Source organism: Fistularia commersonii, chromosome 15, assembly GCF_037954325.1.
Source record: "Fistularia commersonii isolate RoL2024-O1a breed Wild chromosome 15, RoL_Fcom_v1.0, whole genome shotgun sequence".
Lineage (NCBI taxonomy): Eukaryota > Metazoa > Chordata > Actinopteri > Syngnathiformes > Fistulariidae > Fistularia > Fistularia commersonii.
The window spans coordinates 17,472,281-17,582,500 of NC_141298.1; the positions used below are offsets into that span (position 1 = coordinate 17,472,281).

The 110,220-nt window shown below is 51.3% G+C and overlaps 1 protein-coding gene across 2 annotated transcripts; it reads left to right on the plus strand.

Moving 5' to 3' along the window:
- The first annotated feature begins 410 nt into the window (after positions 1-410).
- On the plus strand, positions 411-85,484 carry uvrag (UV radiation resistance associated gene). Of its 2 annotated transcripts, XM_086160143.1 has the most exons (16): positions 411-704; positions 2,960-3,077; positions 3,676-3,710; positions 5,030-5,191; positions 5,278-5,352; positions 5,449-5,534; positions 12,718-12,823; positions 16,895-17,021; positions 26,914-26,998; positions 28,106-28,193; positions 28,281-28,341; positions 31,152-31,317; positions 43,081-43,156; positions 57,580-57,684; positions 73,491-73,582; positions 83,233-85,484. In XM_086160143.1, exons 1-16 carry the CDS (start codon positions 600-602, stop codon positions 84,002-84,004), a joined length of 2,259 nt encoding a protein of 752 aa, XP_086016269.1. In that variant the 5' UTR covers positions 411-599; the 3' UTR covers positions 84,005-85,484. The 2 variants fall into 2 exon arrangements, with proteins under 2 accessions (XP_086016269.1, XP_086016270.1); XM_086160144.1 differs by lacking the exon at positions 57,580-57,684.
- The last annotated feature ends 24,736 nt before the right edge of the window (positions 85,485-110,220 follow it).

Consider the following 110,220-nt stretch of genomic DNA (forward strand, 5'->3'; position numbering starts at 1 on the left):
GTGATGGAAAATTGTCTTTAACCCATTTTTGAGTTTTAGCCCAAAAGCCCTGCACTTTTTTGCATGAGAAAAATATATGGACAGGGGTTTCCATGTTGTCTTCACAAAAGGAACAAATATTATCTTCAAAATTAAATCGTACCCTCAATAATTCCTTAGATGGATAGATGTCATTGATAATTTTGAAGTGGCGTCCAACTGTCAGATGCCTGTCACGCTGTTTGCGCTGCTTCCTCATATTTTGCAGCTTTGACAGATTTCGACTTGAGCCCGCCCACCGTGGATGACGAACACACAAATCAACCAATAACACGCCGATTTTTCAAACAACGGTTCCGCCTTTACAAGATTGACGTTTACCCGAGCCAATCAGAAGCGTCGATGTCACACCTCCAAACCGGAGACGGATTTCCGAAGCAAGTCTCGCAACACAGCCCGTAACGTTACTTTGTTTACGTCCCCGTGTGTTAGCTGACAGCTGCTGCTAATCTCGTCTTTTATTACAAAAAAGCCGAATTTGCTTTAACCGCGTTCGCTCTGCTTGACGAGGATGGGATGTTTCGTCGACTGAGCGGGACCCGGTGAATGCCGACGGGAGGATGAACTCCATCACCGGCCGAGTTCTCGCAATCCTGGCCGCCTCTGTCACCAACTCCGGAGCGTCCTCGTCCAGAGCCCTGCATGTGGAGCTCACGTCCCAGCAGGTAAACTCCGGTTCCCGGTCACAATCGGACAAATGTCGGGGATAACCCGGAGGAACAACCGCCTCCGCGTCTCGGCGCTGGTTTACGCTTCGCTCCAGCCGGGGAGCGCGGCAGGCCCGCGGGGCTAGCTTAGCGGCTAGCAGCTGTTAGCATCCGCTAGCTAGCTAGCCGACTAGAAGTGAACGAAGGCGTGAACGAGCGGAAAACGACGAGGTTCGTTTCATGCGTTCACGACCGGATCGCCGTTACTTTTGAGGAATTGTAACGCGACACGTCCGGGAGCTCGGCCGCGAAATGGTTGAGTAAACTTGGCGTTTTGTCAGCTGCAGCAGGATGTTAGCATATGTCATCACAGTGACTGGTAGCTTGCTTGTCGCATCATGCTTTACTTACAATAAAAACAAACAAATCGTCCATTAAACTACACTTCTTGTTATAACACGAAGCCTTATATGTCCAAACTACTTTCATTCATTCATTTTGAAGTAACTAAGTATGTGTGTCGAAGTTGAGAGGTCACATGTCTTTTAAAGTCACACATGCCTACAACCTTTTTAGCATACATCTGCCCCCTAAACATCTGCCCCCTGCTCCCTTAACATCTGCCCCCTGCACCCTAAACATCTGCCCCCTGCAACCTAAACATCTGCCACCTGCACCCTAAACATCTGCCCCCTGCACCCTTAACATCTGCCCCCTGCACCCTAAACATCTGCCCCCTGCACCCTAAACATCTGCCCCTTGCTCCCTAAACATCTGCCCCCTGCACCCTAAACATCTGCCCCATGCATTCCACACATCTGCCCCATGCACTCCACACATCTGCCCCCTGCTCCCTAAACATCTGCCCCCTGCTCCCTAAACATCTGCCCCCTGCACCCTTAACATCTGCCCCCTGCAGCTGACACAACTAGCCCCTGCACCCCACACATCTGCCCCCTGCCCTCCACAGCTCGCTCCTCCTCATGATAGAATTGTCCTCCTCCTTGTCGACCTTTTTGGATCCTCTCTGTTTGCGAGGTGCAGCCTGCTCTGCAGAAATGTGCACACCGTCGCCACGGATGCGACTAATTGAGTTTGGGCCGCGATTGAGTTACTTTTCATGCTGCGGAGTGAACCATAAAGGTCATGAGGAGGGTTAGAAATAGTCCCGGAGTGCAGAAAGTCTCAGAGAATTAATATCTGTCACGCCGTAGCGCGGTCACATGGAGAGGCGTGATGTATGGGCGCTATCTGAACACTCAAACATAAACATGCTCCTGCTCCCATCCTGAAATAAGCAAAGTTTTATTTTAAAGTCTGAGGCTGTGCAGTATGGATCGCCAGGTGATCCACGCATCCCACCGGGAAAACACCTCCAACCGGGACTCTGATACGTGTCACCCGAGTGTTTACGTGCAGCTTGAAAGCCTCCGGCGGAACAATCGCTGTTTTTGTTAATCATACAACCCATGACTTAGATTTAGCCCCGTATGGCTGCAGCCCACGGCCCGAGTGTGTGTGCGCTTCCACCGAGGCCGTACGAAGGAACACACACCTCAGCATGTCCGCTTTCACTTTCTCACTGAACATCAGGCGCGCCTGCACGCAGGCCCTTCGAACGTTTCTCAAACATCGCTCAGATAATAATAATAATAATAATAATAATAATGATACGTGGGATTTTCATAGCGCTTTTCATGACACTCAAAGACGCTTCACAAGTAAAAAACAGAAGGAACAGAACATACACAGAATTATTGGGAAGAAGTCCATGGTTGCAGAGTGTGGCGATGAGCGCCAGTCCAGGGACGAGCTGGAGGAGCTTCGCCGGTGTGCAGCTGAGTGTCGTACTGCTGTGAGGAGGCAAGTGTTGGAGCTGGATGTCGGAGATGGTTTTTTGGTGGAGGGAGAGATGGTGGAGCAGGAGGAGCGAGAAGATTTCGGCCGATGGAAATGCCGTCTTGCTAGGCGCCATCGGGGTCCGGAGTTTCGAGAGGCTAGCCGGCTAGCTAGCTAGCCCTCGTTCTGCTCAGGTCGGCAAGCTAGTTCGGTAGCTTGCTGGAGATTGTCCAGGTGAGCCTTTGTCTTTGGTTTGGTTGATCGATTGGAGAGCGGGAAGCGGCAGCCAAACGCGCCATCGTCCTCCCGCCCGCCAGATCGCCGCCATTTAAGACCATCTTTAAACAGGACAGGGGTTCCACTCATGGTTTTCCTCGTTCGCCGTCGGGTTCTAATTCCCCGTCTCCGTCTCACTCGCCCTCCCCTGCACGCAGAGACGGCTGCGTCACCTGCGGAGCATCGCCGCCAGAAACATCGTCAACAAGAATGGCTCGCCGCTGCTGGACACCTACTTCACCCTGCACCTCTGCGTAGGAGACCGCATTTCCAGCGGTCAGTGTGTGTGTGTGTGTGTGTGTGTGTGTGTGTGAGAGAGCATTCTGTGCAATGTCAGGCTCTCATAATGTTTTATATATAGATGTATTCCTGCATAATATGGATTAAATCACCTTTGTGTCATGAGAATGGTAATTATTATGGTCTGGCACGGAGATGAACGCAAACAGAGGCGTGTCGTTTGATTGGCCGTGTCGTTCCCGACCAGGCGGACCGGTCCTGGGCGGCTGAGCCAGCTGAAGGAAAGATAACGGAAAAAACTCCCGACGGCTTTTTAAGGAGCCGAACGGCGAGAATTCATTGATCTCAAGTTAATTCTGGGTTTTAAGTTTAGCATCAAAAACGGTTGTAATGAGATGTAACTCGATTTAATTCATGCAAAGGGAACTTGATGCTCTTTCCAAGATAATCCACTTAAATTCCTTTTTTTTTTTTTTTTGTTTTGGAATCCATGGCTCCAGCCGCACATCCCATAATGTGCCTGTAATCCGGTTAGCGTGGCGGCCGGCGCGGCGCCGCGTACCGACCGTTCTCGGCACGTTCACGTCGCCGTCGCTGGTTCGCTCAATCACCGGCCCTCGTTCTGTCTTTCCAGATTTTTACAAGAGCGAGGTCATCCGAGACTCACTGGTAAGTCTGCTGCCGCCGCGACCTTTGACCTCCAGACATGTGACCGGGGAGAACGGTAGGGGGGGGGGGGATTGTCCGATCCTTTGCTGGTTTTATTTGCAACCACATACGCTTTTGTTTTAAATATCAAGGCAGACACAGATATTTGCATAGTTTTTTTTAATTCTATTTATTTTTTATCCCCGTCGGTGTCACTGCACACGCATCAGGGTTATTTTTGTCACTCTGATGTCTGTTTATTTGTTGATGTTTTTGCTATCTTTTACTTTACTATATGTCTCCTTAATTTATAATTATACTCATGTATTGACACTGTCATTGTCGCGCTGTTGTTACAAAAGACTTTCCACGACGGGGATCACTCAAGCATATCTTATCTCAGATACAAACACACACACACACACACACACACACTGTAAAAGGCCTCAGCCATTCACCGGGCCGGTTTCGACCTCCACCCCTGCTGACGTGCGTTCCCCTGATTCCTGTTTTCATTCAGCTCTGCTTCCTCTGTCCACTTTCAGCGGTACAAACCACACTTCTGCTTTCACCCCTTTCTCTTTTCCCTTCCTCTCCTTCTTCTCTGTCCTGCAAAATCACCCAGTAGGAGTAGGAGATCTTCTCCTGTCCGTGCCGGAGTTGAGATCTTGCCTCTGGGGTTGGTGGGTGGAGTTAAAAAAAAGAAAAAAAAAAGGAATGTAAACGTGACCACGACTAATAACTGTTAAACAATGAACACACCAACATCTACTCACCATCATGCAGAACCAGTTGTCCCAGCAACTAGAAGGTCCCATCTGGGAGTAGATGGTAGCGGGTCCAGTCCACTCCCTGATCTGGTTTTTGTCTGTCACTACAGAAAACCCCGCCTCGCAAAGGTATGCTTGGTCTCCACATGGAGACCGAGTATCTGTGAGGGGTTTCCTGGCTTCATTCACCGACATTAGCAGGTCAATGCGTACAAAACAGAGCAGGTCAATCACCAGTTGCGAAAAGAACCCCCGGTTTAAGACGTATTTACTTTTAAATGCAGGATGTTTTTGCGCGCTGAGCCTTCTGGGGTCCCACCGAGTGTCCGCGGGACGTTTAGCGTCGGTTAGCTTACCGACTTACTGATGCACGGGAAAAAAAACGTTGGAGCACACACTCTCACCTGCGTGAAGAACATCTTGTACGGCTCTCACACAACCTCTTGTTCCATATTATGGAAATGATTCTTTCAATGTGTTCGCTCAAGCTAAAGGATTAGCCGTTCGGCTGATTAGCGTTTAGCCCCCCCCCCCTTGCGCTAACCCCGCGGCGCGCTCTGTGTCCGTAAGAACCCGACGTGGCGGAGCCTGGACTTCGGCATGCTGCCGGACCTCCTGGACACCTCGGTGTCGTGTTTTGTGGTGAGGATCTGGGGCGGCCAGGAGGAGCAGTACCAGCTCCTCATCGAGTGGAAGGTCAACCTGGACGGGCTGAGATACACGGGGCAGCAGGTCTGTAACCGCACTGCGGCAAAGCTAACTCACGTAGCGTACGATCCGTTCACCGAGAACTTTTTTTCCGTTCCCTTCGTCCGCAGATTCGTTCCCGGAATCCAAACGAGATCATCTTCGGACTGAACGACGGCTACTATTCGGCTGATTTCGACCTCAAGGTGCGGCGCTCGTTCGTTTCTTCTCGGTCAGATCTTCCCCGCCGAGCGTTGTCCTGTTGGCTTCGGCGCTGACGTGCCGACATGTGGGCTTCTCAGGATCCCTTGGAACGGAAGAAGCACAGTCTTCTTCAGGTGGACCAGAGCTCCGTGAGGAACTCCTACAGCGTCTTCTCACTGCTCAGGTAAGAGCGACGGTCGCGAGTTCTCGGTGTCATCAACACACAACCGCCGAATGCCGTGGACTCCAGCGTAGCTGCAGAGGCCACACTTCCTACCCGTTATCATTTGTCACCCTATGTTTAGCTCTAGACTTCCTCCTATTGTGTTTTGCATGCTAGCATTGAGCGCTCGCTGTCCCGCCGGCAGTGCTAACGTGCCGCGCTGTGTTATCAAGGAGGCTTTCCCGCCTTCGGTTTTGGCCGGGGGTGTCAAACAGGCCGGTGCCGGCCCGTGGAATAAATCTACAATTTAAGAAAAATACATAAAAATTATGAACGACATCTTTTAAATAAAAATGCTCCTCCTATATTGTCTGCAAGGGCTGCACTGTTTTAGTCAGCGTTTGCAACACGATGTGACTCACAACCCCCAGCAGATGGCAGCAATGCTGCTTCTGGCTCTGCAAATCGTATTTTTACTTTTTGGTAGGAATGTTCCTCGTTTTACGTCGGAACCGACACCCTCATCGGCAAGGCGTCGTTGTCAAAAAAGGGATTTTTGAGAAAAATGGACCACTTCCTATTTGTTGGTTGAGGTCAATAAGAAACCTGTATGCTGGGTGTGGATTCGGCAAGTTTCTGTGCCACTATGAGCCACATCCGGCCCGTTTTTGTTTTTTTATCCGTCCCGCCAGACTTTTTTTTGAAAATTTTCAATTTAATATTTAAATTTAGAAACTCCTAAATTTTTCCTTTTGTTTAACAATGTTTGTTTAACAATGTCTGTACATTTATATGATCATTAATGAGTTTAAAGTTGAAATAAAAAGTCCAAAAATTTATTTAAGTATTAACAATATTTTTACAATTTTCATTTTGCTCAATTTACATGATTCCTAGTTGGCCCGCGCAGAAAAATTAAATAAGAAATGCGGCCTGCTAGCCAAAATAACTGTCCACCCCTGAAGTAGGCTGTATTTGGCCTCCGGACCAAAATGAGTTTGTCGGCGTTTCAAACACAAGAGCATGTGATTCCCTGTGGACATGAAGGTTACATTTCAGCGTCATCGGCCTCCGAAATTTAATTCTCTCGCTCATCATCCATAGCGTTATCGCTGCAGGGTCGCGGTGCTTCGAGAGCCCGCCCGAGCTGTCATTGGCCGAGAGTCACCCCGGACCGGCCAATCACGGAGCCCCATATAGAGATAAACACCTTATTGTCGCGGGGCTCCTCAGGGTTCTCCGGGTTCCTCCCGCCGTCCAAAAAACACGCAGGATGCCCTGAAGAAATTCAAGTCCTGGATGCTTTTGGACTGTGGGAGGAACCAGGAGAACCTTGAGGAACCCCAGGCAGGCACGAAGATCCTTGCTACCCCCGCGGGGATCCGACCCGAGGATTTCATTCCAACGCAAGGACTGGAATGCGAGCCGATCCCTGCATTAGCCACGTCCACCGCCGGGGGGAGACAAAGCTCCACAGCTTGGAGGCCCAGGAGGCGTCGACACGCTCACAAATACACGCTCGTTGTTGACCGTTTACATCGAAACGTGGCGGCCTAATTGCAGGGCTTCCCTCGAGGAATCCCCTCCGCTAAGTATATCCTCGTCACGTTACGGCCGACTCGCCCGCAGGTTCCGGCCCATATAAAGGTGGAAAGAGTCGTCCGGAGCCGCACCTCCTGTCATTAGATTCATTACCGAGGCTCCCGCTCAGGTCCTCCCGCCGTGGGAGTGAACGCAGCCCCCGTGAATGCGTCACGCGTCGCTGCAGCGCCGCGAAACGGGAGTTCCTCCGCAGCCAGCTGGACTCCCGACGACGCTCGCTCATCTAGCGGCGGTCACGGTTTATATTTGTGTGCGGGGAGCTTAAATCTTAGCTTCCGCGACCTCGGCTCCGTCTCCTCGGGCCTCCCGCGGCATCCCGTACGTCTGGAGCTGCCGTGCTCTCAGCTCGCCTCCTCGCAGCTGCACAAGTTCAAATCCACGGTTTATGAATGGATTCCGTCATTTCCGGACTCTGAAGCGCACCTGAATATAAGCCGCGGCGGCTGAAGCTACCCAAATGAATCCACGTGTACATATATAGGCCGCGCTTACAAGCTGCAGGTGTAACATGAGATGTTTACACTTTTTTTTTTTTTAAACCGATAATTATGTACCGTAATTTCCGCACGATAAGCCGCGACTTCTTTCACGTAAACAACGATGCGGCTAATATATGGACGTTTTTTGGGTGGGGGACGCTAACGAGCCTCACGCCGCTAAACATTTCTCCTCGTCGCATCGGACCGATGAAGTGAACGGGAAATTCTGAGTCCGTTCAACTCCGACGCCGAAGAAGACGACTTTGACGGTTTTAGTGCGCAGCAGGAAGCTAAAGATAGCGATTGGCTAGCCGGTGCGGCTTATAGTGAGGTGCGCTCAATAGTCAGGAAATTACGGTACATACCGGTAACATCCACACATACTGGAAATGTCTTTATTTCCAAATACCGCCTGTAACACGACTCATGAAATAGATTAAACATAAATAACGGGAGGAAAAGTCCATCCATTTTCTATCCCTCGCCATCTCCATCTTCCTCAACGATTCAAGACTTTTGTTGTCATTGCAAAACAAAATTTTGAGATAACAGCTCTCAGGTTCAGTGGATTTAAAAACAGACACCAAAAAACCTTAAAAAGCAGGACGCAGCACAAGGATATAAAGTACAAGACAAAAATACGAATAACATCAAGACGAGTGTGTAGAAAGAAAATAGTGTTTATTGCACTGTAGTGTATGTGGGGTTTGAGTGTTCGGGTTTGTGCCGAATTCCGTGCTTTTCAATTTGTTTTTGCCTTGATTGTCCTAAACCGCCTCCTTGATGGTGAAAGTTGGGGTTTGTGGTGGCCGAGCCGGGGCGCATCTCTGAGGACGGCGTGGGCTAAAGTCGTCTTTTTTCATTGTCGGAATTAAACAATCTCAGAATACCACGGTTATTTCATCGGCCCGATGTGACGAGGCTAAATGTTTTGGCGACGTAAAGCTAAATTAGCCGCGTGGTTGTTTTAGCCGCTGTGTTCAAAGAGGGTGAAAGAGTAGGTCTGGATCTGACGGTACCTTACGCTACTCCGAACCCTGATACCTCACGACAGCGCTACCATTCTGCCCCGAATCGCTCTTTTAAAAAACAATGAAATGATCCCTACCATGCTAGCTCAAGGAATCCAATGTGTGTGTGTGTGTGTGAGATACACACAACCCAACTGCTTCCACTCTCCCGTCACTTGGACGTGTCTTAATGAAAAAAGATGATGGTTGCCTCACTGAGAAGGCACTGATCATGATAAATGGCGGTCATTCATCACCGCGCTCTCGGTTCGATGCCGACCCCCTCCCGCACGCCGCCTCCTCGTTCGGTGCGAATAACAGAGTTGCGGCGTCTGGGGCGCGACGGGCGGCTCGTCAAGCGGAGGGATGACGAGCCAACGGACGGCTCGTCCGGGAATCACCCGGCTGTCGGACACGCTCGCCCCCCCCCCCCCCCCCCGACGCGCCTTCTCGCAGGCGCGATCAGTTGAAGTCCGCCGCGACGTCTTCATCTCGGGCTATTTGTACGTCGGAGCGGCGTGACGTGGCGTGGGCGGGGGCGGGGGGGCCGTCTGTTCACTTTCCGATGGCCTAATGGCGTCCGGGATGTCAGGTTGAAGTGGCGTGTGAGTGAGTGCGCTTGAAAGGCGCCCCCTCCTCGCTTCTCGCTCGCGGCCTTTTTGAAAAACAAAAGGATTACGGGGAGAGTTATGTTTTTCTTTTTCCCCGACGAGGAGGCATTTATAATGACAGCTAAATTGTCGGGGGAAGATGGATGCTGAAGTGGCCCGTGCCGCGCAAGATAAACAACAAATTTTTCGGGGGGCACGGCTCTCCAGCGCTCGGGTTAAAAAGAAAAACTCCCGCGGCCTAAATTGGAAACTTTCTTTTTCCCGCCGGTGATCGGAGCCATATGCGGCCCGACGTAGCTCGTTGCGGCGCCGGCGTGTACTCGCGGTAGCCGCTCGCCGTGGGGGTTCCACCGCACCGCGCCGCTAATTCTTCCTAGCGCGCGTGCGCCGCAGGAACGCGATTTTAAAGTGATGACGAAGCTTAAATTCTTTCTGCGCATGCGGACGATCCTGTTTTTATTCCGCGCCTCTGCAGCGAGCGGCGCTAGCGCAGCTAACCTCGCTTTGTAGCATCTGGCTGGCGAAACATTATTTCGTGGCTTATCCTTTTGATACTTTTCCATTTGACTTCATAAACCAGACGACTAAAGCAAGCATGACTAACATTTTGAGGGATTTTTTATTATAACACAAGGTCAGGGAGCTTATGGTTTCATAACAGGGAATGCAAACCTCCGCAATTAGTCGGTGACCCCTTTCAGACCCGTCAAGGCCTGTTCTGCTTCCCCTGCTGGAGAGCTTTCTCCCAGCTGTCTGGTAAACATGGCGTTTAGCAACCCGGCAGGTCGGCGGGAGGGAGAGGGGGGACGCCGGGGATGATCTTTGGCGTTTTGGTCTTAGGTGATGAGATCTCGCGCTTCTCTACCGGAAATGAACCCGGCGCAGTTGTTAGTTCTTGGCCTTGTTTCCGCCGACCCGGGTTTGTTTGACAGGCGCGCCGGGCACACGTCCCCGTGATGGATGGCCCGGGCGCTGGCCAGGCCACGCTCCGCTCGCCGTTCTGCAAACACGACTCGCTTCGGGCGGCGTTCCATGATGAATCGATCCGAGCGCGACGCCGGAGGGCTCCGGGTCCGACGGCCCGGTGAAATTCTCCATCGAGCGGAAGAACCCGACCCCCGACGCTTTCCGGAGGATTCTGACTCAAGCGGGGGTTCGTAACCCGGCCGGAGGTTCTGAACCTCCCCGGTTTCACGTACGCATTCACAGAACCCATCTTTATTGGAAAAACAAAGTATGATTTGTTCAAATTCAAGTTATACGTTTCCCTGGTGCGCAAAATGAACCGTGCATCAACACGACTGCGTTCAAAGAACAAAACCAGCAGAACTCGATTTTCTCTCAACAAAAACATAATAATGAATACGTGCTGCAAATCAGAGTGACATCTGCTACTGCCTTCCAGAGATCGCTTCAGAAATGCGCGGCTTCGCCTCGGCAACAGCCATGTCATTTAGCAACAAAGTCTGTTCCTTTTCTTCGTTTTTACGTCCTCCAAAAAAGGATTGCCGGCAAAGACACGTCGTAGCAAACGACAAATTTCCAGGGCTTTCTTCGCAATAACAGGTTACAACGTTGTTGTTCTGAAGAGTTGCCGTCGAACCGGTTCTGTCATCACGAATTCTATGAGGGTTGTGTGTCTCGACCTCCGAACCCCAGCGGTTCAATGGAACTCAAGTCAAGAACCACCGGCTGAACCCTCATAGTAACACATTGCGTGCTTGTGTTTGGGTTGAATTTAAAAGCGTTTTTCCCGCCTGCCCTTCAAATCCGCAGCAGGTTATCGGGAAATCTGCGCGTTACGAAGCTGGAGGTTTTATCCGACACCCCCGCTAACGTGTGGTGTCGCGGTCAAAGGAGCCAATGTTATTGTTTTTCCGATGCGTATCCACATCAAGCGCTGTGTGCACGGCCTCAGCCATAACTTCCTGCGCGTCCCCCATGCCGTATTCCTCAGGTATCTGCCGCCGCCGCAGAAAAAGGAAAGTCGGGCCGTCGAGCGAGGAGGAATTCTCTGGACGGCCGCCCGGTGATGTGACCGGGGGGGGGCGCGATCCGGCCTGGCGGAGCCGGCGCTGGGCACGGACTTCTGGCCGATAAGGCGGCAGACATGCGTGAAAAGCAGAGCGGAGATAACTATTCTCACCTGGGGAAAAGGACCGTATCGGACCGTCGCAATCACCTTAACAGATGGAGCTGTCATAACTGATCCGTCTTGATGTTCCCTCAGGAGCATCTCCTGCTTGTTATCAGTGTCACCTCAGACAGATTAAATAGCGCCGGCGGTCAATAGCGGAGTATTTCCCGTCTGAGTCCACCCCCGCGGCTTTGCATCAAAATAACAGAGGCAATAATCTACAGAGTTGACCGCGAGGTTTCATGAGAAACGAAAAAAAAAAAGAAAAGAAATAAAGACCCGGTGGATTTGTGGAGTAACCCCCTCTAAGCTCGGCGTCTCCTAAAAACAACCTCTCGCTCTAAATCCACTCCGAGGCTCCGATCCCTGAACATACCTGAGGAAAAGTTTCCTCGCTTTGCCCTTCAAACGGCGAGTCCCGTTTAACTCCGTCCGATTCCGAAGACGAACTTTTATCGCCGAGTGAGAGGGGCGCAAGGGCGACGTTGTTCGCGCGCATCCACCGCAAGAGATCGGAACCCCCGATAACGTGGATGCAAACAAGCCCCTTCTGTTTGTTTTAATTGGCGGCCCAGCGGCGCGCTAGTCCTCGCGTGCGCTTCCCCCTCCTAGCCGACGGCGAGACGGCGGCGTTCACCGAAACTCAAGATAGCGCTTGCTAATATCGTTAGCTTGTTTCGCTAACTCCCTGTCGGCATATCGTTGTTGTTCCACGCCACGTCGATCCATCAGAGAACAACGCCCTCGCCGCGCACGCTAGCGCTAGCGCGATCGCTAACCCTCCCCGGCTAACGACAGGTCCCCCAGAGTTGTGTCCTTCTCTGGACCGGAGAAGACATTCCTGGACGATTAACCGTCCGTGGGATTGATGACGGTAATGCTCCGGTGTGCAATTATTGAGATGTTGCAATCCAGCGCTTTTCTTTTTCCTCGTCGTGACAGTGATACGACGTTTGGAAGGGATTCCTTTTCCATACAAGCAGATTGGAGGTTTATTGTGTTCGGGGTCAGGCGGGTTCACGTGAAGCCCGCGGTGATTACCGGAGTATTAGGAGATTATTCTTGTATTATTTGTGGTATTCAAGAACATGATCTTTTTAGTGGGACCTCAAAAAAACCCATAATGAATCAGCAGTTTCATTAGTTTTGTCATGTTTTTGTGCTTTATTTTTTCTTTTCCAGCGTCTGGACTCATTAGAGTTTGGCCCGAACAATGCGGATTTAGCCGCATCGTAGCGCAGGGATAGCGAGCGTAGAGCGCAGAACCCCGAGAGGCCGACGCCGACGCAGCGCGGCGCGCTCTTTCCGGAAAGCGATACCGTTTCCACGCTTGTTGACGTTGTGCGCTCCCCCTCCCCCCCGCAGGCTCCACACGGCCCAGAGAGCCATCAAGCAGACCCAGGTGACGGTGCAGAAGATCGGGAAGGAGATCGAGGAGAAGCTGAGGACGACGGCGGCGTGCACCGAGCGGGTGAGAGCGGCGGCAAAAGCTCCCGCGGCGTTTAGGCAGCTGACATTCGTTCCGGTATCAGCGCTTCTCAATCCGCGCTAAGATTAGCACGGCTGTGTGTTTTGGGAAAATACCTAAAAGCGAGGCGCGAGATTGGATCTGATGTTCCGCGGGGATCACTCATTAGGACGGCGGGGGGAGCCGCTGCCGCGATCGGCGATAACCGACCCGGCGGTCCCGCTCCAACAACAACCCTCGCGCCCCGCCGGGCTTTGAGAGCTCGCAGCGGCCAAACTAATGCGAGGTGTAATTAGAGCTCTCGGGCGGCCATTGTTGTTTCCATGTTTTGACGGCTCGGCCGCGGCGCAGAGAGAGCGATCCGAAGAAAAGATTACTCCGTGACCAGAGTCCGTTGTTTATGTTTGCACGTCCTGTCATATCCTCTACCTGGATCAAAAGCAAAGGCAAGGACGCATATTTAACATTTTTGGAATTGGCAGCCGCGCAGCTGTGAAAACGGAGCTGTGATCCCGGGCTCGGCGCGGTGTTTATTGTAAACATTCGCTTTACAGCCCGGACCCTCCGGGACCCCCCTGGGCCGCCGCCCCGAGGCAGGGACGCTGTTTGCCTCCGACTTCCCTCGGCGGAGGAGGGGTCGGGGGGGGGGGGGGAAATAGAAAAATAAGAAAAACCTTCCCACCGCTCACGGGATGACATACCAGACGTGCCGAACGCCTCGCCGCCCCTGCACACGATTCTCAGCCGGATCCACCAGAAGTGGAAACAGACGCCGTTTGAGTCGCGATATTAAAGATCCGGCGGTATCCGAGGAGCAGCGGCGGGGGTTTTGACCGACAGTAATTCCCCGTCCGCTTCAATCAGTTTTGCGGAGCATAAGGCACACCACGTTAGAAGACGCAATATCACGAACGGGTCTATTTTCATACATAAGACGCACCGCATTGTAAGGTGCGGGATAAAACAGACGGTATATAAAGCAAAATAAAACAGTCAGTTTAGTCCAACTTTCTTCATCTTGCTTTGTTCCCAGGAAATTCTGTTTGGTTTTCTTTACTCGCCGCAGTTGATCCGGTTGCGTCCCATTGATTCATTCATGTTCTGCTCTATTCCCATCGTCTACTGCGTGAATGATAGCCTTCAGTTTGGATTCCAATTCGTTAGGACGTCTTGTAACAGCCGCCTCGTACACACAAATGCACAGTAACTCTCTGTCGAAGCGCAGCACGTAGCGCTATGATAAGAAATGGTAAGCGTGCCACGTACTGTCCTCTGATTGGTTTATCGTCACCAGCGATGGCGAACGCCTAACGTTAGCATGAGGTTGGAACAACGTCGTTCGACGATGAATCGAGCGGATTTCATCGCTTCCCAAAGTCGCACTGAACCATTTTGACGGATGTTTGAGCGCAGTGGACCACATAGAGTTGGTTGGAGGTCGGTAAGCACAACAAGAAGTCATACGTAAGGCACCGGATCATAAGGTGCACGGATTATTTTTGACAAAATTTAAGTGCGCCTTAAATACGATGCAGCAATATCAAAACAAATGGCGTCCCTCAAACGGGGTTCCAAAACCCCACCTCCTCCCTGGATCCCCACCTTTCTCACCACAATGGATCCCTTTCAAGAAACAAAAACGTCTCTGACATCCCCTCCCCTTCGGTGAAACATTCCTGAAAAACAAGCTAGCATCAGCTAATAAATCCGGGTTCGCCGGCTCCTCGTCCGATCCCAGCGGCCGCCGAGGGTCCTTTTGGAAGAGCGGGGCTTCAAAACGGGGTCCACAAAGGCCCGGACGCCGTCCCGTCACCCTCTCACCCACGCTCAGACATTAATCTGCCGGCTCGTAACCTCCAACTCCACCTCCACCTACGCCTGCTGCTTATTTACTCAGCTGACCTGTTGCTGTGTGATGTTCTGTAGAAGTCACATGGGTCCTGGTGGTGGATCACCCACACACACACACACACACACACACAGCTGCTTGGTGAAAGTGCAGGTTTCGTGCCAGGGCCGGTGCTGGTGGAGATGCAAGCATCAGGGTGCGAGGCGTATGCAGGGATGCTGGCGCTATCACGCCACCCTCTTGTTTCCCGCTCAAAGCTCTCTGAAGTCCTGAGGAGGCTCCTATCTCGCGTTCCCTCCGAACCCGGACGGATCGCTATCTGAGCCCGCGAGAGGGACCTTTCTGCTTCCAGCGCAGAACAACAAATAACAAACGTGTTTCTCCTCGCCGTCGTTAGCATGCCGCGTCCGCGGCGGCGACCAGCGTGACGAGTCAGTGCCTCTTCTCCAACCAATTCCAGCCTTTTAGGACCAGCCGTGTTTTGGACACTCGCCCTGTTATCCCGAGGAGCTATTAGCATGTAGCCGTTAGCGCCGCCGCCATTATTAGGCTAACTCCCGCTTCCTGTCTCTGTCCCGGTCGAGGCAGAAGGACGCCCCCCGCATTGAGCCGAGATCCCGGGCCGGCTTTCTGTGGACCATCTCGAAGAGCGGTGGAAAGTGTCTTCGGGCACTCGGGTCGCGGAGCTAGCCGTCCAAGATGTCCGCCCGCTGCCGCCAAGCCTGGCGCGCAGCCGGCGCAAGAAGCACCGGCATCCACTCCTGAACGGAAACGTTTCCGTCGCTCTTTGAGATGCTCCACAGCAACCGTGGTCTGAGAGCCATATTTTTTTAACCGCACATGAACATCACAACGTCCCTTCCATACAAGCAAATACCTTTGCCAAGCCATATTTATTAAAAATGTCACACGTCAACATGATAGTGACGGAAATTGACTCGTGCACCGCTCAGACCACAGGCTAGTCTTTTCAACAACAAAACTAGCGTACACTGTCTCACACACACAAAGTCCCAGTTCAACCGAGACCACAAACATAAATATAATCATTTAATCGTTTTTCTTTTACCATGAATGTTACTTATTTGGACTTCTGGCATCCTCTTCAAATCCGTCCGGTTGATGGGATGCAAACGTTAACGGTCTCGTAAATGTTTTGGAAAAACTGCATCTGCAGCAACTCAATCCACGGTTCTTAAGTAGCTGTGACCTCTTGCTGCTTCTCCTTCTTCTTTTCCCTTCAGGGTCTCCACATCTAATCCACCTTCTCCATCTCACCCTTCTCTCTGGATCCTCCTCTCTCACACCAACCATTTTCATATCATCCCTCACGACCTCCATGTATCTTCTTTGGTCCACCAATATATCCTCTCTCCCTCCTCTGTCCGTGACCCAACCATCTCCTTCAGACCTTCTCTCCAAAACATCTAACATGATGGACTCGTTCGCGATCTTGTCCGTCCTGGTCACCCCCGAAGAGAACCTCAACATCTTCGTCCCTGTCGCTGTTCCTCGTGCACGTTTTTCAAAGTGATTAACATCTCAAAAGCTCTGGTTGTCTCAAAATAAATAAGTGGTTCATTGACCTAAAACTAAGTTTCCCCAAAACTTCTGTCCCTCATGTTGAATTGAGAAACACAAAAGATCCCTAAATGTCCAGGAAAAGAAAAGTTGATGCAGATGGAAGGCTGTTTCAAAAAAGATGGGAAGGCGTATTTAACATTTTGGACTGGAATGAGGAAAACTTCAGTTATTTAAGATAAGATAAATTTTATTGATCGCCAGAGGGGATGCTCCTTTGTCACAAAAGCAGTTATAATGTCAAAAAAAAAAGAATATAAATGTAAAAAGACAGACGATAGCAAGACATCCATGAATAAATAGACGGCAGCAACAACAACAACAACATTAGGGATAATAACGGACAACATAAAGGAACAGCGAGGCTGAAAAATACACAACCAGAACTAAATGATAATAAAAATAGTGACAAAAGTAATAAATAAAACCAGGGACAAACAAGGATAAGATGGACAGCAGAGTTTGGGCACGACATTTATTTTACATGACATTTACTTCCATGTAAACCGTTAGCTTTAGCATCATGCTAATGCGGCCCTCGGTCAAAATCGGTTTGATAATTTTCTATCTCAACCTGCGACCTCATGGACGGTATTGCAGTATTGAAATCTGTGTGTGTGTGTGTGTGTGTGTGTGTCCTGCAGAAGAAGGAGCGGGAGTGCATGCAGCTCCGCATCACGGTGCTGCGCAGCGAGCTTCAGCGGCAGAGGAAAGCCCTGGGCCGGGAGATGGACCTGCGGCAGAAGGACAGGGCGCAGTTTCACAAGAAAGGTAATATTCTAGATATTCTAGATATTCTAGATCAGGGGTCGGCAACCCAAACTCTTTAATCTTTACACTGCGGCTCCGAGTGTCTTGGGAAAATAAATTAGAAATATTTAACTAAAGTGCTATTAAATGTGTAAAGAAGAAAGTATTCACCTGTCCTGTAAATGTGTAAAATTCATCCATGAAACATGCAAACACATACAACACACACTGAAAATGGATGGAGTTGCATGAACAGTAGAATTCCATCATATTCTTTTGTAGTGAAGCTGGTGACTTAACTTTAAATTGCACATATTTGCTAGCAATTAGCTCGCTGGCTTTCACCGCTGCTTCTCTGATTTCTCAGCTCTGGGTGAAAGCGGACGCTGTTTCCTCAGACCTGCCAGCGATTGGTTGATCTTTTCTCTTCTCAGTTTCTTTACAAGCTGTCATATTTTTCGCTCTGATGAGTCTCGTAGCGGCGCCGTATATGATATTCCTTAAATACCGAAACTTGTTGCAAACACGCCGAGCACAAAGGTTTCCCGTGCGTCTCCGTAAATAAACAGGACGTCGTCAATTTTTCTTTGAAAATTCTACACTTTTTAACTACTTTTCTCTGTTTTGATAACGACATTTTGGCTAACGAGGGAGTAGAAGGAGGTGGAGAACAGGGTGGAAACAACGTCATAACAAGCATCAGGTGGTGCATTGATAACGTCTGCCGATTGGTCCGTCTCAGTGATGCGGATCGTCGTCTACTCTGACCAAAATAGTGAAAATTCTTGAATTGCATTTAAATGAAAAAAAATCCTTGTCTCTGATGCATTTTTTCACTTTCGAAATGAGATGAGATGAGAACAACTTTATTTATCTCGAAGGAAATTGTTGCGCCAGAGCTTCAAGCAAAAACATAACAATAATAGATAATAGTAGGAAGGACGGAGAATAAGAAATACAATAAAATATAAATTGTCAAGGTTCAGGCTATCAGTGTTTTAAGGTCTTAAGTACAAAGGTTTGAAGGAAGAGGAATTAAAAAGTCTGATAGCCTCAGGTAGGAAAGACCTCCTGTGGTGTTCAGTGGAGCTCCTTGGTGGAATCAGTCTACGACTGAAAGAGCTCTGATTGGACGTCAGTGTCCATGCAGGAGGTGATGGACGTTGTCCATGATGCTGAGGAGCATCATGGACAGATCCAACTCTCCTGATGAGCTTGTTGAGTCTGTTAGCGTCAGCTGTCTTGATCCTGCTGCTCAGCACACAGCAGCGTAGAAGATGACGCTGGACACCACCGAGTGGTGCAAACATCTGCAAAAATTATCTTCATCTTCGATCGTCTTTCAAATTATCCCGCGGACCTGGTCGAACCTTCTTTGCGAGCCGGTTCCGGCCCGCGGGCCGTATGTTTGACACCCCTGTTCTAGAGAAAAGAAACCATGAAAAGCGAATTCCAGCTTCTGAAGGATGCGGCGAGGCGGGACCTCGTTACGAGAAGGGTCTGCTGAGGTTCTCGGTCATCGGGGTGAAGTCTTGATCTTCTCTTCCTGGTAACTGGACTTGATTTTCTTTCGACCCCTCGTCCGAGAGGCTTCACCTCACGGCCAGAAGGTCCCTGGTCGGATCCCCGCGGGGGTTCTCATTGCACGGAGTCTCCATGTTCTCCACGTGGGGTTCCACCCACAGTTCACTGGACATCATAAGTTGTCGAGTGGTTGTCGTTCTCCATAAGAAGGTGAAGGTCTGTAGGTGGTCATGTGATGGATCCAAGGTGAACCCCAGCTCTTGGCCAATCAGGCCTTGAGTTTGACACGTGGGATAGAAGCAGTGGCCGGCGGTCGCAATGATGACGATGTCGAGGTTCTCTTTGGGAGAGGATCAGGAAGATCCATCAGGAGGACGCTACATGTTAGATGTTCTGGAGAGAAGGTCAGACTGAGAGTGAACGTATCAGATAACATGATTGGGATGAATTGCGGAAAATTCATGGTCGACGCACGCGTTTGATTTATTTTAATACGATCAGACCTTTTAAGATGTTCTTGCAGGCCACATTTTGGGCCTTGAGTTTGACCTGTTTTAGATGGACCCCCAAGGGCTCACGTTGAATAACTTTTTTTTTTTGCATCTCCATCATGAGCCGCTGAACATCACCCGCTGCCCAAATGCAGGTTCTCCTCTTCCGGCTCCTCGGTGTCGGCCTTGTTTACGTCCTGTCCGCCCACGCAGACCCGAGAATCTCCCAGAGGTTTGTTCCTTTGTGTTCAAACGGCGAAAAAGGCCGCTAATCCCGAGCCTCTTTAGCTGTCACCGCTCCGTCTCCAGCCTCCCGGACCGGACAGGTGCTCATTAGCAAACAGAAGAGAAGGCATTCTTGCATCTGGCCGGGATCCTGTTGATTCCAACCAGACGCTGAAGCCGGCCTCTTGTTTAGCTTTCCCAATTAGCCGTCACGCACGTTCCTTTCCTCCCACGGCGGGCAAGAAAAAAAAAAACAACCCGCATTCATCGGAGACAGGATACCGGGGAGGACGGGTGTTTATAGTTTTTCATTCGGCGGCTAATTTCCCCGCCCGCGCGTTTGATTGTGTTTAGATTGCCGCCACATTCCGTCCGATCCGGATTTATGAAGAGCCTCGATCGGACTTGAAACCCGAATCGCCGTCTCTTCCCGCGGAGGCTCGTCTCAAGCGCTATTAGCTTCCCGTCGGAGGGATACGCGAATCCTACGCCGTCGGCGGCCGTACGGGGAAACCCTCCGGGTTCCTGGAAACCTTTAATCGACAGCTGAATGTCGGGGGGACGCGCCTCGTTACGCAACGTCCCCCCCGGCGCTAACGCCGCCACCGGGCCCATTAGCAAATAACCCAGGAAGCCGGCCTCTCTGCAAACAAACCCAGCCGATGTTTGTGCAGGGTTGGGTGATATACGCCGGGACGGGAGAGCGAGCGAGCCGCGACTTCCTGCTCCCGCTAATATTGTGGTGACACGTCGGCCAGGTGGAAGGACGGTGCCCGTCCATTTATTTTCACATCCTTATTAATCCCCGAAAAAGAAAATATGGAAGGCCCCGTCAGGGACGGCTCGGGGAATCTTTAAATGAACCCGCGGCCTCGTGGATCTCGTCACCGCGTGGATCGAGACCACGTGCGCCGCCCGAAACAGGACGCCGACGGGCCCGGTTTTTAGGTCACGGGGAACCCGGGTCTTAGATTTAATCATTTCAAACACCTCCTGCTTGTTTTTGGATCAGCCCTATATATTTTCAGTTAGCGTACACGCCTGGGGGAATGTGTACCCACGGAGGCGCTACATATATATATGGCCGTCGTAGCAAAACACGCATTTGTCACGCATGTAGCCGCTTCGGTTATTGCGAAGCTGTACGTTTAACTGGATTTGAGGGATTTCCGGTCGGGGCCTCGGCACCTGGATGATGTGGGGCGTCCGATCGGGAGGCCAGGATACCGAACACGCACCCAGAGGGTCCGTTACATTCAGCTGTTAGCTGTTAGCTGTTAGCTGTTAGCGCTACTGTTATCAGTATGAGATGGTTAGCCCCCTCGCTCTCTCCGGCAGAAGCTCGCCGGGATCTGCACCGGCTTTCTAGGGGAAAGTCGGGTTCTGCAGACCGTCTTCAAGATCGCGGTCCACACCTGGTCTGCATGTAAGGTGTCAGGACACGACCGGGTTGTGATTTGACTCGGAGTCCATGTTTGGGTGACGGCTTCTTTAACTTTTGCACATTTAACGCTAGCTAGGAGTCGGCCCCCTCTCACTCCGACACAGAGAGGAAGCCTAGCGGACATAAATCTCCGCTCTTTTAACCGAATAGGTCTCTGGAGAAAAGCTCAAAACCAGGACGCGGCGGCCATATTGGGACTCAGATCGCAACCTTTCACAGGTCAACGTGCAAATCCCCAGTTCAGGGAGTTTATGAAAGTGAAAAATGGCGCACCGTCCCCAGTAAATCTGTCGGTTTATATGTAGAAACCTAAATCGCAGCGATTCCAAAATCGGTATGAATCACGGTGGAAGTGTGCAGAGAAGAAGCCGAGGCGAGCGTTCCGCCGGCCACCTGTGTCCGCCGACATCCCTCAGCCGACCGCCGTCGTCCCGCCGATTGACGCCAGCGACGCCCCCCCGGCCCCACGTCCTCCACGGCCCGTAACAGACGCCATATGACCATGACACGGGTTCTTTTTCTTACTCGGCAGATGTGGATTTTAAATAAGAGCCTCTCTTTCCTCCCCCCTGAGGATGAATGGTTCTGGTGGGGTTTCGCACACTTGTCATAATTTCCTCCCGTCTCATGTCCCTCCCCTCCCCTCCAACCTCAGCAGACGACATAAATCAGGTCCCTGAATGGCGTTTATTGTGCCGGAGCCACGGTAGTTCTTCTCACGCTCCGCGCCGCGGCCAGAACTCCTGACCAATAAACGTCAGCCGCCGGGTTCGTCGGCTTTAAGCAACGGTATGCGAGCGCGGCCCCGCAAAGCTCATGTTGAAGCTTTCATCATCGGCGAGCGGCGCCGCATGCGTGCAGCTGGCTCGCGTCCTGAAGGCAGCGCGCCGCTCGATGTACTCGCCGCTCCGTTATTTACTCAGGTGCGCTTCGGCCCGCCGCCCTCAGCTCCCCTCCGCTGGATTCGTCGGGATGTGTGAACCAGATCCGGCCTAAAGTGCTTTGGAACCACGGGGTTATAAATGCGGAGCTAGTTTGCGTGAGGTACAAACCAAAAACACAGATTTGTGATGATGCTATTGGTTATTTGGATGTTTGCGTGCGTGTGTGTCGGGGGTAGCGTTAGCTCGAGAGTGTTGTTTTTGTTGCACCTAGCATGCACGTGCGCAGCGCAGATCAGGAAAGATGAAGTGCAGGAAACAAACCCTCAAGAGACACCACGGAAAATATTCAACAGGGATGATAAGAAAGACGGGCGAGAGGCGGAGACAAGCTAAAGACACCCGAAAGCTAAGACCAGGAAATATAACGTAGCGTATGTAGCGCTTAGCTTCTTGTGTTTAATCCTTCTTCTAATCCATCCTTATCCTTGATGCTGTTGTTGTTGTTTTTGGTTTCTCTGCTCTGCTGTCTATTTATTCGTGGATGTCTTTTGCTATCTTCGAATTGCCTCTCTATTTATATTTAAATTCATATTTAATGACACTACAGCTGTTATGCGGCTGTGATAAAAAGAATTTCCCCTATGGGGATCAATAAAGTTTATCTTTTCGTAAAAAGTGTCGGCAGAAAACAGCACGAAGCCGAATAAATGAAGGCGTCACCTAAAGACGTGACACCCCGAATCTACTTACCGTATTTTCCAGACTGGAAAAATGTCGTGCCGGCCTTAAAAAAAATACATAGTGAAGAAGAAAAAAAACATATGAGTTTCATTTTTTGGGGGGGAAATTTATTTTATAAAATCAGAGACCAAGAACAGACGTTTAATCTTGACAGCCAAGTTATAGCAGTGCTTTTCAAATATTTTCTCTTGCACCCCCCAGAAAGAAGAAAACATTTCACGCCCCCTCCACTCTCCGCTGAAACTATAAAAAGTATCATTTTTAAATAAAATTGTGATAATTAGACTTCTGCGTAACATTGTCTCCGTATTAACATTAAAGAAAAGAAAAAAATAGAAAAATCTCGATCAACTGGCAACTTTATTCACAGAAAAGATTTCAAGTGCATCAATTTGCCGGGAATTTAACAAAATTAAATTCTTATACATATATATATATATATATATAACTATTTTTTGACCAACTGGACCATTTGATACCGAAAAATAAAATGAGATAAAATCAATAAATAATATTAATACATTCAAATTTATCAGCAGCATTAAACCAGGAGCTCAATATAAAAAGCACTTTAACCTGCAAAACAAAAATGAATTAAAACAATTGGTGCTGAACTTTGTTTTACTGAGGAAGTCATGCAATGAGCAGGTTTTGCAGTGCACAGTTTTTTTAAAGCCAAGCGCTACAAACGCTTGTTATCTCCGTGCACTTCATCTCTCCTGCTCTGTGCGCTCGGTGCAAATAAGACCTCCACTGGTGCTCCACTACTTTATAAGTTCTAGTAATAACAATAGAATAGAGAAAAACGGGCTGAATAGGTGCCTGGTATGTTAACATATCATAGTAACAGTTAGCGTAAACATTAGCGTAAACAACCTAGCATAACAAGTATAGCAAACTCCAAATCACTAAATCCATCTTCTTCATTTTCGGCGTCACTTCTGAGCAACTCCGGAGGGAGTTGTCAGTTTTTGGGAGGTTGCTGTCCACGTTTTTATAGAGAGGTGGTTGTGTAGCATGAAGCGAGGGTCGGGGGGGGGCAAACGTACGGCCCGCGGGCCAGTACCGGTCCGCCGGGGGAGGCAATCCGGCCCATGGAAGACAATTTGAAAAAATACTCAAAAATCATGAACTACTTCTTTTATATAAAAATGTAGCTCCTATATTGTCCGCAAGGGGTGCGCAGTTTTAGTCGGTGTTAGCAACATGGCACAACACTATGTTTCTCACGCAATGCGGCTTCCGGGTCTGGAAAAAGCAATTTTTACTTCTTGTTAGAAATGTTGCTGCTTTTCCGTTGGACCCGACACCCTCATCGGCAAGATGTCGTCGTCAAAAAAGAGAAATGTGGATGCGGAGTGTTGAGTTGTCCATGAAAAATGGGCCACTTCTTATTTGTTCCTTGAGGTCAATAAGGAACTTGTATGCTTGATGTGGATGCAGCAGGTTTGGCGTTTATCCCTCCCAGGACGCCGGCGGTTCTGCGACTCGTCTGTTTTTCTTTCCTCCGACGGCGTGTCGCCCATTCCCGAGCTTTTTTTTTTTAAAGTAAATCCTTCTTCGCAGCTGCGGCGAGCGCTTACTGGTGTCACGACAGCGCGCCCGGCGAACTCCTGCGGCGTCTCACGGTTCAATCAGCAGATCCGCCCTTCTTCTTCTTCTTCTTCTTCTTCTTCTTCCTTTTTCTCCCCCCTTTCCAAATGTGCAACGGATTATGTGAGACTTTTGAAGACGCTATTGGTAACGCGCAGCAGTGTAATTTATGCTAACTGTTTCCCAATAGCTTTGATCGGCTGCGTTGTGTTCAATTTGGCTACAGATGTTTTCCTTTTGGGTGCCAGAGTCAAATATCCGTCAGAAAAATACCGCGGAGGGGGAATAAATCTGCCCATAAACAGCAGCTTGGCGGGACCACAGACACTTTTAAGGTCCGGCATTTTTGCATGACAGATGTTAAATTTAATTTTAGGCTTGTTTTACCTTAAAAATGATGTGCCATCTATTGGGGAGTTTATAAATGTAGTACGTGTGAGTGTTTTATTTCCTGAAATCCAAACCTTCCCGTTGCTACGCCGCTCTCGGGTCCAGTGAGAGCCGGCAGACGCCGGGGTCACCGAGGGTGCCTTCACACCTCTCGCGGTGTCGTAATCTCCTTGGTCCCGGACCAAAAAAAGAGCCGCACCCTCCCGGGGAGCTCATCTGGATCTGGAACACGAGACCTCCTTCCCGTTTCAACGTTCCTGCCAGAGCCGACCGATAATGAGGAACGTCAGCGGAGTCCGCCAAGGGCGTGACGTCGACCCGAGAAGCGTCGGATCTCAGCGGGCGACGCCAGAGGGACCTCCCCTCGTCTCGTTGTTAGAAGTTACGGCGCGATGCTCCGCCCAGGCGATAAATCCTGGGACGGCCGCTTAGCAGCGTCGGGAATCCGCTCCGCACGCAGACCCTCGGCTTTATCGGGAAGATCCGATACATATGTTTCGGCAGCGTTGTTTGTCGTCGTCCGACCGCGGCCGTAACTCAGATGAAAGGATGAATGAATGGCGGAAGGCCAGACTGGACGGGACGCTAAATTAGCTTTCTCGCTAATGTTTGCTCTCCTTGAAAACCCCAGCTCCTTGAACGCTGGAGGAGCTTTCACAGCTTCTAGAACCTCTCCAGGAACCTCTTTCACGTATGCATACCGCAGATGGTCCATCTTAGAGTAGCGCCTACTCAGATGACCGGTGGACGTTAGCATAAGCTACGTCCATCACCGGAAGCTTCTTGCATTCTGCGGAGCGACGGTTTCAAAAAACTATCACAGTTTCCTCGCAACTCACGGCCAAACGGAGCCACCAAGAGGCCCGAGCTCTTCGAGTTGTTTCTACATTTACATTCTACATTTTGGACCAGGATACATCCAGACTTAGCTAACGGCCAACGGAGTTCTTCAGGGAAAAGATAAAACTCCATGAACGGTGTCGTCCTTCTTCTTCCTCTGCTTTGTTTTGGCGTGGAGCTGAAGGTGCACGTCACAGTCGGTCCCTCACTTCCTGTGGGAACCCAGAACTAAAAGGCTCCCCTGGAGGAGGATCCTTCCTGGAATTGAACTTCCAGAGTCCAGTGGCCTGCGAGGGCTGAACGTCCCACGAGATACGTGAGACGTGTAGGAGTGAATATACATTCGCTCACCCGGGAACCCGCAGGCCAGACGAGGCGGAGGCCCCTCGCCGCTGATACGGCGGCGGAGACGCTCCCACGCGGCCGAAGCCTCCGAGACCCACAGCTCATGACAGATGTTTGTGCGGAGCTTAAAAAGAAGACAGATTGTGATTGTTGGCGAGGGCCGAGGTTCTTGGCTCCCCCCGCAGCCGCCCCACCTGGTGGCCGGCCTCCAGGTCTTAGCAGGAAGGAGCTCGCCATCTCCGGAAGCCCGGGTCGAATTCTGATCCAGCTTCCTCGAATTCGCCGTCTCCCGTTTACTTCCGGACCTCCGTCCGAAGATCTTCCGAAGCGCCTCTTCCGTCACGTGTCATTCGGCGGCCGGACGTTAGCGGAAGTCCAGTCGCACCCTGACTTGGCGGTGGAATTGGTCCCGTGACCGAGCTTGTTATTTGAAATGGGTCAAATTAATCCGTTTCGGACCCCTGGTTCGGTTACGGGTTTTAAACTGGAAAAATGTACTTTCAGTAGGAGAAATGTAAGCTGGTGCTGGAAGACGGCAGATCAAATGCTACCCGAGAACATGAATCTCCCCCTGGGGATCAATAAAGTATCCATTCTTTCCTTTACGTCATAAATAGATAATAACAGATACAAAAATAAAAACGCAGAATAAAAGATATAAAGAAATTAAGTGGTTTTATGGAGTGTGTTTACTTAAAGATGGGGTGAAGATTGGGGGACTCGACCATTTGTTCCCTCTGAACTTCACTTCCTGTCGACACACTGAATGCTACGATGCTATGCTAAACGTACCTTTGCTACGCTTGATGTTTCAACTCGGAGTGAAGTTGTTTCTCTTTCTAAAACCGTCAATTCGTCCCCGACGCCACTTTAGGGACAGCGACGGCCATGTTGGTGTCAAACGCTCATCCGGCTCATCGTAGCACACTGAATGCTACGATGCTATGCTAAACGTACCTTTGCTACGCTTGATGTTTCGACTCGGAGTGAAGCCGTTTCTCCTTCTAAAACCGTCAATCCGACCCCGACCAGGCGTCCTGCTGTCTCGAAACGCCACTTTAGGGACAGCGACGGCCATGTTGGTGTCAAACGCTCATCCCGCTCGCCGCTAACTCAGATCTGAGCTGCGATCACAAAGCATCTGAAACCAACCGCGTTATTGCGCTCCTAATCCCCAAATAATACTTGTTTTTATTTCCGGTTGTGCTACACCGCCGGGTTTTATTTGTCCGTCCGCCTCTGTATTTACGCCGTCTGATGCGTCCTGTAATCCACCTGCATTCCTGTCTGGTTTAGATGTTGAGGAGAGGAAATGGTTTTGTCCCGATCCCAAAAAAACAAGACGTTTGATCTCCGCTCGGCGGATGACAACCGCAAACAGCAGCCCACCTGGCGGCGCGCACACATTTAACAGTTTGCCTTCCTCTATCTTTCAGAGGAAAGCTTCTCTGCCCATCACGAGAGCCTGAAGGAGGAGAAGGAGTCGCTCGCCAAGCTGCACAAGGAATGCACCGCCAAGAGGTACGCTAGCCTGTAATTAGCGATTCCCGCGTCGGGCGTGTTTTAATGTCTTTCACCCATCGGCCGGGTGAATGATGAGCGCCGGTGTGTTGCTCAACCCTGCGGAGCGGTGATGAAATTACACCCCGGACCCCCGCCGCCGCCGCCGCCGCCGCCGCCGCTCTCTCCAAACAAGGGGATGTTTTTGCGGCGGCCGCCGTCCCGTCACGCGTCCCCCGCTGACAGCTCGCGCGCTGTGTTAAAAAAGTCCGGTGTTTGCGTTGGCCGGCGGCGAGGCGTGTGCAGCGGGTGGCGGCCCTGGATACCACCTTGTTTGTCTGAGAGGAACCTGGCAGTGACAGAAGGTCCACCAGCGGGGGCGGGAAACAGGAAATTAACATCGACACATGCACATCTGCCTCGTATGCATCCCCGGGAAGAATCCGAGCTTTCTTTGAATCGACGCGGCGCCGGGAGGGTTAAGTCCGGGCGCCGTTTCTCAACCGGGTCACGTTTCACTCCGCTCGGCGCCGATCCAGCCTAATCTGGCACCGTCGACATCGGAGAGCGCGCGCGACTCGACCGCATGCGGATCCGCCGTCCGGGAGACGTGCGGATTTATAACGTCGCCTTCAGGTAACCACCTAGCGGGCGGCTTCGGCTCAGGGGCGCTAAAACCTTCTCCTATTTCACCGGCGCATCATCACGCCGCCGCGGGAGGACGGCGGCGGAGAACCCAGGGAGGAAGTCGGAGTGAAAGGCGAGGAGCCGCGTCCTACAGGACTTACGGGTCAAATAAAAACAATCTGTCGGCATCCAGGTGAATCCTGCACGGTAATACGACTCGAAGTATGACCTGAGTTAAGGGTAAACAGCCACGTGGTGCGGTTTCCTTCTCCCTCTAGATGTTCCTCCACCTGCTCCCTGCTCTCGCCATAGATCGCAACATCATCCGCAAACAACAGAACCGTCAAAATATCGAAATCCAGTTCGCGCTCGCGCCGATCGGGCCCGGCGCCCCTTTCACCGGGAGTTAATCGCCTTCTCCGAAAGGCCTCGGCCTCCCGTGCTTTTAGCGCTCTTGCCGTTCGAGCGCTAACTCGGCGCCGCTAACTTGTGTCTCCTCAGAGAGCAGTTCCTCAAGTCCAACGCCCAGCTGACCTTCCGATGTCGTCAGCTGCTCTCCGAGCTGTCCTACATTTACCCCATCGACGTGGTGAGTGAAGGAGAAGCCGTCGCCGTCGTTCGTCGTGACGATTTTAAACAAAAACACCCGTCTTTGTCTGTCGGTTTGAATCCACAGGCCAACCAGGCGGACTTCGTCATCTGCGGCGTGAAACTGCCGAATTCGGAAGACTTTCAAGGTACTTTTGTTTTGTCTGTGCAAACGTCTGCGGGATTCTCAGCTCCGGCGACGGCTCGGGTTTAAGAACATAATTACAGCCGCATTACGACGCAATTAAGGTTTTAACGGCGCTTGAAAGAGGAAGGCTCACTTAGATGATACCATTTTCCAATTAGCTCGACACGGTCTGAATGGGCGAATGACATAATGACACAGCGCTAATTGTGAGCTAACATCCTCTTTGCTTCGCGTCATCATAACATGTGTGTGTGTCAGAGGCGACTCAGCGCTTTCCTTTCCCGTCAGTGCTTTTTTTTTTTTTCTTCTGGTTCACAAGAACATTCACGTTAGCTGTTTCCCATAACGGAAGTCAAAGAGATAAAACGCCGACTTAGCTTCGGGCTCTGTTAAAAGCCCCTCGCCTCCACCGCCGCCAAGGCCTCGCCGTTTGATATCGAAGACAAAGATGGAGGCCGCGTCAGCGCGCCGCGCCGCTATGAATGGGTTTTGCCGCCTCAGCAGAGGCCAGGCGGCGACCCCGTGACCCCGCCGTTGTTCCGAAGAGCTTTGCTGAGTCATGAGCGGCGGCGCCCGGCCCTCTCGGGCTCCCGGTGGGACCGACGGTCTGAAATTCAAAGCCGCCGCTCCGTCTTTCTCACATCTGATAAGACGTAGGCAGCGGCGACAACCGGACCCCTTGTTCCCATTAGGCGGAGGCCTGTTTCTGCTTCTGGCTACCGGCGATGCGTAGGTGGAGATCCAGCGCCGAGTCAACATCTGAGCATGTGCTTTGGCAGCAGGTACAAAGGCCTGGGATTAGGAAGATCCCGATTCATTTACCTCAAAGTGCGCTTGCCTCTCCTAAATTGGATCCCGTGCTCCGGCGTTGCGTTCGCAGAGTTTCTAAGTAGCGCCGTGCTGATGTTCAGCTGCGCTGCAGTCGCCGGAGTCGCAGCTCCACCAGAGCCGTAATTCACCCGCAGCTGCCGGGTTTAAATCAGATGGGAGCGACAAGACGCTTCCATGACCGATAGCTCGTCTCTGTGTTGACTAAATTCATGTGGTCCTACTGTTCTGCGTGGCTTCCGAGGACTCACGGACACTCCGGTTTGCCAGCGCAAATCTGGGCCGTTGACCCCCGAAACCACGCGTCCCGTCAAACAGTGTTTCACGGCGGAGCTCGGCGCAAGATGGAAGTTGTACCGCTGTACCCCACGTTGTTACTTGGGTACTCAGTGCACCCCTTGCGCTCGCTCTTTCCCGCAACCCCAGAAGGTCGAGGCAGAACGGTGAGCTTGGATCCTCCTGATGTTTCTACCCGTTTTTTTCCTGGCTGCCGAATGCTGGGCTTCTGCAGATCATCTTAGAACGTGGTCCAGAGCTGCTGTACGTGGAAAGTGTCCTCAGGCAACTGGGAAGGGATTTAGCACTGTATAAATCTGCCTTGACTTGATATCATTAACAATATATGAGCTCAACTGATCTCATAAATGGCCTTCAAACAAGGTCCCGTTTGATGGTCCGGCCTTCTCAGATCACATGCGGTACCGTCACAGACAGCGGATTATCGAGGGAACTTCCCCTCGCTCCTCCTTCTTACCCCTCTGCTGACCCCTGCCCTGATTTGCGTGAGGTCCGGCCCGCTAAGAGTCCCATCAAGCCCAGAGCTGCTTCTGACCTCTCGTTTCTACAAGCCCACGGAGGGCCTTGTTCCACATTAGAGGGTCTCTGGAGGCTTGGAGTCCACATCCTGCCGTGGGTCAAAGTGGAGCAGGGTGGCACTGGGCTTAAAGCCGTCAGTGCTTTCTTTGTCAGGTGTGCGCTCAGGTTGCGCCCCGAGGTGCAGCATTAGGCTACGTGTCCATTAGGCGGCCCGGTTTCCCCGTCAGCGAGGAACGGTCATCTAATAACGGCGGAAGAAGCCCCTCGCTTCGCTCCCCGCGGTTGACTTTACATTTGAAATTGAATTTCGGGTCATTTCTGGCTCGCCGGAGGCCCGACATTCCTCTTGCAGCGGCTGCTCTGCGGACTCGGAGCGTCGCCACGTGGACCGGGAAACAAACGCCTCCCGTGAAGGACTCGTGACTAACAAATTGCACCAATGCAAACCAGGTGTTGTGTGCGAGGCTAAAAAAAGGGAAACTATGAGCCCGTTTAACACCTGATTATCCTTTTTGTCAAAGAATTAAAGTTATAGCTATGGTTATATTATCGCACGGCTTGTTAATAGCACCGAGCGCGTCGAAGCAAGAGCGAAATATTTGCAGCGCGTCGTCAGCGAAGAGGTTCACGCAGCGACCAGGAACAGAAGCGTAGTCTTCAAAGAAGCCTCTCGCGCCTTGAACGGAGGTTTCTCTGGCAACAATTTCACAAGTATTTACCACTTCCATTGTGGCGGCACGGTTTTATTAAAAAGACCGGGCCATCTGAAGTATTTGCCCCCAGCGCCGCCCCGCCGCCGAGGCAGAACGTGAAACCCTACCTTGTCGGCCAGAAGCAATCAAGCTTCCCGTCGTTGGGTCTTGAAGCTCGGAGGGGAGCATTCGCTCCCGGCGAGAAACTCGTCCGTCACGCCGCCGCCATCGTTTGCGCGGCGCCACAATCGGAGAACACTTTCCCGCTTGAATGCGGCAGCAGCTCCTCCTGCGAACACTGCGCTCCCGAGGCCGAGATGCCAACACGGTTCGCGTTAGCGTATTTGTTTTTCCATGTAGTGAAAACCCATATCAGGCGGCGCGCGCTCCGTGACCGTGCGCTTTGAAGTATGGGATTTAATGAAATTCAGATTTCCGAATTTGATACAAATACAAATGTTTTTCCGTCCCGCAGCAAAGGACGACGGGAGCGTGGCGGTCGCCCTGGGTTACACCTCGCACCTGGCCCTGATGATCTCGTGCTTCCTGCAGATCCCGCTGCGCTACCCGGTCATCCACAAGGGTTCCCGCTCCTCCATCAAGGACACCATCACCGACCGGCTGTCCGAGAAGGAGAGAGAGTGAGTCGCCCCGAGAGCCGCCGCCTCTTTTGCTTTTTTGGGTTCATGCTCCCTGGTGTCCTACGTAGAAGCTCCAGCTGAATGGGAGATGCTCTGCCATGAAGGGATGGCGTTTGGGTCGTAGGAGATGGAGTGTCTCCTTCTTCCTCTTGCTCTTCTTCTTCTTTGCTCTTGTTGTTGTTGCCGCTGCCTTTCTACTATATCTTCTTCCTCTTCTACTTCTTTGTCGTCTTCTTCTTCTTCTTCCTCTTGCTTTCCTTCTTCTTTGCTCTTGTTGTTGCCGCTGCCTTTCTACTATATCTTCATCTTCTTCCTCTTCCACTTCTTTGTCTTCTTCTTCTTCTTCTTCTTCTTCCTCTTGCTTTCCTTCTTCTTTGCTCTTGTTGTTGTTGCCGCTGCCTTTCTACTATATCTTCATCTTCTTCCTCTTCCACTTCTATGTCCTCTTGCTTTCCTTCTTCTTTGCTCCTGTTGTTGTTGCCGTCCTTCTGTATTCTCTTCTTCTTCCTCTTGCGTCTTCTTTTTCTTCCCTCTCTTGCTTTTCTTCTTCCTCTTCTTTGCTCTTCTTGCTCTTGTTGTTGTCCTTCGTCTATATCGTCATTTTCTTCCTCCTCTTATTTTTTGTGCTTCTTCCTCTTTCTCATCTTCTCGCTCTTGTTGTTGTTGTTCCTCTTCTTGCTCTTGTTATTCTTGCCCTTTGTCTGTATCTTTAGGTTCTTCCTGCTCATGTTGTTTTTTCATCTTCCTCTTGTGCTTCTATTTCTTCCTCTTCCTCTTCTTCTTTGCTCCTGTTGTTGTTGTTGCCGTCCTTCTGTATTCTCCTCTTCTTTCGCTTGTGTCTTCTTTTTCTTCCCTCTCTTGCTTTTCTTCTTCCTCTTCTTTGCTCTTCTTCTTGCTCTTGTTATTGTCCTTCGTCTGTATCGTCATATTCTTCCTGCTCTTGTTTGTGCTTCTTCCTCTTTCTCTTCTTCTTGCTCTTGTTATTGTTCTTCCTCTTGCTCTTCTGCTTGCTCTTATTCTTGCCCTTCGTCTATATCTTCAGGTTCTTCCTGCTCTTGTTGTTTTTTCCTCTTCCTCTTGCTCTCCTTCTTCACTCCTGTTGTTGCCCTTTGTCCTTCTGTATTCTCTTCTTCTTCCTCTTTTGTCTTCTTTTTCTTGCTTTTCTTCTTCCTCTTCTTGCTCTTGTTATTCTTGCCCTTTGTCTATATCTTCAGGTTCCTCCTACTCTTGCTTCTCTTCTTCCTCTTTTTTGCTGTTCTTCTTCCTCTTCCTCTTGCTTTCCCTCTTCTTTGCTCCTGCAGTTGTTGCCGTCCTTCTGTATTCTCTTCTTCTTCCTCTTGCGTCTTCTTTCTCTTCCTGCTCTTGCTTTTCTTCTTCCTCTTCTTTGCTCTTCTTCTTGCTCTTGTTATTGTCCTTCATCTATAGCGTCATTTTCTTCCTACCATTGTTGTTTTTTCATCTTCCTCTCGTGCTTCTTCCTCTTCTTCTTGCTCTTCTTCTCGCTCTTGTTGTTGTTGTTGTTGTTGTTGTTCCTCGTCTTCCTCTTCTTGAGTACGAACGTTCCCTTGGATCCGAGGACAATCTTGACAGTTGTTCAGTGATTTTCTGGCTATTTTATTACACTTTTAGGAACCCATCGCGCCACTGGAGCCGCGTCCAATGATTCATAGCCTCCATATTTCAAAAGACCTTTGAAGTCAATACGTTTCCTGCCTTTATTTTTTTATAGGATTGTTCTTTTTAAAAGCCTGTATTTCTGATTTAGAGCAGATATTGGATACAGACAATTGAGGGCTAGCCTTAGCGGGGCTTACGCTCCGTAATCCTACACTCCTCCTTCGGAAAGTTGAGATATCGAAAAGCACAATCCAAACCACATTTAACAAAGCGCTGCATGAACAGAGTATCGATTTTTTTTTTGTTTCATTTCTTATTTATTTATTTCTAATCTTCGCTCCAACGGGCGGTTCAGGGGCACGTCTTCGCCCCGGATTACGCCGTTCGACATTTCCAGTTTCGCTCACGTGTCTCGGAGACGCGCCACCCGATACCCCCGGCTCGTCTCGGTGCGTCTCAAGCGATCTGTCAAGGCGGCGGCGTTTTCCCCGAAGAAACCTCAGCCACGTCCACGATAGTCATTTCTGGTTCCCTTGCGATGCAAAGCACGGGGGATCGAACGGTATTCGGGTTCCACGCCCTTCGGCTCCGGCCTCACCGCTCTGCCCTGTCTTCAATTAGCTGGTGGCAAATTCCCTATTTGCTCTGTAAGTGTAAACAGATCCTCCTGAACGTTCCTCCGACGTTCAGGCCGCGCTGGCGGTACCACGACTTGCAGTACTTGGCGGCGGCGGAGTGCTGACAGTCTCCGCGCTAAAGCGACGCCATCGATTTTTCAATCTGTTTATTATAAATGAGTCCCGGAGCGATGCTTTAATACCCGGCGTAAAACCTCTTCCAGCGGCTGAAAGCTACATAAGGCGCAGGAAGTACTCCCTTCCTTCAGCCGCTGTCCCGTGTGTCTTTGTGTGTGTTGTGGATTGCAAGTGGCGTTCAGGTTGTTCATGTGGTGGCGTGAGCGTCGGAGAATCAAGTTGTAACCGGCTTCTTCGGTATCTTCGGTAGCCGACCTCTCAGAAAGCCACGGCGCGTTCGGAAGTTTCCGCGATTCGCTCGCCGAAGGTTTTTTTTTTCCCGACAACGACTTCAGCCCGGCGAGGCCGTCAGGTCGAGCTCCTTCCCACGGGAAACTCTCACCGAGTGCTTTTGGCAAAGCCCCGTTCGCAGCCGGACGGACAAGTGGAACCAAACCTGCCGCTTCTTTGGCCGAACATCTGAAAACAGGAAGCGCTAGCGCTCACACAGCGGCGCTGTTGTAATTTTCCAAATGCAAACCAGCTGATGTGAACCTCCGGCGCGGTGTGACAACCACGTTCTTGCCTTCTCCTAATGGCCTCCCAGAAGCAGAACCACGGCGTTGTCGGTCCCGAGCTCTTGGGTCACAGCTTCGGGCCGCGGAAACGCTCCCGTCTGCGGGATTATATCCATTTCCTTCGATGCCGCGTTGATCTCATCGAATTTGCACGGCCGCCGCCGTAAATCAGCGCGCGCAGGCATCGTAATTACAGCGATATGAAATTGTTATTTGCATCTGTTATGGTCTTGTAACTATGAATCAAGTCAGGCTGAATAAAACCCTCCGCGCAGCGGTAATTGTACATTTCGGAGAATCGCGCGCGCCGACATTCCCCTCGCGCCAGACCCCCCTCATTAAGCCAGAGGGCTGAGCGACAGGGAACGCTTTGCCGTCGTAGCCCTCCGAGCTACAAATGGAGGCCTCTCGCTCGCGCTTGTCGGCCTCTTACCGCCAAGCCGCGCCGTCCGGCGGTGCCCGCCGGCGCCCCGCCTCCCGACCCGCGCATGTTTACGACCCCGCGGGGCCCCCGGCGGGCCGCACGCGCTCAGTAGAATGATGTGTCGGGCGACGGGAAGAAACAATCCGGGGCCCCGAACGCGCACAGAAAGCAGTGATTAAAGTGTCGGAAAAGGCGGTCGTTGGTGATGAGTGAGGTGGCCGGGGATCGGTTTCTCAAAGCGCGCAGGGATTAGCGCGCAGTACGTCAATTACGGCGGCGCGCGCACGTCGGGCCCCGAGCCCCGGCTTCAGGTAATTGTTCTAACCCGGCCTTTCCCGTGTAAACACTCCCGGAGTGTGATAAATCTCAGCTCGGCGGACGCGTGGCTTCGGCTCAGGCCCTCTTGGGTCAAAGCTTCCAGGGTCAAACAGTTTTACTCTTCCAGGCTTTGCGGATGAAGTAACGGTCACGCTCTCTCGGTCCTTGTTTGTCTAATTGGGTTTCTTCCACGCCGGAGGCGCGTCGATCCGCCCCCGGCGCACGCCGAGTTGGGAAAGCGGCCCGCGAGGTTGTTTGGAAATCAGACGTGACCCTTCGCGCCCCCCCGCCTCCTCTGCGGCGGCGAGGTTTTTCTTCCAAAATCACTGGACTCTAACGACATGTCGTGCCCAGGTTTTTTTTTTTTTTGTTTTTTTTTTCCTTCCTGTGGAGAGACCCGGTTCACGCTCGGGGGAGAACCCGGAGAGATGCGATCCAGATGTCCGGGGGTTTGATTGAGAACAGTACCCGGCTGTTTGAGAGGCCTCGTCGGGCATCCAGGTAAACCGTTTTAAAACGGTAAAACGGAAAATTAATTTCAGCGGGGGAAGCCGCTCGTCGCAGCTCGCGGCCAGAAGGAAAACATCCTGTCGCCGGAGGCATCGAACGTGCCGCCCGCTTAAGACGACAGAGGTCGGCGAGCTCCTAGAAAAATGGTTGCCGTTCCGCAGCTTCAGCAGTTTGAAGTTTCATAACAGGGACCATGTGCGGAGTAGCTACTGCTATTTGTTTATGATCTGGACAAGGGTGATATTTTACAGCGGCGTACAAACCAGACAGCATTGTTGTCTAAAACCAAAACCGCTAACTTGTTAAGCGCCTCAACTTTTTAATGTTTCTTGATTTGTATATCCGTAAATCACAGCTGAAAAGGACACGGCGCTAGGGCTCCGCGGATCTCCGACGCTTGTTCGGGGAAAAGGCTACCGACTGTCCGAAGCTTCTGCTAGCGTCCGACGGCACTGGATAAACATTAAAAACCAAAATGGGTTCCTCCACAGGATGGAAGTCATGCTCCTACGTATCTCCACTCGGTCACTGACGTCCCCAAACTATTGGCTTGACTGATCAGTGGACCTGGAACGGCCTTCTGAGCGCCGACTCCCAGCGTCCCTCTGGACTTTGGGAAGGACCCATATATTGGGTCACTGGCTCCAGAGGTAGAGGAGGATCTGGAGTAATGTGAGATTTCTTCTTTGAACCCTGACTTCTCAGAAGGTCTTGTCAAAGTGTGCTTCTGTCAAGCACCAAGAGCCAAACATCTGAAGACGTATCGCCCCGAAAGGGTCATACTTTGGTTTTTTATAGGTATCGCGGGAGCTCGGGGTGCAACATCTGCGCAGTTGCTCCCCCGCACAGTGACCTCGAGCAAGACTCCGAATCCCCAAACTCTCTGGATCACGTGCCTCGGTATGTCCGTAGAAATTTGGCATGTGGAGTAGCATCCTCTGCCGACGGTGCCTTGCGATGATCGGTAAAAACGCCCGGCGCTGGGAATTGGCTTGAAATGCTTCCTAACGGTCGATTGAGGGCTTGCCATGCGCGCTCCCGCTCTGCTCTGCAGCGCTTCCCCTCGCTTTAGACCCGCCGTCTGTGAAAGCGTCGCCCCAAGTGGTCGGTAAACTACGAGAAAGGGGCGCAGAACTCAGCCCGAGCGTGCGATCCATTGTCTGGCACGGCGGAATAAATCACGTTATGTAAGCAGAATCCCGCGCGGCCGTTGGATTTTGAAGCGGCGCGCTCGTCCCCTGCGCCCGTCGACCCCGCGAGCCGGGGGGCCGCAATCAAACGTGAACAAATGGGTCGTTATTCAGGGCTACATGTCAACTCCGGAGGCTCCCTGGGATCGGACGGAGTGTTTACGTATCCTTTCTTGTGGTTTACTGTCCAATCACCCGGAGACAAACGCTGGAACGTTATATAACAGCGATTGGAGGGGGAAAAAAAAGGCAGCGCCGTCTCCTCCGGTTTCACAGGTTAGCTGCACAAGCAGCCCTTCAGCTCGGAGTCCCGCTGATGTGCGGCTACTCCGGCAGCACTTGTCCGTACTTCATTAAAAGCGCATATGTGCCGAATGGACTTCTGAAGGAGGCCGCGGGAAGGTAGCCAACCGCAGGAGTGCAGCGGGAATACTCCGCATCGATGGAGATGGGAGTCTGAAGTCTGAATAACGGGCCGCCATTAATCCCCCAGGAAGGGTTTCATTCTTTCATTAAAAGGCAGCCCATTATCTGGAGATTTCAGGGAGAAGCTCCGGGCGAAGTGATGATCTGTGGCGTTTTCCTGGCCTGGTCCTCGCTCGTGCTCTTTCTGCTCGCGATTAAAACAATGTAGAAAGAAAATGAGAGCTCGGGGGGGGGGGGGGGGGGGGGGAAGCCGGGAGCCCCTGGTTATTCTTAAGAGCCACGATGAAAACCCGGGGTGACGGAGCGAGCAACCGCCACGGCACTCAGGAGACACTTTAACGGCCAGAGACGGAGATGGCGAAGCGGCTCCCAAGTGCAGCGGCGGTCATTAAAATAGCATTCGCTGACAGACGCTCAGTGTAATCATTTCCACCTTATTGAAAATTACAGCTCGCCGTGATTTATATCGTATCCGCTGACGCTTCGAGCCCCGACTGTCGCAAGGCAGGTGTTTTTTTTTTAGTTTTTTTTTCGTTCCTTAAAAGCAGGCTCCGATGATTTATGGAGCCACGCCGTCTTGGACGTGCACTTTTAAGGCATCTCACGACCCGAAGCTTCGGTTGTGCACATTAGCGGCGCTAATTAGGACGTCTAAACAGGACGCCGTGCACATGTGGCGAGCCCGGCCTGTGTACATAACCCGGCGGGTCCGACAGGCACCGGGAGCCGCAACGCCATCATTTTCGCCGGCGAGCGGACTTCGACCGCCCACCCGCGTCGTTTCGGCCGCCACTGCAGTGCAACCGCCTCAAGATGGAAGAGCTTAATATACTTCAAGCTTAAGTATACATGTGTCGCTGTGCCCTTCCTATTCAGGGCGGTATGCTTGCAAAGAGGGACCAGAGGGACCCCCTTGTGCTTGCAAGAACAGCCCAAGCGTTCTCTTGCTGTAAAACTAGGGCGAGTGGGTTTGTTCTGGAGCTGCAGGCCACCTTGCAGCTGGCATGGGGAGACGGCTGGCGGACGGAAACATCTTGACGCGACCATTTGCCTATTCATTCACAGGTCTTGTAGAGATATGCTAACGCTCACCCAATCAGTCATACCTCTGGACAATGTAGGGTCTCCAGTGAACCTCCGGGATGTTTTTGGACTACGGGAGGAACCCTGAGGAACCCCACGCAGGCAAATGGAGACTCTGCACAAAAGAGGCCTCCTGTGGGTAGCGGAGATGCTAACAGCTGCGCCTCCTTGCTGAATGCTCTTACTGCAGTGTGAGAAGGACACCAACAACAGCAGATAAGTGAAGTTGTGGTGGTGAATAGATCCCTGGATTAAACCCCCAACTCTTGGACCCTGGGACACAAACGAGCCCCTCCCAGGAGGGGTGATTGGCCCGCCATAACGGCCACGCCGGGCTCCTGGACGGAGGGCGACCGAACCCGGGGACCAAACAGAACTTCACCAGCCGATTTAGCGATACCCGCTCCTTACGCTCACCTCCGGCACAAAACTCTTCGCTCAAGAACCCAAAACGGCCCTACATGTCCGCCACATCAGCTTCCGCTGGTCCGTGGACGTCCAACAAGTCGGTAGCTCAGCTCCATGGAACCACGCGGTGCAGAAACTCGCAGCTAGGTGGCGCTCTCACTCACAGAAATACATTTGTCTGTTTCTTACCTCCACCTTTCGGTTTTTTATTTTTGTGCCGAGAGGAAGGGAATGACGGCGCTTCGGAGAGGAGAGCTAGAAGGAAGGAGGGTGAGAGCTTTGCTTCTGCTTTCAACCCACTGTCACGTCTTTTTCATCTCGCCCGTCCCGCGCGTGCAGAGGGGAATATTAGCTAAATGAAAGCAGACTTCATGTTTGGGATAATCAATCTCCGCGGCGGGCGCCGGGCCGCGTGGGCGCGTTGATTACGGCGGCTGTCATATCGGGTTTGATGTGTTAGCTTCACCGACGCGACCCTTCGGCGGGGGCGGCCGGGGGGACGGACGTGCAGATGGAAGGAGCGGTTTGATTTCACGGAAGTGAGGAAACGCGGCGAGGACTGCTGATTTGATTTATATGTACAACACAATTAGGGAAAAGGACAAACAGCGGGTCGATCGCCGCCGAGCGAGCGCGTCCTCGAACTCACGGTTCCTTCCCCGGGCCGAGAGCGAGCTCCTCTGACTGTTTACTCTGGCGTTCTGGTCCACGCCAGACGTCGTTCCCGTTTAAAAACAGCTGAGATTTCCAGAATCTGCGTCGTGTTTTCGCCCGGCTCCGTGCAGAAGGCTGCGCCGCCGCCCAGTGAGGGGTTGAAAAACACATTTTCACTGAAACGCCGACGACTTTTAGCGACGGAAAATGAATCGCCGGGAGTTAGCTGCTTTTGTCTCCACGGCAACAGTAGCTCAGGGTCTAAACTTGTATGCCAATTTGTCCGACATGGCTCGTCTTCTTCTTCACGGTAGTTTCTCCAAAAAGAAAAGATGATTTATTTTACATGTAACACAAAACACTTATTGGATGTCATGTCATATTAACATTTTAACATGATAACATGATCTACCGTTTTTTCAAAACCGATACTTTTCCACACATGTACTTGTACATATATACATATGTACCCATGTACCGAGAATCCGATACTTTTCCACACATGTACTTGTACCACGAACAGATGTACTCGTACATACATGTGATACTTTTTCACTCGTCCCTGTACTTTTCTCGATACTTTTCACACATGTACTTGTACATATGTACCTACGTACCGAGAAACCGATACTTTTGCACGTATGCGAAAAAGTATCGGCTTCCCCGGTCGGCTTTCGTAAAGCGGTAAAGATAATGTTATGATATTAAAATGTTAAAACGACAAATATCCAACAAATAAAGAGGGTATTGATCACGTGATCATTCTCTTTAAAAATGGCGCCACAATAACATGTTTGTTCCCACGAATCTGAGGTTTGTGTTTTGTTCCAAAACGCGAGCATACATGTTTTGTGTCGTATGTAAAATAAATCATCTTTCTTTTCGGAGCACTTTTGCCGCGCCGACTTTTTCGATTTTCCGATCCGGCGTCCCTCACGCCCCTAACGGGGTCGTGGATGTGTTTTTCTTCTTTTAGTTCAGGGGTCACCACCGCAGATAATCATCTGCCTCCATCTCACCTTCTCCTCTCTCCTTGTCTTCCCCTCCATCCACGGTGTTCCTCTAGACCTCCAACCTCTGCATCCTCCTCTGTCCACGTCCAAACCATCCTGGCGTGACTTTATCTCCAGAACATCTAACACGCGGATGGACTCCTTCCTGATCCTCCCTGAAGAGGAACCTCCACATCTTCTCCTCCCTCGCCTCCTACCTCGTCCACTCACAGCCGTCCTTCTGCTTCTTCTGTCCAGAGCACTTCGCTTCTCCGTGATACTCAGCCAGTAGGAACTAAATCAAGAAATCCTCTTTCCTTCAGAGGAAGTATTTCCTCCAGGTGAAAACCCAAAGAAGAAAAAGACTCGGAGAACCCGCCAGGGCATCGGGCTCCATCCCGTCTCCTTATCTTGATGAAGAGGCCTAATCTCAGCGGGGCAGAGGTGCTGGGATTACGTGCACGCCGTCCGAACCCTCCCTCCTCCGTCCGTCCTCAGACTTCCTCCCTCCGTCCTCCCCGCTGGTGTGTAATAATATATTTGACTTTGCTGGACGTCCCCGGGAGGAATTCCTGGTGTTTGGTGAACCGGAGTCTCCCCGGTGTGATTTCAGACGCGGCGGACAGCGGTCATTAATCACGCGGCCATGTGACGGCGCATGTTTGCGTTCATGTGTCTTAAACCTGTGTGTGTGTGTTGGAAGTGGCTCTGTTTTGCTTTTTCTCGCGCGTTCATCAGCAAACAAATCCTATCTGTCGGTGGAGATGTGATATTGGGAAGGCCTGTCGTGTTGTTCTTCCTCTCCCGGCGCCGAGATACGGCGTCCGGCTTCACGTCGGGGGGTCGGGAAAAACCGCCCGGATACTCGAGGCCCCTCCGGCTCCGTCAAGCGCTACGTCCGAATAGCTAACGGATCACCCGCGGCCTTGAACTAGCGTTAGCATGCGCGTCCCGCTACGTTCCGAAGCCGCCTCGGGCCGGAATACGAGAGGATGAAGAGCCTCATATTTGCTCTCACACGGGATTAACAAAAGACCATGACCTGGTCCCTGGGGGGGCGCGCGCACACACACACACACACACACACACACACACACACACACACACACAGGGAGGAGGAAGGAATGCCAGATGGACTCTGAAGCGCACGCACGTACACGCATGCAGAGCGTTTAACACACGCCTGGACATACTGTACATTGCAAGCGTCTGAACGCATACCGGCTGGACGCTCACAGAGGATCCGCTGCGTATTTGTTCCACCGCCTTACTGATGTCCGCGTGTCCAATTCAGTTTGGGAATCATTTTTAACGGTTCCCCTCATCTGGCATCTGACGGACGCCGCGCTAACAATCGGCGGGGTTTTTTTTTTTTTCCGAACGCCTGCTGCACGTCTTGGCCGCGATAACGCCGAGAGCTTCGGACGGAACGGTACCGAGAAGCGTCCAGCTTCCCTTCCAGGAAGTAGAGACGGCGAAGGAGAGGACTCTCACGTGGTTGAAACGTTCTTATCTTCTCCCTGCACCGGTTCGCGCATGCTAGTCGTTAGCTAACTGGACTCATTCCGGTCCAAAATGTAGATGTTTCTCTGGGAGACCTGGAAACCCCTCAGAGGCGAAGGAGGCCAGAGGAGCTCGGACCTCTTGGTCGCTCCGTTTCACGCTGCTTTTGGCCACCAACGGGTGTCCCTTAAGAGTTCCACCAAATTAGCTGCTAATTAGCTAAGTGGTTCCCTGGTTCGTTGGTGTCCGGATGCACCAAGAAACTGTCTTATTCCTGAGAAGGAAGGAGCTCTTGAAATGAACGATGTAGAAGTTTGTCATCGTTCGCAACGACTTTAAATGCCTCCGTCTACGTTAGCAGAGGAACACACACGCAGAAGGCTAATAGCAAAGGTCTTCTCCCAGACCCGACTCTGAAACCGAAGACCGGAGAAGCGTTTCCTCCTGTCGCCTCAAAGAAGCGGCGTCGGGGTGAAGGGAAGGGGGTCGAGACTGGGGATCAGGTAGAGTTTACCCCGAAAAAAAAAGCCAAGTCAGGCATTTAAAGACAGAGTTTAGACGGGCGGTAGATGAGCGAGGAGATAGCGAAGGTCATCAGAAGTATGCCGATGCAGACGGACGGGTGCGTGTTTTGTCAGGCAGAGCTCTGGTCCGAGGGCTTCTCAATAAACCGTATCCTCCTCAGCGGGAGATGGGCTGATAAAGCACGTAATGACGGCGAGGGAAGTCCGGCCTTAAGTCTCCACAACAGGGAGAATTTTCCCACTCTGGATGTCGGCCGGCCGCCTTCCCCTCGGAGGTGCTGCTTGTGAAGTCCTAACTTGGACATCCGACTGGTTGGATTTTCCCACCGCGCTCAGAGGAGAGGTCCTGCCGCTTCGTTTTCGGCGGCGACGGACAGGCGGGTTGTTTGGACACCGCCACTCCTGTTTGATATTTCAGTCGGAGGAGGTCGAGGAGAAGGTTCACGGACCCAGACTCTGCTTCTTCTACCCGCTGCGAGTGTTACTTACTGTAAACGCCGCCGGCTACGCGGCTAAGCGGCGTTCTCAACGGCGGGACGGATTCATGGCGGGATGCAGAGCCATAAGGCAACACATCTTTAAATCCCCCAAAGTAACATTAACACGCATCAAATCCCGGTTTTAATCCCACCGTACCTTATTGACATTTTCTCATGGGGAGTCCCTGCACTTTGGACACACGGCGGTACGGAGGTGTAAGCTAGGCTCTGCTTAGCTTGCGTGATCGCGTGGGGGTTCTCCTTGGGTTCCAGACCGATGAATCACCTGTTCCCGTTTAACTTCGTCTTCTTCTGCCTTCCAGGTTCCCTCTGTACCCGCGAGGAGAGCGCTTTCATTTCGAATACGGCGTCTACCTGCTCAACAAGAACATCGCGCAGGTAGGACGTCCCGGCCGACATCTGGCGTACAAACATCCATTACTGAAACATCTTTGAGCCTGAAAGGGTGGAAGCGGTGGGGAGGAACATCTATGGATGTTGCCTCCTTCTCCAGGGACTCTAGAAACATGAATATTATGTGAGGCAGTGAGTCGCGGCAGATGGTGAGAAGGTTTATTGCGCGGAGGAACCGATACCGACACTGATCTGCCTTGGCCGGGTTCAAGGGATAAACATGTGTCACAAAGCTGTAGCTTCAGAAGCCGCTCGGAGGCCCAAGATTTGCATTTACCGAAGATGCACCTCCCCTCAGGAGGGTCACAACTGTCCACTGTCTGATCCGAAACCTCGCGGACCAAATGGGTCAAACTCGAGGCCCGCGGGCCAAATGTGTCCCGCCACATCGTTTTACCTTCCCCGCGAGAACGTCCTAAAAGGTCCGATCGCCTTGAAATGAATGTCAAACGCGTGCATTGACATAAACTACATTTCCAACAGCTCATGCCGATCATGTTACCCGCGAAGTGACGGCGTCCTGCCGTTAGATCGCTGTGAATCCACGGCAATGCCATTTTCAACAAGTGAAATTGAGAAAATGATCCTTGAATGGCCAGGAAAGATGGCAAGGCCAGTACATATTTGTGCTTCCAGGAGAAAAAGCGGTATGTCTTTTGTGTTATGAGGCGGCGTCGTTTGTCAAAGAGTACAATCCACATCGGCATTGTGACACCAAACACGGAGCTAAGTATGCTAAAGTTAGCCTTCCAGAAAAACAACAAATTGTCCAAAAATTAAAAGCCAAACTACAGAATGCGTTCACGAAAAGACGCATCCAAAAACCCTGCAGCAGTGAAAGCTAGCTTTGGAGCAGAGCGGGTAGCAAAACATTTTTTTTTTTTTACACCCATGCAAATGCATATGTTACATTTTGGATTTGAATGAGTCATAAATGAAGGAGCAGTTACATTTCTTTTACATTACATTTACTTCCATTTATACTGTTACCCTTCATGTGGGCAACTATTGTGCTGACGTGGCCTTCGGTGAGTTCGACACCCCTGATGTAGACTAAAGGCTGGAGCCACAACCATTGCTCAGTCACCTCCATGTTCTCCCCGTGTCTTCTTGGAGTTCCTCAGGGTTCTCCGGTTGTGAACTTCACCCCTCCGCCTTTGCTACCCCGATCATGACTTCAAGTACACTTTGCTTGCTAGCTGGAACCAAACCACGAGTTGATGTCAGCGAATGACGCGTCCAGCTGGTCTGCCCGCCGTCTTGGGCCAGCGACGTCCCGACCCATCGGAGCTTATTAAAGTTCTCCGCATGTGTTGACCTCGGCTACTCCCTGCGGTCGCCCCATTAGTCCTTCGCCGCAGACCTTTAGCTGCATGCATTCCATTCCCTGTTTTGCCCCTCGAGGTCCGCCGGCCCGACGAAAGAAAGCCGAGCGACTAGCTCTAGCAGGTGGCTAACTTCAAACCCCGCGTTCTCTGGGAGGCGGCGGCTTCCATAAAGGGACCACACATCGCTGGACTATCTCCAAGTTCGCCATCTTCCCACCAGAAGCCAGGGACAGAAAAATAAGCAAGATAAGACAGATTTGAGGGGGCGAACGTAATGAAGTGCCGTCTGAAGGGGGGGGCCCCCGGCCTCGGGTTCAAGTTTGTCATGTTCCGTAAATAATGATTTGCTGAAGAATCCAGAAAGGAGGAAATGATCCGGCGCTGGTATCGGGCATCGCTTAATAACACGTTACTCACACTACATCTATCACTGTCCTGGGACAAATATTAGCCGCAGAGAGGTTGGCGTTGTTTGGCCTGGTTGACACACACACACACACACACACACACACACACACACACACACACACACACTGGCGCTGTTTGGCTGCTCACGTGAGACCCTCGGCCTGTTTTTCCTCAGTGAAGCTACATAAAGCTTCCTCTGATGTTCAGAAGGTATCTCAGAGGCAACGCCATGGAAAACTCCGACAGTAAATATTGTCCGAAGAGGGATGCTTCTTCTCCCCGGCTCGGAGCTCCGCCTCCAACCCGGTGCGATCCTTTTTATCTGAACCGCACAGGGTGATCTAACCCCTCAGACATTCTGATTCCATGAATTTTAACCGCGGGGATGGCATGCCGTGTGCGTTTGGATGCTCCGGCCGAAAACATAAATTTGAATACTGATGGGAGACACGTGCAGGCGGCCCCCGAGGCGAAATACTTCTGCTCCAGCCACCCTGCAACTCTTGGTATTCCGCAAATTCGTCCAATCCGGAGCTGAGCTAGAACATTCGGCCCAAGCCAAAGCTTCCTTGGATGGCTTTTGGGATGTTTGGCTGTATCGGTGTGGCGGCTCTGTCTGCAAGCAAGCCTTGCCGGGTCTTCTAAGTAGTTGGACGCTTTTGCAGCAAACACGAAAGGATGAAGGAACTTTTCTTCCAGTCATTTCTGGAGTTTGACCGGTCCTCTTAAGGTAGACATACAAGTCAGGTGTCTGGTAAGACAGGAGGCAGAGAGGTCAATGTGGAGGTACTCTTTGGGAGTAAGGGGAACGTAGTGGATCGGGAACAAGTCCTAGCATCAAGGACAGCTCATGTTAGATGTTCTGGAGATAAAGTCGCACTGAGATGGTTCAAGGGGGATGGTGGCGATCTGGGTGGAAACTTGCTGAGGTTGGAGCTGCCAGGCAGGAGACCAGGAGTCGGCTTATGGATGGAGGGAAGGAGGACAGGAAGTTAGATAATGTGAAAGGAGAGGGTTGGATGGACGGAGATGATTTGTTTTGATGACAGTTAAAAGGTAAAGCTCGGAGAAGAAGAAGAAGAAGAAGAAGAAGACTCCTCTGCCTCTGAAAATGGAGTTCTACCATCAGAACCTGGACATTCGCCCTTCCTCACTCCAGGGCATTGAAATCTCTGTCCCATAATTCTGCTTGCAGATCGGCATGGACCTGGAGGTTCTCAGTCCTCCACGTCATGGTGAATTCTTCTCGAAATCTTCATGTTTTGGCAACTGAACTTGAGTTTCATCAGTTGAAGACATTTCAGCCCTCATTCGAGAGGCTTCCTCAGTTCTAATGACCTGTGGGGAGTTTCTGAATAAAACTGTGAAGGTTTAGGGCGGGTCAAGGAAGAGTTGATCTACAGAAGCTAGGTGTAAGGACCTTGTTATGCTAACGGGGTGTCGTTCCTTGGGTGTGAAACCTGATGGATCACATGGACTGAGGCTCATGTGGACGTTGCCAGGGCCTGGTTCTGGTGGTGGGTCTTTCCTGGTTGGTCCTTGTGTGCAAATCTTTCTTGGTGTTGCTTTCAGTTTGGCATCGTACCTGTGTGAAGGTTACGTCTGAGGCCTTCTGCTCTGTTCAGAGATGGTTTTTCTGTTTTGGAGACAGCAATGTCCGTATTCTGGCCAGAGAAGACAGTTCGAGAAAGGAGTCAAAGAAGCCGTTTTTGTCGAAACAGGTTGAAATGTCTTCAAGCGAAGAAATTCAAGTCCAGTTGCCAAGACATGAAGATTTGGACAAGAATCAACCAAATACTGACTCTGTTTGCAAAGTGACCTCAAGGTCACCGAATCCGAGTTTCTTGGACATCGGCACGCCGATCCTCGGGCCACAGGTTGCACACCTGCAGCCCAGCCGACGGCTCACATCTGCTCCGGGACGGATCCGGGCCGGTTTACGGTCGCAGGTGGAAAGGCCCCGCTGAGCGCCGGTGTCTGGATCTCATTTTACACCTTCAGAAGGCCCTCTTTTGAAGCCCCGCAGATACTCTCCGTTTGTTTTGTACAACGGGCGCGTTGCAAATCGCCAAAAACAAAGTTTCCCCTCATGAATTCATAAATAATGCGGTTCTTTTCAGAACATCCCTCACGGCCGTTACACATGGCTCCCATCAGCAGTCCAACCAGAGCTTCAGCCTCCGTCAAATGCCACCCTGCTGTCGAGTTACGCTGAGTTACGCTAAGTGAGGGTACGCTAAGTGAGGGTATGCTAAATGAGGGTACGCTAAGTGAGGGTACGCTAAGTGAGGGTACGCTAAGTGAGGGTACGCTAAGTGAGGGTATGCTAAATGAGGGTACGCTAAGTGAGGGTACGCTAAGTGAGGGTACGCTAAGTGAGGGTACGCTAAGAGAGGGTACGCTAAGTGAGGGTACGCTAAGTGAGGGTATGCTAAATGAGGGTACGCTAAATGAGGGTACGCTAAGTGAGGGTACGCTAAGTGAGGGTACGCTAAGTGAGGGTACGCTAAATGAGGGTACGCTAAATGAGGGTACGCTAAGTGAGGGTACGCTAAGTGAGGGTACGCTAAATGAGGGTACGCTAAGTGAGGTTACGCTAAATGAGGGTATGCTAAATGAGGGTACGCTAAATGAGGGTACGCTAAGTGAGGGTATGCTCAGCGGTGCTTGGCAGCTCCCCGCCGGGGAAAGCCGATGCTCTGGAAGAGGTCACCGGTTCCATCCCTGGGTGCGCTAAGTGAGGGTACGCTAAGTGAGGGTACGCTAAGTGAGGGTACGCTAAGTGAGGGTACGCTAAGTGAGGGTACGCTAAATGAGGGTACGCTAAATGAGGGTACGCTAAGTGAGGGTACGCTAAGTGAGGGTACGCTAAATGAGGGTACGCTAAGTGAGGTTACGCTAAATGAGGGTACGCTAAATGAGGGTACGCTAAGTGAGGGTACGCTAAGTGAGGGTACGCTAAATGAGGGTATGCTAAGTGAGGTTACGCTAAATGAGGGTACGCTAAGTGAGGGTACGCTAAGTGAGGGTACGCTAAATGAGGGTACGCTAAATGAGGGTATGCTAAGTGAGGGTACGCTTAGTGAGGGTACGCTAAATGAGGGTACGCTAAGTGAGGGTACGCTAAGTGAGGGTATGCTAAATGAGGGTATGCTAAATGAGGGTATGCTCAGCTGTGCTTGGCAGCTCCCCGCCGGGGAAAGCCGATGCTCTGGAAGAGGTCACCGGTTCCATCCCTGGATTGTCCAGAAGCGAAAGTCTCCTCCGAATCCTGAACAACTGCTCATCGCTTGCCGAAGAGCGTGTCATCAGGGGCGGCGTGCTGGACTCGACGCGGCGCTAATGAACTGCAGCTACACCAATACTCAGCGGTGCTAGCGTGGCCATCTGCGGAGGATTTTCCGTGTCCATATTTTTATTTTTTCTATCCCTCGGAATGGAGTCCTGCTACTTTCCCCCGCCGCCGGGGCCGTCAGATCATCTGAAATCCCCTTTCGACAAGCTTTCATCGCGACAGCTCTCAGGAAACACCTTGAGTTTTTGTCTGTGTTAGCATGTTCTGGTTTGATAATGACATTTTTGCCCCGATATGGCGCTCCCAGACAGGGAGGCTGTAAATTATGTCTGAAAGGCCTTTGAGAGCTCGCCTTGGGAACGACTCGGACGCTTCACCGCTCCTCTTTCCGCCCGCTGTGGTTATTAAACGCACTTAAAACCATGGATATCCGTAAACACGGGGAAATGCGACCCGCCGGTAGCCCGGCGAGCGCGACGTGTACCCGAAACCGAAACGGCGACGGACCATCTGTACTTTCTTTTTCTTTTTATGGGGTGAAATTTAAGTGTCGTCTTATTCCTTCCATGTGCGACCGGCCGTCCTCAAGTCGGAGGGTGATTTATCAGTCCCGCTTCAAGACGGCGCGGCGGTTCGACCCGCCCCCCGCTAGCTAGCGAGCTAGCGAGCGAGTCGCCCCCATATGAAAGTGATAATAGACCCGAGTTACGGAACAGAAGAAGCACTAAACATGTCAGAATCAATACCGTCCAACCCGATGAGAGGCAGAGCGTCTCATTAGCCACTTGATTTGTACTCGCCACTTCGGATCCGGTGCTTCTCGGATCTCGCGCCACCCCCTTTTTACATCTAATGACATCCCGCTCTTCTGGAGGTGGTATCTGGAGCCCAAGCAGACACTCATTACGCTGTTTGTTTTTCTTCCTTTTCTTCTGCGCCTTTAACGGCCGCCTCGGTTCAAGCGGTCGCGCCGCCGTCGCGCGGCATCGTCTGGCTCCGTGATAAAAAGCAGAGGTCCGGTTTCACGGCCGGGGCCTCTGCTGATTGGCTGGAGTCTGGGTGGGAGACATTAGCGACCGTCTCTTATTAAATTGCCCCGCGTTTGAAAGTGATACGAGGGGCGACGGCAAACGGTCGGCTGCTTTGATGAGGCCTCGCGGACGTCGGGTGGTGGCGGCTAATCCCTCGTCGCCACTTCGGGTTCATTTGTTTGACAGATAGAACGCAGGAAGGGTTTTGAGGAACTCCCGGAGACGTCCGGCTTCACCTTCAACTCCACCGCAACTGATTGAGTGGTGGACGTTCTTGTCCGACGCGCCCGCGAGGGGGGCAAATGTTCAACCCGCGTTTTCCAACCGCTGACTCCGAAGGAAAACTCCCCGGGCTTCGGTCTGGAGGCGAGCCACGCGCCGCCGTTCCTCCTTCCCCCATGTTTCACCCACCGGGTTTGGAACCAGGCATGTGGGGCTGATTAGACGACAACCGACGCAACGCGAAGTCTCCGGGTTTCCAGGCGTAGCGGCCGGGGGCGGAGGGCGCAACAATTAGTTCTCAGTCACTAAGCGTGGCGTATCATATTTTCTGGGCCTCAGGCACAGGAAACCAAGTATCGGGAATTAAAACGCAGCAAATCTGTCGCGGCCCGAGCGGCTCGGCTCGAGATTCGCCCTCGTTTTTCCTTTTTTCTCGGGGGGAAAGTCGCCCCGCAGTCTCCCGCCGTCCGACGCTCTGGGCGATTTCACACCATGATATCCAGGCGGCGTGCCATCGCGGCGGTCTGGAGCGGTGCGTCAGTGCGCCTGCCGCCATTAAGAGTGGCAACTGTGGCTCTATAAAACACAGCTATGACTCACGGGGGAGCCCACTGTGTTTAGCGGTTAGCGGAGGTGGCAGCGGGCGGAACGGGAGCCCGTCGGCCCGGACGAGTCGCCGGGGAGGCTGCTTGGAAGGCGGCGAGATGCACCGGCGAGAATAGCCGTCGGTGCCGTTAATAGCAGTGCGCTAGACTCAATGTTTCCACGCGGGATGTAAACAACTAAGGTTGTGCTGCAGTTCGGCGCAAGTGTTCCCCGGAAAACGTTGGAAAAAAGGAAAAAAAAACAAACAAAATGGAATTTCCGAACTATTGAGCGCACCTGAATATAAGCCGCCTCGGCTAAAAAGAACTAAATAAACGTATGTGGACGTTTTTAAGGCTGCACTTGTCTAGAAGCCGCAGGTGTCCACATTGTAACATGAGATGTTTACCGTAATTTCTGGACTATTGGGCGCACCTCAATATAAGCCGCACCGGCTAGCCGATCGCTATCTTTAGCTTCCTCCTGCACAAAAAAACGTCAAAGTCGTCGTCTTCGGTGTCGGAGTTGAACGGAGTCAGAATTTCCCGGTCATTTTATCGGTCCGATGTGACGAGGATAAATGTTTTAGCGGCGTGAAGCTCGTTAGCATCCCCCACCCAAAAAAGTCCAGATATTAGCCGCATCGTTGCTTACGTGAAGAAAGTCGCGGCTTATCGTCCGGAAATTACGGTACACAGAAACTGTTTTTTAACTTTTAACTAAACATATACCAGCCACAAATCTGCACTGGAATTTTCTTTTCCGAGCAGTGGCTGTAAAACGGCTGATAAAAAGATGAATAATAAATAACACAATTCATCCATTTTCTATCCTGCGCACTAAAACCATTAAAGTCGTCTTCTTCTGTGACGGAATCGAACGGCCTCAGAATAATTTTATCGGTCCAATGTGACGAGGCTAGATGTTTCGGCGGCGTGAAGCTTGTTAGCCCCAAAAAAATCCATAAATTTGTCGTTTAGCTGCAGTGTTTGAAGCGCGTGAGAGAAGTCGGGACTTATAGTCCGAAAAATTACGGAATACGCTCAAGACCTTTCCTGCTACTGTCTAACTAGTCCAGGGGTCGGCAACCTTTAACACCCAAAGAGACATTTGGACCCGGTTTCCTCGGAAAAGAAAACTCTGGGAGCCGCAATTACTTTTTGACATCTAAAATAAAGGTGCCGCTGTATATATTGCTTTTTATTACCTTTACACTTTGTATAAACAAGTGTGTAGTGTGTTGCTTCTGAAATTCATAAAGTATTACAGAGAAAATTAAATTTTATTTATGTAATGAACTCATTTTGAGCTTTCAGAGCGTGTAGCGGAGCCTTGACCTGAATTTTGAAAATAAATCGGGAAAAAATCACTGTGTCAGTAAACAATAAAAAATAAATATTTGCCAAATATCTTCATACATATTTATTTTACCTGGTTTATGGGACTTCTGTTCCTGAACTTCTGCACACAGCATCTGCAAATCGGGACTTTACCGGCTTCCGCCAGTGTGACGTTATTTTGAGCGGCAAAAAATAATGAATCTAATTTTATTTAATATTTCAAGATCACAATAATCTTCCCACTTAGAACTAAAAGTTAAAAAAAGGAATTAACACAAATGAAATACGCTTCAATTAAATATTTATAACTTATTTTCCCAAGCCACTCGGAGCCGCGGTGTAAAGATGGAAGAGCCGCGGGTTGCCGCCCCCTGGACTGGAAGATGATATCGTAGATCTTCTCATGTATTCATTCATTTGTTTTATCGTTTATCGTGCCGTCTGGGGGGGAAGAGTCTTTTTAGTCTGTCCGAGCCGTCATCGGGCGAACGGTTCAAAAATGGACAATGTGTGGTCTCCAGTGAAGCTCCTGCATGTGGACTGCGGGAGGAACCTTGTGGAGAGTCCACACAGGAAGGCCTCCCTTGGGAATCCAACCAGGGACCTTCTGGCAGCGAGTTAGACGCGAGTTCAGTTGACCTTCTCGAAAGCGGCGGCGTTTCGAAGCGGCGACGCGCCGGTGTAGTTTATCAAACGGGCTTCCTTCCCCTTCGGCTGGATGCGCTGCACGCACATGGTTCTAATCTCAATTTGTTTTGGCTGACGTACCGCGTTCTTTCCATCACTTTGACTGAAGTACACAAGTGTTTCACCAAACAGGCCCGGGTGAGTCAGCAGTAACGGCGGCGCTCTGGCCGATTCACAGCTTTTCATCCGTCTCTCCACGGTATTCTCAAAGCGAGAGGAGGAACATCTGTCCTGGAGCAACCGCACTTTTCTCACCGTCGCCGTTTTCCACGACTTCCTGCCGGAGTTCTGACGATCAAAAGCGAGAGCCGGAGTTTGTTTGGGATTTCGTTCTCAGAAGCGGGAATACTTTCGGGCCAGGTTTTTACTCAACGGACGGCCGGTCGTCCTCTCCTCATCCAGCTGAGGCCTGTGCTTTGTGACTCACCGCTTGGTACGATCCAAAGTACATTCCTGAATAAAAATGGGCCATTCCACGTCCGCCGTCCCACTTCTGCAACAGCGGTCGCTCCCGGATCCAAACAAACGAGCTCTCGGATGTTTGGAACCGTCACTCCGGCTCACTGTTCTTCTTCTTTTTTCGGCTTTTCCCTTCAGGTGTCACCACAGCGAGTCAACTTTCTCCATCTAACCCTATTCTCTGGATCCTCCTCTCTCACACCAACTACCTTCATATCTTCTCTCGCTACGTCCATAAATCTTCTCTTTGGTTTTCCTCGAGACCTCATGCCTGGCAGCTTCACCTTCAGCAACGCTCTACCCAGATCTTCATCATGGTTTGGACATGAACACTCCTTTGTTCATGTCCAAAATATCTCAATCATCACTTTGTCTCGGTCATACATGTCCTGCACCCCTGTGACAGATTCTTCTTCTTCTTTTAATTTTTCCCTTCAGGTGTCGCCACAGCGAGTCAACTTTCTCCATCTAACCCTATTCTCTGGATCCTCCTCTCTCACACCAACTACCTTCATATCTTCTCTCACTACGTCCATAAATCTTCTCTTTGGTCTTCCTCCAGACCTCTTGCCTGGCAGCTCCAAATCCAGCATCCGTCCACCAGTATATTCTCTATCCCTCCTCTGTCCATGACCCAACCATCTCAGTCTGGCTTCTCTGACCTTCTCTCCAAAACATCTAACATGTGCTGTTCCTCTGATGGACTCATTCTTGATCCTCTCCATCCTGGTCACTCCCAAAGAGAACCTCAACATCTTCATCTCTGCAACCTCTAGTTCTGCCTGCTGTCTTTTGGTCATTGGAACAGTTTCTAGTCCAAACATCATCGCTGGTCTCACCACTGTCTTGTACACCTTTCCTTTTATTCTGTCCGATAGTCTTCTATCTCTCGATACCCCTGACACTTTTCTCCACCCATTCCAACCTGCTTGGACCGTCTCTTCACCTCTTTTCCACACTCTCCGTTGCTCTGGACTGTTGACCCCAAGTACCTGAAATCCTCCAGCTTCTTGATCTCCACTCCCTGTAGCCTCACCGTTCCACCCGAGTTCCTCTCATTCACACACATATATTCTGTCTTGCTGCGACTGGACACTGTACACCGTTTGTTTACCGCAACCTCGGGCCAACCTCCCGCCCCTCAGCGCCTCCCTTACCTAAAGACAGACTCGGCCTGGAAGCAATCAGGCCGTTCCAACTGCCCGCTGCCACTCATTGTCTTCATCCCTCCCCAACAGCCACATCCGTTTCCCATTTCGCTTGGATTGATATGATAAATCCATAATGTGCATGAGACAGGCAGCGGCGAAGGCAGTGCCAAGTCCTCGGGATCCGCCTCGCTTTCGCCTTTTGCAGGAGAGAGAAAGTCGAGAGCCCCGGTGCCGTCGAATCGATTCTGCGTCCTTTCCCAGACTCGTATGCTTTGCAAATGCAGGGTTCAGCACGGCGAACACATTCGGAGGAATGATGAGACGTCATCTTTAAATGATCCAAACCGACGAGGCCCGATCCAGAAGCACTCAAATCATAACGAGGACAAATAGATCCTTCCTGAAGTTTCATTTCTGGCAATTTCTGGCAATTCCTTGCCAGTAAGTTACCGAGGGACCTGCACAAACGGCCAGTACATTAAGAAAAGTAACTGGAGGCTACCAAGAAAGTCACCAGGAATTCATCGGGAAGTAAATGGAAACTGTGGAACAGAACACCAGATATACGGTGACCCCATATTTCTAAATGTAGCCTATAAACACCTTTCATGCAGGGACACCGTCCAAGTGTCCAAGTGACCATTGTTGTTGGTGGGCAGCTGCGCTTTAACCCTTTAAGCGAAAGCAAACTCCAATGAGGTGTCATTTCGATGTGTGACCTCAGGGACCCCCGGCGTCCAACGCCACTCTCGAGCTCCCTGCTCTTGTCAAGTGGGGTTGTATTCATTTCCCTTGCAGAGCGTGTCTTTACCGCACTCTTCAAGATGATCCGCAGAAAGCCTTCTTTTGCACAGCGATGAGGAAACACTGCAGAACCCTCAGACGCATCCCGGCTCAACGTGGACGGCCTTCTGCTTCGACCGGGAAAGCAAGTGTAATGGAGACAGAGGCGGTACAAAACTTGGGCTTGGCCAGACACTATATATCCTATGCTGATAATAACAGTGGCGTGCTAATACCTGACATGATACAATCATAACTCGATTGCAGGCAGGATGTTATGGGAGGGAAGGTGCATTATGGGATATGATCCCATGGAGAGTCGGCCTATGGCAGCGTGTTCTTGTGCTCAGGAGGTCTGTGATAAATGAGCATTGTGTCTGGTTTTAATCGGGTAACAGCGGTGGCCCCCCGTGAAGCCCAGGAACCAGGCATCATGTAAGGTGTGACGGAGGCCGAACCAGTTCCCGCAGGAGGGGCCGGCTTTCTGAGAAGTGTCATTTTTAGACGAGGGCTATCTTCGCAGATGAACGGGCTGTCGGAAGAAACGGCAACCCTCCCCGCGGTCTAGCCGGCCTGCGGTTCTCCTAAACCCCCTGTTCAAGCTATCTCTTAACCAAAGCCAGGTTTTCACAGCGCACCTCCTTTTATGCCCGTCGGTTTTCATAGCCGCACTGTGTGGTCTCCGCTTTTCCATCACAAACAGTTGTTGTTAGCTACAGTTTAGGATCCCGGGGCCACTTATTGGCCAGAGCGAGTTCCCGGTGGAACCCTTTTTACGACGAGAGGTAGGAGCACCCTTTTTCCAAAACACATTTAACATCCACCGCCGTGGACGGGAGATGGTGACGAAGGCGGTGGTACGTCTGTGGTCGAGCGCCCGTCTTGGTGCTTCCCCTGCCCTTGGAGTTCCAGAAAAACAAGGGATGCTCCGGTACAGCGAGGAGAGGGTCTCTGCCGTCCGTCAGCTCCCACTTTCCGGCAAGACGTTGTGATTTATAAGTAGGTTTCGGACGGCGGTTGTAAGTGTACGCCCGCCCCCTTCTCTGTGGTTTCAAGCTCGGGGCGTGCATACGTAGCCTGGGCCATCGGTGCGCTGCGATTACGCCTCAGCTCCGGGGTTTTATGGGAATTCCTCTGGACAGCCACCTATGACTTTATGAAACACTTAAATTCGTCTAATTGAATTTCCACATTTTGCGGTGCGCCGTTCCATGTCTGTCCGTCACCGCGGAGAGGTACCCGAGAAGCGAGCTGCACTAAATCCGGGGCTAAAAGTAAATTGTAATCCCGCGTCTGTATAAATGTCGGTGTGTGACAGGGAGAGCGAGGGAGTGATTGATTGAAGAGAGTTTCATATGCGCAAAAGTATTCTGTTTTCCTTGGTTATTTAATCCCCGCCCGGCGGTGGTACCTCGAGGGCAGCGGCGTCAAAGTCCATTTCTGGACCGTCCGGTTGAAAAATCATTATAAATATATATTATTTGGCCACCGTTTGACCAAACAAGATACAAGATGACGCTTTCGGAATAGAAGGGAAGGGAAAGACGAATCAGAAGCCGAATCAAAGGACGCAACAACATGGTTTTCTGCAAAGCTGCGTGTGAAATACGCCGAATAATTAGAAGTAACGGGGCGCAGGAGTTTCACAGCATCTAATGTTTCCTCCTTCTCGCACCTGCGGCAGCTTTCGCCGTGAGTTCTGGCTCAGTGGGAGCAAATCGAGAGTCGACGCCCGACTTCGAAGCTGATTATCAGGGATCGGTCGCTCCCAGCAGGGAGCCTCCAGCCGGCGAGGTGTCTGGCACGACCCCCTTTGACTCTGCAGGAACTCTGGGCTGCAATGGGACAAGAGAGGAACCAGGGATTTATGTTCCTCCAAACATTGTAGCTCCAAGGCAGGGCCTTTAATGGCACCTTAGAAACTCGTGACGTTGGTACTTGGTGGAACTCATACGCCAGCCCATCTGCAGATACCGCTGGTGGAAGGCAGAGCACCCATTTCTTTTAAAAAAGCGACTGGTCACCAGTGAGATGTTTCCTCAGTATAAAATGGACGGAAGCGGCGAAGGAACGGAGCGACGAAGCGCTCCGAGTCCATCTGGCCTGCTGCGTCTACGTTTTGGCCCAAAAATGTGAGCGCTAGCTAACTAGTTGGGTTTCTCGTTTGATGGATCATGAAACATCTCTTGGTGGAACTCATACGCCATGCCCATCTGCAGATACCTCTGGTGGATGGCAGAGCACCCATTTCTTTAAAAACAAAGCAACTCTGGTCACCGGTGAGATGTTTCCCCGGGATAAAATGGACGGGACAAAGCGCTCCGAGTCCATCTGGCCTGCTGCGTCTACGTTTTAGCCCAAAAATTGTTAGCGCTAGCTAACTAGTTGGGGGATTTATGTTCCTCCAACCATTGTAGCTCCAAGGCAGGGCCTTTAATGGCTCCTTAGAAACTCATGACATTGGTACTTGGTGGAACTCATACGCCAGCCCATCTGCAGATACCTCTGGTGGATGGCAGAGCACCCATTTCTTTTAAAAAAAGCAACTCTGGTCACCGGTGAGATGTTTCCTCAGGATAAAATGGACGGAAGCGGCGAAGGAACGGAGCGACGAAGCGCTCCGAGTCCATCTGGCCTGCTGCGTCTACGTTTTGGCCCAAAAATGTTAGCGCTGGCTAACTAGTTGGCTTTCTCGTTTGATGGATCGTGAAACGTCTCCGTTATTATCTGCTAATTAGCAGCAAAAGCAGTTTAGAGTTCCATGTGTTTCCTGAAGCTCTCCGCTAAAGGGCATCACGAGTGACCTTGAGAGCTCACGTTCGCGACATATTTTGTGACGATAACGTCCAACCGTTCTTTTTATTTCCCTGGAAGTCACCCGGTTCACCAGCAGCATGGTGGTGTTTTTGTTTTTATCATCTTAAAATATCCTCATCAGTCTTCCCCTCTGAGGTCAGAGCGCCGGCTCTGACGGCTGCTTTGGAAAAGTGTTGGCCGCCGCGCTCCGTCATTTACTTAATAACGCGTCTGCAGTTTTACAGCTGGTTGGAATTTGTCGCCGGGGCCTGTTTGTTTGGAGTCTGCGCTCCCAAAGTCACTTTTACTTTTTTTTTTTTTAGAAAGAGCCACGGCCTTCACTGGCGGATAAACCCCCCCGATGGACGGGCGGTGACAGAACAAAGAGAAAGAACAGGGGGAAAGTAAATCCCTTCGGACGTGCTACGGTATGCTAAGTACGTTTCGTCGGTATCTCATCGGCGGATCTGAGTTATGTCACTCCGTCTTTAACTCCAGATGCTCGCCGTCCGGCGGGCATTTTCCTGTGTCAGCCGGCGAAGAAAAACTTGTTATTCTCGCTAATTCATCAAACCCGGCGCGCCGTCACGTTTGGGTTTTCTCGGGGCGCAAAGACGCCCGGAGACCCCCGGCCCCGGCGCCGCTCGGTGACACTAAACAGCTCTCGGGATAAAACAGCGCCGTCCCCATCTGGTCAGTATTTGGAAGAATCCGAGCCGCCGTCGCCGCCTCCACGTGGGTTTCATTACACCCCCCCCCCCCTCGGCTCCGGCCAATCGGCAGCCTCCCGGTCCGACGAACGCGATCGGCGCCGCCCCGTTCTGCGAGCGTCGCCCGCGGCAACGCCCATCAAACCGAGTCTCACCTCATTAGCGGCGTTAGCGTCCTCCGTCACTCCGGCTGACATGTTAAAGGAGGGTCGGCGTGGCTCATGAAAGCGCCTGTTAAATAAACACCAGGCTCCGGGTTCGGGAGGCGGCGCCCGCCGGGACCTTATTGGCTTTATTTGGCGTTTTAGTTATTGTTGTTGATGGTGAAAATACTGATGTTTTCCTCACAAACTGCATAAACGCTTGATTTATTTCATTTTTTTTTTTTTTATTGGGAAAGATTCTGTGTTCCTTCTCCTGGCGGCGAGACCATAACCGCAGCGTTACAAATAAAAACCTCTAAGCTTTCGGAGGCGGAGCCTGATTGGACGGCGAGGACCCCCCCCCCCCCCCCCTCGCCCTCGCGCCCCCCCGGCGTGTGAAGTTGTCGTTGCACATCCGCTCCACGCAAACGTGGCGTTCTCTCCCACGCTCGGGGCGTAACTCACCCGAGACGACAGCCATCCACGCATAAATTATCGCCACATCTGCCGCGGTCGTCATGGAAACGGGCGAAACATACACACACGCGCCGCCGCCAAGTTGTTGTCAGGCCGCGTCGAACGTTATTGGTTTTTTTTTTCCCGCGTACGTGCACGCTGGCGTGAGCTCCAGGTGGCGTCCCGGAGATGTTCCTCTCGTGGGACGGCGGCGAGCGGCGAGCTTTCAGCGCCGCCGTCCTGGTTTTTTCTTTCCTCGGGGGGTCGGATCGCGTTAAGCGACGAAGACGCCGGCGGAAGGGAATGGGATTGAGAGTGTCGACGGTTCATCTCCTTCATCTTGTACTTCACTTCTCCATCTAACTCTCCTTTCCTTGCTCTTCTCTCACACCTTCATGTCCTCTCTCGCATCCATGAACCTCCTCTTTGCTTCTCCTCTGTGGAACTAAGATGTTTCACCTCTCGTCCAAGACACGTCCTTCCTTTTCCCGTCACCGACCGGTTGACGGAAGGTCGATGTTACCGACGTCACCTTAAGTCCAGAGGGGACGACTGTCTCTGGAGACTTCTGGGTACTTCTTGTTTGTTTGTTTGTTTAGAAGTTTATTAGGACAGTGTACAAATACATCAAGCACAGAGGCAGAGATGTTTGTACCAGATTGTAGCTCATAGCTAATTTCCATCTGTAGTCCTGGACAACACAAATATAAAACTGTATAAAATAGACAATATGTATAAAATACACAGATAGGCAATAAAATAACTATACAATATATAAACAGGCAATAAAATATGTATTTTGTAAGTTGAAAGTACTATTGTTGTGATATTGTTACTTTGGTCATCTGGGGGCCATCAGATGTTACCCAGAAGGGTGGAAACCACCAACTTCGGTGGCGTTCTCATTCCGCGGGTCTACATGAGGGCCCCGTTCGAGGCGCCTGAAAACAGAATGATATAGAAACAAAGGGGAAAGATTTGACAGCTTCTCTGTGGAGATGGTTGATATGCAAGTATGCCCATTAGGGCTGCAGCCAGTTGCCATTCTGGGTCAACCATGACAATAATGGTGGACTCCAGAGTACTCAGTCCACCATTTTAACAACAGTGGACTCCAAAGTACTTGGAGTCCACTATTACAACACTGGTAGACTCCAGAGTATTTCAGAGTACCCCAGAGTTCTTTGGACTTGTATGACTCCTAGGGTACTTTCTCCTGGAATTGACCCTTCTTTGTCACTCCAAGTGAAACTCCACAAAAACTGGACCGCTCTCCATCTTGGATGTCTGTTACCGGGCCCGGAAAGGAAGTCCTCTTGTTCATCATCACGGCGCCAGCTACTGATCTGGTATTTGCACTGCAGTGCCTCTGGTGCCTCTTGCGGCCCGGCGTACACGTGGGCCGGTTTGAAAACGGCCTGTGAAAAAATTAAATGGGACATTGTCGCATAAACTGTCATGGTAGTTTATGTCACCGGTGGCGTTCTTCCAGGTTGTTACCGCATTATAAACCACCGACCTCACACAAAAACACACACACACACACACTGAACTAATGGACCGATTTCCGTAGTTGGCCACCAAAAAGTGGGTGGAGGAAGAAGAAAAACTCACCGGCACAATAGCCATTTTGTTTATTGTTCATTGGTCTGTCACAGCCTTGCTGTGCGCCTCCTAATCGGACTAGGCTGAAGAATTTAGGTCACATTTCTGATAAATTAATATTGTCATGCATTCATTTCCAAGCTGGGATACTTTACATCAATCCGGGGGGGGGGGGGGGATCAGGTTTTCTCACCTTTTAATAACACCGCCCAAAAGCGGAGGCCATGACTCTGGCTCAATAAAAAGAAAAGAAAATACTTTTCGCTTTCGGCAGCCGTGTGAGAAATCAGGAACGAAAAAGATTTTTTTTTTATGACGTGTCGGCGCAACTTTTCAGACGCGGGTCGGTTTTCTGTCGGCGTCCAAAAGCTGGATGGAGGCCTCGGCCCAGAGCAGCATCCAGGGTTTTCAGTCGACCGTGCAGGAATGCTATAGACGGGCGTTATGTTTACTACCTGCAGATGTATTAGCCTAGCCTAGCGTAGCGTAATAATAATAATAATAATAATACATGGGATTTTTATAGCGCTTTTCATGACACTCAAAGACGCTTCACAAGTAAAAAACAGAAGGAACAGAACATACACAGAATTATTGGGAAGAAGTCCATAATTGCAGAGTGTGGCGATGAGCTGGAGGAGCTTCGCCGGTGTGCAGCTGAGTGTCGTGCTGCTGTGAGGAGGCAAGTGTTGGAGCTGGATGTCGGAGATGGATTTTTGGTGGAGGGAGAGATGGTGGAGCAGGAGGAGCGAGAAGATTTCGGCCGATGGAAATGCCGTCTTGCTAGGCGCCATCGGGATCCGGAGTTTCGAGAGGCTGGCCGGCTAGCTAGCGAGCCTGCCTGTCTGCTCAGGTCACCGTCGGGATCCGGGGTTTCGAGAGCCCAGCTAGCCAGCCAGCCTGCTCAGGTCGCCGGCTAGCTAGCCAGCTAGCCAGCCAGCTCAGGTCACCGTCGAGATCCAGAGTTTCGAGAAGCTAGCCGGCTAGCTAGCCAGCCAGCCAGCCTGCTCAGGTCGCCGTCGGGATCTGGAGTTTTGACAGGCTAGCTAGCCGGCCAGCCTGCTCAGGTCGGCAAGCTAGTTTGGTAGCTTGCTGGAGATTGTCCAGGTGAGCCTTTGTCTTTGGTTTGGTTGATTGGTTGGAGAGCGGGAAGCGGCAGCCAAACGCGCCAGCGTCCTCCCGCCCGCCATCTTGCTAGCGTAGCGGTGCAAATGACTCTAGCCGTTGTTTTTTATGCAAACAAATGGAATTAAGAGTCAGTGAGCCGCACTGGTTATCGAGGACGGACGTGAAAACCGAAAGCGGCCGGCGCAATCGCAGATTACACCTCCTTATCAGATGGAAAACAAACGGCGTGGGCGTCTGAGCGGCTCCCCTGGGGCTCCCGCCAGATACCAGGGGACGGTAAAAGGAAGCCCAGCTCGCGGCGCAGGGGAAACGGCCTGCGAATTCGGCCCCGAAAAAAGAAAGAAGTGAGTCATTCGTAGGACAATCTCGCTGCCGGGGTTGTGCGGAGCGAGCGCCGCGGCCCCGTTTGGCACCGAGAGAAAATAATAACATCCTTAACGCTGCGCAGGGTCACGGTTGAACAAAGCCAGATGACCAGGGAACGCTGGGGGCTCTCCAAAGTAAACTGGACACAGCCGGGATCGGGGGGGGGGGTCGGCTGAAGGAGGGGGAGGGTATGATTTCATTTTCTTTGTTTATCGGGTCATTATCCCGCCTTTCAGTCGCGCTCCTCCTCCACCTCCCGCGCGATAAATTGTTTTTATGCCTTTCTCCAGCCGGAGCTTCTCAGAGAGCCATTCCTTCACGGACGGCGGAGAGTCGGTGACCATCTCCCGCTCTCACTTGCTCTCTGGCACTGTTGACTTCCTCTACTTCTACTCCGTACTTCATGCCGTTCTCCTGTAGGCCCTTCTTCTGGAAGCGTGGAGTGGACTTGTGGTTGATGCTTCACATGCTCATGTCAACGTCCCGATGGGTCTGTTTGACACACAAACCGTCGGTAAACACTTGTATGCTCTAGGCGACAGGCGCACAATTGGATATTTCATCTTCTGATTGGTTCCTCCTACCAGGAGCTTAGCATGTTGCATCCTGGTGGCCCAGAAGGCCTCAGAAGCTGCCGGAGTGTTGGACGTCTGGTCGCTCACCTAAGGGCTCTCCGTTTTCTGAGTTGCATAGAAGGTTGTAGCTTTGCTGTCTGCATGGCTGGGTTCGAACATGTCCTTCATGATGGTAATGATTTTCGGAAGGCATCTAACCACGCTTTAGGGTTTGTATGTCACAAGAGAAACCTGAACCCCTTTGAGGCTGCTCCCTTCAGGGGTCACCACAGCCAATCGTCTGCCTCTATCTAACTCTTCTCACACACCTACTAACTTCCTGTCCTCTTCCCCGTCATCCATAAACCTCCTTTCTGGTCTCCAGCCAGACCTCCAACCTCAGCATCCTTCTACCCAGATCTTCTACCCAGTCCATGTCATGGACTCAGAGGGCTGGCGACGATCTGGGTAGATCCTGTACAGTGTGACTGTACAGTATCACCAGGAAATCTACCAATCTACCATCCCTCTGATGGACCTCTTCACTCCAAAGAGAACCTCCACATCTTCATCCTCCTCCTGTCTTTTCTCCAATGCTTCTCTCTCCTCACAAGCTTCTTCTACTCTACCCCTTCAGTCTGGCTGATCAGACTTTTCCCCACCGGTTCTAACCTGCTTGCTCAAGTATCCCCACCTCTTCTCCACCCTCTCCATTGCTCTGGACTGTCCTGGGCTCTTAAACTCCTCCACCTCCTCCTGTAGCCTCACTTCTCCACTTGGGTCCTTCTCACCACCCGTCCCAACCAGCTTGAACGCCTTTCCTCCACCTCTTCTCCACGACCTCCGTCGCATTGGACCGCTGAGGTCGTAAGACAATGCGCCCTCGCCGGCCACCCTTTCTTCTGGTGTCTCCTAGCAGACCTCGGTACCTTCTACCAGCCCCAGGGAGTGTAAAGCCAGTGCTCTCCCGTCATTCGCTAACGCTAATAGAAAGTCGTGGCGCTGTCTCGCGAAATAAAGAGGATATAAAAACAGTATCACCATTCACGGGCCGGTCGGAGAGGAATTGCGGGCAGCGCGGAGCCAGGATGGGCACCTGCCCACAAACCGTACATTCATACCCTTCTCTGGACAAGGGGGGGCGGCGGAAACACAGCGCGGGTATAAAAAAAGACGCCGCCGGTTAAATACCTCAACACTTCTCCGAAGGAATAATGAAACGGTGTGTGATCGGCGTTTCAGGGACTATATTCGGCGGCTTTATTTAGCCGTGTGACCAGGGCGGCGGCGGTTGACATACATTCCTGCATTAATGTGTCTTTCCGTGCGAGGGGACGGCAGTTGGTAGCCTTCCCGCTCGCTTAGCAGCCCTCGTTATTTCAACACGCTTTGACGCTCAGGTCAGAAGGGAGATGTCCTCATAGCACGGTGGTCGGCGCCTCACCGCGAGAAGGTCTGGTTGGATTCCCACAGGAGGCCTTTCTGTCTTGAACCTCCATGATCCCCCAGGGTCTTCGCCAGGTTCCTCCAGGTTCCCCTCGCAGTCCAAACACATCCGGGAGACCCTTGGAGATCCTTGGTTGTCCGGACGTGCGAGATGGTTGCGTGTCTCTGGATGTAGCCCTCGGTCAAGGGTGAACCCAACCTTTCGCCCAATGACCGCCAGGACAGGCTCCGCCCACAAGACGGAACGATAAATGCAAAAACTTATAAATGAATGAAGGCATGAGAAGATGGAGAGTATCATCTCATAGTTAGACAGTACGCGCTGCATACCGAAGAATGCTTGGATAGAATACACAACCACTCACAGCGGAAAGTGGCAAGTGCAAGAAAAGTGACCAAAAATTGAAAGATAAACAATAAACGGTGTTAACGATGTATATTAACAGGTAGGGCTCGTTTAACAAGTTGTACCTGTGACGATTAAAAACAGTCTAAAAGTGGCGACAAACAGCAACGGTAGCAGCGCAGTCGACACTCCTATGGTGTCCGAATGAGTGGACGAGTCGGAAAGTGACTGAACGGACACTCGAGTGGATGAATGAAGAAGTGAATGAATGAAAGAGAAGTCTATTGAGATCATGGGGGTCGGAGGCGTTGTTCTTCAGAGACGACAGCTTAGCTACCGACGTCCTCTCTTACAACGCCTGCAGAGTCTAGGGGACCTCCTGTCACGTCCCAAGGGGTCGTTGTGTGTTTTGGGGCGTTGTCTTCTGTTGCAGGTAGTTTCAGGTAGCCCTTCAATATCGCCCACGGCGTCGTGCCAAAGAGTGATACGTTCTAGGAGCTGAGAACTTTACACTTTCTATCTGCATGTTTTCATTCCCAACCTTTTGTTTGGTGACCTCAGAAAAGTGAGGAGCTCGTCCGGGATAAGGAACTAGCGAACAACCAACAATCTGGCAAATGCGAAAGAAAATTTGAATTTCGTTCGATCTCACGGCCCTCGACGGGGAACCGACACCTTCCCGAAACTGAACCAGCCTTCCTCGGCAGTTTGAGAAGAATACAATCCCGAAGGTTTTTTATTCCTGTCAGGTTTCCTTCTTGCAGGAAGGGGAGGTGTTCTGTGGTGCTCCTCAGGGGTCTCAGTCCACGGCAGAAGGTGCTCCGGTAGCTCTTCAGTCCAGCATGCGAGGGGTCGATAGAAGTTGTCCTTGATACCGAGTAGCTTGTTCAGGTCCTCCTCTCAGACACCTCCACCAACAAGTCCACTTCAACTCCCAGGTTGGAGCCGGCCCTCCTGATGAGCTAATTTAGTCTGTTAGCTGCAAACCTCAGCGTAGAAGACGACACCGGAGGCTCTGCAGACGTCCAAAGACCTCTGACCTTCTGTGTTTCCAGTCCAGTCTAGTTTATTGTCTACTTGTACTCAACCACAATGTCCACATCAGTCCAGTTGATGGAGACGGGGTTTGGAGCGATCTTCTCTTTCCTTAAAATATCCACCACCAACTCTTTCGTCTTTGTTCCATGGAGTTGCTGGAGTTTTAGTCCACTCCACTCCTCGTTTCTCTCTGGTGGATGGATGAGCGAGTGAATCCTTTGTCTCCGGATGACGTATTGACGTAGCGACGAGTGCATGGATAACGGTACGTCTACAGGAGGTTTGGTTGAGAAGGTGTCTGGAGTGAGTCTGCAGCCGGATAATGAATGAGTGAACGAATTAATGTTGTAACTGTGACAGGCGGGATTATCAAGAGAGATCATGTTGGCTTCAGTCTGAACCAAATCCTGTTATTCAGGACGCATTATAAAATGTCAGAGTAGACGCAACACCGTGTTTCAAATCAGATGTTATTTTCCACGTGTATGATACTTTTCACAAATATATTTCTCTCCAGCATCTGGAACACCGGTGGGCCGGATCGCGATCCGGATTGTATTTCCATCGGCCCCCGCAGCCGTATCTGATGCCTCTTAGCTTCTCAGAACATGTAGTATTTCGTGAAATTAAATAAACCGTAAAACAGCGATACTTTGACTCCATTAACGGCAGACCAAATACGTCTGTGCCGATGCGAACCGGGTTATCGCCGCAACCCGGAGTTATTGCACCGCCTGCCGTGTGTTTGTCAGGCTTTGCAGCGCTGAGGGAATGGATAGCGTGCGCCGAGTCCAGTAGAAATACTCGCGGTATCCTTTCCGTGTCCTAGACGCGCCGGGTACAAAGTCCCACCGAGTGTCATGGATACTCTGCTGTGCGGATTCCAGCTGTAGACGGGCCCCTCACCAGGTCCCTCCGTTTAAGGCGCGTCTATGATTAGGGGGAACGAGTCCAACTCCCATCTTCTACCGGTCACCCATCACCCATCTTGCGCCCTTGGCGCCACATGCCATTGGGCCGGCGAGCCGTCGCGCTGCAGGAAGGCCTCGGTATGCTTTGAAATCGAAACAACAAAGTGCTCAATTATGGCGTTCTCCTTGGTGCGCCTCGTCCAGGCACCAGGAGTCCTTGCGTGAGCTGCCATGGAGGATTGATGACGGCCCCGCCGTGCCAATACCGCTAACAGGAAGTTGACCTCGGTGTAGTGACTTCACAGGGATCGGCGTCGGGTTACTCCCGACGCGGTAGCCCGTTGTCGCGGTGGAACGGTGGCGAGGGTCGTCGGCCCCCGCCGAAGACGCCGACGCTTCCGATAGGTGTCACTGTAAGACATCGGACCGCTGGGCCGGTTTCAGCAGACCAAACAATCCCAACATGAAGGGGATCTCGTGTAGACCCGAGGAACGGCGGTGCCCACCTCCGACCCTGCCTGCAGTGATTGAGGTCAGAGGGGATTAACATCGGCCTCTTGTCACCGGTGGTCTCCCTAACTGAATTTCCTATTCATCTCACACAGCCTTTCCCGTAATTATGTTAATCCGTTGACTGAGTTTGGCGGCAATACGATACTCGGCAAAGTGTAACAACAAGTAATGCGACGGAAGAATCTGGTTTGAATAAGGGCCGCATTTTGAATTTGGCCGAGGCGCAGTGAGCGCGCCGCACCTGTATTGCATTACCGCAAAGAGCAGTCTGGAGTTTTTTGGGGGGGTGGAAGGGGTAAAAAAAAAAAAAAAGGTGCGCGGAATAAAAGGATGGTAAATGAAGTGCGAGGATTTTACGGCGCGCGATATTAAAAGTGGTTTTATTACATGCTTTTTTGGAAACGGCAACAGGAAGTACGAGGGATATTACATTTCACCTGCTGAGGAAGTGCTCGGACTCGTCGTTTGCGTGCCGTTCCCACGGATGCCTGAGCGCCTCTGGTTTCTTGAACGTCTCACGGCGATAAGGCCTCCCCGCCGCAGCCAATGACGCGCTCCGCCCTCGGGGGATTTCGGCCAATAATCCCCCGGGATTCTCCAGCCGTCGCATTTCCAGCTTCGCCTCTCGGGTTCGGAACCAAACGGCCGTTGGAGTTTCGCTCTAATTGTTTTGTTCGTACGCTCCGGTGTCGGGGGGTTCCGCAAAGTCAGGAGGTTCCTCAGAGCTTCCTGACGTTCCTCATCCGGATCCTTCATGGACTCCCATCTAGGATAATGGATGGATCTTCTTCTGGAGGAGGAGTCTCAGCTGGCGGAGGAGGTCGGCGGTTCCATCCCTGGTTCCTCCTGCCTGGATGCTGAAGTGTTCTTGGGCCACCGACCAGCCCAGTTGCTCCTGATAGCCTGGTTAGCATCTGCAGGGTAGCTCTGCTAGCAGCATGTGACCGGGTCAATGTGATCGGGTGTCTTCTTCTTCTTCTTCTTCTTCCTCTTCTTCTTCTCCTTCTTCTTCTTCTTCTTCCTCTTCCTCTTCCTCCCCCTCTTCTTCTTCTTCTTCGTCCTCTTCTCCTTCTTCTTCCTCTTCTTCTTCTTCCTGTTCCTCGTCCTCTTCCTCTTCTTCCTCTTCTTCTTCTTCTTCCTCTTCTTCTTCTTCTTCCTCTTCCTCTTCTTCTTCTTCTTCTTCCTCTTCTTCTTCTTCTTCTTCTTCTTCTTCTTCTTCTTCTTCTTCCCCTTCCTCTTCTTCTTCCTCTCCTTCTTCCTCTTCTTCTTCTTCTTCCTCTTCTTCTTCTTCTTCCTCTTCCTCTTCTTCTTCGTCTTCTTCCTCTTCCTCTTCCTCTTCCTCTTCTTCTTCTTCATCTTCTTCTTCCTCTTCTTCTTCTTCTTCTTCTGCTAGCTACAGGCAGTCCAAGGCCTTGAAAGTCCTGATCCTGGATGTATCCGAAAGGGGATTTTACTCCGGTCCCGGTTCTCCGGAAGGCTATCGGAGGATCCTCCGTTCTCCTGACATGGACTCCACACACGGATGTTTATCGATCCGCCTTCTCCCTCCACACCTTCTGGGAATGTCGAGGCCTCCTGAAATTTTTGGCGGCCGCCCCGCTAATTTCATGCTAGCGCTAGCGCCGCATTTTCAGGTGGAAACAACCTGATTTTGAGAGCGGCTCGGACAAGCCACGTAAGGAAACGGTTGTCGGGTCGGTTTGCCAGAGTGCAGGAATCTTCACGGCCTAAACATGTGGGAAGATGGTTTCTTTGGTAAGCAAACGCGTGCGGTGTTTACAAATCCTGATTTGCATCAAGGCCCGGGGAGCGGAGCGTGATGACTGTGGCGCGCATTCAAGGCCGGAAGACGGCTCCGGATTCGAGCGAAGAGAATTTCTGTTGCGAATGAATTACATGACTCAGATCCAGACTCAAACAAGCCCTCGGCCCAGATCTGTTTATTTATCGAGACACATGAAAGTCGGCGGTGATTAATCACGTCGGATTCCGATATCGCGCCGGAGTCGCGAAGCCGGAGTCCCCGCTTTGCAACGAGCGCGGGTAAAAATAGAAAGTCAAATTAGGTCGGATGGGAAACGCGAGTTATTAAAACACGTCACATAAAAGCAACCATCTTTTTTTTTTTTTTATTCTTTCAGCCATTTTGCATCGAGCTCCATCGTGCGCCCAGATGGGTGGAATCGGTCGATCCGAAACGGCCGCCGTTCCCCACCCGCGACGCCCGAAGAGCTCCTCGGGGGGATAAATCCGATTTTGCGCTAACAGGAATGCATCCCAGAGACCTTCGGGGGGCAAATTTGACAATCGTTGAGCTTGTCTGGGACGGTCGGTCTTCCCCCCCGTTCCCTCCTGCTCCGGCTACACATGCCTTGCTAAATGCTTCAGTGTGTCAGTTAGTTTTCAGCGTCCGCGGCGTCGGGGAGTAATGCTTTTTCGCAATCGGTTCCTGACATGGCCGCCGGGCCGGGGTTCAGGGGGATTTTTTATGTGTGTGTGTGTGTGCGGTTATTTGTTTGAGGGTCACGGTGTGTGCGTCCGCTGTTTGCGATCCACAACAGGGGGAATGTAGTTGCCATGGTGACTACACTTGCGGCGCCGCCAGAAATCCCGATGTAATTTATGGTTTTATTCAAACGTAGTTCTGTTTCATTTGGCTTTGGATAAATATATAAAGCTGCGAGGTCGGCCGCCGCAGGACGCGTCTGTTCTTTAACGCTCGCCGACAAGCAGAAACTGTTTACCCGAAACGTCAAAAAACAAGTCGAGGCCCCGATTCCGCTTTCCGACGTTCTCGACGTATCAGCTCATTCAAAGGTGGTGCGTTCTGAAGCCCACCTTTGAATGTTTGGCAGCGGGAAGCGGAGAAGACACGCGGAGAAACATCCAAAAAAAAAAAAAAAAAACGGTGTTCGGTATCCACGGATTAATCCCGAACACATCGTGAGATGATTAAAACAAGGGGCCACACAGTAAAATATAATTAGCGCTGTAATGAGAGGAGTAAAACTTCACCTGCTGCCACCGGGGGAAGCTGGCACGTACGCTCGGGTGAATCATCCGCGTAGAAATGTTTGGCGGGAGTTGACAGCTGCTTCGGCTTAATCGTGAACAAAACACGGGCTTTATGTGGGGTCTGCGGTTTGTCCGCGCTAGCTGCGCCGCGCTGCGCTACGCTAACGCGCGCCAAGAGAACTGTTCATTGTTGACCGTTTTATTGCACGCCTCACTTGGAGCTACGTTTATTGAGATGTTTGCGGGACGGCGCGGTGAGCGTGACGCCTTCGGCTTCTTCGCCAGATCGGTTGTTTGCTCAGGACGCGTTCGCGTGACGAATTCGAGATTAATGATCGAACGGAGTCGCTCGTTTAGCTTCGCGCCGCCGGTCGGGTTTCGGGACGCTCGTCCGTTCACCCGGTTCACGAGTTACTCAGTAATCCAAAAAAAAGCCTCGCTGGAAACGAAAAGGGTTCACGGGGTTTGTCGAGCTCCCGCTTTTCGCATCGAAATCCGAGTCGACGCGTGTGAACGTTATCGAAAAACCGATTGGCGACCCTCCTCCGACGCGGCGCAGGGTTTCCAGATCCACCCTCGTCGATCCAGGAATTTAAAAATACCGTCAACAGCGATCAGAAATCCGGAGTAAAACGTTAATGAGCCGTTCTCCCGTGACTTTAGAAACATCCAGAACACAGAAAGGATATTTCTGTCCGGGAACATTTTATGAAACGCACAAAGACATCGTGTTTTCTAGCGCTGTTAGCGACCTGCAAGACTTGTGTGGATCCACACGTGGGGAAAAGAGGGGCGTCTGTCGCGACGACACCTCCTCGCATCGAAACTGTTCTTCATAAACCGTCACCGTGACGCCGGCTATAATTCGCCGGATTTGACAGCTCTCGTTCCCGCGGTCGGGGAATTGGCCGGCGTGAGTGGCAGGTCGTCGCCCGCAGCTTCTCCGCACTTGAAGACTAACGTCTTTGTCATAATGGCGGGCTCTGCGGCGTGGAGGCGGCGCCGGGGGGGCCGGGGGAGGCACACCTGTTAACCCCAGTAAAACAAGCTGTCACGGGCCTCGCCGAGGTCCTGATTATCCTCCCGTGGGAGTCGAACCCGGGTACCCTCTGCAAGAAAAGGCCTATTTTCTCGGTTCGGCGGGTCTTTTTATTGACCCCCTGACATGTAGACCTCTGGGTTTTTGAAGACCAAACCGCAGGTGCAGATGAAAAAGCTTGAGACGAACCCCCGGGGTTTCACGTCGTTACCCGGGCTCTTCTCCTACGACGCTCAAAATCGACCCCGCCCCGCCAAATCCAAGGAAACGGGAACAAGAAGCTCTGCAAACGAAAGGCGGCGCGCACCATGATCCCGTCGGTCCACTGTGTTTGTTGCCTCCCTCTTCGGAAGTGTCCCGACGGGTCACTCCTGGTGACGGCGCCGCTCCGCTAACCGGCGGGTGAAGCGCGAGCCCGATACGCAGGGTGTCAACGCGCTCAAGGTGCGATCGGCGACGAGGCGACTTCGCGATTCCGCTTCCCTTCCCCGATGAGGCCCGCCCACCTTCCGCGGATCCTGGGAAATTCTCACCGAAATCTTGCTAGCCCCATTAAAAGGAGAAAGCGCTCGTCTGTCCGCCCACGAGCGACCAGCGAGCGGTCGAACCCGCCGGCGTTCATCGGCGGGACGCGCGGACGGGAAACCGGGAATGACAGGCCGTCTCAAGCGGACTGATTCTCAGCGATTCGAGCGCTAAACGTCCGCGCTCGGAGCTACAAAAGCGAATTTAAGGCGTGATTTTGCGGGAGACGCCGAGCGGCCGGCTCGCTCCGCGGCGCTCTGCAGCTAACGTGTCGGTCCGGAGCGAGCGGGGGAGTTTACATATTTGACAGCCAGCGCAGGATATATGCCTTCCTAGGCCGGGGGCCATGAATAACAGGCATACGTACACACGGGCCGCGCCGAGGGGAAATTTAATGCGGCCGCCGCCGAGGAGCGCCGGCTGATGAATATTGACAGGAATCTGGCGCGGAGCTCCTCTTAAAAACACACCTTGCCCCTCGGCGGCGGAGGCCGACACGCAACCGGGCGCGAGTCCTGGACCCGAGTCCTGGACCCGAGTCCTGGACCCGAGTCCTGGACCCGAGTCCCCCCGCCGGCCCGGGCGGCGCCGCGGGATCTCTCGCCACGTTTGCCGCTTCCCGACGTCCGTCCCGATGAAGTGACGTCAGCCATCACGCGCTTGTCTTCGCCCGGATCCGGTTTCTGGACGGGGGGGGGGGGGACACACATTCACACTCACACACACACACACACACACACACAGATAGAAGCGTGTAATTGGACATAGGGCTCCAGTTAGACAAGCGCTGTGGTTATTACACACACTTAAGAGCTCAGGCCAAGTAATAGGATTTGAGAATAGCTTTTTGTCCCCCGCCTCCCGCCCTCCGACCCCCCCGCCTCCGACCGGGTATCAAAGAAAACACACATTACGGCGACCGGCAACTGCTGCTCGCCATAATATTTACCCTGCGCGTATATCTGATACGCGATTTTCGGATATATACTTTTTAGACCGTAACCTTGAAATTTCCATGAGATTTGTGATTTTTCTTATTTTAACATGTGGCCGCGGAACAACCCCCCCCCCCACCCCCCCCCCCCCACCCCAAACACACACACACACACACACACACACACACCCAACATTTCTGCACTCTCTAAACTGGTGGTGTTATTGATCTTGGCCTAGTGTTTCAAATCCAATTTCAGCCCTGTGGACGAGCCCTCGCCGGCGCTGAGGTTTAACCCGGCGCCATGAATGGACGCGGCTGTTGCCGGCGTGTGTTTTGGATCGTTTCATCACCACCTGGGTTTTCCAGGCGTCCAATTTTTTTTTTTTTTTTTTTTTTTTTTTGATAAAGCCCCTGCACAGATACCGTCACAACTCAAACCGTAGCAGAAGGGCACACACACACACACACACACACACACACATGTGCAAACATCCCGGACACGTGAAGGCACTGGTACATCTCACACACACATGAACACACACTACGTTCGTGCCACACAGTTCACACATTATTCTGGCAGCTGTTCCCGCCGAATGGAATTTCGCCATTTTATGTGGAGGAGAAATCCGACACACATGCAGCCGGTGTGTACATGGCATGACATTTCCTGTTGATGCTTTTATGCCCCCCCCCCTCACACACACACACACACACACACACACACACACACACACACACACACACACCCCGCCCCCTCCCTTGTGTCATTAATCAAGCTTTACAAGAGCCACTATGTACTCCAGCGGGGCCCCAGGAGAACGCCACAGGCACTTGCCAAAACAAAACTAGCATAGATGCTTGTATCTTTATTAGCCATAGCGCCTGCAGACACTCGACGTGCTAAAATGTGACCTTTGACCTCTGGGAATACGGTTTTCTGGACACGCGATTTCTTTATTATCGCAACACTCGTGTTTGCAGATACGAGACGCGAAACCTCGGGATGGACGGCGTATCAGAGTCAAAAGTGTGTGTGTGACTTTAGCACCTGAGTGGAAACAAAGCAGATACCAGCTGTTGTAAGCAGCAGTGTGTGTGTGTGTGTGTGTGTGTGTGTGTGGAGATAAATGCTGGACGTGCTGCGTGATGCTCCTCTGCTGTTGGCTGGTTCAGGCTTAAATAAAGCGTGGGACGCGAGCGAGGGCCCGACAAGCCGAAGTGAAAAGAATCTGTCCGCCTCGCTAACGGCGGCAACCGTGGAGGCTGGACTGTTTGACCCCCTTCATCCGGATGTTTTTAGCCGCGGGTTTGTTTTTTTTTCCCCACAAACGCACACACACCTTGCGCATGAGCACACATGGCTGCTATCGGGGGAAGGATGGGATGCTCGCCGCTTGTCCAGATGAGAAACAGCCCGGCGTGGAGAAAAGGTGTCAAAGCGAAAGAACGTCGTAGGTTTCCCGAAGCTAACGGCGCGACGTGTTGTTTCCTTTGTCTTGCAGCTGAGATACCAGCATGGTCTGACCACCCCGGACCTGCAGCAGACGCTACCCAACCTGAAGAACTTCCTGGAACACGGCCTGCTGGTGCGATGGTAAGAACCAGAGGTTATGAACACATCACACCGACCGTCAAATAGAACTTGAAGAGTTAGCAAGTCAGGTAACAAGGAGGTTATGTTTTCGTCTGAAGCGTCCACGTCGGGGAACCTCGAAGTGTTTCGACTTGTGAGTTTTCCAAGATATGCAACTTTGCTTTGTGATCGGAGCCCAGATCTGAGTGGGATGAGCGTTTGATGCCCATGTAGCCGCTGGCCGTGACGTAGCGTTTGAAGACAGTGGGAAGCGCCGCCCGCCGCTGGGCTAGCTAGCTAGCTAGCTAGTGGCGGGCGGCGGCGTGAGTGAGAAGCCGGGGGACGTTTCGAAAGTGCCGTTCAAGCCGGTCGGGGACGATTTGACGGTTTTAGAAAGAGGAGCGGCTTCACTCTGTCCATAAATTAAGTTTCGACATAAAGTAGCGCAAAGTTACATTTAGCATAGCATTGTAGCATTAAGGGTGGACCCAGTAAGTTAAGTTAAGGATAGAAAACTAAACAAAATCCTCCGCTGCCGACATCTTCGCCCCGTCTTTCAGGTAAAGACACAAAATAAAACCAGTTTGTGTCTTTACGTTCTCTCTGATTATGTCTTTCTATTTTTGAAATGGTTTCTAAAGGACATTTATCTTAGTCAAACACGCAACAAAAGCGTGTGGAACGGGTTAATGGCGTTTCGAATCATCTCAATGCGGAAAGTGTATTTGACACGCAAGCAAATCGTCCTACGAGTTCAGTCTCAGGACGGATTCAAGGTATGATTGTTCACGTCTTGCGCGACCTCAGACTAGCCACGTTAGCCGCCGGGCTAACGTGTTATTGCATAGGGAGTTAGCATTAAGAAAGTCCACGTCTGTCAGTGGACGGTACGGCGGCCGCTGCTCGCCACGCCCCGCCAGACGGTTGGACGCGGCGCGGATTCCTCCGTCTGACGGTTGCAGTTTTTTCCATCTCCACTTGGATTGGCGTCAAAGTCTGGGAAAACGTGGGGAATGATTTAAGGCCATGTCAGATGTACCTGTTTCCGTTTGGTTCTGGTCGCCGGCGAAGTAAAGAGCGATCGGTTTTGTCCGATAGAAACGCTCCAAAGGGGCGGAAATGGCTTCTGGACGGCGAACAACCAATGAACGGGCGGGAGGCGGAGGAGGGTGCAGCTGCATGGAGCTGCTGCGTGGCCTCCACACACACACACACACACACACACACACACACACACACACACTCGGGTTGACCTCCGTCAGTCACCACCGGTGGACCTACATTGTCGTTTCCGTCGCCGGCTTTGCAGCAGCTCTGATAGTGCTAGTTTTAGCTAGCGGGCCGCTGTGACCTCACGCCGGCCCGCTAGCTAAAAGGTGATTATGCCCCTGCGCTGCGTCGCTACTGCTAAAAGCCGCCGTTGATGAGATTTGCAGCAGCCGTCCCGTCCGTGGAATGCTTAGATCTCCGTCTCACTCGGCCCTCTCGTTCCCCGGCCTGAACCTGACCCCCCTTTCCGGGCTCTGGATCCTGGGTCCCGCGTCAGCTGCCCCGTGAAACCCCCTCCCGACCCCGGCCCCTCTGACGAGAAGGGGGAAAACCTGCGCCGCGTATTTATCGAATGACCTTTCGTTCCACCGGGAAGCCCAAGAGCCCAAAGACGGATGAGATGCAAAGCGTGGGGGCCGCCGGGCCCGAAGCCCCTGGAGATGCAGCTTCGTGCTCTCCTGCCAGGAGCTCGCTAACACCTGCTCCAGGACCAGAGAACCGCTCCGTCAACCGAACAGAGGCCTAGCGGTTAGCTCGGCGTGGAATTAGCTTAGCTCCAGGACCAGAAAACGGGGGAGCCTCAGCTGAGAATCGCTCCGTCTACCAAACGGAGGCCTTGCTGTTAGCTGAGCGGGCAATTAGCTTAGCTCCAGGACCAGAGAATCGCTCCGTCTACCAAACGGAGGCCTAGCGGTTAGCTCGGCGTGCAATTAGCTTAGCTCCAGGACCAGAGAATCGCTCTGTCTACCAAACGAAGGCCTAGCGGTTAGCTCGGCGTGCAATTAGCTTAGCTCCAGGACTAGATAACGGGGGAACCTCAGCTGAGAATCGCTCGGTCTACCAAACGGACGCCTAGCGGTTAGCTTGGCATGCACTGAGGCTCAGGCAGCGGCTCATTAGCTTAACTTGGAGGCCGAACCGGAGGCCCCGCCTCGGCCCTGGGGTGTAAAAACGGCTTTGAATCCCGATAATTAACGGCGCAACTAACCCCTCCTCTCACACTTTATTTTTGTAGGTCGTAAAAAAACAAGATATAATGTGTTAATAAGCTGAGGGTTTTTGCAGAAGCTGTTTTCCTTTTTTTTGTTGTGTTTTTTTTTTTTTTTGTTAGCCGACGGAGCGGGAGCCGGGCCGAGATGTTTCCACAAGGCAAAGCAAAGCAAAGCAGCTGCCAGCTGTTTGGAGGTTTTGCGCGGAGGAATCTCCGCTAGAAGCCGGCATTTAATCACTCCTTTTCCTCTCAACCCCCCCCCCCACCCCGAAAAATGTTTCCTCTATCTTCCAGCCGCCATTGTTTAATAAGAGAAATCACGTTATCGTCCTAGACGTCTTTTATTTTTCTTCATCTTCCCGAATGGAGCTGAAGGTCCGGACCGTCCGACGTGAGGTCGTCACATCGCAGCGTCACATTTGTAAATTTCAAGTGAGGCTCGGGTTTCGTCGCCCCTCCGGCGCCCGTTTGCTTTTCTAAAACATCTTTGTTACGGAAACTATCGATTAAAATATGATGACGGCTGTCGTCTTTGTCCGGAGCCACGTACGACATCTTCTTCTTACCTGTGGCCTTGTTAGCGCCTCGCGCGGCTAGCACACTGCTATTAATGTGTGTGTGTGTGTGTGTGTGTGTGTGTTTGTGTGAATCAGTGTTAAGGAGGTGAGAGTGTTCTATAAGTGGAGATCATATCAGGCATCGTCTTACTGACTATTTTAGCGCTAGTGTTACTCACAGGTTTAGCATTTCTGTAGTTGTCACTCCTTCACAGAATCCTTTAAATCAGGGACGTCAAACTCATTTTCACTCCTTTTCATTGTTGCCCTCAAATGGCCACATGGAATTGTAACAGTATAAATGGAACTACATTTAACCAAATTTAATGTAAAATAAACAGAATGACAGCGGACCCTCGCGACTTTGCACTTTAGCTTTTAGCGCCCGTTGCTACTTTCTGTCATTTTAATCATTTAATATGATTTTTAATGTACTCATTTACTGTACGTTTTGTATTGTTTTTTAATGTTTATTGAACTTTGCTATTATCCAAAAGTGTTAAGCGTATTGCATGAGCGTGGGAAGTGAAATCCAGTCCACGGTGGGTTGATAACAGTTTGCGGGAGGTCGGTAAAGGGTCGAGCGTAGTTAGTTGACGGTTAATTTATCGGTAAATACCATCAAAACAATCGCATCTCTACTTCGCAGAAGCTCACTTTTCACGTGGGGTCTTGGATTGTAACTCCTGCAAAAATAAGGGTCCACTGTATTTCCTTAATGTCAAATAACATTAAAAAAATGATGTTTACCAGTTCCTCTTTGACAACATAAATCCTTTTCTTGTGTCTGGTTAAGAAACACACATTACTCCTTCAATCGATGATCAAACGATTCAAATCAGTAAAGAAAAATGTCATCCAACACCAGTAATGACATTCACTTTGTTCAAAACATCAGTTTCTCTTCCTGGACATTTGGAGATCATTTGTAATTTTTCAATTCCTCTTGTAGAAAATGGCATTGATGTGGATCCACTGCGATCTAATGGCATAAATGTAGTTTATGGTCAATGCACGCGTTTGACTTCTTTATTTTAAGACAATCAGACCTTTTAAGTTGTCCTCGCGAGCCACGTAAAATGACGTGGCGGGTCTTGAGTTTGACACATGTGCTTTAAATTTCTATTTCTAACGCTACCATGCTAATGCTACAACGGGAAAGAGGCTTCCTTGAATGTCTGAGACCTTTTACGCGTGAAGTGTTTAACCGGCGGTGCGCCGGCTGGAGCTTCTGCTTCACAGGCAGAAGGTCTATGGTTGGATTCCCACAGAGTCCCTTTCTGTGTGGAGTCTCCATGTTCTCCATGTCTGCGTGGGGTTCCTCCAGGTCCTTCCACGGTCCAAACACATGCAGGAGGTTCACTGGAGACACTATATTCTCCTACGAGTGAATGAGAGGGTGAATAGTTGTATGTCTCTAAATGACATGTGAATGAAAGGGTGAACGGCTGTATGTCCCGATATGGCATGTGAATGAGTGAGCGAACGGTTTCATGTCTCTTTATGTGACAGCCGGGACAAACTGGAGGTTCATTGGAGAACCTACATTCTCTGGACGTGTGAATGGCTGGATTTCTATATGAGATGAATGAGTGACTGAAGGATTGTTTGTCTACCCTCATTTCTGGACTATTGAGCGCACCTGAATATAAGCCGCACCGGCTAAAAATAAATAAATCTATATATACACATATTTGCCACACTTGTCTAGAAGCCGCAGATGTTGTAACATGAGATATTTACACAGAAACATTTTTTTAATTTTTAATTAAATACTCACCAGTGCCTGTAACACGGCTGATGAACAAAAGGAAAAGTCCATCCATCTATTTTTCTATCCCTGCTTTGTCCACCTCCAGCTGATTGCTAGCTTAGTCTTCCTCCTGCGCGTTAAAACCGTAAAGTCGTCTTCTTCCGTGTTGCAATTGAATGATCTCAGAATTTCACGGTCATGTTATTGGTCTGATGTGACCGGGCGAAATGTTTTGGTGGCGTGAAGCTCATTAGCACAAAAAACATCCATAAAGTAGCCGCGTCGTCGTTTTGAGCCGCAGTCTTCAAAGCGTGTGAAACAGTAACAGAATAATCGTCCGACCCGGATTGAGTGTATCAATCGATATGATTAACAGTTTGGTTTGCAGGGTAGCGCGGCAGATAAAACCGTATCCGGAGAGTTATTACGCTAACAGCTCCGTGCACTCAAACGTCTACGATGAAGATGCAGAGGTGGTATCACACCTCCTCCTGTTCCCTGCGATGTGCGAGGAGACGGCCGCCCCTGCGAGCTCCAGCCTTCCTCCCCCGGTGTTAGAAAGAAGCTTCAAATCAGATCCAGTTTCCAGCGCCGCGCCCTAGCTTATGAAATATGTACGTATATATTTATATCTAGTTAGAAGCGCTGCATGGCAGCTGCTGGTAATAATTCCATTGACAGCGAGGGCGGTCGGTCCTGTATCCAAACAGACATACGACTCGCCCCCGACATGTAACGCAGGGCTGACAATATATACAATCCAGGCGGTGGTTCTTGCTGAAGGATAAGAAACAGCGGGAAAAGTTGTGGATCTGTTAGAGTGGGGTGTGGACCAGGACCAGGACCAGGACCAGACAGAGAGCGTCCCAGAAGCCCATTCTTTATGAACTGCACAGATGAAAGCGTTCAGCATGCTCTGCCTGGAGGTTCACAGGGTTCCAGTCCCGCTCGGGTTGCCTTCGAGCGGGGATGCAAGGGGGGCGGCCACCGAGATTGATCACCGCCTCGCCGACGCGTTAACCCGTTAGACGTACAGTGGTCCGCGGTTCCAAGTCCTTCAAGTGCAGACTAAGACGGCGAAGGTGCCGGAACTCCGAGCATACCGGTTCAGCATGCTCTGCTTGGAGGCTCACAGGGTTCTAGTCCCGCTCGGGTTGCCTTCGAGCGGGGATGCAAGGAGGGCGGCCACCGAGATCGATCACCGCCTCGCCGACGCGTTAACCCGTTAGACGTACAGCGGTACGCATTTTCAAGTCCCTCAAGTGCAGACTAAGACAGCGAAGGTGCCGGAACTCCGAGCATACCGGTTCGGAACAAGGGGACCAGAAGTGAGTCGGGCGATGTTAGGCCATCTTGACACATTTGGACTGGTGTGGCATCATCCTGAAATGAGCTTATCCGCCATCCGAGGTGCTCAGTATGGACACGGTGCGCGACTGGATGACTTCTGGAAAAGAAGGAACGCCGTTCGAGCCAGTTGACGTGTCGCCGCTCTTTGGTGATTCCCGTCTCAGAGGGCCGGAGTCAATGAGTCCTGACTTAAGAAAACGAAAGCCCCCGCCGTCGCGCGTATCAAATTTTTAGTGCTGTTTGCTCTGGTCGTTTCGCAGGGATTTCCCCGAACCACATCAAACGAGCAAAGCTTATCTCCCGCTATTTGCTTTGGCTCGGCGTGGCGGCCCCCTTTAGTGGGATTTGGATACGAACAGCGGCGTGTTGTGAAGCCCATCGGGGGGATCGGACGGTGGAAAAGGTCTGGGTTACCCGAAATTCCTGCGTCGGCCTGAAATATACCAGGCTTGACATCAGCAGTGGAAAGGAAGGGAACGGACAAAAAGCTTTGGAGAAGTGAAGGCTATTCCTGGTTCTGGTTTCCTGCTTGATGATTAAGGCAGAGGCCCCACAGTAGCACTTACAGTGTTTTCAGTGAAGTTGTTGGCGGAGCCCTGTGAAACATTTCACTTGAGGTGGTTAGCTGGGGGCTACCGGCGGAGGTGGACTATCAATACGCAGCTGCGTATCAAACACGGAGCGCCGAGCGCCATGCCTTTTTCTCATCAGCGAGCCGTCGCAAATTCATGAGAAACTATTCCAAGCTGTACAGAAAGTATGCGGGCCGACCGCTCCGCTCTGGGGGCTCATCTCCTTTGGCAGCGTTAGCGCAGTGGCAGTTTTCTTCAATCCGTCGGTTTATATTCTCCCCGAAACTACCGTCCTTAAATACATACAGGTTTGTGTTTGCTTTTGTTTTTCAGCCGCCGCGTACTCGCGTCCCCGTGCGGACGTGACACGAGCAAATTCATCCGCGGTCGTATACCGTCGTCGCAGGTGGTTCCCCGTCAGGAGCAGCGGGAAGCTAACGGTCCAAACCGTGAGGGCCTCTCGTGGTCGGCCGAGTATCGCAACCTGCGACTCGCAAAAGGCCTGGCACAAATCAGGAGCGAATACTTTCTTGACAGTCGAACTCAAACTCTGGACACGGTGAAATATAAACCCAAACCTGTTTTTAAAGAATTTAAGAAAAAAAAAAAAAGTCCTTCTCTTTTTCTTCGGGCAGTTTTGGGACTCCTCGCTGGAATGATTTGTTTGAGGGGAAGGTCATTTCGGAACAGGAAGACTTGGTTTTGGGGGGGGCGGGATTGGGGTTCGAGAAGAGTTTAAATGCGACGCGAGTACCGAGACCATCAACGAGACGCAGATGTACTTAGCTTCATCCTCGCTGTCCAAGAGTGTACCGGCTCTTGCCTTTTTGAGCATACCGAGGGTAAAAGGCCCTTCCGCCGGGTCCGAGGCCCCGTCGTGGCCGTTACCAAGGCGGGGCCCGTCCCCACAGCTCGCACGCTGCCAGATAATATGACTAACAAATGGAGGGCTAACCTTGGATTCAAAGCAGGGGTTCGGGTTAAGGCGAGGTATCGGAGCAAATGTATGAGAACACCAGCTGGAGGAGGCGGAATAAAAACAGCTATTAATGATTGAAATCCAAGCCATCTCGCCGGCGCTGTCACGTGACCTGTTTAAAACCTTAAACTGGACTCCGCTTGCACCCACCTTGCCTCCGCTGCCTTCTTCGTGGAGTCTGAACCTCGTTTTCCGCTTACTTAGGTTATAATCGACTTCTCATGACATCTGTCTTTGTGCCTATCCGGCCAATCAGATTTTGAATTTTTGGACGTGGTTGAAAAGAGCCCATGATGGTCTTGATTTGGAAATATCAGATAAGTGTACGAGAAGGCCAAATCTTCTCAAGTCATCCTTTTTTTTTCACCCCCCAGCCTCGGAATTAGAGGTTGAGGAGAATGTTGTTTCCACCCCATCAAGCTCTCCTGCGAGTCGACCGCCGGCCTGTTCGCAAGCTGAGCTGCAGCCAGTAAATGATGCCTTTTGATGGAGGCACGCTGCCAGTCAAAGCACAGCCATCCTGTTATGTCCGCTAAAGAGGAACCGGTCATTAAAACGTTCCCTTGTTCTCCGAACCTTGACCTCGGTCGACCGGCCGGCCTCTTGCAGTTGTGTAACCGCAGCGATCTCGCATCCTCGCGGTGTTTACGGGTTTTTTGCCTTCAAGCAGTGGCCCGGCGTACCTTCGGACCGCAGAAAGCTCCGCTTTACCCGACTTTGAAGTCGGACAAGATTCCGCGGAAGGCATACCGGCGTCTCGGTGCCTCTAAGCTACTGTCCTTCCTGTGAACCCTGCCAGGACCACCTCAGCGGGGCGTCCACGGGACTTGAAGCCAGGGCCCCTTTCCGACTTGACGTGCTGTCATATGAGGCAGGCAGTGAACTAGCATCGTAAAAAAAATGCTCCGGTCGCAGAAGAAGCCGTCTTTTACAAGCCCCCGAACGGCAGGGCAGGCACGGTGAACACATGTCCGACCGAGAATTCTTATCTCTGCAGGTAATACCCGTGAGTCCTGTGCCCGAAGTGAAGCTTCTTGCTTCTTCTGCGGCAGAACGGCCATGCTAAGCACACCGCTAAGTAGCCTACGCGTTTATAAATGGCCGCCGCTATCGGAAGAGGCAGCGAGGCTCCCATTTAAGTAAATTTATGGCCTCGGCAGCGCGGCGGGCAAGGTGTCCCAGATTGCGGGTCTGTTATCTGTTACAGGGGGGAAATGTCTGGCATAGCTCGGTGGATGCCTGCCGCGGGATTCCAGTCGGCAGAATCCGAGCGTAGTCTCACAGGTTTGCGGGGTTTTTTTTTTGTCTTTCTGAATGTTGTGAGGTGGAGTGATTTACGGAGCCACAGCTGTCTTTGTCTCGCTAAAAAAAAAAAGGAAAGCGCTAAGGTGCCGATGAGAACCATGGGAACCGGGTTCAAAAAGAGCCGGGGTGTTGCCCCCTCAGGACACCACCGTGTCTGAAAATTTGCAGTCGGGTTTATGAGCTTTGCGATAAATCAAATTGCTCCCTGAAAGCCGTTTCACACAAAGTAAGATTTGTTTGAAAAAAGTTCCAAGACTCATTTATGTTGTTTTTCACGAAGGCCCGACTCGGAGCAGGGGAAGTAGTTCAGGGCCTTGGGTTCAGCGAGTGATGTCTTACCTCCGCGTCAACGCTAGTCGCCTAGTTAGCGAGCCGCGTAAAAATAACCACCTCTCATCCGTCTTTTCTGTCAGTGATAATCTCAAGGGCTCGTAGCCGAAAGGGCGGCGGTGTCACGTTTGGCCCCGTTTGGAGTACTTGTATGCTCGTAATGAGAGCTTTTCAGGAAACACTCTGAGGACCCCAAAAGTCGCCATAGTTACAGTGAGGGCACAACATGACATGTACCCTCCGGATCACAAAGAGCGAGTCCTTCACAAACTGATGCCGATCATGTTAGCAGCCTGGCTACCATCCCTGCTTGCCAGCATAGAAGGAAAGTAGCTGTTTGTGCGTTTACAAGGTTTATGCGTTACAATGAACATTTTCTCAATTTCGGACACAAACACAAGACATAATTGCGGCTACCGTACCTTCCCTGCCTCGCGCCGCCGCGTCCCACTGGTGCTAATGGACTTGGAAACTCGCACCCTTGACAGCCTACAGGTACCTGTGACCCAGCGAACTTTTATCAATGCTTTAAATCACGCCTGTGCTCCCCTTCCTGTCCCCACAGTGACCGACACCACGTCTCCTGCTCCATCCCCGTGCCCACCAAGGCCCAGTTGGGCGTTCCGGCCGCCTCCGAGGTGGAGCGCCCCTCCCCGGACCGAGGCCTGAGGAAAAGGGCGAGCTCGGAGGCGGATAAGTACAAGACCGATCCTCCGCCCAGCTACAACACGGCCATGAGTGAAAAGCAGCCGCCGGCAGGCCGGGCGGCGCCTTCGCCTTCACCCTCGCCAAAACACCTGTCCTGTTCTCTGGATACCAGGATGGCTTCGCTGAACCTGGAGGCCAAAGGAGAGGCTGAGCAGGGGGAGGACAGAGGGGAAGCAGAGGTGAAGAGCGGCGGCGGAAAAGAAAACGAAGTCATCCAAGAAAAGACTGACGAGCAGAGGCCCCGCAGCCCGGTGGCGGCGGCGGCGGCGGCGGCATGCTCATCGGAAGTGGAAACCAGCAACGATGAGACTCAGCACTCAGGCGTCATGAACGGCTCCTTGGTCCCGGGGCAGGTTCCAGGGCTGGCCACCGAGCTGCACTGCTCGGTGGAGCAAGCCGAGGAGATCATGGGGACGGAGGCCATGGGGATGGGGGTGGGGATGGCGGACGAGGCCCGGCTAGAGGACTACCGCTGCATCCCCGTGGACCACGCCGTCGCCGTGGAGTGCGACGAGCAGGTGCTGGGAGAGCTGGACGTCGCCGGCCTCGAGGAGTTTTCCAGACGCATCTACGCACTGAGCGAGAACATGTCCAGCTTCCGCCGGCCGCGCAAAAACTCAGAAAAGTGAGGCAGAGTACCGAAGGGGAGAGGCGGGCACCAGAGGAACTCGCAAAAGGGGTTCCGGTCAAATACAAGGCAGGGACTGGGTGGAGACGGGTGGGGTCACCCCACCCTCCAATCGCAGCGTCAGATACCTTCTGGAATAATGACCAATTTGCACTTACTATAAACATTTCCATAGCCTTTTTAAAGACAGACTTTAACACAGCTGTGAGCGCAGGTTTTGGGACAGCTAGCTTAGCGGATGTTTTATTTTTTGATGCGCCGCGCTAATATATTTTTAACAATGAATCCAAATCAAGTCGCGATCATTTCGCATCCGCGCTGTTGATAGCATTCTACGAAGTATCGCTCCATAACAGGGCGCCGTCTCTTGCACTTTGTCTTCGCCCTCAGGCCCCGGGTCCGAGGAGGCTCTCGCGCTGCCGCGATTTAGCAATATCCCGGAATGATACTTAGAGTAGAATAGAACACCTGGCAAACACTTGATTGTACACCACCCCCCGCTGGCCGAGGAGCCGTGACGGAGGCTTGCGCCGCCTGTCCGGAGGTTTCGGACAGTCGACCCCCATAGAGACCGCCGCTTGAACTCCGTTAGCGCTGGGTTGGCTAGTAGCTGGAATTCAATCCGTTATTTTCAGAACATACAAACCTGTCAAACGTTGAGCGTGCGGTCCAGGGAGATGCTGGGGGGAACTTCCTGCCGCAGGAGAGAAGCGGGAACGCAGTCGGAAGCCCGGTTGAAGCCGCCGCAACAGCCGCAACAACTGATTAGCTAGCTTATTTACATTCGTACCCGCATGGGCTTCGCTCACTTCTTCTCGTCTTGACATAGTGTTCGCCTTCGTCTCCGGCTCACACTGTCCCGATGCTTCTGCCTCTGACCGGCCTAGCAAATGTTTAAAATCGTGTGGGGGGGGGGGCATTAGCATTAGCATTAGCATGCACAGTCACACAACCCCAGCCGGGCTGCGAACGGTACCACCGATGACCTTTGACCGACGAGGGCGAGGCGGTAGCCCGACACTGTAGCCCAACCAGAGACTCCCAGAGATCTCCCAGCCTGATTGGCTCCCGCAGTACAAAGTCTTTCGTCTTTCTGTTCCCACATTCTCGGTGTCTCCACGTCCACGCGACGCCCGGACTCGCACCTTCTCGCTCAGGCTGGTCGACAGGAAGCGTGTGATGTCGGTGTCGCTGCTCCGAATGCTTTCTTGCACTGGTGTCGCGTTATTTATGTCCCTCGACTGTCGTGTCCGCTCTTTTTTTTTTTTCCTCCCCTGAGTAAACCCAACATTTACATTTCATCTCCTTACGATTGACGCCGAGGACTCTACGCAGACTGTTAGCAAAGCGTTGTATCTACCGCAAAAACACAAACCCTGTACGATCATTTCCGGAAAACTACCACAGTTCGGCAAGTGACCATGTACATATACTTTTGTATGGAGGGTTTCTTTTTTTTGTTATTAAAGACTTTCAGTCCAGCGGCATGGAAGTGTGTCGTTTGTCTGCGCGTCGTGTCGGTTCCGGAAACCAGCGAGGCGAAGTTGCAGAGGGGAAGAATATCGGCAGCCGTCGATCGGCATCTTCGTGTCCGTGGAGATTGCCGATCATCCGGGGCGCTGATAAATCTTATCTGCGTGACAAACCACCCAACATGGTGCCAAGAGATGAACAGATTCACAGGCGAGATCCTGATGGCATGCTAACATGCTAATGCTAAGACATGACAGAGGCTGCCTTGAGGGCCTCGTCCGAGACGTTTAAGTGTAGCGTGTTGTTTAATGGTGGTCAGAGCTTTTGCCTCACAGGAAGGAGGTCCTGGTTGGATTCCTTCCTGTGCGGAGTCTTCACGTTCTCGCCAGGTCTGCGTGGGCTTCCTCAGGGTGCCCGAGGTTCCTCCCACAGTCCAAACATGCAGGAGCTTTGCTGGAGACACTAAATTCTCCAGGCCTGTGAATGAGAGGGTGAAGGGTTGTACGTCCCAATATGGCGTGTGAATGAGTGAATGAATGGATTCGGGTCTCTTTCCGTGTCTCGCCCGATGACCCAACGACTGCTGCGAGAAGCTACGACTTCAGAATAAACTCTAGATGAATGAATGAATGAATGTTCAACCTTCTCTGTCCTCCAAGCGGAAGCTGCTTTAACCAAAATAAACACCGACCTCCAGAGCGGGGCCTCTTTCTCGTCCGCGCCCGGCCCTCCTGAGGCGTCGGAGCTCCTCCTCCGGCCCCGGAGATGGACATGGACCCTCCGTCTGATGTGGAGTCCAGCATCTCTGGCGGCGAGTTCACCGGCGGAGGCAGGAGGTCCGTCAGGCTCCCATGTGCGGCCCGATGGACGGCTGGGTGATTGACAGCGCCGGCGAGGGCGGCTGCCTTTCAGAGCGCCGGCAGTGACGAACCCGCTGATAGCATTTTCAGAGACGGCTCTCACGGCTGAAGAGTCCAGGTGCTTCTGACGCAAACCAACCCAGGCCGGAAAAGACTCTTCTCCACTCCTGAGTTTTATTCTCTTCTTCTTGCCTGCTGCCTCTGGACGTGCAAACAAAGGGACTTGGAATAAAAACAAGCAAAATACAGCCCTGGTGTCGGAAGAAGGTGCCAGGGAAGGACTTTATCTGCACCCTGGAGGTGGTACGCTAGCCTTCTCCTGGTGCTCCTCTCTGAAGACCAGCTCGTCCCCATGACTGAGCTCCTGACTCGTATACCAAATTAAATTTAAAATCAATTGAAATGTCAGCACACGGTCATGTGTTTTTTAAAAAGTTAATAAACGACAAATTGTTTATGAAAAATTGTAATATCTACCAGGAGAGAATGTTAAGAAATAAACCGGTTGGATAAAGTTGAAGACAAGACGATGGTACCAGTGGGAGTTTTACATTTGTTGCTCCCACAATTCATGCTACAATGCCATGCTAAATGTAGCATAGCATTAGCATAGCATAGCTGCTCCTTTCTAAAACCGTCCAACCGTCCCCAACCGGCTTTGAACGCCTCTTCCGATGCCTTTTCCATCGCGTCGCGCCGTCTTTGAACGCCGCTTCTCCGACAGCGGCAGCCATGTTGGCGTCAAAAGCTCATCCCGCTCGCCGCTAACTCTGGCCAAATCACGAAGCAGAAAATCACTGAAAATCGGATCTCTGAAAGTCGATGCGCTCGTGAGTCGAGTTTCCGCCGTATCTTCTATTCAGGTGATTTGCGCGAACGCGAGGCCAATCGGAGGCCTCGGTGGGCGGAGCCTTGGGGCCCCGGGAGCCCCGCGGCGCCCGGGCTCCGACCCAGCAATGAATTTACGACGGCTCCAGGCGGATCACTTACCAAAATATTTTGCTTTCATACTCGGCCTCCGTCTCAAAGCGTCGGTTCTCACCTGAGGCGGTTTCCTGGTGGCCCTCAGGAGCCCTCAGGAGCTCTCAGGAGCCCTCAGGAGCCCTCAGGAGCCTCCACCTGCCCTTCCAGGCTCAGGTGCAGCGCTGATGTTCTCCAGGCTGTTATTGTGGCTCAGAGTTTATGGGCAGGGGAGCGAGCGAGCCTTCGCTTCCCGTCCCCGCCGCCGCCGCGCTGGTCGTCGTCAACGTCACCTCGCAAAGTAAGACGCGCCTCGAGCCTCAGGATCTACAGCGCGAGGAGCCGCACTTGTACACCTTCAGAAGCCAGATCCTTCTTGTTCTCTGATGGATCTTCGGCCTCCTTCCCTGGAGGGTCCAGGTGTTGTGAACTCCACGCCGGGTTCTTGACTCCCATGTCGCAGCGGACCAGCTCTGAGCCGAGCTCCGCCCATCACCTCCGCCCCTGCTTGGGGCGCAGCAGCTCTGGTTGTTCCTTCTTGGCTGCAGCGGCGGTTCTCGCTGAGATGTTGCCAGTTTTGGAGTTTTGCCTCTTTCCGGCTGAGGATTGAAGAAAATGCGAGTGAGTTTCGTTCCCCAGACCGTTAAGGCGTCCTGTTTGGTCCGAAGCATGGATTCCACCGGTGCGGTCGAAGTCGGACATTGAACTCGCCGCAGGGGACGGAGGGGTCAAAGGTCGCATCTGGGTTTTGTCTCAAGTTGGGACAAGCAAGTATTTACTGCCGCGTTAAAACTGTAATATGGGGAAAGTTACGAGGGAGGCGGTTCAGGTGACCCTTCAGAGAGCCTCCGTCCATCTGGTCACCCAGAAGGCAACCGGGTCCACTGTTCCAGAGAAGATCCACTCCACCTTCGCTTCCCTTCCATCGGAACTTGAGTCATACGAGCGCCTCGTCGGAGCCGGAGAAATCAAACCCGGGGATCCGGCGCTCAAAGTCCTCCTGGTTTTCTTTCATCGGCGATGAGGTAACTGACACCTGACGTTCAGAGGAGGGATGAAACTCCCTCGGCACACAAAGGCGTCCCAGGAGAAGAGTGGTATCTCCGCGCCTCCGGGAGGGTCGGATTCGTAGCGGATGCCGCCGCCGCCGCCGCTTTGTGTCGGCTTCTTTGGTTCTTACTTCTGCCGGCGCTACTGCGATCAGTCCGGCTCCGCCCCCGGAACTGTCAAACCTAGAGGATGCATTACCGACAAGCAAAACAGAAATAAATCTGTCCCGTCCCTTCAGGATACCCAAACCGCCGGAGAACGCCGAGACGAATGACGTCTGTTTGCGAGTTACAATAGACGAGAACTTCATTAATCCCGAAGGAACGTCTTCTGCCGGAAGGCTCCGACACGACATGCCTTCGCTGGAAACATGAGATCGATTTTATCGCCGTCGGGTTTCCCTCTCGCAGAAAGGGTTCGCAAGCTTGATGGGTAAGAAAGACCTTCTGTGGTCTCGGTCTACAGCTGGAGGCGCTCCGGTCGGACTTCGGTGCTTCTCCGGCATCCTCCGAGTCCAGTTCCTCTCCCGGGACAAACCGTTCTCCCTGAAGATGAGCTCATTTGGTCTGCCGGCGTCGGTCGCCTACAGCCTGACGCCCAACATGTACAAGATGACGCTGGACACCAACGTGTGACCAAACATCTGCAGCCTGGATCTGCACACATCTTTCTCTGAGGCAGTTCTGACCTTACTTGTACACAACAAGTGGTCCTACTCCAGTCTAGTTTATCGTCGATTACGCTGGACTTGTTAGCAAGATGGCCGGCAAACTCCAACCTCTGTTCTTCTGGTGAAGGTGGTTGGTATTTCCAGGACGGCGTCTCGTTGGTTTGAAACATCACGGGTGTTTTGGCGACTGCGAGTGATGGTTCCTGTGGTGTGGCGTCCCGCAAGGCTCCTCTCTGGATCCCGAACCTCTTCCAGTATCTGCTAATGATCCTCAGATGTTCCTTCACAGGTAATCCTGCTCACATCCAGTCCTTCTTCAGTACGAGTTACCATTGGAAAAGAACGGCGCCTCACATTTAAAGCTTTCCGATCGCCCGTTTCCGCGCTCGTAATCGTTAGCATCCGCTAAACGACGACGTCCGCCGGCTACCTCCTTTTATTTTCCCCTCCTATCGGAATTCGGATAAATCCTGACAAGCTTAGCGGCGATAAACTGTGACTTCATCCCCGTCCGTCTTCGGCCAACTGTACTCCCTCTTTGCCGCATTTTCTTTTTACTGGCTGTATTATCTTCACGTCTCCGAGGAGCACGTAAGTGGATCTGCATGTTGTTGATGCGAATATCTCGACCACCGGCGCAACGCCGTGAGATCATTTCACGCGTTACGGAGCTTCATCTGGACTCGTCCCTCGCAGGCGCCGCGTCCAAACCCCTCGCCTCGGGGATTCTCGGAGAATGATATCGTCTCCACTTAGCGGAGAACTTCCGCCGGCTGTTCGGCCTCACGTTGTTGATAAAACCGCGCAAATCCCTCATCGCCCGTCCGTCCGTCCGTCTATCTTCTCCCTCCTGGCAGGACGTGCCCGGAACACCTCGCCAGGGAGGCGTCCGTGAAGCCTCCTGACCAGATGGAGCTTCTTCATCCGGCTCCTGTGGATGCGGAGGAGCTGCAGCTCCACTCCGAGCCCCTCCTGGATGACCTGGTCCAGGGGGCGGAAAGTCCGGGGCTCTTCCTTCTTTACACCGCGGCTCCGAGTGGCTCCGGGAAAATAATTATAGATATTTAATTGAAGTGTATTTCGTTTGTGTTCATTCCTCTTTTTAACTTTTAGTTCTAAGTTGGAAGATTATTGTGATCTTGAAATATTAAATAAAATTATATTTGTTATTTTTCGCCGCTCAAAGTAACGTCACACTCGCGGAAGCCGGTAAAGTCCCGATTTGCAGATGCTGTGCGCAGAAGTTCAGGAGCAGAAGTCCCATAAACCAGGTAAAATAAATATTTATGAAGATATTTGGCAAATATTTATTTTTTATTGTTTACTGACACAGTGATTTTTTTTCCCGATTTATTTTTAAAATTCAGGTCAAGGCTCCGCTACACGCTCTGAAAGCCCAAAATGAGTTCATTACACAAATTAAATTTAATTTTCTTTGTAATACTTTCAGAAGCAACACACTTCACACTTGTTTATACAAAGTGTAAAGGTAATAAAAAGCAATATATACAGTGGTACCTTTATTTTAGACCTCAAAAAGTAATTGCGGCTCCCAGAAGAAGGTCCAAATGGCTCTCGGAGCTTCTGGTCTTGGAGCCGACCCCTGGTTTAGCTCCTCACCGTATCTCCAAGCCTGGACACCCATTTCGACCGCTCGCAGCCGTCATCTCCTTCTTCTGGTCGCCGCCCGCCGCTCCTGAAGATGAACGGCGATCCACCGTCGGTTCGCCCCGACGGACCGCCCGTCCATCTTCTGCTCCATCCTTCCTTCACACCAGAACTCCGAGATACCCGAGCTTCTCCGCTTCTGGCAAGTTCAGGAGGACTCGGACTTGGAGGAGAAGATCATCCATCTGTCTTGGAGGTGGACCAGAGGTTTGCCGCCGGCCAGGGATGTGATGGAACCAGATGGACAGCAATGAAAACACCGGTCACACAAGAACATGGAGCCCCAAAGCATCCCTGGTTCTTCTCTGGTGACCTCCTTCACCAAGTCACCAACCATCTCACACACACACACACACACACAAAAACAGATTCCAAGAGCTGTTGAAATCCAGATCAGCCATAACATGTTTAATTTATGGAGGTGTGTGTGTGTGTGTGTGTGTGTGTGTGTGTGAGGAGGTCAGGATAGTCATTTGACCTCCTCACTGGTCCTCACAGTGGCTTTTTCTGGTTTCTCAGCGCCTCGAATGCATGAAAAACACACAGGAGGAGCGAGGTGTGTGTTGTTTGGAGAAGGAGATGGTTTGATGGTTTTTAAAAGAGGAGCGGCTTCACTCCGTCCATAAATAAAGTGGGGCAAAGTTACATTTAGCTTAGCATTGTAGCATTCAGTGTGTAGCCAGGAACTCCCCGAACCTCCTCCACCATCCATCTTTGTCCGACCTTCACCGGATAAAACAGATTTGTCTTTACATTCCTATTTATTATGTTTTCACACATAATTTGTTATTTATGAAATACATTTTTTTTTAAATTAAAAAACAAAACCAGAGGCAAGGATGGATAAATCGCGTTTCAGTTCATTTTAACGGGGAAGTTTAATTTGACCGGAGCGGGTTGGGTTACGATCTCGGTCGCAAAATCAAATAAACTCCTCCGTCAAAGTGTTGCCGAATTTACAAATCTATCCCTGGATCCAGTTTTAAACCCCACGTTATCTCAAAATTCTTCTGAATAAAGTTCAGTCCGGTCTGAGCATGGATGTATGGATTTACTCCATGACTACGATTGACATCTTCAACTCCAAATCCCAGAACCCTCGGCTCCGATCGCTGCTCCAACACCTGGTGCCGGAGCCGCTCCTCCAAGATGGCCGACTCCAAACCAAGCCTCGGCCTCGGGAAGGATCGCTCGGGAAGTTTGAGTCCAAACGAACCCGAAAAGGAGCAACGCAGCGACAGGAAGTAGTCGTAGCGCTCTGCAGGAAGTACTTTCCCTTTCACCGACGTCGGCGCGGGGATCCAACCGGGAGGATCTTCAGGGAACATCAACAAGTGAGTCGGACTCTTCAGCTCAGATTTGTTTGCTAGATGTTTATATGATCATAGAATCACCTCACAATTGACACTAGTTTTGAAGGATTAAACAAAATCATGGTCATTTGGGTGAAGCTCGGGTTAGCCTTAATGCTAAAGGGCACCATGCAGTCTCCATGTTCTCTAGTTTAGTTTAGTTTACAAAGTTTATTAGGACAGTGCACAGATTGATACTAGTTTTGAAAGATTAAACAAAATCATGGTCATTTGGGTGAAGCTCGGGTTAGCCTTAATGCTAAAGACCAGCAAGCTTGTCTCCATGTTCTCTGCGTTTAGTTTAGTTTAGTTTAAAAAGTTTACTAGGACAGTGTACAATTCCATTAAGCACAGAGGCAGAGATGTTTGTACCAGATTGTAGCTCATAGCTAATTTCCATCTGTAGTCCTGGGAAGACGATGCAAATATAAAACTGTACAAATAGAGAGTATATATGAAATATACAAATAGGCAATAAAATAAGTATACAATATGTAAACAGGCAATAAAATAAGTAAAACTCAGGTGGAAAGTGATATTGTTGTGATATTATTAGTCATTATTACCCTTCTGGGTAACATCTGATGGCTAATAATGACTAATAATGATTCTGGTATTGTTAGCGTTAGCATGTTTAGTGCTCCAGCATCCATATTTTAACGGCGCGTGCAAAGGTGCGTTGGTTCCTCAGGGTTCCTCCCATGCAGGAGCTTCACTGGAGACCTTTCGCTGACCAGACGTGTGAATGGACGGATGAATGGCTGAACATTGTCCTCCTTCTGCCGTGAGACTTTTTTACTCCCACAAGATGAAACGCCGCGAACGGTTGTTAATCCCGGCTGATCTAAATGAATCCGCAGCGCCCGTGTGATTAATCTGATTAAATCCAAACCTAAAGGTGTCTTCAAACGTATCGTTATTCAGCCTCCGAACGACCGGGTGGAAACCGTGACCTCGGTAACGAATCCAGATGTCATTAGCCGACGTGCTAATGAGCTAAAATCCCCGGGGTTTTCGCCCCCCACCCTTCCCTCCTCCCCCTGCGGCTAATTCTGCCAAATCCTTTCTGGACCCGGACCAAGTCCGAAGCCCGGTTCAGGCGGTGCCAGCCCAGTCGGCCGCTAATGGGACACACATGGCCGCTGTCACCGCTAATTACCCGAATAGCGCCGTTTCATGAGGAAACTCTCAAGGCTGCTAAACGGCCTCCGTCCTCCCGGCTAATTACCCCGTCACGGGTGTAATTGTCTCGTCTTACGCGTCGCAGGTTCATCCAGGCCTTCGGATCCCGCCGGCGAGGATCTGATCTACTCACATCTGATCTTCATTGTCTGCCGGTGCGGCGGCTGCACAGCTAGCCGTGGCGGGATGATCTGCGAGAGGACATTTAAGCGCTACGTAGCGGAGGCCAGGCTCGCGGGGAGCGGCCGGCGAGTCCGTCGCTCCGGACGGAGGTTTTCTGAAAGCCCGCCGGCTGTTTCCCAGAGACGCAGTTTTCCCAGAGACGGATCAGATTTTCAACGCCGCCATTCGTCAAGGTGTCAAGCTAATTTCTGACAAATTGCCCCCTTCCTCGCGGGGAGAGCGCCCGACGCTCCTCCAGGAGCCAGAATCAAGTGTTGGCACTGTGCTTTTTATTCTCCTCTTTTTTTTTTCCACGAACCGCGGTTTGCCTCTCCGCCGCCAAAAGCGTTCCTCGTGTCAAATCGAGAATCCCGGGTTCTCGCACGACGACGGCGTGCGTTGGAACCGGATCCGTTGGTGAAATACGGTACGCTATGGAGAGAGGAAGCCACGGTTCCACTCCTGCTGCAAAGATTACCTTGATTATCCACCGTCCGTTACATTAGAGATGAATCGGGACCACCTCGGCCGCTGAGGACGCAGAACTCGATGCTCTTGGCGGTCAGGAGTTTGGGGTGGAGACCCAAAGAACCAGACCGGCTATACAGGAGGCAGAAATGAGTTCCTCCAGGGTGTCCTGGGTTAGAAGCTTCTCCAGAGGTACCGGATGAAGTAGCACCATCCGGGCAAGATGGAGGACTCCTTGGTTCCCACCAGGAGGAGGCTTGGGAAGACCCAGGACCTGCCGGTAAGGGCAATGTTCTTGTCGGACAGGAACACCTCAGGCTACCCCGGAGGAGCTGGACTAAGTATCTCAGGGGAAGGAAGCCTTGTCCAGTTTGTGCTGAAAGTGTGAGAAGAAGGTAGCGAAGCAGCGGTGGACATCGTGCAGACGTGGTATCGTCTGCTTTGCGTCACCGGGGTTGCAGGGGTGAAGTGCGTTTTTGTCTTGGAGAGCAACCTTCTGACCTTCTGGTTGACCTCGGAGATCGAGGCGCGATTTGAAGACACCGCGGGGCGACAAGCCCTCCGACCGCTGCCCCGGAGTGATCGTGTCGTTGCCTTCAGTCGCCCGCTCCAAAATAAATCACCCTTGATGAATGGATCCCGCCCCTTGTCCCTCCAGGACACAAGAAGCAGAAGAATAAATCTCTGCAGGACCAACGAGCCTGTCCAGCTCCAGGAGAAGATGGGAATGTTTCGCTGAACCGATGGACTTTTGGCATTTGGAAACGATAAGTATTGTTTTCCTCTGGATCTGGTTCTCTTGCAAAGGTGAACGTTGAGCTTCTTGTTCCTGACAAGTGGAGATCAGAAACGCAGATATAAATTCTGAGCCTGGGGTAGAAGGTGCCCCCAGCTAGCATGGTTGCTGACAGAGGCTACGTGACCTTGCCCTTCTCAGTCTCACCAGGTTGGACGCCGGGTCGTAACTTAAATATCGGCCCATTCGTCTTCCTCTGCGAAGGAAGGACGTCGGTCCGAGGAGAACCAGAGCCCGGGTTTGACACTTTGAAACCTGCTGTTCAACCCGTAAACTAAGACATCTGGTCCACGCGTCTCCGGCCTGAAGCTCACCTCCCGTGGAGACCGGCCGGTCGGGGCACATCGGCGTCCGAGGAGAAGGACTCCCACGCTGGTAGACCTTAAATCATTTCTAAAAGACCACCAGGTCTGAAGAAAATGGATGGATTCTTTGGCATTGGTAGATCTTATGACGGCAACTGGACCCGGTTTGTCTCCACGAAGGCTCAACCCGAAGGGCCTTCACCTCTGACAGGCTGCGGGAGCTTCTGGTCTACTCAGCTATACATAACAGGAAGTGGTCTTCAACATGACCTTTCACCTACATGTACAACCCTGTGCTGGGATTCGTCCCAAGACAGAGCAACACCCAAGCAGATCCACCTGCACCCCAAAACCCACCTCTACAAGGGGCGGCTGTGGCTCGAGGGTTGGAGGTTCAACTCCTGGTTCACCCTCAAAGTGCTCTTCAACAGGACACCGAAACTCGAGTTGCTCCCAGAGGTCCGGTGAGCGGCTTGCGGGGTTAGCAGCTTAGCTTTAGCTTAGCTTAGAGACTGACCAAAGACTCCAGGAGCATCTCTGAAACCAGGAGCATCTCTGAAACGCAGCTGGTCGTACCTGGGCTGGAGGTGAACATGAGCGTAATGCTAGTGGCTAACGTTTGCTGAGCGATCCCTCAGATGTTTCTTCACCATGATGCCACGTCCAGCTTGGCGCCATCCCCTCCTCGCCATCCATCATCTCGGCTCGATCCCGCTAGAAATGTAGCTTTATTTTTAATGAACGCGTAAAAAAAAAAAACTTGGAACCAACTCGGGTTCTATAAAAGTGTCACTTAACCTGCCATGGGCGATTCGTCCCGCATTCACAAAGCGAGGAAAACGCGAAACGTTCGCGTTTTCCCTTTAAAGGGCGCTGAATCAGCGAATTCATCACGATAAATCACGGCGGCGATCGAACCCTTTATCTGACGGCTGTTCGGCGGGATGATTCTCATCACTCTGGCTCGGGTTCATCCGACGCGAGGGGCATCTGCTTCGTGTTACGGCGCCGTCGCTCGAAGACAGTAAATCCGAACGCACCGTGGGTTTTATGTTTAATTACCCCGAACAATCCGATGGGATTTAGGAGATTAACACTTCATCGGTCAGTTTGAAGGCGGTATTTCAGCGGAGGGAACGCGCCAGCCGAGACGACTGGAGAGTCCGGGAAGGTTCGGGACGGTACCTTCGGCGAAACCCTGGTCTTTTTTGCCTTCCCTTTACCTTTCCTGTACCTTGAAGGTGTTCCCCGACACCAGGCGATCGCAGGGTCACCTTTGGAGACGCCCAACCATCCATCTGGGAATGAGGTGCTACATTCACCCTCTCATTTGCATGCAGACCTCTGGAAGTGGTTCGCAATAATCTACTGTCAAGGAGCATCGGAGGTCTGTTGTGTTTGTTTATAACCCCAGGAATGCAAGCAGGGTTCTGATTTATGGTTTTCTTTGGCCTGAATCTGTGTCGCTTCATGCTGTTAGCCGGCTAGCGGGAGCAGATGCTCCCAGGGTGTCGGTTCCAGGTCACGTGCTACGATGTTGTTTTTACTTTAGCGGCGTAGCATCTGAAAATGAAGCGGGGAGTTCTGGACGAACGCAGGCGTTGGATTCGGACGTTCTTTTGCTTCTTCGGCTCTTGGGGTTCTTCTCCCCAAAAAACATACGACTCCCTTAACTTTGGCTTTCCAAGGGCTGTTCCCACTTCTTCGCAGCTCTCGGCGAGCTGAGTTACCATGGCAACAGGCCGGGCGGCCGAGACCCGTCCCAAGACAGAGCAACACCCAGGCGGATCCATCTGCACCCCACAAACCACCTCTACAAGGGGCAGCTGTGGCTCGGGGGTTGGCGGTTCAACTCCTGGTTCACCCTCAAAGTGCTCTTTGGCAGGACACCGAACCTCGAGTTGCTCCCGGTGGTCCGGTGAGCGCCTTGCACAGTTAGCAGCTTAGCCTTAGCTTAGCTTAGAGACTGATCAAAGTCTCAAACCAGGTATGGGTTCTCCAGCCTGGTACCGGGATGAAGCATCTCTGAAATGCAGCTGGTCGTACCTGGGCTGGAGGCGAACATGAGCGTAATGCTAGCGGCTAACGTTTGCTGAGCGATCCTTCAGATGTTTCTTCACCTAAGTGGGAACAGACCAGAACCTACATCCTGGTTATTGAGCCAAAGTCGTCCCCTGGACCTTCTCGTCCCCCCCGGCTGGTAGCGCTCGACCTGCTGGCTTCCATGTTGGCTTCCAACTTTAGCTTTCCCAGGGCTGATCCCACTTCACCCCTCGGCGAGCTGAGTTACCACGGCAACAAGCCGGGCGGCCATCTTGAATCCAGGATTCAAGACTTTTATTGTCATTACATTGAGTGAACGAAATTTCAGGAGCGCAGCTCTCAGGTTCAGTGGACGAAAAGACAAAAACAAACCTTAAAAAGCAGGACACTGGGTCAAACACAGAAAAGACCAAAAATATAAAAACGATAACAACATCTAGAAGGATTAATATGTAGAAAGAAAAAAGGGTTTATTGGGGTTTACTGGCTGTGGGGTTCAAGCGTTTTAGTGCCATGAGCTGTTTTTCAATGTTTGTTTTTGCCTCCATTGTCCTAAAACAGCCTCCTTGATGGCAACAGTTGTGGATCTCTGAGGCATCGTGTGTCATACAAGTCCTCAAGCGATGGCACAGGATGACCCATCATTTTTTTGGACGGTGTTTACGGTCCTCATGGTCCTGCGGTGCCTTCCGTGCTGCTGGTGAACCACAGTGAGATTCAGCAGCTCTGGACAGACTTTAGCAGCTTCTTGGTGAGGTTGTTCCTCCTAAGTATCTTCAGGAAATGCAGCCTCTGGCCTGCCTTGGTGTTAGTTGTCCAGGTCCTCCTTAGACACAATTACTCAGGTACCTGAAGTCTGGGACCTTCTCCGCTGTGGAGGCCAGTTTACAACTTGAAAGTGGACACCTTGAGGAGGAAACTCCTACATCGGTGATCTTCACAGTGATCCACTTCCTCTTCATTGGAGTCTGACGCCCTGCCAACACCCTCGCGGAGAGAAGGACTCCACCTTCTTCCTGCTTCGGAGCTGGACTTCAACTCAAAGTATGGTGGACACAGAAGCAGCCTTGATGGTTTGAGCTGCAGATGCTGCTCCTCTGCATTAGCACGGCTGCTAATTCCTTTAGCTTCCAGAGTCTGGTGCCCGTCCTTGTTGATGATGATGATGATGCAGGAGGATTCTAGCGCCCGACAGGGATGTACAAGTTTCCTCCAAAAGTGCAGCAGAAGTGAACCAAGCTCTGCAGAGCCTACATCTGTGTTTTCCTCTGATTAAGAAGGTTCTTATCAAGACGCACATTTGTCAGAGTGGCGCTGGAGACTAAGTCCACACACTCCCCTATTGTGTGTGTGGGGAGGATTATTTTTGCTCCAGGCGTCCCGTGTTATTCCAGAGGGCCTCGTGGTCTCCTTTCTCACCGGGGGAGAAGCATGGCAGGTCTGTGTTTTGAAGACCCTTCCAGAAATGTGTTCCAGGACCAGTAACCACCCTGACCTTCATCCACCAGCCTCCCCTGGAAAGGAACCCGAGCAAATTTTCTGGTTTCTGGTAAAAATAGTGGAGACGCAGCTTTGGACGGAGACTCTGAGGCCTTCGGAGGACTTTTAATAGCTACATGACTTTGTTTGGGGGGGCGGCTCGGTGGTGCGGCGGTCAGAACCTCAACCTCACAGCGAGAAGGTCCCCAGGTGGATTCCCACAGGAGGCCTCTCAGTGTGGACGTGGGGTTCCTCCAGGTTCTCCGGGTTCCTCCAGCAGACCAAACACATGCAGGAGGTTTGGAGACCCTGCGGCGTCCAGACGTGTGAATGAGAGGGTGAAGAGTTGTGTGTCCGTGTATGAGGCCCTGTGATTGGTCCAGGGTGAAGCCACCTCTCGTCCAATGACAGCTGAGATAGCCCCCTCGCTACCATGACTGTGTTAGCGCTATGAATGAATGAATGGATGAATGACTGGATGGATGAATGGATGGATGGATGGTGAACGGTTGTATGTCTCTGTATGAGGCCCTGTGATTGGTCCAGAGTGAAGCCACCTCTTGTCCAATGACAGCTGAGATAGCCCCCTAGCTACCTATCCTGGCTCTGTAAGCGCTATGAATGGATGAATGAATGAATGAATGAATGAATGAATGAATGGATGGATGGTGAACAGTTGTATGCCTCTGTATGAGGCCCTGTGATTGGTCCAGAGTGAAGCCACCTCTCGTCCAATGACAGCTGAGATAGCCCCCTAGCTACCTATCCTGGCTCTGTAAGCGCTATGAATGGATGAATGAATGAATGAATGAATGAATGGATGGATGGATGGTGAACGGTTGTATGCCTCTGTATGAGGCCCTGTGATTGGTCCAGAGTGAAGCCACCTCTCGTCCAATGACAGCTGAGATAGCTCTCTAGCTACCCTGGCTCTGTTAGCGCTATGAATGGATGAATGAATGAATGAATGAATGGATGGATGGATGGATGAATGAATGAATGGATGAATGTCCGGTTCACTGAATTATCTCTGGGTTTCTGCACCGGATACAAACTGAACGTGTTTCTGCTCCAGTCTTCGTTTTCCACATGTAGCTGTTTATTCAGGACCGTTTCCTTCCAGAAACCCCCTCTATATTTTAAGGAAATTACAAACCAGACAAATAAAATATCGTATTATTTTTTTATTACCTCGCAATTTATAACTTCTCTCGTTTTTTTTTTTTTTTGTTTTTTTTCACCTCCATACCTTCACATGTCTGAATGCTATTCCATGGCTCCGGCCAGGAACACAACACCGGGGGGAAAATCATGAAACCTTTTTTCAGCTTGGAGCTGCTGTCCAGGACGTGTGTGTGTGTGTGTGTGTGTGTGTGTGTGTGTGTGTGTGTGTGTTACAGTTGGCAGTGTAAACAGGATGACACTGCGGCCAGTGAAAAGACGTTTAACTCCAAAGCGATCCAAAGACCAGGATAAACTCTTAAGTGTTTTAAAAGGTCCATGTTTTGCTTGAAAGGGGAGAAGCTCAGGACGCCGCTCCAAACGAGCAAATCCAAAATAGTGGAATTCATCATCCTTGATTCTTGTAATCCAGAATAGCGTTTTAATCCCCGCCAAACTCTTCCGTCATGTGGTCCAGGCAGTTCGCCCTTCGATGATTATTCACTTAAACGCCTTACGTAAGAGGCCTAATGTCATTGGGCGGACGAGCGGCGAGCAGACAAAGGGAGGTAAAGACGGAGAGTAGGGTGAAGACCGTCTTCCCGCCCCTCGGGAGTTTCCCCTCCCGCCGTCATCCATTCTGGGCGCCGCAGGTTCGCATGCCCGTACCCTCGGATGTGTTCGGTGACCGATAGTGCGCCCATTGTTTGGGCGTCGGTTTGTAAAAGGAGCCGCGGGACATTCAGCGCCGTCGGTCCATTACCGAGCCCTTGAAATGGATCCGCCGCTCCTCCGTCATCCGAACGGCGGTTTGCAGGGTTAAATCCCCAATCAAAGGCTTGCGTAACATGAGGACGGGCGCATCGGTCAAAGTCACCGGCTCGGAGCTCCCGACCGCAGGCACCTGCAGACGCCCTTCTTTCCGCACTGTAAATTTCCTTAATATTGTCCGATTCTTTGATTGGCGTGACGGGGAAGCGATTCTTTTGGGTTTTTCTCGTCCGTGTCCTTGTTGAGGTAAACCTGCAAGGGGTACCAGGAAGAGATGGTGCAGCAGGAGGTGCGTAAGATCGGAAGGACTCGCTTTTCTACGTAAAGGTGTGCTGTCAGAGTCTGACGTTGCCCAATTTTTGATCCGCAGTTTCACAGAACGACAAGATAAAAATGACATAAGATAGACTTTATTGATCCAATTGTCACAGCAGCTTTGAAACTCCGTGTTCTGATTGGCAGAGGCCAAGCTGGATGAGCAGACTCTGGACTATTGGACCATTGGACTTGTAGACTATCACACTATGTGACTAATGGCATAGTGGACTATTGGACTATCAGACTCTCAAACGACCACACTATTGGACAATCGGACAAAGACTCCTGGACTTTGGAGGTCTCTTAAACTACTGGATTCTCAGTTTGACAAACGTAGATTCCCAGACTATTCGTCTTTCTGACCTTCAGACCATCGGACAATCGGACAACAGACTGCACTGCCTCGACTGGTGTTGCTTGACGGTTAATGTTACCCTCCCCCTGCCCCTTTTTGCCCCCCGAGGGCTTCATAGAGGTCCTCAGAGAACCCTCCGGAGCTCCTCCTAGCCTACCAAAGTGCCGTTGAGCAAGACCTCCCACCCCACCTGCCCATGGCTCGTCCATGATGGGTAAATGCGAAGGCTAGCGAGGCGCCTGATGCCAGTTGTCTGGGCATTGGGCACCTCCTCCATGGCATGCTAGCCACGCTAGTAGCACCAACCGCTATCTCGGCGCAGATGCCGACCGCAGAAACCCGAGGCCGCAAACGTGACCCAATTCACATATAAACGAACACCCCGTGCCGTCATTTGCCCGCCCTCATTGTCCCGGAGCTCTTGCGGAGGCGTATCATGTTCTGTCATCCTATAGCTCTTCGCACAGGATGTGATGTCATACCTTCATCCAGGTGCGGCCTCGTTTAGTCCACAAACAACACCGATGCGGGTGACGATCGGGTGTCCGTGAAACTGGACGATGGGATGGATCATGGGGGCCTCATGCAGAGACATTCAAGCTGCACCCTCGCATTCACAAGTCGTACAGAGATCATGATGAGTCCTCAGAAAGGCCTCCTGTTGGACCGGAACCAGCAACCTTCTGGCTGAAGGAAGTGGTAACCACTACAGACACCGACTTTGTAATGAGAAGAAGATGTAGAAGTAGGAATAGGAGTAGATGTAGGAGTAGAAGTTGCTGCAGAAATAAGAGTAGAGGTTGGAGTCCAAGTAAGAGTTGGAGTAGAAAAAGGGAATAGAAGTAGGAGTTGTTCTAGAAGATGGAGTAGTTGTAGGATTTGAAATAGAAGTAGATGTTTGAGTAGGAGTAGAAGGAGTAGATGTAAGAGTTGGAGTAAAAGAAGGAGTAGAGGTAGGAGTTATTGTAGGATTTGAAGTAGAAGTAGATGTTGGGGTCAGGGTAGAAGGAGTAGAAGAAGGAGTAGAAGTAGGAGTTGTAGAAGATGGAGTTGTTGTAGGATTTGAAGTAGAAGTAGATGTCGGAGTAGGAGTAGAAGGAGTCGATGTTGGAGTTGTAGTAGAAGATGGAGTAGAGGTAGGAGTAGAGGAAGGAATAGAAGTAGGAGTTCTTGTAGGATTTGAAGTAGAAGTAGACGAAGGGGTAGGAGTGGAAGGAGTAGATGTAGGAGTAGAAGTTGCTGCAGAAATAAGAGTAGAGGTTGGAGGCCAAGTAGGAGTTGGAGTAGAAGAAGGAATAGAAGTAGGAGTTGTTGTAGAAGATGGAGTAGTGGTAGGATTTGAGGTAGAAGTAGATGTTGGAGTCAGGGTAGAAGGAGTCGATGTAGGAGTTGTAGTAGAAGGAGTAGAGGTAGGAGTAGAAGAAGGAATAGAAGTAGGAGTTCTTGCAGGAGTAGAAGTAGACGAAGGGGTAGGAGCAGAAGGAGTAGATGTTTGAGTAGAAGTCGCTGCAGAAATAAGAGTAGAGGTTGGAGTCCAAGTAAGAGTTGGAGTAAAAGAAGGAATAGAAGTAGGAGATGTAGAAGATGGAGTAGTTGTAGGATTTGAAGTAGAAGTAGATGTTGGGGTCAGGGTAGAAGGAGTAGATGTAGTAGAAGAAGGAGTAGAAGTAGGAGTTGTAGGATTTGAAGTAGAAGTAGATGTTGGAGTAGGAGTAGAAGGAGTAGATGTAGTAAAGAAGGAGTAGAAGTAGGAATATGGGGAGCAGTGGTACTTGGAGTGCGAGGAGTAGACGAAGCAGTCGGCCAAGGAGCCTCTGAAGCTGAAGGCAGATCCTCAGAACGTCCATCTCCCTCCACATCACTCGAGCTGTCAGGAGAGCTGATGTCCTGCCACCTCGCAGCGTTTGCAGCTGTCAGCGTGGGTTAGGCCTGACACGCTCCCTGGAAACATCTCTGCTCGACTGGCAGACGCCGAGGATCTGTTTGCCATTCCAGCCCACATGAAGAAGACCGGAGGGGAGAAACACAATGAGAACTTCCTTACTGTCTTTTTTTTTTGGAGCATGATGTCACCCAGCTGGAGATCCACCTTCTCTGGACTGAGACAACACGACTTTACAGACCCGGACACGACTGGGTGAAAGGCTGCACGACTCTTGGGAATGAAAGAGTGAATGTCTATATATTATGTACCGTTTTTTTCGGACTATAAGTCGCAGTTTTTTTTCATAGTTTTGGCCGTGTGTGTCTTTAATGTATCGGCGATCGTCACACACACACGCCAACCAATCAAAATTCAGCGGGGGCGGGTCATGGCAGAAGTGCGTTGTGAGAAAAGAAGCTACCAACGACCTCTGCGCCGATGAAAATTGATCATTTCAACATTCGCGCTAACTTATAAAACCAACTGAGAAGGGCTGAACAAAAATGGCACCGAAAAGAAAATAGTTTTCTGCAGGTTTCAAGCTGGAAGGAGTGAAATATGAAGCCGAAAATGGTAACGGAGCAGCAGAAAGAAAGTTTGAAGTTAATAAGAAACTTGTAAGGGACTGGAGAAAAGCGGAGGTTACTCTTACTGAAATGAAGAAAACTAAAGAAGCTAATCGCGGGCTAAAAGCTAGGCTAAAAGCTAGCTGGCAGTTCACACACGGGTGTTTGAACAAGGTGCTGCCGGGAGAGGCTTGTCAACAGGACGGTTGCGTCTTCACACCAGGTAGTTGCCAAAGAGATGAATATAAGTGACTTTGCAGGAGGACCTTCCTGGTGTTACCGCTTCATGCAACGCCATCGCCTCTCTATCAGAGCAAGGACGCCGTCCTGTCGGGATCCAGAAAGGCCGGAATAATCAGAACTGCAAATGACGATGACTCTGACGTAAGCGACGTCTACCTTCGGAGTTGGCGAGTTGTTCAGAAGTGACACCGAAGAAGAAGATTTCGTTGGATTTAGTGATTAAGAGTGACACAGATTGTTTGGTTGTAGCATGTGCTATATGCTATCATTATTTAAATGACTCTTGACGTAATATGTTCCGTTAGCATAGCCTAGCAGGCACGTTCTCAGTTCGTTGTTTATGCGTCCTATAGGCTATACTTGTTAAGCGTGTTGTTATCTGTTCTATTTTCATTTTAAATTGCCTTTCAAGATGAAATGTCTATTCTTGGTGTTGGATTTTCTTAAGTAAATTTCCCCCCAAAAATTGCGACTTATACTCCAGTGCGACTTATATATGTGTTTTTCGTTCTTTATTATGTATTTTTGGCTGGTGCGACTTGTGCTCCGGAGCGACGCATGGTCCAGAAAATACGGTATATAACAGTTGCATGTCTACATGATTGGTGAATGAATGAGTGTCTCTATTTGAGGTGTGAATGAGTGAGCGAATGATTGCATGTATCTTTATGATTTGTGAATGGATGAGTGAATGTTTTAGTTGCCCTAATCAGCGAGTGAACGGTTGCATGTCTCTATATGACCCGAGAGCGAGAGGCCGAGTTGCACGATGTCTCCACACCATCTGAATGAATGCATGTCTCCACATGACATGTGAATGGGTGACTGAATGGCGGTTTATCTTGTTATGACCTGCAAACGAACACGCGAATACGTCTACATGATGTGTGAATGAATGTGTACAAGTCAGGGGTGAGACCAGCGATGATGTTTGGACTAGAAACTGTTCCAATGACCAAAAGACAGCAGGCAGAACTAGAGGTTGCAGAGATGAAGATGTTGAGGTTCTCTTTGGGAGTGACCAGGATGGAGAGGATCAGGAATGAGTCTATCAGAGGAACATGGTAGATGTTTTGGAGAGAAGGTCAGAGAAGCCAGACTGAGATGGTTGGGTCATGGACAGAGGAGGGATAGAGAATATATTGGTAGACGGATGCTGGAATTGCAGCTGCCAGGCAAGAGGTCTGGAGGAAGACCAAAGAGAAGATTTATGGACGTAGTGAGAGAAGATATGAAGGTAGTTGGTGTGAGAGAGGAGGATCCAGAGAATAGGGTTAGATGGAGAAAGTTGACTCGCTGTGGCGACACCTGAAGGGAAAAGCCGAAAGAAGAAGACGAATCTGTCACAGGGGTGCAGGACATGTATGACCGAGACAAAGTGATGATTGAGATGTTTTGGACATGAACAAAGGAGTGTTCATGTCCAAACCATGGTGAAGATCTGGATAGAAGGTTGCTGAAGGTGAAACTGCCAGGCATGAGGTCTGGATGAAGACCAAAGAGAAGATTTATGGACGTAGTGAGAGAGGATATGAAGGTAGTTGGTGTGAGAGAGGAGGATCCAGAGAAAAGGGTTAGATGGAGAAAGTTGACTCGCTGTGGCGACACCTGAAGGGAAAAGTGAATGTCCGTCTATGTGAATGAAGGAGTGAATCCATTGGACACGTGAATGAATGAATGTTTGCATGTCTCTGTCTGACGCGTGAATGAATGAATGAATGAATGAAAACAGGCAGCATTTCTCCAACGGCTCTGTTTGGAGTAACCTGAAGGCTCCACCATGAGTGGACTTCGCCTTCTTGGCCCCCCATGCAGGTCCAGCCGCGGGCCGACCTCGATCCCCACAGAGCTTCTGTGAATCGGATCTTTCAAAATTCATGGAGAACATTTACACGAGGCTTCGGTTGGGTTTCTTCTGGTGGACGACGTCCATGGGTGGTGGTCAAACGCCGTCACGCCTGCTGTCAGGAGCAGATGAAAACTCCCAGCTCGGGTTTCACGCGAGTCATCCATCAGCTGAGGTAACGTATTTGTTGTGCGTGGACGGATTCCTGAGCGGGCAGATGGGCGAACGGCAGCAGCCCGACAGCGCCGGAGAAGACGAGATGGATGAGATATGGGTTGGGGCGCAGAGGGAGCGGGGATGAGGGCCGGGCCGAGGGGGTCTCCTCCAAAAGCCCGGAGGGGCCGGCGGATTGATCTAGAGATGTCTCCTTCAAAGTCCTCACATCTCCTATCTGACTAATATTGACTTTGCCAGATTCATATCTCCGCCTTCTGATGTTCTGCCGGCCTTAGCAATGTCAACTTTGACCCCCATTCCCCGCCGTCTCTTATTGGAGGCACATGTGGTTACATTATCGGAATTAGACGTCCATCCTGGTAGGAAGCGGCTCTCCGCTGGAACCGGGCTAAGTGGATCAGGATGGAGGGGGGGCGGGACTTTGCTCAGGGGGGCCTCGAAATGGATGGCGTTTTCAGCGAGAAGTACAAGGGTGGATTGATTCGCCTTAGCAGGAGCGCTAATGGGCAGCGGTCCATCAATAGTTAGCATCCAGCGGGCATTTATTAATGATGCTAATGCTAGCCAGTGGACCCTCGCTTTACGATCCAAGAACCCCCACGAAGAGTGGATTTGAAGAGTAGAAAAGCGATCGTTTTGATGGTATTTACAGATATATAATCCCTCAACGTAGCTCGCCCAACCCTTTAGGAGCCTCCTAGCGCATACGCCTGCCCCTTCTGCTTTACTGACGTTTTGCCGTTGGTGCCTCTGATTTTTTTTTCCCGGTTTAAAATGTTTTTATAAACCGCCGCGGTCCCGTCGATCAAGTTGGAAAAAAAGCGGATCGACTGAAACGTATCGTCGTCCCGATCTTGCATATTTTGCAGGGCTTTTACGGCGTTCGTCATATCTGCAAGTCGTCTCTTCCATTACGTCCTCTTCTTGCGAGCGGCGGTCTGTTAGCGACGCATGTCGTCAGGAGTCGAGTCGGAGAAGGATGCGTGCCGGCAAAGAGCACCCGTATTTGATTTATTTTATAAAATGAATTTTTCTTTAATTTTACTATATATTTTTACAGTTTTTTTTCAAATTCTGCAAAAAAAAACAACATAATAAATCCCTAGAATCGAAACGCAAAGCAGTGAGGGTCGGCCAGAAAGGAAACTAGCTTAAATGTTGTCTGTGCACCCATGATGAGCGACCGCTAAACACAACGGGCGACGCGATGGTGACGCGGCGACCTCCTCCTCCTCACAGCCAGAAGGTCCCTGGTTGGATTCCCAAGGGGTTCCTCTCTGTGCGGAGCCTTCATGTTCTCCACGACTGCGTGGGGTTCCTCAGGGCTCTCCTGGTTCCTCCCACACAAGCGGGAGTTTCAGCGAAGGTCCTACGTGGTCCAGATGTGTGAATGAATGAATGTCTCCATAGGACGTGTGAATGAGTGGCTGTATTTCTTTGGTACGTGAATGAGAGGGTGAATCGCTGCATGTCTCGATAAGAGCGAGTGAATGGTCACTCTATAGCATTTGAATGTCTCCATAGTGAGCGGTGATAGACGTGTCAGATGTTTTTGGTTCATATTGCTGGTAGATTCTTATTTAGTGACCTTTGATACGTAAACCAGAATTTAACTGCACACAAAAAAAAAGATGGAATCAGAGTGAACTTCGCTGCCGTCCGGTTTCCTCCGGCTTTTTGAAGGTTGACTCTCCTCTGAACAGGGAGCGGCGTGGCTGCCTTGTTTGTTGCAGGAAGGATTGAATTACAGGTGAACAAATATACAGACCGTCCAGACAGGATACAGCGGGGTTGTGGCGGCGGGGGGGGGAAGGGGGTCGGGCCGCTCTGGAGAATAAAAATATTCCACCTGATTCCCCGACAAGGATCGCCTCAGTGACGCCGCTGCTCCTGACTGACGGGCCGGCCAGACCCACGCTGTGGGAAAATGTACATTTACTCTTGAATTTCCCCGGGGTGACACTCGACACTTGTGGTACATTTTTCAGCACGGCCTCTGAAACACCTTCTGAGGTTCCTCTCTGGGCCTGAGGTGCTTATTAGACACGCTTTATTAGCATAAAGACGAGCGGGGCAAAGACGCCACTTTAATAACCTCCTTCCGACCTGGTTCGGTAAAGGGTCAGTAAAATTTGAGAATTAAAAACTCCCTCATTATCTCCTCCGCTTATCCTGCATTCAGGGCCGCGTGGGTGCAAGACCCTATCCCAGCGGTGATTGGGCGAGAAGAAGATTCAACCTTGATCCACAGGGACAAATATCGGGGCATACATCTATTGACCCTTTCATTCACACATCATATAGGAGCATACAACTATTGATCCACTCATTCACACGTCATATAGGAGCATACAACTACTGATCCACTCATTCACATGACATATAAGGGCCCATAACTATTGACCCTCACATTTTTACTTCATATAGAGACCTACAACTATTCACTCTCAATCACATGTCATTTAGGGGTATATAATTATTAATTTTTACCTTATATAGGAGCATACAATTACTGCCCCCTCATTCACATGTCAAATAGGAGCATACAACTACTGATCCACTCATTCACATGTCATATAGGGGCACAGAACTATTGATCCTCTCATTTTTACTTAATATAGAGACATACAACTACTGATCCACTCATTCACATGTCATGTAGGGGATCGTAACTATTGCCCCTCTCATTTTAACTTCATATAGAAACCTACAACTATTGACTCTCTCACTCACATGTCATATAGGGGCGTACAATTACTCATTCTTACTTTATATCGGGGCATACAACTACTGCCCCCTCATTCACATGTCAAATAGGAGCATACAACTACTGATCCACTCATTCACATGTCATGTAGGGGAACATAACAATTGCCCCTCTCATTTTAACTTCATATAGAGACATACAACTATTGACCCTCTCACTCACATGTCGTCATATAGGGGCGTACAACTATTCACCCTCTCATTTTTACTTTATTTAGGGGCATACAACTACGGCCCCTCTCATTCACATGTCCTATAGGGGCATACAGCTATTCAAACTCTCATTTTTACTTTATTTAGGGTCATACAACTACTGTCCTATAGGAGTTCAAACTCTCATTTACACCTCATACAGCGACATACAACCATTCACCCTGTCATTCACGAGTCCCGACGAGTCCCACGACGGTTACGTTCCCACTTAAATCGAGACAACGTCGTGCCCGTCATTTATCTGTCTTTTTCCGTGTAACCTCTCGGGCAGCGGGTCGGTGCGCATCGCCTGCCGATCTGCCTGGCGTGCAGCTTGTAAAGGTGTGTGAGGTAACCCCCCCGCGGGGCAGGGAAGGGGGAGGTGGGGGCCAGTGAACTGTATCCTGCTGCTATATTTGGCACCGGAGTGGGAAAATGTGTTTCCAAAATGTCGCGAACAAAGAAGAGCCCTCTTAACAATCGGGCGAACATCTCTTGTTGTGTCGGATGATGACGAACGGCGTTCACACACTATCCATCAGGGAGCGCCGGCGTGTAAGCCAATCCCGCCGGGTGTAAAAGGCACCCGCGGCGTCGGATGCGGTAACCCCTCTGCACCAGCAACAATAGCCGGTGTGTCACCGTAATCCTGTTTACAATGCAGCTAAGAATAGACTCCAAGTGGATACCGGAGATGGGTATTAGCGAGGGCGCGGGCGGGCGAACGCACTCCTCCCACGGGAACGGCGCTTGTACTTTAAGCTACGACAAGGCCGTAACATCCCGGTGGCTGATTCTCGCCGCCCGCCCGGCATAATGGCTCTTACAGATTCGTAGCCTTGAGTCGCGTCCAGGCCGCCCTCCAATATTGGATAACGCAGATCTGGTGTCTGCCGCGCGATGGCCGCCCCTTCGCGCTAATCCGGCCAATCCGCTCGCTCGTTCCGACGGTAGGGGTCAAACTAATCTCCCCGCCCCTTTTGGATCCCCGACCAATGATCAATCCAGGGGGCGGCGGTCAAGCCCTGCGCGCGAGACACATGTGCTACGACTTAAACCGGGGGGAATAAATCATCCCGTATGAGGGGGAATAAGGAGGATTTCAAATTAACCCCTGAATGCCTCGCGCTCGCCTGGGACCTCCCGCCGGCTACGGGGATAAATAACATCCAGGGAGCCGTGTAAACACTTCCGCAGCCCAGAATATAATCCGGAAACGGAATGACGTCGAGGGCGAAGCGACAATTCCAAAGCTGGAGATGGATCACCTCGAGGTGTCGAGTCCTGTTCCCGGAGAAAAGAATAAAGAGAAGATAAACCAGGGGGGTCGGAAATCACCCGGGCGCAATGTGGGAAAGCCATGAACTCGCCGGTTGCCCGGATGCGTTCCGAGCCGGAGATATATGTTCTGGATCTGCTTTTGATACAAA

Excerpts from the sequence above, each read along its gene's own strand:
- uvrag (XM_086160143.1), top strand. The coding sequence starts at position 600 with ATGAACTCCATCACCGGCCGAGTTCTCGCAATCCTGGCCGCCTCTGTC. Across the intron at positions 5,353-5,448 it reads CGGCTGATTTCGACCTCAAG|GATCCCTTGGAACGGAAGAA; the intron begins GTGCGGCGCTCG and ends TGGGCTTCTCAG. Across the intron at positions 31,318-43,080 it reads CTGTCCGAGAAGGAGAGAGA|GTTCCCTCTGTACCCGCGAG; the intron begins GTGAGTCGCCCC and ends TCTGCCTTCCAG.